The 141623-nt window shown below is 49.1% G+C and overlaps 20 protein-coding genes across 20 annotated transcripts; 10 read left to right on the plus strand and 10 right to left on the minus strand.

Annotated features, from left to right (window-relative positions):
- Positions 1-11188: 11188 nt before the first annotated feature.
- Positions 11189-12276, plus strand: UV8b_07177 (uncharacterized protein; the record flags this gene model as incomplete). The annotated part of the gene is made up of 2 exons (XM_043144674.1): positions 11189-11423; positions 11525-12276. The coding sequence occupies 2 exons, from the start codon at positions 11189-11191 to the stop codon at positions 12274-12276; spliced, it is 987 nt and encodes a 328-aa protein (XP_043000609.1).
- Positions 12277-12869: 593 nt separating this feature from the next.
- Positions 12870-14625, minus strand: UV8b_07178 (uncharacterized protein; the record flags this gene model as incomplete). Its single annotated transcript, XM_043144675.1, has 2 exons — positions 12870-13606; positions 13737-14625. The coding sequence occupies 2 exons, from the start codon at positions 14623-14625 to the stop codon at positions 12870-12872; spliced, it is 1626 nt and encodes a 541-aa protein (XP_043000610.1).
- Positions 14626-15043: 418 nt separating this feature from the next.
- UV8b_07179 (uncharacterized protein) lies at positions 15044-17269 on the minus strand (the record flags this gene model as incomplete). The annotated part of the gene is made up of 1 exon (XM_043144676.1): positions 15044-17269. The coding sequence occupies one exon, from the start codon at positions 17267-17269 to the stop codon at positions 15044-15046; it is 2226 nt and encodes a 741-aa protein (XP_043000611.1).
- A 578-nt stretch (positions 17270-17847) lies between these two features.
- Positions 17848-20454, plus strand: UV8b_07180 (uncharacterized protein; the record flags this gene model as incomplete). The annotated part of the gene is made up of 1 exon (XM_043144677.1): positions 17848-20454. The coding sequence occupies one exon, from the start codon at positions 17848-17850 to the stop codon at positions 20452-20454; it is 2607 nt and encodes an 868-aa protein (XP_043000612.1).
- A 175-nt stretch (positions 20455-20629) lies between these two features.
- On the minus strand, positions 20630-22045 carry UV8b_07181 (uncharacterized protein; the record flags this gene model as incomplete). Its single annotated transcript, XM_043144678.1, has 1 exon — positions 20630-22045. The coding sequence occupies one exon, from the start codon at positions 22043-22045 to the stop codon at positions 20630-20632; it is 1416 nt and encodes a 471-aa protein (XP_043000613.1).
- A 183-nt stretch (positions 22046-22228) lies between these two features.
- UV8b_07182 (uncharacterized protein) lies at positions 22229-22657 on the plus strand (the record flags this gene model as incomplete). The annotated part of the gene is made up of 1 exon (XM_043144679.1): positions 22229-22657. The coding sequence occupies one exon, from the start codon at positions 22229-22231 to the stop codon at positions 22655-22657; it is 429 nt and encodes a 142-aa protein (XP_043000614.1).
- A 1052-nt stretch (positions 22658-23709) lies between these two features.
- On the minus strand, positions 23710-24843 carry UV8b_07183 (uncharacterized protein; the record flags this gene model as incomplete). Its single annotated transcript, XM_043144680.1, has 4 exons — positions 23710-24046; positions 24114-24479; positions 24561-24680; positions 24782-24843. The coding sequence occupies 4 exons, from the start codon at positions 24841-24843 to the stop codon at positions 23710-23712; spliced, it is 885 nt and encodes a 294-aa protein (XP_043000615.1).
- An 842-nt stretch (positions 24844-25685) lies between these two features.
- On the plus strand, positions 25686-27986 carry UV8b_07184 (uncharacterized protein; the record flags this gene model as incomplete). Its single annotated transcript, XM_043144681.1, has 2 exons — positions 25686-25916; positions 25989-27986. The coding sequence occupies 2 exons, from the start codon at positions 25686-25688 to the stop codon at positions 27984-27986; spliced, it is 2229 nt and encodes a 742-aa protein (XP_043000616.1).
- A 197-nt stretch (positions 27987-28183) lies between these two features.
- Positions 28184-28597, minus strand: UV8b_07185 (uncharacterized protein; the record flags this gene model as incomplete). The annotated part of the gene is made up of 1 exon (XM_043144682.1): positions 28184-28597. The coding sequence occupies one exon, from the start codon at positions 28595-28597 to the stop codon at positions 28184-28186; it is 414 nt and encodes a 137-aa protein (XP_043000617.1).
- Positions 28598-29836: 1239 nt separating this feature from the next.
- UV8b_07186 (uncharacterized protein) lies at positions 29837-33154 on the plus strand (the record flags this gene model as incomplete). Its single annotated transcript, XM_043144683.1, has 1 exon — positions 29837-33154. One exon carries the CDS (start codon positions 29837-29839, stop codon positions 33152-33154), a length of 3318 nt encoding a protein of 1105 aa, XP_043000618.1.
- A 1117-nt stretch (positions 33155-34271) lies between these two features.
- On the plus strand, positions 34272-35928 carry UV8b_07187 (uncharacterized protein; the record flags this gene model as incomplete). Its single annotated transcript, XM_043144684.1, has 4 exons — positions 34272-34294; positions 34480-35070; positions 35202-35363; positions 35478-35928. The coding sequence occupies 4 exons, from the start codon at positions 34272-34274 to the stop codon at positions 35926-35928; spliced, it is 1227 nt and encodes a 408-aa protein (XP_043000619.1).
- Positions 35929-39369: 3441 nt separating this feature from the next.
- Positions 39370-42657, plus strand: UV8b_07188 (uncharacterized protein; the record flags this gene model as incomplete). The annotated part of the gene is made up of 1 exon (XM_043144685.1): positions 39370-42657. The coding sequence occupies one exon, from the start codon at positions 39370-39372 to the stop codon at positions 42655-42657; it is 3288 nt and encodes a 1095-aa protein (XP_043000620.1).
- A 158-nt stretch (positions 42658-42815) lies between these two features.
- On the minus strand, positions 42816-43520 carry UV8b_07189 (uncharacterized protein; the record flags this gene model as incomplete). Its single annotated transcript, XM_043144686.1, has 1 exon — positions 42816-43520. The coding sequence occupies one exon, from the start codon at positions 43518-43520 to the stop codon at positions 42816-42818; it is 705 nt and encodes a 234-aa protein (XP_043000621.1).
- A 1142-nt stretch (positions 43521-44662) lies between these two features.
- Positions 44663-46909, minus strand: UV8b_07190 (uncharacterized protein; the record flags this gene model as incomplete). The annotated part of the gene is made up of 1 exon (XM_043144687.1): positions 44663-46909. One exon carries the CDS (start codon positions 46907-46909, stop codon positions 44663-44665), a length of 2247 nt encoding a protein of 748 aa, XP_043000622.1.
- A 3039-nt stretch (positions 46910-49948) lies between these two features.
- UV8b_07191 (uncharacterized protein) lies at positions 49949-51488 on the plus strand (the record flags this gene model as incomplete). The annotated part of the gene is made up of 4 exons (XM_043144688.1): positions 49949-50267; positions 50407-50642; positions 50709-51099; positions 51178-51488. The coding sequence occupies 4 exons, from the start codon at positions 49949-49951 to the stop codon at positions 51486-51488; spliced, it is 1257 nt and encodes a 418-aa protein (XP_043000623.1).
- An 824-nt stretch (positions 51489-52312) lies between these two features.
- UV8b_07192 (uncharacterized protein) lies at positions 52313-54314 on the minus strand (the record flags this gene model as incomplete). The annotated part of the gene is made up of 3 exons (XM_043144689.1): positions 52313-53957; positions 54038-54134; positions 54206-54314. The coding sequence occupies 3 exons, from the start codon at positions 54312-54314 to the stop codon at positions 52313-52315; spliced, it is 1851 nt and encodes a 616-aa protein (XP_043000624.1).
- A 2099-nt stretch (positions 54315-56413) lies between these two features.
- On the plus strand, positions 56414-58664 carry UV8b_07193 (uncharacterized protein; the record flags this gene model as incomplete). Its single annotated transcript, XM_043144690.1, has 3 exons — positions 56414-56874; positions 57301-57601; positions 57681-58664. 3 exons carry the CDS (start codon positions 56414-56416, stop codon positions 58662-58664), a joined length of 1746 nt encoding a protein of 581 aa, XP_043000625.1.
- Positions 58665-61257: 2593 nt separating this feature from the next.
- Positions 61258-62932, plus strand: UV8b_07194 (uncharacterized protein; the record flags this gene model as incomplete). The annotated part of the gene is made up of 2 exons (XM_043144691.1): positions 61258-62379; positions 62501-62932. 2 exons carry the CDS (start codon positions 61258-61260, stop codon positions 62930-62932), a joined length of 1554 nt encoding a protein of 517 aa, XP_043000626.1.
- Positions 62933-65182: 2250 nt separating this feature from the next.
- Positions 65183-66287, minus strand: UV8b_07195 (uncharacterized protein; the record flags this gene model as incomplete). The annotated part of the gene is made up of 4 exons (XM_043144692.1): positions 65183-65377; positions 65486-65549; positions 65667-65827; positions 66015-66287. 4 exons carry the CDS (start codon positions 66285-66287, stop codon positions 65183-65185), a joined length of 693 nt encoding a protein of 230 aa, XP_043000627.1.
- Positions 66288-128475: 62188 nt separating this feature from the next.
- UV8b_07196 (uncharacterized protein) lies at positions 128476-128724 on the minus strand (the record flags this gene model as incomplete). The annotated part of the gene is made up of 1 exon (XM_043144693.1): positions 128476-128724. One exon carries the CDS (start codon positions 128722-128724, stop codon positions 128476-128478), a length of 249 nt encoding a protein of 82 aa, XP_043000628.1.
- Between the last annotated feature and the right edge of the window lie 12899 nt (positions 128725-141623).

The raw sequence follows: 141623 nt of genomic DNA on the forward strand, positions 1-141623 counted from the left end.
GTCATGCGCGAGACGCAGCAGGAGGCCCGGGTGCATCATTCGCGCATGGAGCGCTGCCTGGAGGCATCGTACCGCCCCCGTCCGCCGCGCCCGGCAAACGGCTCACCTTGTCCCCTACTAGCTGCCACAGATGAGCCAATTCCTACCAGAGCCAGCACGCGCGCGGCCCCCCCTTGAGGATTTATCACTACATGCAATTAATTTTCACTTCGGCTGCTTAGCTGCCTAGTCACGCGGCATCGCCGCCCCTACTTTACGTCCGCCTCACCACGCGCACGCCACCAACCCGCAGCTCGCCCGATAGCCAAGCCAGCCAAGCCCTAATACACCGGGCCGCTATTGCTGCAGCTACTGGAACTTCCATGTCCCTAGCAAAGTACCTGTAAAGGGATGGAATGGTGGGGTTCTCAGAACTAGATTAGCTGAAAACAATCCAACCCTCCTACATACCACATTTTTGGCCCTGACCAGTGGAATAAATTCATACCTAAACCCGGCTATCCCCACCGACGCTGCGGAAATGGCAGCCCAGACTCCCCCCATCGCAACTTCCGGCTGGAATCTTAGCCACATCGCCGACAAATATAGCTTACGCAGCGCATAGCTTATTTTAGCTAAGCGTTTTTTACAATATAGACGAAAACTGCCCTAGCCAGTTATTAAGTTAGCGTTACCTGAAACCGTTCTCGACGCACTTGACCTTAAGAGCAACCTGGCCACCCTTCTAACTCTTTTACAAAGAAATTTCAGCCCCCCCCTTCTCCCCCCGACCTTCTACATGACTTGCTTCAGGCAGTTCTTGCAAAGATTACTTAGGGTTCTAGTCTATTACAAAACTTGAGATATATAAACGCGTATTAAAGTCGCATATGTTGGGATGAAACTCTACTATGACCCGTTTCTATCGTGGACGGCTGGCGGAAAGATCACCCGCAGTCGATACTAAAGCGAACTCCTCACGCACGGCTTCTCTATTAGAGCCCCTTTCCCCTAGATCTCTACAGCATCACCTTTTTTCTAGACCCTAATATATATATATATTACGCTAGCTAGTCTACCTAGGGCGACCCTGGTTATAAGGGTCCCCTGCGCACCCGCGCCCCCGGCCGAGCATCAGGCTGGGAGAGTGACTGAAGGGAACAGATCGGAGAAAAACGAAGTGCCGACACCCAGTACTAGGCAAAAGGAACAAAGTGGAACGCTGCAGCAGTAGGCAGAACGACGCGAGAGAGTGACAGCGGTAGGTAACGACAAATCAGACCGGGGGGAAGATATCGGTTAAGCTGCAGACCGTGCAGCGATACGCAGAAAGTAGTGGGTGGGAGTTTCTTGCTGATAAAAGCATTCTTTTAGGTCACCTGACTATGTGCATCCCTTATTGCCGCGGTGACGCGCTTTACGTGAGACACATGCTTCTTCTCTAGACTCCCTCCCACACGGAGCGTGTGTGAAGAGCTAAGATCTTGGATCTGTCTCGTGTTCTAGTCTCTAGAACCTCAGTACTAATCTATATAGGAAACCCAAGATCTAGAAGAAAAACCTATATACCGTAATAGTATCGGTAGTGCCCCCGTTTCTGCGGGGGTAGGTTGCCAGTGCGTGTTATCGTTTTCCTCCAGGATTTTGTAGGGCAGCTGCCGGTCGCGCAGCATCCAGACGTGTGGGTAATTCGACGTCACTCCGGTGGGCTATAAGAGAATCTGCTTCGCCTTTTTGCCGAGGCTCAGGCCGCTCAGGAACGAGTGGCGAGTCTGAGTAAGTCCGCTGCTGCTGTCGAGTCGTCGTCTTCTCATCCTCCTCGGACTCCTACTCCCTGGAAGTCTACTCTTCGTCAATCCTAGGCAACGGCTTCTGTCCCGCCCGCAACTGGTACGGTGAGACAGAAGAAGAACGCTATGAAGCTATCTGTTTCTTTGACCTCTCGGTCGAAGGCCCCCGCTGCGCTTAATATATATATACTCTAGCTAGTCTACTAAGGCGGCCCTAACTAAACTAGTATCTAGTGACTCTATACCAGTCTACGCAGGAAACCCGAGGACAGGGAGAAAAACCTGCGTACAGTCGTTGGATCTGGCCCCTTGAGTCTGGCGAAAAGACAACCCGCGGGCAACGCCTGAGGAAAACGAAGTCTCAAACGACCCCATCCAGTCCCGAGCCAAGCATATCGTTCACCCATGTTGAGGGACGGAATGACTACAAGATGTGGGAAAAAATTAGCTTGGAGAAATCAACCCACCTACAAACCACTATTTTGGCCCATGGTCGATAGAACTATTTCACCCCCATCAACCGACCCCCAAAGTGACCAGCAGCCCACGGTTCGACCACGACTCGAGAGACCACTCACACAGACACCACTGAAGCCAACCCGGCCCCAACAAGAGTTCCAACACCTCCCGTCCTGCAGGTCCCGCAGTCCGACAGGGAAGAAAGTGTGGACAGCATGTCTTCGTGGGCATGCCCTTACTTGGCACACCCGGTCGACGACTGACAGAGGCCGGGACTTACTCGACACAGCATCGCTCGACGATTTGTGCGCCATGCTTGTTAAGCGGCTCAAAGAACCACAGCGAAATGTCCTCGTCAGAATCAAGAGGGCACACTAGACATTCCGGAAATATGCTGCCAGAGAGGACCTCGCCGCTTTTACATACAACCTCCTCTGCGATACCAGGGCTGCAGGCCGCGATACTCTGTCACAGCTTCAAACCGTATATTCGGGTGTTCAAGCTTCTGTCCAAGCTCTGCTTGGTCCTCGAGATGCGCATACGTCTGTAGACGACTTCCTTATTTCTATTCGAAATAGGGAACCCACCATTCAACAGGTTGCAAGGAAACCACCTACTCCTTTAATACTTTTAACGATTGCCTCCCTATTCTGCTGGGAAACGACCTCTTAGGCCGGCTCTTCCTGCTTGCCTTCCGGTTTCTTTACAAATTGCCAGATAAAGCTACGCTTTCCCTGGTAAAGAGGGAAAGCGGGAAGACATACGCTCTTCCTTGCGTTCTAATTCATAGAAGTAGCTCTACGCTTGTCCTGTGACCCGTCGCTATATATAGGCGAGACATGGCTAGGAAGTGAATTCTCTTCCAGAAAAGTTAGCAAGTGAGAGAACTCCGCGTCATTATTCTGATAATCTCCACAACAACTTCGTCTAAAATGAGCACTCTCAACCCAATCGACCCCGGTTACACCGCAACCCAAAGGAAAAGCGAAAGCAGGGCCATCACCCCTGCAACGGGCAGGGAGAGGACACCGGCCCTATCCGGATCAGTAAGGGCAGCAGCTGCTGGCCTGGAAGATATGATAGCGGGAACGACAAAATAGGATGCTAAATTCTCCTTAATAGACGACAGGATCAGAGAGGAATTACTCCGCCTATTTGACTAACCGTTGCTCTCGCCGACATCCTTTTCATATAATGGCCGGATCAGTATCCGCGCCCTATGCTCCTGCCGCTTCCCCCTGGGTGCCTTCCCCACCGTATGCCGGTGTTGCGTCGCCTTGGGCACCGATGTCGACGACTGCGCCCCAAGCCGAGCCCGGTTCTGTTGCTGCCAGCCCGTCATCGCAGGTATATCCCCCCGGGCCCTTCACGCCACATCATAGTTGTCCGGGCCATCCCGTTCATAGCTGGTATCCCCCAACGATGCCGCCAATGCCGCCCCCGCCTTTTTATCCGCCCTACTATCCGATGGTCCCCGCCCTACCCCCGTATGCTCCCCCAGCGAATCCTACCGGGGGGCAAGGAGATGCCGATCAAGGTGAGAATGGGAGGGGGGGTGGTGATCGACAGGCGTAGAACCGGGGCCGAAATTGCTGAAACCATGTCGTTAACCGTACCCACGCCAGGCCTCATCCGGTCAACTATCGTACCGGCCCTATCCCCAACAGGCCTTAGCCGGTGGCTCTTTAGCTTAGACCACCTCTAGCCAATAGTCAATTCAACCAGACGCATCAACTATTCTTAGACCCTAATAATCGACCAAGATTCAATGAGTATAGACAAAATAGACTCAATCAGGGAAACCAATAGCGACGATCATAGCGCGCCATCGCCTACTATAGAGGACGACCCTTGGTTCCGACGAAGAGTGCGCCTGCGCCCAGGACGAGGAGTTTTTATATGAGCGGTGCACCAAGAGGCTGCAGGCCACTAATAAGTTGCCGGTACACGAGCGCACCAGACGAAGCCGAGGGTGCATATGTTGCCGAGAGGCGCACGCTCCGTGCGTCTGGCCCAGAGGTTATCCGGCAACCCAGCGCTGCGGCGGATACTCCGCGCATAGATCAAATCTGCTAAGGACGGGGCGGCCGTTATAGAGGCCGCCCGGCCAAAGACCGCGACGCAGAGGGCCCGTGCCGCCGTCCTGACTCCCTGGCGTCGAACCATCGCAGCCAACTAGGCTGCCCCCCGGGTCCGACGTCTGGCATACGGGCCTTGCGACGTCAGCAGCGCGACCTCGTCTGTGGCCTCGCAGATGGTAACAGCCTTTTGTGTCAGACCCGTTCGATAGACTAAACCTAGCAGTGGCTCCGGTTCTCCTCGCCGACCACGATATATAGCGAATAATAGATCAAAGTCCGGGAGCGCCGAGCCCCCCCCACCGCCGCCCTCCCCCGGCCCTAAGACGATGACGCCTGCTTGGCCCTTTGCTAAAGGGCCTTATAATTGCCAACCTAGAAATAATAGTCGTCAGCCAGCGAACCGCACTGTGTACTATTCGGAAACGCACCCCCCCCCCCCCCCCCACCCCGGCCAACTCTACCTGCGCGTCCAGCAGCTCCTGGACTGGGGCCCTATTCTTAGGGGTCCGCTCCAGCGGCATATACGTCTTGCCCGTAAGGGTATAAGGATAGCACGCTGCGCCGGTCCCTGCCTATGTCAGCTTTATCCTAAAGTAGGCGCGATCCGGTCTATACCCTATTGACTTCGGCAGCGATAGTCGGGGTCCTCCGACCGCGTCAAACACGGCCTATAAGGCTAAGCGCGAGGCTCTCCAGGCTATTATATAAGGGTCAGCTGCGGCCCTATTGCGCGTAAGACCTATACTCACCCCCTTGTCCAGCGTCGCGGATCTTTTAGGCATTTTGTCGTTATTATTATTATCATCGTTACTGTTATTGTTATTGCTACTGCTGGTGCTAATGCCGCTAATAGGGTTAATATCGGCCTTATGATGCGACCGAAGGGATATTATATACCTAGGAAATGGCTCTATAGAGGAAAAGAAGAAAAGAAGAAAAGGCACTAAGCTAGGGGCATTGCGGACCTTTATACCAATACAGTACCTAAGGCCAACCGCATTAACTCTCAAAATTGGCTGAAAAGAATATGCACGCTGGAGAGGATCCTTCTCTGAACGAGAACCATGCCGAGCAAACCACATCAACTGGGAAAACGGGAGAAAAAGCCATAACCCACGATACCGCTGTGACCAACGATGCCGCCGAAAAAGGTGTATGGGGAGATATGGAGGCAGTGAGGAATCACTCCCCGGGAAGACTATACACAGAATTCGCACATTATTTCCGAAAACAACTTGAGCACCTCCCCGTGTCATTGAGAAAGATCGAGGTACAGTAAGTGTTTAACATGATATCATTCGCACCATCCTCGAAAATCCCTATAAAGAACAAATTGATTATAGGGATGAAATCGCCAAACAGAATATATGACCTGGATACGATGATTCGGTCCGCCTTTACAAAAATGCTATGGAAAGAAGATGTCCTCGCTCGGTGCAACAAGTGGGACAAGTCAAATGCGATCGAGTGTTATGCGAGAGTGCTAGAACAAATCCACTATTGCGGAGTGGATTTATTCGACTTGCCACGGGAACCAAAAGAAGCTACGACGGTACGATCGAAGAAAAGAAAGACAAATAAGAATGAAGCAGAGGAAGAAGGGGCAAAGACTACGAAAAGAACAAGACGCATGAGCAACAAGGAAGACAATGTGATCAAAGCAGCCAATATTATTGCAGAAGCGATAAGAACGGGGCTCGAGAAAATCGCCGATGCATTGAAAGAGTGAATTTACTAACAAGGATGGTTTTTTTTCTTACTTATGTTTTGCTAAAAGAAGTATTCGCTGGAAGAAATGTTATTCTTTTTTTGCTGGACCCTGGAGAATGTTTCTCTTTCTTTTTTTTTAGTGTTGTGATAAGTTTCTTTTGTTTTCTTAGTGTTGTGGACAACACTAAAGAAGAAAGGGGTATCCTGTAAAGGGATGGAATGGTGGGGTTTCCAGAACGAGATTAGCTGATAACAATCCAACCCTCCTACATACCACATTTTTGGCCCATGCCAGTGGAATAAATTCAGCCCCAATAGGCACGTATCCGGCGGGGACCCACCTATCGCAAGCGCGCTGCCGGCCCCACCCTTTCGGCTTTACCTTTCCCTCACCATACGCCTGACAGAATACCGGCCCGGACCTAACACCCCAGGAATTCCTACTCGCACTCTTCCCAAGCAATACCGCCAGATATAGTCCTAAGCGGTTGCGCACCCTACCCTTTTACGTACCGGACACCCGTCGCCCCTGCAGCGGGGGCGACATACAATAGAAATCAAGAACGCAGGAAGGGTTTTCCTCCCGGCCGCCGGGTTTTTCCCTTCCAAATCATCCTAGAGAAGTACTAGATGGGTTATTTAGCTTTAGATAGCCTCTAGCGTAATTTAATAATAATAATAATAATAATAATAATAATAGATCAAAGTCGACACGTGACGGAGCGAGATACTACGTAAAATTCACCGATCTCGATATTTCCTACAACCAATGGTTGACAACCGAGGTGTTTTTTTTTTTAAAAAAAAACATGTGGTCTAAAATTGCTGCAAGATTGGAACAATACCCCGTCCACATCCTCAACAACCGATGCCTAACCAACACGCATCTCCTCCTAAACCGATCAGCTACAAAACGTGGCTCGCTAATTAATGCAATTACCTGGCAACTCACCCGCTTCAAATGATAATCATCTTTCCCGATCACGATAACTTCTTCACCGAGTGGAATCAACACCGTCTCGTCGACAAGCCGGATCGGTGGTCGATTTGGCCCCGGTCCTTGACGTCATGCGAGAAACCAACAAGAGGCCCGCGAGCACTATAAACTTGACGAAGACGACATCGTTGAACTTAACGAGTCACTAGCGACAGACGCTTCAGAAACAGGCACAGGCGGCGTTTTATTCCAGTTAGACGACATTGAACCTGGAACACCGACAGACGATTTAAACTGGTCAAAAGTTGGAATCATTTTGTGTTTATCACATAAATTTGGAAACGCAGGAAAATATTGAACTATGCCATAAAAGGAAACGTTAGCTATCGTGGTAGGTCTAAAAGAAATCAAATGGCTAATAGAGGGATCTCCTTATCCGACCAAGGTCTATTTAGATCACAAGGGAATCGTAGATTCGGTGGCAAATCTGGGAGAAACCCACGGGAAGGTAGCCAGGTGGATTGACATTTTGCAGGAATCTAACATTAAATATGTTTATCGACTGAATACAGCGAAAATCATAAAAATCGCCAATGGAATGCCCGGATTACTAGCGGCATTAAGGTCAGTGTCCGCACAAGCACCGGCGGGACACTCGCGATGGAACCTGGAAAGGATCATCCAAGCATATGACGCAAATACCGCGCAACACATGCTCGCCAGACACTTCAACCCGTGGAATTGAAACGCAGAATGGGGATGGATGTCAAACTCGGGTCATCAAAGTTGGTGGCAAACGTTCCCTTATGATGAGCACGCCTACCTAGATGAATGGATCAATGTTGCTTAACAGCATTCTCGGGTCGATCTACCTGCCCTAGTTGGCGACATGCAGGATGCCCAATTTATCGCTACTACTCGAACTTATTTCGCTCAAGGCACTCAATCTACCTGCCCAGGGGGCGGCTGATCGGTACGTGGGTAGCAGACCCAATTATACGTAGATTTTTAATTTTTCTCTGCTCCTCGTTTTGCATTTTTTCCTTGAACTATCGAGGCTCATTTCTGCGCGGCAGAGCACTTAATATTCTGCTCCCGTACAAGAATTGTCTCTTCATTGGCGGGTCATTTGCGGCAGCTAATCGGGGAAAACTGAGCCGTTTGTAAACCCGAGGCTTTCGGTCATGCCCCTGGCCGGATGATTATTCAAGGTCCTCGAGGCCCCGCGAGATTTGGCCTTTTCTTCCTTTTCTTCTAAGCCTCAAAGTACGAAAGTCAACGCCGACCCTGCCCTCCGCCATGGATTCGACACTCCTTGGCACGACATGCCCTTGGTCAGGAGCGACAATTCCCCTGGCCACTTTCTTTACCATCGAAGGACTCCCGCGCCTTGTCGTTCGTTTGATCCAGCTGCTAGAGCAGATGCCCCTGCTATAGATTAACTACCCCTTGGCACGATATACTCTTGGTTGGGAGCGATAAATTATTCCCGGCCGCTTTTCCTCGGAAGGCCTCCCACAGGCTCGTCATTCTCGCTCTGGCCCCTGGAAAAGTTTTGGGGCCGTTTCCCGCGGCCGAGAGAGAAGCCGAGGCCGCGAGGCATACCAACAGCAAAACGAAGGAGCCGGCACTTTGAGATGCTCGAGTACTGACAACTTCTGACGAATATCTGCAACGTCATCCGGCCCCCCTGCGCCAATCAATCGCGACTGTCCATATCAGGACAATGGCGACCGCGAGCCGGACATATAAATGCCAATGGCGTGCCGCAGTAGCAGTAGCGCGATCCCTTTAGCAGTGACGCAATGGCATCCGACTCGGCCGGGGGTTCCTGATCGTAACGATCCGATATGCAACGCTCGGTTATTCTATTTCGCGTCGCGTGTCACGTCTCGGCTTGTGCCCAGCCCCGCTCCTGCTATAGCATCATTAAACGCTTCGAGGATTGGATCGCGCAGAATACTCGGATCCTGCGGAGTGATTCCTACCAGACCTCAGCACACCGCGCGCCTGCTCGTCGGGATTCATCACTATATATATATACTTTCACGTAGGCCGCCTAGCTGCCTAGCCACGCGCACGCCGGCAACTCGCAGCACGCCCGATGGCCACCGGGCAGCGCCCTTATCGTCTCCTCTGCCGGACAACACTGAAACTGCCACCAAAGGCCCAGCGCCAAGCCAGCCAAGCCCCAATACATTGCTATTACTGCGGGAATAGGGGGTGTCTTTTTCAGCTGAGAGACGTTGAGGTGTCCCCTCATCTAACTAAAGTCTTTACGGACCACAAAGAGACTCATGGATTCAAGGGGGCTAATTTGCTACCAAAAATTCCATGTCCCTAGCATAGCAGCTAACCCTAACCCGGCTGTCCTTCTCCCTAACTTATCTCCTTACGCACGGCTTCTCTATTAGACTTGTTTAGTGCAAAAATGGATGTTGAAGGCAAAAATGGATACTTATCCGGAGCCTGTTGAGACCTGAATCTCAGCACCCCCAGCGGCTCATAGTCTCTAGATAGGGGGCTAAGAGGCCGTTTGCTGCTCCGAACGTATGGTATAATTTAATTCTGCGGGCGCAGAGGCAGTGCATTCGGTGCCAATCCAACCAACGACCTGGTGAAATAGGTCTGCGAGATGTGCGCACGCGTGAAAGTGTTTACCACTCCGCCAACCGGACGCATACACTGTTCAAGGCAAAAATGAATACTTCATCCAGAGCCTATTGAGACCTATATCTCGACATAGACCTCCTTTCCCCCAGATCTCTACAGCACCACCCTTTTTCTTTTTCTGGACCTACTTTTACCCAGACTTTTCTTTTTTTAGAGCTAATCTTTCATCGCACTTTTCCCCAGCGCTATCGCTAGATGGATTTCTGCGCGGCAGAGCACCCAACTCTTTCACGGGCAGGGCACATATCGCTCCCCCACACCATACGGGACGATTAGAACGTTTTCAACGCCGCAGGGGTTTTTTTTTTCACCTGGCACTTGGGCTTTCCTTTCCGGTTTATTAGCTGGGGTGCTAGATGGGCTACCTATGTAGAATTATGCAGCCTCTAGCGTATGATGATGATAATCCCTTGCGGCGGCGAAGCTCTCCAACGTTGGTCGTGTATGAATACCGTCCATGGACAAAAGAGCCAGGTTACGTACAGATCGCAGCTGCGGCTGATTCCACTCTCGGTGCCGGATATGCACCGGGACTGGCTTGGGAATCCGTCGACCCCTGTGCTGCTGCCATGCAGACGTCGTAACCCCACCATTTCCGCTGTTTTGAAATCCTGCCGAATTCCCTGGATCTCAATCATTGCACAAGGGCTTGAAAATTCTGACCAATAGCTCTACTAGCTGGTAAACGCTCATTCGTCCCGGTCGCACCGGTAAATCTATCGTGTGGCCGGGTTCCTCGTCGCGCGGCAGGCGATGGAACTGGCAGACCCACAAACCGCGCGACATGGTGGACCACGTACACTTGCAAGCATGAGGCGAGTCCCATGTCCTGGATAAAAAGCGTTTCTCACGGGTTGCCGTTGGCCGTTGGCCCGTTGGCCCGCTGCGCAGGTTGGCCGCCCCGTCAACGTGGCCCGAATGAATCAAAGATTTGTCCCGACTCGATCCGTCCGGTGTGGTATGGCTTGTTGCCCTCTTGGAAAGGGCAGCCCGAGACGGGAACTGCGAGCCACGTTGAGCCGCGCTCAGGCTACGGCCGCGGCGCAGCGCAGGACGTGGATATCTCGGGCCGATGTGTTTGCTCTGTGGGCAAGGCTCATAATGAATGCAGCAGCATAATGTCTCATAATGTATGTAATGCGCATCGTGCACAAGGTGTACATGCCTAATTTATACATGCCCATGTACCCTTCCGTTTCGGGCCTAGCTTACGCGCGAGGTGATTGTCGACGAGCCACCACTGCAGCCAGCTGCAAGGCAGGCCGGCTAAGTCTTTAGCCCGCGTTGGGAGCCCAGCGGGTGACCTTTTATTCCTCCGACGAGCACGAGCACGGCAACACACGAGCATATGCAGAGACGGCAAGTCAAGCAAGCATCTGCAGGAGAGCAGCTGTCGAGCCGGGGATAGTATGTAGCTAGTTGGGGCGCCAAGCACTGAACAACGCCAGCGTGGATCGCCCCTTTTGCCTCCGAGACTCGTCAGAAACATCGACAGAAACATCGTCAGAAACAGCATCGGGCACAGCTTCAGAAACAGCATCAGTCACAGAATCCCTTTCATGGCTGCCCGAGCCCTGCCGTCCCAGGCCCAGCCGTCGCCCCTTCACGGCGGCCCTGCCGAGGCACAAACGGCCCGCCATGGGTACCTGTTTGGCCAGAAAATCACGCACTCGCTGTCGCCGTTTCTGCACCAGCTCGTCTACGAGGAGCTCGGTCTGCAGTGGGCCCAGCTGCGGCTCGACTCGGCCGACATGGCGCACTTTCTCGAGCTGGTCCAGCATCCCTCCTTCTACGGTCCGTCCGTCCGTCCGTCCGTCCGAGGCCCCCTGGCCAAGGGAAAGGGGAAAAAAAAAATCCCCAGAGATGGCAAGCAAAGGCTAACACGGCACCACCAGGCGCCTCCGTCACCATGCCCAACAAGGTGGCCCTGCTGGCGCACCTCGACGAGGCCACCGACGAGTGCCGCGACGTCGGCGCCTGCAACACCCTCTTCCTCCGGGAGCGCGGCGGCAAGCGCCTCCTGTGCGGCGCAAACACCGACGTCTTGGGCGTCCGCGGCTCGTTCCAGCACAACGTGGCCGACCCGGCGCGCGTGCTGCACGACCGCCCGGCCCTGGTGGTGGGCGCGGGCGGCGCCGCCCGCAGCGCCGTCTACGCCCTGCGCAAGTGGCTCCGCGCCACCGACATCTACCTGGTCAACCGGGACGCCGCCGAGGTGCGCGCCGTCATCGCCGAGTGCGCGGCGCGCGGCTACGGCCACCGCCTGCGCCACGTCGCCACCGTGGCCGAGGCCCGCGCGGCGCAGGGCCCCGGCGCCGTGGTCGCCTGCGTCCCGGACCTGGAGCCGCGCACCGAGGCCGAGCGGCGCGCCAGGCTCGTCACCGAGGTGCTGCTCGGCAAGGACCACAAGGGGGCCATGCTGGACATGTGCTACACCCCGTCGCCGCTGACGAGGCTGGGCGCCCTGGCCGAGCGCCAGGGCTGGCAGGTCATCCTGGGCACCGAGGCCATGATATGGCAGGGGCTGGAGCAGGACAGCTACTGGACGGGGCTGCCGGTCGACGAGCTGCCGGCGGCCAAGGTCCAGGAGGCGATTAGGCGCGAGGTGGCGCAGAGGTCGGTGCCGAGGCTGTTGTCGAGCTTGTAGCAGACGTCAATGGACTTTTTTTTTCCTTTTTTGCTTTCTTGTTCCCTCGCAACGGTGCCGAGCCGGCCAAGTCTCTTGCATATTGTGACTGAATGCGAGTGAAGGCCGAAGGCTGCGCATGTGATTTGAGCCAGCTAAAGATGGTGAGAAGGCGAAAATTATTCATAAGAAAGTGCGACAAACGAAATCCATTTCAAGTCAAATGCGGCGTGGGTCAAAGAAGCAGACTGTAGCCCGACAACACGGGTTGGCTCACGCCACGGGCTTGAAAGGATGATACCAGAATAAACAAGTAGGAAGAAAGGGCCGTCTTCCTCGCGTAACGTCTTGTGAAGATGATACCAGAATAAACAAGTAGGAAGAAAGGGCCGTCTTCCTCGCGTACGGCTTGCCGAGATGATACCGGAATAAACAAGCAGGAAAAAATGATCTGGCCCCGCGGACGAAAAAATAAAAAAAAAAAGACACCCTAATGAACAAAGGATGGCAGAGAACTCCAGAGGGCATCTCTTTTCGCCCCCTCCACTCGCAGCAAAGCGCTGAAATGCAAACAAAACTAGAGACCGTCCGTGGCCCGCCACAGGTGCTCCCTCTCACCCAGACGCCCGCTTCGGCTCAACCTGCTCCGTCCGGACCACCTTGCCCTCCTCGAGCCGCACCCCGCCCGCGCCGCGGCGGAGCTCGCCCTCCTCGGCCCGCAGCGCGCCCATGACGATCCCGTGGGCCCGCCACGTCGGCCTCGTCCCAAACAGCCTGTCCATGGCCTCCAGCGGCAGCGCCTTGGTCTCCGGTACCAGGAAAAACACAAAGGCGGTCGAGGTGATCATGAGCGCCGCGAAGAAAAAGTACACGCCGTAGCCCCACGCGTCCAGCATCTGCTCCGTGAAGCGCGCGACGACAAAGTTCCAGAACCAGTTGCTGGCGGCGGCGTTGGCCTGGCCGAGAGATCGCGTGCTCTGGTCAAACATCTCCGAGTTGATGACCCAGGGGGTCCCGTTCCACGAGGGCGTGTAAAAGGCCGTCCAGAGGTAAAACGCAAAGACGGCCGCGACGCCGCCCGAGGTCAGGCCGCCGGGCGGGCGGTGCGCCGGGTCGGCAAGCTTGATGTACGCGCCGATGAACCACATGCAGCAGGATCCGCCGACGCTGCCAATCATGAGCAGCTTGCGTCGGCCCATGTGGTCGATCAGGACCAGGATCCAGACAAAGGTCATTGCAGTCTTGACGACGCCAAAGATGCCCGTGGTGAGGAAGCCCGTGTTCGTTGCGGTGATGCCGAGGCTCTTGAAGACGGTGGGGCTGTAGTAGTTGATGGCATTGATGCCGGAACCTGCGAGAGGAGAGCTTGGTTAAAACGGGGGGGCGGCCGAACCGAGAGAAAGAAAGAGGCAAAAAGGCAAAAAGGCGAAAAGGCGACAAGACACAAAAAAAAAAAGGCAGCGGATAAACAACGGGCTCACCGTTTTGGAACACAAAGAGCATCGCCCCTAGGAAGAACCTCCACCGCATCTTCTTGTCCTTCAGGGCCAGAAACGGCTTCCAGAACCCGGTGCCGACGTCTCGGCGGTACCGATCAGACTCGGCGTCGATGTAACTCACTTCCTCGGCAATGTAAATGTCGCAAGGCTCCAGCTGTCTGATCCAGCACAGCACCTTGATGGCTTCTTGCCGCTCTCCCTTGGAAAAAAGCCAGCGGGGCGATTCGGGAATGAAGAATAATCCAATCAGGAGCAGACCGGCAGGGATGAGTTGGACGGCAAACGGGACGATCCACTGGGAATGGCCGGGAGCCATCGTTGTGTTGACGCCCAAGTTGATCCAGAAACCCACCAACCCGCCGACCTGCCACCCCAGCTCGTAAATGCCGACCAAACGGCCTCGCACCGCCGGGGGCGAAAGTTCCGAGATGTAGATGGGCGTCATGTTGGAGCATCCGCCGACTCCAAAGCCCGCCAGCACTCGGCCTCCGATAATGAGTCCGGTGCCGCGGGCTCCATCGGCACCCAGCATCATCCCAGCGCCGACGACGAATACGACGGTGAAGACGAAGAGGGACTTGCGTCGGCCGAGAAAGTAACTGGACCCGTACGCTGCCAAGCTGCCAAAGAACGCTCCGGCTTGGTAGACAGAAACAATGTTTTGCTTCAACAAGGCCAGGGACGGTGCAGAATACGCGGCAAGCTGAAACTCGCTGACAAACGAGGGCAACGCAAGGGTTGTGCCGATAAAGGCCGAGTCGTATCCAATCATGCATGATGCGAAGGATGCGATGGCTGCACAGGTATAGACCCGCCAGTTGTACACGGCCGAAGGCGTCGGCCTGTCTTCCTTCAAGTTGAGCAGAGTCATGGTTGGCGGCGGAAAGACTCCAGACCGTGGCTACCAACTGGAAAAAAATGTAGGTTGGTGATGTCACCCGGCAGATTCAAACGCGCTCACTCGTCTGACAGCAATCGTGAATGCGGAACCACCTTGGGACCCACGGCCAACGAAGTTCGCCCCGTCGTCTCCGTCTCTGCCCGCTCCCCTGCTCCCGCAACCCCGCTTCACGGAAAAAATGCCGGAGCGCCACGAATCTGGGGTGCGGGGAGGCAAGCAGATCGTTGGCCGGTCGGAGGCAGGCGGGTGGCTTGCATTAGTCTTGCCAGGGATAAGCATATATCCCCCGCTAAAAGAGCGTGGCGTTGCATTGTTGGGCCGGTCCGACTTCGCCTCTTTGCAGTCGAGAGGGCATCGGTTAAGAAGCATTTCCCTTTCAGATGACAGGTCAAACACCGAAATCGCCTTGAAAAATCTCGGCCAAATCGCATCCTGGCGCGAACCCAAGATTTGTCATGAACCTCGAATCCATTTCCAAATCATCGGTGCACCCAAAGGATCCCAAGTCTTCAAACAAGGCGTCATAGTCGAAGTTTTGATTCATTCTGTCGCTTGTGGGAAGGGCGAGTCGAGCGTCCACCCGGTCGTTGTTCGCGTGCGTTGTATGCGTTGTATACGAGGCGCTGTCGAGCATGGAAGCTGCATCCGGAACAGCGTCTTGGTGCCCAAAGTGTGTCTGAGCTGACGCCTCGCCCCCTTTTTGCGAGCCGGCCCGTCTCAGTCGCGTAGCTGGCGGACTCGAATGACCTTGGTTGTTAGAACCTACGCCGTGGCCGTGTGAGGTGCAGGGCTGGATAAATGATTCTCGCTGCGGATTCTGTTGCCGGATGGACTTGCCCATGCTTGCTCTGGGCGCGCATGTGGGTTCTTGCTCGTCTTGCCATATATTACGCAGCCTTTCCATGGCTGACCGCCATGTTGCTTGCTCAGTTTCGCCCATGTTGTCAGTCTTGGCTCGCTTCTCTACAAGTTGCAGCAGCAGCAATACAATCGGAGGCGTAAGAGCGGCGCCAAACTTTTCCAGGCAAGACTCTACTAGCTCTAAAAACCCAGACACGAGGGAACATCTAACTTCTGGTGCAAGCTCAATGGTTGTGGCCAAGAAAAGAAGCTTGACGAGATAGGCCGAGGGCACTGTTGGGATGGAGCTTCCGCCAATCAGCGAGTTGCAAAAGCTGAATCGAGAGTCGAGTTTCCGAACCAAATCTTCGGGGCTTCGATACTGCGTCGCGGCGCCGTGCTTGAGCGATGAAGAAAGCTGGCGGTCTAGCACTGTCGTGAACGCGTGCAGCTGCACCATGGTACGAATCGGCCACATCATGGGCTGTATTGTTGGGCCGGGCCGATCGAACGAAGCAGAGAAGCTTGGCATCGGTGGCCATGGCTTATCAAAGCCGGAATACTCCATCGTGGTGGTGGAGGTGGCAAAGTCCTTGCCGTAGACGTTTGTCATGGCCGGCTGATCAAGGAGTGAGCAGGTCAACGTATCCAGAAGAGCACATGACAGTAGAGCAGTCTCCCGTTGTACCGTGGATGGAATGCTCGCTTGTCGCGATGATGTCTCTGCGGCTGATTGGGTCTGGTGGTGCAATATTCGGGCTGCCTTTCCTAGCAAGAGGGACGCGGCAAAAGCCTTTCCTCGTCCGATGAGAATGACAGCGTGTATGATGGTGGCGTTGACGCTGTGAATGTCAAAAATGCCGTCGTCTGCCGGTAGGAGGCTGCGGGCAACGAGAAAAACGTCAGCAGGTTTCCAGCTTGCCAGATTGTCGTGTCCAGGCCTTGGAATGTCTTGGAAGGACGCTATGGCCAACGCAGCCCAGAGCTCCGCATGAAGTGAGCGGTTGCTCGGGTCTGTGGCGAGATCCAGTTCAACTCCATGTGATCCGTATGACGTTGCGAGGGAGTGCAATGCGTCCGGTTGCGCTATAGGCAGCCAGCAATGAGTATAGGACGCGTAAAGATGGAGAAGGCGTTCCCATTGATCAGGTAGTTTGGTGAAAGATCGATCTCTTTTGGTCTGGTGGCTCTGGTCTGGCCGGCATGACAAAGCGGCGGAACTTGCGTCGTCGGTTTGCCCGGCAAATCTTGGCATGACAGCCCGCATGCGAGGTTGCGCATGTGCTGCAAGGTGTTCTTCGTGGTCCGAGTTGTTTCCAGATGTTTTTTCATCAGAGGCCGCATTTGGTGTTTCCGAGAGGAGAAGATCGATGGCCTTGTGAACTCGGCTGTCCGTCCATACTTTTTGCAACTGACGGCCAGCACCACCCTTTCCCAGCAACGCGCGAGTTTCGCGAGAGTTTCCAGGCTGCTTCAACAAGGCATGAAGCGAGCTTTCGCACTCTGGTGACTGGAGGAAAAGCCAGGCCAGGGACAGTTCAATGGTCCTCAGATATCCAGTCTGGACTCCCCTCTTCTTCGTTGCGGGTGTGTAAGAGCATGGGCGGCCCTGCGAAACACAGGCCCCGCATTGAGGCTTGGCCCCGTCGCACTTCTCGCGGGCGGTGCGACACGAGTCGCAGGCAAGTGACACCCGACGCTTCTTAGGTCTCTCACTGTCTTCATGGTTGTTTTGGGATGTCGTCGGGGCTTGAATCTGCCGCTTGGGTGCCATGACCGCTGGACCAGTCCGTGATCCAGATGTGCCCTAGCCGATCAAAGGCAAGTCGACGAGTCTGAGCCCCCCATCCAGGCATAATACGGCCCCGTGGAAGCGAGCGCAGTCGGACACTCGAGGAGCGAAAATAGCCAAACTCGGCAGGTTGCTCGGGATGTACGACGTTTCCCAAGCATTCGTTGAGGATAGAATAACAACAATACAATCAGTTTTGATGGTGCGACGGACTGTCTCGATTGGTTCGTCATCGAGGATGTGGGGTTGTCGCTTCCTGGATGTTGATTGCGGTTGTCGAGCCGGATAAGTCCTTAGCCACCAATCAGCTCATCGGGAACCGCAGCCCCACCTTTCTCCCACCTTTCTCCCCCCCTCAACCAAAAGCTGCCTGAAGAAATGGAATAACCTCGACTGACGTTGGTCAAAAGCTCAAGAAAAAGGCCAGACCCTGCAGGTTGCCAGCCAGCCGTCCACTCCGACAAGATGCGCCGTTTGACCAAATCTTGGAAAGGGCCGAGCAGTCGACTCTCAAGCCATCTCGACCTCTCCCAGTTTTCCCCCATAGCCAGTATTCCACCATGGCGCGTGTCAAACGATCATTCGCCACGATGAGGGGAGACGAGAGGTCGACCATGTCACCACCACCTCACAGGGGCGAGCTCATGTCGAGATGCTCCTCCAACCCTTCGACCCACTTGCATGCTGGCTCGAGTCGCGAGCCGTCACTCGAGTCGCCCGACTTCAGTGGCCGTTTGCCCAGGTTTCCCGCCGAGGCGTCTGTTGTGCTCGTCGGGGTCCGGGCAGCCGGCAAAACCACACTCGCCGTCATGGCAGCTTCGGCGTTGAAGAAGAAGATAGTAGACGTCGAATCCGCTTTCCAACGCTCAACCAACTATTCGAGCCCTGCATACAGCAAGGCTCACGGCGCAACCCAGTGCCAGAAGAAGCAAGGCGACGTCCTCGAGCATGTCCTGCAAACCAATCCTCGAGATTGCATCATCATTTGCTCGTGGATGGAGCGACGGGTTCAGGGTCTTTTGCGACAGTTTGCCACCACACATCCCGTCATACATGTGATGCGAAGCCAGCAAGCCATACGCGATTGCCTCAAGATAGCGTCCGAGACGAAGCTGGAAACGTTTTGGCGGACGAGCAATGCATTTTTCCGCACATGCTCGAATCTCGAATTCTTCAACGTGTCGGAATCCGGCGCCGCAGACCTTGACCCGGCAGCCACCACGACAAGTACCTCTCATGCCGCGGATTCACCACCGCACCTGGCTCTCAAGAAAGCAGAAAGGCACCTGCTGAATTTCCTTTCCCAAATCTATCCGCCAGGTACGATTCCCTTCTTCGAGTCGGCATATCCTCTAGCAAGCGTCCTCACGGAACACCGTCGTTACACGTATGCCCTATCCATCCCGATTGAAGATATCCTACAGCGAGACTTTGATTTGGAAAACTACTCGGCTGGTGTGGATGCCTGTCAGATCACCGTCAGTCATCTCGATACGCTGTGGCCGGATGCTACGTATCTCGAGAGGTATACAAGCATGGCCAATCGCATCACAGAGGCGGTCGGCCTGGCACGCAGAAGCAGCGTCTTGCCCATCATAGTCCACATCAATCATGCGGATTCCTCATCGACATCAGCGACGTACCTTTACCTTGATTTGCTCTCTCACACTCTGTCTCTCGTGCCCGAAATGATGACGGTGGATTTATGTCTGAATGACGATGCCATCTCCAAACTCGTGGCGCAAAAGAGAGGCTCAAGATTGATCGGCGACTACACTCTCACCAACAGCTTCGAATCTTGGCACTCTCCGATTTGGATCTCTCAATACCGGCGGGCAGTGGAGCTGAATTGCGACCTTGTGCGCCTGCTAAAACCAGCCAATGCTATCGACGACAATTTCGACCTCGTCCACTTCCACGCTGCCGTCTACGCGCTGCCGGGTCCCCATCTTCCGCTTACGGCCTACAACACGGGACCGTTTGGGAGACACTCGGCTTTCTTGAATCAGACTCTGACTCTGGTCTCTCACGGCAGGGATATCTCTCCATCGACCGGTCAAGGATCGCTGGACCTTACTGCGCAAGAAGCTACGCGAGCACTATATTCTAGCTTTCTGTTCGACCCAATGAAACTCTACGTTTTTGGCGCAAATGTCGAGTATAGTCTATCACCAGCAATGCACAATGCAGCACTGGAGATGTGCGGTATTCCCCACCGATACCGTCTGTGTTCAACAAGCTCGTTGAGCCAGGTCAGACATCGCATACAGGATCCCAACTTTGGTGGCGCGTCGATAGGTTTGCCTTTCAAGGTGGAGTTCATCACCCTGGCAGATTCCTTGAGCACTCATGCTCAGGCTATAGGCGCCATCAACACTTTGATTCCCATTCGCAAGCTGGATGAGAATGGCTCGATCCCTACTGGTGCGTCCTTCTTCCGCGGAGTCAACAGGGCCGGGCCCGTGCAGGCCCTGTATGGAGAAAACACTGACTGGATCGGCATCCGCGCCTCCATCCGTCGCGGTCTTTCGCCAGCTAACGCAGTTCGGCCCACGACTTGCGCGCTCGTCATAGGCGCCGGAGGCATGGCTCGTGCCGCCGTGTATGCCCTCCTTCAGGTGGGCGTCAGCAACATCGCCATCTACAACCGCACCATGAGCAACGGGGAAAAGTTGGTGGAGCACTTCAAACTGTTACTGAAAAGGAGCGAATACCAAGGCCTCGGGGCAGGCGGAAACACCAAGTTTGAGGTTCTGAGCAAAATTGACGACCCGTGGCAGTCCGACTTCCGGCTGCCCTCCGTAATCATTTCCTGCATCCCCACGCATCCTATCGGGGACGTGCCATCACCCGAGTTTCAGCTGCCAGAGTCATGGCTGGGGAACCAAACGGGCGGTGTGGTTTTCGAGCTCGGTTACAAGACCCTGGACACGCCTCTGCTGCGTCAAGCAGTGGCGCACGCGAACCGCGGATGGGTAGCCATGGACGGCTTAGACCTGCTACCCGATCAGGGATTCGCCCAGTTTGAGCTCTTTACTGGGCGACGAGCACCTAGAAGAGTGATGAGAAGGGCGATAATCGACAACTACCCCGGTCAGCATCCCGATCAGTATGAGAGGTCTAATCCAGAAGAACTACGCCGCCGATTGCGGAAAGTAGTCGAATAAGGCGGTACCAGGCGTTAGCAGGCATTGCAGATGGGCCTGAGATTGGATCCAATCTCACGTTATATTGCAACCTTGATCAAGGCGGTGTTTTTTTTTATTTTTTTTTTTTTTGGCAACAATGTACATCATGCGTCCGCCCACACCCAAGCTCATGCAAAATGCAGTACAATACGCGTCAATGGTTCCATTCCGAATCCTCGGCGTGTCCCGTAGGTCCAATCATGGCATAGTCTGTCGCAACAAAAGCCCTGTCCACCTCGGCCAGCCCCTCGGCACAGTACTGCAGCGTCTCGGAGATGTCGTGGGATCTGTTGAGCCTCGTGTGCTCGTCCAGCAAAAGGTCGAATTCTGCCCACACACCATCCCCAGCATGATACGCGGTGATGCTCTTGATTCCTCGCACCACGGGAGAGAATCGGTAGGCCAGGAACGTGAGCTTCCTGTACACTCTCTCGTCCGCAGCCTCGCCCGAAAGCCGCACAATGTTCTCGAAGCAGGTACGTCCCCAGTCGCAGATGATGAAGAGGGAGAGCAGCGCCGCGCCCACCGAGTCGAGCCACCACACGCCCGCTCGGTGTCCGACAAGCGGAAACAGCAGCGACAGCGCGTTGAATATGACGTCTGTTTTGCAGTCCTGCACCAAAGCCCGGACCTGCGTCGTCTTGATCGGCAGGCAGCCGAGCCCGATGATGCCCTTGATCGCAATGGTGGCCACCAGCGAGACAATCGCCGCCGTGGACAAGGCTTCAATCTCCGCACGGGGAGGCATCAGCCTCTGCACCGACTCCTGCAGAATCTGCAGAAACGAGATGACCATGATGATGGAAAAGACCAGTATGCCCATCGGCTCCAGGCGTCGCTTCCCCACCGGGAATCGCTTCCGCAGAGCGCTCAGTCTCCACAGCACGATCCGATTCGTGGACCAGATGATGAGCGTGCAGAGCAAATCGAGCGCAGAATCGACCAGCGACGCCAGGAGCGACAGGGAGCCCGTGGTGAACACCGCAAAGGCCTTGCCGGCCAGCAGGACGAGATTGGCGACGACGTTGGTGTTGATTGCCACCGAGGCCTGCCTCGCCGCCTCCCTCCGGCGCGCCTTTTCGTCGTCGGGCAGCAGCTCGCCGATGCGGCCCGCCACGTGCTGAAGGCCGCCCACGCGCTCCTGGTCCCCGTCGTGATCGGGATCGGGGTTCATCGATTCGAGCACGTCGTCCGCGATGGCCGTGACCACGGCATCCACCTCGAGCCAGTCGTTGAGCATTTCGTTCTGCCGCTCGTAGAACCTGCGAAGCGGCTTGCTCTTGATGCGTCCCAGCTCGTCGGGGTGCTTGCGGAATCGCTCCAGGTGCGAGGTGTCGAGGCCGTTGAGAAGGGAGGCTTTGAGCTCCTCCCGTCGGGCGTCCTCAAGAGCCGTGCGAGCGGCATCTCGGAAGCGGAGGATGCTGGGCTTGATGGGTGCGTGATTGTCGCCGGGGGCAGAATGAGCCCCGTACTCGAGGTTGTAGGACGTCTTGCGGCGACGGTGTCCTGGTCGGGCGTCGTGGGCGCGAGACTCGGCGGCGGCCTCGCCTAGGCTACGCTTGCCAACCATGGCTGCGCTATGTATGCGAGCTTTGCTTTTTGAGAGTTGGTGCTTCGGCACAGAAGCTGACGGGTGTTTTTTGCTGGAAGGGGGGACCATGAGCACCCGCCGCCTTGTCCCGGCGTCCCGTCCCGCAGGTTTGTTTGGGCCGTGACGCAAAGCATAGATTAGGTGCCAAGGATCTGGCTGCAGATGCCATGCATCCTCCCCTTCCCCGCAGCAATCCCGATATCCTCGATGGCACGCCCGCTTCATGATGCCCCGACCCATGGGTCTGCAGAACACAAGCCAGCAAGGTCCGATGCTCCGATACTCCGATGCTCCGTCTTCGCGGCCAACTTGTCTGCGGACCTGGGGCCCGCCGCTGGCGACGTTGAGCCGGAGCAGCGCCCTCCTCGAGCACCCTGTCTCGGAAACGTGCCCGGCATCAACCCGACTCTGCCAGGGTCATTCCTTGCTTCTGCACGCATTCGAGGAGCGGGTACTCGTCCCTGGTGCCGCGCCATGCATCCGCTGCGCTTGGCTTTGACCCCCGCCCTCCACGATAAGCGAACCGGCCGGCCTCTGGTGCTTTCATACAGCCGAAATGAACCGGCGCTCGTCATGCCCCGCCCTCGTTGAAACGGCTATTCTGGTACCGCTCCTACGTGAGAAGCCTCGAGAACATTCACCATAGCCCTGGAACCACCTCCTTCATCTCCATGCACGCAGCCGTTCTTGGCCCGTCGCCTTGCGGAGCATGTAGCGCAGCGGCGGGGATGACTAGGGGGGGGGAGGCAAGATCGGGGGCTGGCACACTCATCTGCGCTCCGGACGCTGGGGCGGTTTACTTGTCGCACGAGATGAGTGTGAGTGATGCCGATGACGTGCGTGCTGCATGCAGTGTTGCCGTCTCATGTTGGCCGTTGGCCCGGCCCGTACAGATCCGATGCATGCACGACACGTAGCACATCTTTTGGGCTTTCTGGATACAAGACACGGTACCGACAAGACCGTGCTGGAAATACACATTATCGGGAAGTCTGCATGCATTGATTCTCTTTCTTTTTCTTCTTCATTTTTTTGACTCTACATTAGTTCTGGGGGCAAATGGGCTTTTTGGATACCGCATTTGAGTCATTGAAGATGTTGGTGCTGCCTGTGCTGCATATCGGCAAGGGCAACTCCCTCTGGCTAGTTCCGCAGTCATTTGTGGAAAAAAAAAAAAAAAAAAAAAAAAAAAAAAGCGAGAACTTTGATTTTTCCTGCTCCTCTGGTGGCTCACTGGATGGCTGGAGGATGCGGGAAAAACAAGTTTTATCCCCGTGGTCATGGTGACGAAGTGGCGACTTTGGATGCAGCTGCTGGTACGGATGGATGGCTAGTTCTCATTGGATAATGCAGCATCGCATTTTCTCACACGGTGGATATAACTCATCCGAAAAGAGATGGAATCATGACAAAATATACTTTTACAAACTGTGTTTTGTTGCTCTTTTGTTTTTCATGCCCAAATTTGATGCGATATGCTCGCCAGTTGTACGGCCCCTGAGTGAGTATATGCAGCGGAAACCAAAAGACAGGAGTCCTTTGCTGCCACTCTTCAGCATGCATGGCCCTACGCTTCCTGTGAAAGTCTGACCCTGCTCCTGACAATCTCGTGCTTGTTTGCAGCGGTCCTGCTCCCCGCAGAATTAGTCCCCTAGAGGATAAGCATGCAAGACTTGTCCGTAGTACAACTCAGAGTCCTTGGACGCCAGGAAGATGAAACTTGGCGCAATCTCGCTTGGCTGTCCAGGACGTCCCAGTTGCGAATCCTTGCCAAACTCATACATCTGTTCCTGTGGCCGAGAAGCTGCTTGGATGGGTGTATGGACCGGACCCGGGGCAACAGCATTGACTCGTATGCCCCGGCCGATGAGCTGCTTGGCTAGTGACCGCGTGAAGGAAACAATGGCGCCCTTTGTCGCGGCATAGTCCACGAAATGGGCGGTTCCCCTAAATGCCACGGTAGATGTGGTATTGATGATGCTAGTCGGGGGGGGGTTAATACATTATCCGTCAGTTGAGATGCTGGAGACGCCATGTTAAAACTTACGAGCCGCCCTTTTCCATGTGTTTCAGGGAATACTTGGTCACGGCAAACATTTGCAGAATGTTGGACTGGAAAGTCCTCTCCACGCAGTCGAGATCAATGTCGTCGAATTTATCGCATTGGGTCTGGCTTGAGGCGTTGTTGACGAGCACGTCAATCTTGCCAAACTTGTCGACGTGCTTCTCAACGGCCGCCTTGCACGTCTCGTTGTCCATGAGGTTGCCTGCGACCAAGACGCACTCGCGCCCTTCGTTTTCCACCATCTTCTTGGTCTCCTCGGCGTCCCGTTGCTCTTCGGGAAGATAGACGATGGAGACGTTGGCGCCTTCACGAGCATACAGCACGGCGATGGCCCTCCCGATGCCAGAGCTTCAAAGCGGTTGGTTACTCTGCTTTAGCATTCCGGTGTTTGAGATGGGGCTGGACGTGCTGCTGGAGGAAATCACATACTCTCCGCCTGTGATGAGGGCATTCGAGCCCTTGAGCTTGCCTGCCGCCTTGTACTCATGGAGCGAGTCTTTGCCTTCTAGCTTGGTTGGCTCACTCGACGGGTTCAGCTTGTGCTCGAATCTTGAGGAGGAAGAAAAGAGAGATTAGTGTCTATGAGGGGGACGATTCCGATCGGTCTTGTTTTACTGTTTACTGTGTGCCGTATGCTGCCTGCTGCTTACCCGGGCTGTTCGTGGCTCTGAGGCTCACTTGGCGGCTGAAACGTTCCCTTGCTTTCAGACATGACGCTGATTCGAGCAGTTGCACTGGTCGACTGGTTCCGGATTCTGACAAGGTAGGTAGTGGATGTTTATGATTCACAATTCATCTGTTTTCGACCTTTGAGGATTCAGGAGGACTCCGGGACCTATTATACAAAGGAACAGCCCGGACTGATCGCACATCATCCCGCGGGCAAGTGAATACATTACGTCACTCCACAGCATCGGTTGTAGGCATCATTCCGTGCACGACTTTCGGTGCTCGACAGTTTGCCTTCGAAAGAGTCAACAGATTGGTCGCTGGTTTGGTTTTGGTTTGTTTTGGCGGGATAAACTGTGAAAAGAACTGCCAGGCGCCAACGGTAAGAGCGGGGCGGCTTGTCTCATGTCTGGTTGGTTAGGACTCTGGAGGTACATACCTGCCAGCTGCCAGGCAGGTGCTCCGTTCTCGCTAGGCACTCGGCTAAGCCAATGACCGCCTCGAGCTCTCCTCTCTCGGAGACTTCTCTCCGTCTTGGCTTCCAACAAACGTCCTCTCTCAACAAACGCACATACTACGGACTATGTACATAGACGCACACACCGACTGGGGAAGCATCACTGCCCTACCCTTCATTACATCAGCATGTCGCAATCATCTCCGTCATCAACGGCCGCAATCGAGATGACAGCTCCAACGATGTTCCCCGGTCATCAATCCAATGCCATCTTTTGGCTGGTGGAGCCATGACGTCTCCCGGCATCTATCTACATGAGCGCTTGCCGCAACCTCGTCGACTCTGCTGGCAGGCAACCGGTATTTACGTGCGTCATATATAACAGCCAAATCGAATCTACCGACAAGGAGGCAAGGTGTCGAGAAATGATGTCTTCCCTCGACAACGTGCCAAGCATCCCCAAACCAAGCGCCGTGATAATGGCGGCGAGGACGGCAAAAACCGACCAGCTCCGCACCGCTACGGTAGAGCCGACGCAGAGTTCGCGTATAACCGCCGACTTTGGAACCAAGCAGAGCAATACCGATGACTGGCTGCGCGTTGCAAATGACAAGACCACTGGTCCCATGCTACTGGAAGATGTCTTTGGTAGGGAAAAGGTCCGTAAAATCACGCCTCGTCTCCATCCAACCCTGCTCTGGTTTCCATACCTCTGAACCAACCTCCCACAGCTACACCGGTTCGATCATGAACGGATTCCCGAACGAGTGGTCCATGCCCGTGGCACTGGCGCCTTCGGAACGTTCCGGCTACACGAATCCGCCGAGGATGTCACCTACGCCGGAGTGCTGACGGACACGTCTCGCGAAACACCCGTGTTTCTTCGATTCTCGACCGTTCTGGGAAGTCGCGGCTCTGCCGATACCGTCCGCGACGTGCGCGGCTTTGCTCTCAAGCTGTACACCGACGAAGGCAACTGGGACATTGTCGGCAACAACATACCCGTCTTCTTCATCCAAGACGCCATCAAGTTCCCCGACTTGATCCACGCCGCCAAACCAGAGCCGGACAACGAGATCCCGCAAGCGCAATCCGCGCACAACAACTTCTGGGACTTTATGTACATGCACTCGGAAGCAACCCACATGTACATGTGGGCCATGTCGGATCGAACTATTCCTCGTTCTTTCCGAATGATGCAAGGCTTCGGCGTGAACACGTTTACCCTGATGAATTCCAAGGGGGAACGCCACTTTGTAAAGTTCCACTTTACGCCCGAGCTTGGCGTTCACTCTCTTGTCTGGGACGAGGCCCTCAAGATTGCAGGCCAGGACCCCGACTTCCACAGAAAGGATCTCATGGAAGCCATTGAGAACGGCGTGTATCCCAGGTGGAAGTTTGGCATCCAGGTCATTCCCGAGGGTAAAGAAGACGATTTCGACTTTGACATCCTCGACGCCACCAAGGTGTGGCCCGAAGATCTCGTGCCCATTCGATACATTGGCGAGCTCGAGCTGAACCGAAACGTGGACGAGTTCTTCCCGGAAACGGAGCAGGTAGCCTTTTGCACAAGCCACGTCGTGCCCGGTATAGGATTCTCCGACGACCCCCTGTTGCAAGGCAGAAACTTTTCCTACTTTGACACTCAAATCACCCGTCTGGGCATCAACTGGCAGGAGCTCCCCATCAACAAGCCGGTGTGTCCAGTGATGAATTTTAATCGCGACGGCGCTCTGAGACACACCATTGCCAAGAGCAAAGTCAACTACTGGCCCAACCGGCACGGGGTGCAGCCACCCGCCGCGGCGGGCAGAGAAGGAGGGTACGTCGATTATCCTGAAAAGGTCGGCGGCATCAAAGTCCGCGGCAAAAGCGAGAAATTCCGGGAGCACTTCTCTCAGGCCCAGCTGTTCTACAACTCCATGTCGGAAGTGGAGAAGAACCACATCAAGGCCGCGCTCTCCTTTGAGCTCGACCACTGCGAAGAGCCCATCGTGCACGAGCGCTTGACCCAGCGTCTTGCAGACATTGATTTCGGACTGGCCCAGACCGTCGCCAGCATGGTGGGCGGGCCGAGCCCCTCGCCATCCGCCAGGCAAAACCACGGGAAAAGGGCCAAGGGCTTGAGTCAGCTGGAGTACATGCCCGAACGGGTGACGATTGCGTCTCGCAAGGTTGCCATCCTCATCGCCGACGGCTACGACTCCATCGCCTACAATGCCATTTTCGTGGCGCTCAAGGCCGCGCGGGCAATCCCCGTGGTGCTTGGCCCGCGCCGCTCGGCGATTTACTCGGCCGGCCAGGACAAGAGTTCCGGCAAGGGGCTCGTCCCCGACCACCACTTTGAAGGACAGAGAAGCACCTTGTTTGACGGGCTCTTTATCCCCGGCGGGGAGGAGTCGGTTGCCACGCTCAAGAAGATGGGCAGAGTCACGCATTATATCCGAGAAGCGTTTGGCCATCTCAAGACTATTGCTGCGACGGGTGAAGCGGTGGATTTGGTCAGGCACGCTGTGCAGTTGGACGACGTGAAGCTGTCCGGGGGTAGTGACGCGGTGGAGAGTTACGGCGTCGTCACGTTGAAGGACGCTAAGCCCGACTCTCTGAAGGAGGTGATTCACGCAGGGAAGAGTGCAAAGCACTTTCTGGACCAGTTGTTCTACTCGATCAGCCAGCATCGGTGCTGGGACCGAGAGCTGCACGGACTGGCCTCTCAAGTTGCGTATTGAGTAAAAGGGGCTAGCGGCTGTAGGAAGTGCCGTCGCAAAGCACGGAATGTCATGGGTCTCTCGTCTTGGATTATATGGTCTGGGGGTTTTTCTGTTTTCTCTTTTCATAACTTTTTAACTTGTTTCCTTTTTTTGCAAAAAATGAAAAAAATAATAATAATAAAAACCGATTTGAATACCCCGTCAAGCAGCCATGGTCATCTCCGCAACCCACCCTTCTTGGGCGCTTCGCCTCCGCCGCTCCTCCCCCCCTTGCTGACCTCCTTCCCCGCGCCGGGATTCTTGCCGCCCTCGTCGCCCTGCGGCTTGCTGAGGCCCTGGTTCGCCCCGCTGGCCCGCAGAGGGTCGCTGCCGCTGCCGTCTTCCTCTCCCGCCGCCCCCTCTGCGGCCGCGGCGCGCGCCTCCTCGGGCGAGCTGACGTCGCGCCCAAAGGCGGCCTTGGACGCGGCGGCCACGTCGTCGTCGCGGCCGGACTTGGTGTGCTGCGCGCTGCGGGGCTTCAGCGACCGGCGGTCTTGGGAGTCCTTGTACGGGTGCCTGGCGACGGGGCACGCGTGCAAGGCGCGGACGGCGCGTAGCGCGGCGGCGAAGCGAGGCGGTTGGAGGGACATGGCGGGTGGGGGATTAGCTGGTGAAGACGACTGGAATAAATCGGCGCGAGTTTTGGGGTCGAGGCGGTGGTGTGGGAGGGTTAAAGTACGGGCGGGGGGTGATGGGTGACGGACGGCGGTTGCGTCGGCGACGACGTGCAGTTGACGTCATGGCGTAGTGCGGCCGACCATGACGCCGTGTGTCCGTATACGTTGGTTTTTGGATGATGTCAATCTGTAGGACTTAAGCCAATAGAAAACCATATACAGGGTACATCAGCAGATAGGTACCTGGAAGCAGTACAGTGGTAAAGGTACTAGCAATTTTCCCAGATTTACTCGGAGCTACGTCGCGCTACGTCGCATCGGTAGGGCACGGCATGTAGGGCGCTGCGAGGCTATTCTTACTGCATTTGGCTATTTAAGTTGGCAGTATTTACGGCGGACAAACGACGCGTCATCTGCTATAGTTTAGCGCTTAAGGTGTCGCTTATTAGCTTCTACAGATTCGGAATGGTGGAAATCCCTGGTGTAAGGATCTCATTAGTGATGAAAGGTGTGGCGGCTAGGCCGGCTACCAAGGAGGTAATGGGTCCGAACAAACCAAGGGGGGGAAAATAACTGCAACCTTGACACAGCCGGAGGGTTCTGTAGCACCAAACGTGTGGAAATATGTGACTTTATTGGGTATTATGCACTGCGATAGGTTCCTATCACGCCCGATAAAGCCGCCTGGCACTTTGCGTAGCGTCAATCGCATTTTAGAGCAGCAGTGCTCCGGAGCGAGTAATACAGCATTGAGCAGGTTGCTTGTAGCTGCGTCGTACTGTACCTGGACCTGGTCTGTCAGCCCTGGCAGAAGAGTTGCCGGCACGTTCGGCAGACGCACATGCATCTGGCACGTGCGCCGCACGGCATTTCCGGGGAAATCAGACGCCAGCTAAAGTCCGGGCTACGGCTACGATGGGGCCAAAAAAAAAAAAACCCCCCCCGAAGAGGCAATGAACCTGGGACAACGTGCATCGTGGGTTTTCGCTGCATGTCCCAGATTCTGCGGCTCCGTTGACGGCACGTCTGAGCCGGTACTGGGTTTGTGTCCGTGTCCGACTGTGGGCAAGTGGCTTCCTCCGCGCCGCCTGGGGAGAACCGAGGTGGTTCTTTTCGAAGAGGGCCGGCCGTCGTTGAAGCAGGCTTTGCAAATTTTGCTGGGGGCGCTCTCGCGTAATGGATCCTGCGTGCCGGTCAACCTCGCGGGACGAAATGGATCTGGATCCGAGGAACGGCCTGGATCCGAAGAGCGGCCTGGCTCCAAAGAGTGACCTTTCTTCAAAGAGCGACCTGGCTCCAAAGAGCTTCCCGCCCGAAGACGCATCGGCCACGAGTCCCGGCCGTGCCATCCTGCAACCACCGCATGGCAGCCGCGCTGGTTTCCCCGGCACGCTAGAGGTGCCGTCGTCGTCGTCGTCGTCGTCGTCGGGACTCGGCGCCGTCCACAGAAAGCTCTCCGCGCCATCTCCCCCAGGCTCTGGCGAGTCTTGCCGCCCCGTCGCCCTGGAGAGGTGGCAAACCGAAACATACCCGGACAAGCGGGAGAGATCCCAGTCGATTCCCAGTAGAGCTTGGATTCCGCTCGCCGGCGCCATCTCGACCAGCCACGCAGATGACGACGAGTCGGACGCTTCGTCCGAGGCAGACTTGCACCATGCGCCACCCGACGGCGGCCAAGACCTGGGGACAACGACCACCGGGGGCAAGAGCATTCGCGGCATCGACGCGCCAAAGGAGAAGAAGAAGAAGAGGAAGAGCCTCATGCACAGGATCCTGGTGAACGATCGGCACTGCAGGAGCACGGGAAGCGCGCAAAGCGATGGACGGTTGGCAATCACGGTGCATGAAACCGCCCATACGGGATACATTGCCAATGCTCTCGGTGCCGTGGCTCACAGCATGCGGCCGAGAAGGGCCAAGACGACGACGGCTCGCCCCACGTCCCTGCCGTCTGCGCCGCCGCCGCTGCCGCCGCCGCCGCCGCCGCTGCCCATGCCGCGCCTCAGCATCGTCGTCATGGTGGTTGGATCCCGGGGCGACGTCCAGCCCTTTCTGAGGATAGGCAAGTACCTGAAGGAGGAGCTTGGCCACCGCATCCGCATCGCCACCCATCCCACGTTTCGAGACCTGGTCGAGAAGGACTCTGGGCTGGAGTTCTTCTCGGTCGGCGGCGATCCCGCCGAGCTCATGGCCTTCATGGTCAAGAACCCCGGCATGATCCCGACGCTGCAAACCATGAAGGCTGGCGAGATTGGCAGACGCCGCGCCGCCATGGCCGAGATGTTTGACGGCTTCTGGCGGTCCTGCATCCACGCCTCCGAGCACGAGACGACGCCCCGCGGGAGGGGAGCCGGGGACCGCCGCCGCGTCTTCGTTGCCGACGCCATCATCGCCAACCCCCCCAGCTTCGCCCACATCCACTGCGCCGAGGCGCTCGGCATCCCTCTCCACCTGGTCTTCACGTTCCCCTACACCCCGACGCACGCGTTCCCGCACCCGCTCGCGAGCATCAAGCAGACCAACGTCGACCAGGGGTACACCAACTTCATCTCGTACCCCCTTGTCGAGATGATGACGTGGCAGGGCCTGGGCGACCTGATCAACGACATGCGCGTCAACACGCTGGCGCTGGATCCCGTGTCGACCCTCTGGGCCCCGTGCGCCACCTACCGCATGCACGTGCCGGTCACGTACCTCTGGTCGCCCGGGCTGATCCCCAAGCCCCAAGACTGGGGCGACGAGATTGCCGTGTCCGGCTTCGTCTTCCTGGACCTCGCCTCGGCCTTCCACCCGCCCCCGGAGCTGGTCCGGTTCCTGGACGCCGGAGAACCCCCGGTGTACATCGGCTTCGGATCCATCGTCGTCGACGACGCCGACCGGTTCACGGACCTGATCTTCGAGGCCGTGGAAAAGGCGGGCGTCCGCGCGCTGGTGTCGAGGGGCTGGGGCGGCCTGGGCCGAGACGACGTGCCCGAGAGCATCTTCATGCTGGACAACACCCCCCACGACTGGCTGTTCCCCAGGGTGCGAGGGTGCGTCCACCACGGCGGCGCCGGGACGACGGCCATCGGGCTCAAGTGCGGCCTGCCCACCATGATTGTGCCCTTTTTCGGGGACCAGTACTTTTGGGGCAGCATGGTGGGCAAGTCTGGCGCGGGCCCCGAGCCGGTGCCGTACAAGCGCCTCACGGCGGACCGGCTCGCCGACGGCATCAGGTACCTCCTCACCGCCGAGGCGAGGGCCGCCGCCGGACGCATCGCCCGGTCGATCGAGCAGGACGGCGACGGCGCCAAGAACACGTTGGACAGCTTCCGGAAGCAGATGAGGGCGTACGGGCCCCCGACCCTGAGCTGCGCCATCGTGCCCTCCCACGTGGCGGTGTGGAAGGTCAAAGGCACGCACGTCAGGCTCGGGGCCGTGGCGGCGCACATGCTGGTCGAGGCCGGGCACCTGAGCTGGAAGCGGCTGCGGCTGCTCCGCCACACGGAGTGGCTCGACTTTGAAGGGCCCGGCGAGCCGGTGACGGCGGCGGCCGAGTCCCTGAAGAACACGGTCCGCGACGTGCTGGGCGGCATCGGGAGCGGCCCCATCCGAGTCGGCAAGACCGCCAAGCGCAGGCTCTGCCACAGGATGCACTCGAGGCCGAAACGGAACGGCGGCGGCGGCGACGGCCCGCAGACCGACGAGCAGATTCCCGCCATACGGGTCAACGGCGAGAAGCCGGACAAGCCGGAGCCGCCGCCGCCGCCGCCGCCGTCGCTCGTCCCCGGGCCCGGCCAGTACGCGCGGGACATTTCGAGCAGCGTGCGCCTGACGGCCCTGGCCGTTGCCAGAGCGCCGGCCAACCTGCTCGTCGCGCTGGCCCAGGGCTTCCACAACGCCCCGAGGCTGTACGGCGACGACACGGTCCGGCGGCCCACCAGGGTCAGCGGCTTCCGGTCCGGGCTGGTCGCCTCGCGGCGGGAGCTCGTGTACGGCGTCTACGACGGCGTGACCGGCGTGGTCCGCCTGCCCGTGCGGGGCGCCAGGAACGAAGGCGTCGTCGGCCTCCTCAAGGGCGCGGGCATGGGCCTCGGCGGCCTGGTGCTCAAGCCCGTCTCGGCGGTGCTCGGCCCCCTCGGCTACAGCGTGCAGGGCGTCGTGAAGCAGGTCGAGCGGCGCCGCAGCCCGCGGCGGTTTGTGCGCCGCGCGCGCATGGCCCAGGGCGAAGGCGAGGTCGGCCGGCTGGGCGCCGCGCGGGCCCGCGAGCTGGCGGGCCGGGTGTGCGCCGGGTGGCAGGTGCTGCAGCGCCTGGGGCGGGCCATCGCCGACGACGAGCGCAGGAGGGGGCTGGCCGGCCAGGTGGACAGGGTGACGCTCGACGTGGCGTTTCTGTTTGCCAGCGTCGAGCGGGCGCGGACCTGCCTGGACGACCTGACGGCCGGCAAGAGCCTCGACGACGTCATGACGGGGTACAAGGAGTGGAACGTGAAGGAGACGGATCCGTCGTACTACCGGAGCGGCACGTCCAGGAGCCACCACGACGCGTGAAGGAGACGGATCCGTTCGCACTGCCGGAGCGGCACGTTCAGGAGCCGTCGCGACGCGTGAAAGGGGGGGATTCCCAGTTCTACTAGATTAGAAATCTGCAAAGTTCTTGATCGAGCTGTGTTTGCTTGGTGGTGCATGTGGGCGCGAGTGCTACAAAGACGCGGCGGCGAGTCGTGATGGACGGAGACTTGCGTCAAACGGCATGGCATGCCCGGCAGTCCTGGCGCTACGTGGTGCTCGAAGTTGTCACGGCTGGGGTTGCCTTTGCTCTGGGAAATGCAGTTCACATTGACTACAGGGCCAGCGGCGCGAATGGCCTCGGAGCTGCTTCATCGTCGCTGATGACCATCACGTCGGGACCATGGCCAAGCTTGCCCGACGTGATGCCCATCCCCAGACTGCTTGAAAACCCAACACGGCCGCCCCGAGGCAAGTCCCTGATCCTATGAGGGTCGCGCGCCGAGCGGCCATGCATTTTCCTGGCATTTTCCCGCGCAGCCTTGCAGCGCCGCCTGTTTACCCAATTCAAGCTCGACTCGGCAGCTTAGCCTTCGGCATCGGCCGACGCGCAGAACCCAAGTCCCGTCAGACACCGCGTCCCATCAGATACCACGCCCCCCCCTTCTGGAGACTTCCAAGATGGATGGAGGCCACGAGGCGTCACGTCGCCGCAGCAACAGCGGCTGCTCGCAAAGACGAGGCTCAAAGTTTGCCCACCACCTCTCGGCCTTGTCCGTCCAGTCCGACTTGGCTCTGCGCGCCGTGGGGAGACTTGGGTTTGCCTGCGCGCATCAGCCCGCGTTTTAAGCTCGCAGGCGGCAAGCGGCAGCCTTTGCCGTGCCTGCGAGCCTGGATCGGGAATTATACTTTTGCTGTGCCGCGGCGAGGCTGCTTGACGGGGTTTTTTTTTTTTTTTTTTTTTTCCCCTCCTAGAACATGGAAAGCTGGGGCCTGAAGAAAAAAAGGGAAAAAAAAAAAAAAAAAAAAAAAAAAAAAAAGAGAATTAACCTTTTTCGTCTTGCCAGCGAGGACCAGCCCAAGGCCGTGGTCACCAGATAGATACCAGACCTCTGCGGTGGCTGCCAGTGCAGTATATATTTTGACTCTCTCGCCGGCCATGGACCAGAAACTCATTCTTTCGTGAGCAGGGCGCAAAAAGAAAGAAAAAAAAAAAAAAAAAACAAGACAACAAGACAACAAGACGAAAAAAAAAAAAAGGTTTTCTGCAATCAAGCCCGTGTGAGCCAAATCTCTGTACGTCATTCATACCTCGTCGGCAGGCTGCGAACCCTCTGCTCACCTTGTGTCTCTGACAAACCTTGCAGGCTCGACGCGTCGGCCCAGCTTGCCAAGTATAAAGCCGCTGCCTCCCTCGCCCAGCTTCGTCTGGAAATGGTCATCGCACTTGCATCTACATTCTCATCGGCTCCAATAAACTCCATCGCCGTCGACATGGCTTACGTAGGAACAATTCTCGGACTTGGGTCCATCACCGGCAGCGCGGCCGGTCTCGGCTTTCTCATGGGCTCCTCCATCATCGGCCTCGTGTCGTTTGCCATTGGCAAGGCCCAGGTCCCCGACCCAAACGACATTACTTACAGCTTCAAGATTGGCCTTGACGGCGCAGGCTACAACGAGGGCTACGACCCTCTGGCGGGGGCTGGAGGCGGCGCCCCCGGCGTGCGCGCCTTTGACAACCAAGGCCGCAAGATTGGCCAGACCAGACATCGCAAGAAGTGCGTCGATGGCCAGGACTACTGCACCCAGGTGGTCAAGGACATGCCGGAGCAGCCTGCCTACGCCCTCATCACGGGCAGAAGCGACCCCGTGTGCGTTGCTGCGGTCGGCGTGACGTATCCCAGCGGCGACAAGTATGGCTGGGTTGGCAACTGGGCACATACGTGCTCGCAGCCTTGGTAAGCAACGCCTGTTTTCTTTTCTTTCCTTTCTTTTCTTTTCTTTTCTTTTCTTTTCTTTCTTTGTCATTCTCGGTCCCCTTTACCCCCCACGGGCGGGCTGGATCTGCTGACACACGGCTCTGCTCCAGGTACTACTCTGATATTGATGCCCAGTACGAAAACGGCACCATCAAGCTTGATTGCGTTTGGCTGGGCTCCAAGGGATACAAGAAGGGGTATTCCACCGGCATCCGCATTCACTTCCCCGAGTTCAAGCAGGGACGTGAGGCCAACGGCCACAACGAAGCATAGTAAGTGCAGAGCCATCATCTCCCCCTTGCTCATGTTTCCTTTGCGTCTTGGAAGCTCGTCATTGATGGGCTCGTTGCTCGTGGCTCGTGGCTCGTGGCTGACGTCTTGTTTAGCTACTGCAGCCCCAACAACACTGCTCTTGCCTTTTACAAAAACAAGTCGCCCAAGTACTTTGACGGATCCAGCGTCAGAGACAGGACGGTCAGGAAGAAGATCGAAAAGGATGCCAAAAAGGCCATCAAGAAGAGGCCCACGTCCAACAAGTTCCAGAAACGAACGGTTGGCATGGAGAGACGCTGGATCCAGTCCCATTACGCGGGCCACTCGGCCAAGTTCCTCTGCGCCAGCGAGACGGCCGTCGGCCCAAGCTTGACCTCAATGATGGAGCGCGCCTTCTGCCACATGCCGGACAAGGTGCTCTATCCGTTCTGCAGCGACGTCAAGAGCGGCACGTGCTGGGACGAGCAGGCCAACAAGTTTGACGCCAAGGGCCCGGGGGCGATTCACGCTCGTGCCGCGCTGCCCGACGTGGAGTTTGAAGCGCCTATTGTGTGGGGCAAATAGGAAGGCTTCTTGAATCTTTTGGGCGCGCGAGGCCTGGTGCCGATGGGCGGGCGATATGGCGTTATGACACGGGAGTTGGTGATTTAGATTATCGGAAGGGGGGGGGGGGAATCTGATTAATGGAAGGGGGGGTTTTGGCGGCTGGAAGTAATTCGTTTGGTGCCGACTTGTTCCGTTCTGGTTTTTCTGCCACTTTTCTTTTGTTTTGATTTGCTGGTTGTGCTTGGAATTCCTGGATTACACGGATATAATAATAATCAGAACTAATACGAGGAAGTCTCGCTAGGATAGAAGAAATTGAAAAGTTTTGCTCCAGAGACAGCCGTGATGTGATGATTCGAGAGGCAAGGACGAGGCAAGGACGAGGCAAGTACGAACAAGTCGCGAGCTTAGGTCAGCAAAATCCCACACAGGCAATGGCGGCGGATCCCAGGCAACTCCCAACTGCCCTCTTCAAAACACAGCCTTGCAGCCAACACAGCCACTGCGGACAGAAACGAGGGGGGAAAAAAAGGAAAAAAAAAAGAAGAAAAAAAAAAAGCCAAACCTGCGGTGCTACCGTGACAGAGAGGTGGCGTGAATCTTGGCCACGGGCAAACTTTTCAGCTGCAGCGAGCGGGCTGCGGCTGGCTGATTGTGGCGATGCCTGCGCCGTCGGACGGAGCACGCACATTGCCTTGCCGTGACTAAGCTTTGTTGAGCGCGACTTGCTGCTGCTGGCCAGGACGAACCATGACTCGAGGTGCAGAACATTCGCATCAACATCAAACATCTTGGCAATCTAAATCGGAGAGGGAAAAAAAAATAGTCTACATAAAACGTGCTCCTATGTTTGGTACGGACGGAGCACCGGAGTCGAGAATGATGTCGATCCCGTAATTCAATCCATGTCGCGGTACTGACCGAGTACGGAGTCCCACGCTGCTGCATCGACGGGCTACCTAGCGTAGCCTACATGGTATGCTTCACTAGTCCACGCACAGCGTCAAGGCAGAATGGCCGAGTGGTCTATGGCGACGGTCTCAAGCGCATCTGTATGCACTTTCGCGTCCGAAAAGGAGCGTTCCGTTCACGAAAGTGGCCGGGGTTCGAATCCCCGTTCTGTCAAGATTTTTGCCCTTTCTTTTTTTTTTTTTTTTTTTTTCCCTCCTTGAGGAGTAGTATCAGGGGTAAAATTGCACTAGGCTCCATGCAAGTACGGCTGCAAAGATAGTAGTGGGCTTCATTGTCAACGGGATGATTTCTACGCCTTTACGGAGTACTACCGATTTATGCCTATGGCCGGGTTGGCCGCTTTGAACCGACTCTCGAGCGGCGGTCAGGGGTGCGAATCCGGATGGCTTGAATAGGAAATGAACGTAATGCCCCGTCTCCCTTGAGCCGCGGTTCTGCATTATTTGAGTTCCAGTAAAGGGCATCTGCCGACGCTGCGCCGGGCCAAAGCCGCAGCGCGCGGATCCCGGCGGTGACAGGGGCCCCCCTGGTCTCGTCTTCGATAGACGTCTCGAGCTAGAGACAGTTGGATGCATGACATGGGTGATCCGAAACTACCTTATTTACACGGCGCAGTATAACTATTAGCCCACCACTAACTACCTACCTAGTCCACGAGCACGGAGAACTACCCTATTATGTCCAAGGAAGGGCGACCAATGTCGGGTGGAGCTGTCGGTTCATCGGCACGGCATGTGGGTGGGGCTGATGGGACGCTGACCATGCATGGTCAGCCTCAGCCTCAGCAGGCAGGACCGACCCGACTTTTGCCAGGTACCTACCTACCCTTAGGTAGGTAGGTACCTAACGCGAGGCTGTACGGAGCGCAGACTCCAGACTGGGGAGTACTTTGAGAAATGGATAACGCAGGCGGCGTCTTCTGGAGGCGTTCACCAGTGCATGACCCTGGTACCTCGGGGTGGGTTACCTTGCCGTAACTTTCCTGTCGCAAGTCGGCGCCAGTTGCAGCTAAGCTTTCGGCGAGTGCGAAGCGAATCTCCAGGCGTACCTCTTGGCATCGCACATGCCACATAACCACATAATCTCCTCCTAGGAGGTAGGTAGGTACCTTTTCACAGTGGGGCCGGGTACCGATGTGCTGTCGGCCCATTGGTGAGTGACGTGACTGCCAACAGCTGGCAGCTGGCAGCTGGCAGCTGCGCTTGCTCACTGCCCCCTGTGCCCTTCCTCTGCCTTCTTTTTCTCCAGACCCTTCATGTTTCTTTCTTTCTTTGCCCCCATTGCGAAACGAAAGTCGGAACGCCCGAGCTGAACAGAGTCAATTGGCCAGACTACCATGTTGGCAGCTACACATCAAGCAAGTCCCACGCTCCAGCCTCCACATGTCCAGGCGGGCGCCCACTGGGAAAATTCAAATTTGCCAGAATGGCCAAACCGGCCAAAATGGACACCCCGACTGCGGAATCAGATCCACGCGGCCACTTCCAGCACCCATTTTCCGGCCAGGCAGTATCCGCCCTGACCAAAGGGCTCACCCGGCGGTCAAGCGAGAGAGAAAAAAAAAAAAAAAAAAAAACGACACGGATTTCGCGCCCACTACTCCGTACTCGTGATCAGTCCCCTTCTCAATCGCATTCGCCGCGGTCCGGCGGCCCTCGTGGCTGATGCTCGCTCCGGGTCCCTCCATATCAGCTACTCCCTTCCCTGATGTATGCGGCATTTGTTACTCGTGGGCCATCCGTGGCCCATTCTCGGAGCCTAGACCAGGCTGGACGCCAGGCCAAACCAATCTTCTGCCTGGCATTTGTCCATCAGTCAAGTCGCAGTGGTCCAAACAATAAGCAAGGCAAAATGCCACCTAACGAGTCGACGGCCTGGATGCAGCGGATTTCTGGACCACGCCGTGGCGTGAGGCATCAGTTTGGCTCCCCCCCCTACTTTTTCCATCCCATTGGTACTGCATCTTACTGGTATGGGTGTAGCACAGCGACGCCGTTTGTCTGACCGGTTCGCTTCTATTCTTGCCCGTTGTGGCTGTAGCCTGTCACCATCACCACGTCACTCCCCTTGCCCAGGAGCCATGCCTGGCCGGAATGTGAATACAAGACCAGGGTGCTCTCGGCCCTCTTGTTTGGGGCGCTTGATTGTTATTTCAAGGCCTCGGAGACTTTGCAGTGCAACCTCCTTTTCCCACCATCCTGCTTGATTCTATGTTACATTGCCTTTGGCTGGCTTGCCTTGCCTTGCCTTGCCTTGCCCTTGCCTTGCGCATCTCCCGAAAACGACGGGCAAAACGTGGCAGTTTGTGTAGCACCGCACCACCAAATTCCTGTTCCCCTGCCTGTCCCATCGCCACGGATTCCAGCTGCTGTCCCCCCCCCTCGGATCGGCGTCTTGTCCGTCGTCTCTCTCGGAGCGACCCCTCTGTTGCCGCGCCCGCATTAGCCATTTTTGCCATTGTCATTCCGAGCAGCAAATAACCCGACAATGTCCGGGGACGTGGTCAGCCCTCCCGCTGCTGCGGCCGAAAAAGAAACCGACCGCGATCTGCGCATCGCCTTTGACGATGCCGCCCACCCTAGAGGCCGAACCGCAGAGCAAATCCGGCAGCGCAGGGATTCGCGGTCCTTGTCCCGCCGTCGCTCCCTGAGCCGCGACGGCGGCATTCCCATATCCCCCTATTCTGGAATCCCTATCCAATACCGAACTCTTTCCATCCAGGTTGCCGAGTCGCGAAAGGTCGACACCGACTCTGGCGCGGACCTCAAGTCTGGCAACAAGGGCAGCGAAGACTACTTTTCCAACCTGACCTTTCACCAGCTCCAGCCCGACCAGCTGTGCCAGCAGCTCAATGTCTCCCAAGAACAAGGCCTTTCGGAAAATGCGGCGGCGAATCGCCTGCAACGCGATGGCCGCAATACCCTCCCAAAGCCAAAGACCAACTACATCAAAAAGATACTCATGTATCTGTTCGGCGGCTTCTGCTCCATTCTCTGGGTCGGCGTCATCGTCTTCTTCGTGTGTTGGAAACCGCTGAGCGACCCTCCGTCTCCCACCAACCTCGCCCTCGCTATCCTGGTCATCATCGTCATCCTTCTCCAGGCTGGGTTCTCTGCTTTCCAGGACTGGTCGACCCAGCGGACGATGAAGTCCATCACCGACCTGCTGCCTTCGGAAGCGCTCGTCATGAGAGACGGCCAGCTCAAGAAAATCCCGGCGAGCGAACTCGTCAGCGGGGACGTCGTGCACCTTCAGATTGGCAACAAGGTCCCCGCCGACTTGCGTCTCATCAGCCACTCGGGCGACATTCGATTCGACCGCGCGATCCTCACCGGCGAGGCGGACGAGATCGAAGGCGCCGTCGACGGCACCGACGACAACTTTTTGGAATCCCGCAACATCGCCCTCATGGGCACCCTGGTGGTCAACGGCAGCGGTGTCGGTGTCGTCATTCTCACGGGCCCGCGCTCCGTCATGGGCCGCATCGCCAAGGCCACCGCTGCCACCGAGGAGCGCGCTACTCTGATCCAGAAGGAGATTTGGCGCTTCGTCTACATCATCGTCGTTCTCACCGTCTGCCTGGCCCTGCTCATTCTCTTCACCTGGCTCGGCTGGCTCCGCCGGGATCACTTCGCCTTTATGAACGTCGTGGCCATGCTGAACAATGTCATGAGCTGCGTCGTGGCCTTCATCCCCGAGGGCATGCCCGTCGCCGTCGCCCTGACTCTCATGATGGTGGCCAAGAAGATGAAGGCGGTCGACATCCTGCCCAAGGGCCTGTCCACCGTCGAGACGCTGGGATGCGTCAACGTCATCTGCTCCGACAAGACCGGCACCTTGACGCAGAACCAGATGCACGTCAACTCGGCATCCTTCATCGACGAGCCCATCCAAACCGACGACTTTTACCGCACCGCCGCAGCCGAAAAGGCCGACGAGAGCACCAAGAAACTCCTCCAGGCGGCTTCCTACTGCAACGACGCAACCTTTGATCCCACCACCATGAGCCTGCCGATCGAGGGGCGCGTCGTCCAGGGCAACGCCACGGACGCTGCCGTCCTGCGATATGCTGCCACCGCCACGGGCAGCGAGTTTGGCACGGCTGTCGCCCCGCGCGTCTTCCAGATTGCCTTCAACTCCAAGAACAAGTGGATGCTCACGGTGCACCGCAAGACGGAGCAAGGCGAGGCCTCGTCTCCCAACGAGTACCAGATCTTTGTCAAGGGCGCCCCCGACGTGCTGCTGCCGACCTGCACAAGGTACTGGTCGCGAAAGTCAAACTCTGTCCAGCCCATGGACGACGCCGCACGGGCTGCGTTCAAGACGTACCAGGACAAGCTCTCGAGAAACGCGGAGCGCGTCATTGTCCTCTGCGAAAAGACGCACGCGGCCACGAATGCTCTCGGCACCAACGCCTTCAGCGACGAGCTCGCCCTCGACGCCACGGCGGACCTGACCATTGTCGGCATCCTCGGCATCATTGATCCCGCCCGCCCGGAAACCGCGCACACGGTTTCCGAATGCAGGAGAGCCGGCGCGCGCTTCTTCATGGTGACGGGCGACTACGGCCTCACCGCCGCCGCCATTGCCCGCAACACGGGCATCTTCAGCGGCGACCGCGACCCCGACACGGTCGAGACGGTCAAGTCAGCCAAGGTGTCGGCCAAGGAACTCTCGGTGGCCCGTCAGGAGGGCGAACGCCACAGCCTCCTTCTCGAGGGCCACAGTCTTGCCGGCCTCGCGGAGCCCGACTGGGACATTGTCTGCGAGTACGGAGAAATCGTCTTTGCGCGCACCACGCCGGAGCAGAAGCTTCGCATCGTGGAGGAGTTCCGCAAGCGCGACAACGTCGTCGCCGTCACGGGAGACGGCGTCAACGACGCGCCCGCCCTGAGGGCCGCCGACGTCGGCGTGGCCATCGTCACGGGCAGCGACGTGGCCATCGAGGCCGCCGACCTGGTGCTGCTCGACCGGTTCGACTCCATCATCGAGGCCATCCGCTGGGGCCGCCTCGTGTTCCAGAACCTGCAAAAGGTCATTGCCTACCTGCTGCCCGCGGGCTCGTGGTCCGAAATCTGGCCCGTCCTCGTCAACGTCTTCTTCGGCGTGCCCCTCCCCCTGAGCGCGTTTCTCATGATCATCATCTGCGTCTTTACCGACCTCTTCCTGTCCCTGTCGCTCATCATGGAGAAGGAGGAGTTTGACCTGCTGAGCCTCCCGCCCCGGAACCACAAGCGCGACCACCTGATCAACACCAAGATCTACGTCCAGGCGTACCTCTTCACGGGCTTCATGGAGACGTGCACCGCGCACGCCATGTTCTTCCTCTACTACTGGCAGGTGGCCGGCATCCCCATCAAGGACCTCTTCTTCGCGTTTGAAAAGTACAGCGACGGCTTCCACGGCTACACGCAGGACGAGCTGACGCAGTTCAACGCCGCCGGCCAGTGCGTCTACTTTGTCACCCTGGTCATCCTGCAGTGGGGCAACATCCTGGCGGTGCGCAACCGCCGGCTGAGCATCGTGCAAGCCGACCCCATCACGCAGAAGCGGCGCAACCCGTGGCTGATGCTGAGCATGCTCATCTCGCTGTGCATTGCCATTTTCGTCACGGAGGTGCCGGGGATCCAGAGCCTGTTTGGGACCGCGAGCGTCCCCATCCGATTCTGGCTGATTCCGCTGCCCCTGGCGCTGGGGATTCTGTGCATGGATGAGATGAGGAAGCTGGTGGTTCGGGCGTTTCCCAACGGGCCGGTGGCCAGAATTGCGTGGTAGGGCGGGTTTTTGCCGGCGTGCCAGAGTATTTCCATGTGTAGATATTTCCATGTGTGTAGACGGCGGGTGCAATGCAACACGGATGTTCTCTGCATGTTTTGCATGGTGGCATGTATCCTGCATATTCTCTCCTGCTTGTTCTCCTGCTTGAGACATGGTCATGTTGACTTGATGATGGGGTCTAGACATCGACGAGTATGGAGTACACGTCGGCCCCTGCATGCATTTGGGTGAGAAGTATCTAAAGCCAACGAGATGCTCCCTCGGGCCAGGCACCCTCTCGTCCGGTATATTCTCGGCAACTGCACGCCGCGTGACGCCTGCTCTGCATTATCGGTCCACGGCGCGTGGCCACGAGCCGGCGCCTGCGTACATGATGAGCACGGCAGCGGGCCCGGGGCCCTGCCCTGCTCTGCCGGGGGGGCGTCGCGTGGCAGGTCAGCTGTAGCGTGCGGTTGAAGCTGTGCGGGTGGGAGCTGCGGCCGCTGTAGATGAAGGGGTGGAAAGTGGCGGGATGGGCGTTTCGTGTAGATGCGGTGGCGGAGCGGTGGCGGAGCGGCAGCTGCTAGCTGTGACGGGAGCCGTGTCTGCTTCCAGCTGACCGTTCCGTTGCTGTTGCCGTTGCTGTTGCCGTTGCCGGATCTGTGGATCCACTTCCGCTGCCGCTGCCGGAGCTGCTGGGTCCGCTGCCGCTTCTTGCCGGCCACAGCCTCGCAGGCAGGGCTGGTGGGGAGCGTGACGAACGAACGACTGGCTGGACGATCAGCAGCAGCGGCGGGGATTGACGTCTTGGGAGCACGATAATGTGTTGGAAGGGAGATTGGTAGCGCAAGATAACAGCGCAGCGGGTATACTAGAAGCATCGTGACATTTGGCAGCAAAGATTGGCAGCTGGAGGCAAGATTACGTCTTAGAGTCGGATTGACAGCTGGAGGCAAGATGATACCTTGGGAGCAAGGTTAACTGCGCAGAGGCTTTATTAAAAGCAACATGACGTCTTAGAAACAAGATTAACCGCGAAGAGGCTGTCTCAGAAGCAACATACTATCTCGGGAGCTAGTACAATGGCCAGAGGCAAGATGATATCGTGGAAGCAAGATAGTAGCGCAGCGGGTATACTAGAAGCAACGTGATATTTGGCAGCAAAGACTGACAGCTGGAGGAAAGATGACGTCTGAGGATCGGATTGACAGCTGGAAGCAAGATTAATAGCTGGAGGCAAGACAACGTCTTGGGAGCAAGATAATATCTAAAAAGCAAGAGTATAGCGCAAAGGCGGGGATTGATAGCTGGAAGCAAGATAGTATCTTGGGAGCAAGATTAACCGCGCAAGGCTATCTCAGAAGCAACATAATATCTCGTGAGCTAGGATGATAGCCAGAGGCAAGATGATGTCGTGGAAGCAAGATTGACAGCGCAGAGGCAGGGACGGACGGTTTAAAGCAGGATAATGCAAGGATTGACAGGTGGAAGCATGACAATATCTTTAAAGCAAGAATTATCAAGCTCAGAGGCAGGGACTGACGGTTTAAAGCAGGATAATGCAAGGATTGACAGGTGGAAGCATGACAATATCTTTAAAGCAAGAATTATCAAGCTCAGAGGCAGGGACTGACGTCTTGGGGTTGACAGCAGCAAGATGATGTCTCGGAAGCAAGATAACAGCGCAGAGACCAGCTTGGTGCAAACTGGCATCCTGGAAGCAACACCAACCCAGCTGCCAGTCGACGTCCCGGCAACATCCGCTTCCTGGGACGAGCCGCCGGTGTTGACTGCAGCCACAGCCCATCTCGACATCAACACGGCGCTCTGGTGCACGGGCTGGCCCGCGGGAGCCTGCATCCGTTCAGTCACACGTCGGGGACACGATACACAAAAGGCAGGCGAGGCTGTCGACGCTCGTTTTGCAGCAAGTGGGCAGCAGCACCAGGGGGGCATATAACACGGTTCACGGGACGCACAGGACGCACGGGACGCACGGGACGGTCGAATTCGCGGTTTCATGCTATCTGATGCTACGCCCGTGATAAAGCCCATCGTCCATGACGGCATCAGGGCTTGGCTGCGCGTCCGGGTCCAGCCAGATGAGCAGCTTCTCAACAAGAAGCCTCTTGTTCACGGGCTTTGGCACGTAGTCATTCATCCCCGCTCGCAGACACTTCTCCCTGTACCCCTGCAGAGCGTTGGCCGTCATGGCGACGATGGGCACCTGGATGCCGTGCCGCCGTATCTGCGCCGTGGCTTCGAACCCGTCCATGACGGGCATGCTCACGTCCATCAGGACCAGGTCGAAGGGCTCCGCGGGGCGGCGCAGGATGGAAACGGCCTCGGCCCCGTCGCTCGCCACGGTGGCGTTGCTGAGCCCGAAGGAGTGCAGCAGCCCAATCAGGACCTTTTGGTTGACGATGTTGTCCTCGACGGTGAGGATGCGCTTGGCCGAGCCGATTGCGCGGAGCCGCTTCAGGGCCGCGGCCGGGTTTTCGCTTCCCCGTCGGATGCCGTGTGCGCTGGAGCGCGGCTCGTGCCATGGGCCGTTCCCCTCGTGCTGATGCGACGGCGACGACGGCGACCGGGGGGACGCCGACTGCGACTGCGACTGCGACTGCGACTGCGACTGCGGCAAGCTGGTGGCAGCGGCTCCGAATTCAGCCGTGAACCAAAACACGCTGCCGTGACCAGCGGGATTGGCATAGTACCCAATCTCGCCGCCCATGAGTTCCACGAGGGACTTGGATATCGAAAGCCCCAGCCCTGTGCCCTGGAAACGCTTCTTGGTCGACTTCTCCGACTGGACAAAGGGCTTGAAAAGGTCCTTGGCATCGAGCCCGTCAATGCCTATGCCGGTGTCCGCGATCTCGGTTCGCACCGTGAAGGATGCGTCGTCTTGGGACTGCAGCGTGGCCTGGACGTGGATGAAGCCGGCTTCCGTGAATTTGGCGGCATTGTCGGTGATGTTTTGGATGATTTGCCGGAACCGCAGCTGGTCGCCCTGGGCCAGGTCGGGGAGACCTGGCGCGAGCGACAGCTTGATGAGGACCCCGGGCATCAGGGTCATCTGGGCGTTGCGCACGACCGACGACAGCGTGTCGCGGAGGTTGAACGCCTGGGAGCACATGGGAAACGTTCCCGACGCGAGCTTGGAGTAGTCCAGGATGCCGTTGATGACGCCGAGGAGGACCTGGCCCGACTCTTGGATGATGTTGGCCGTCTCGCGCTGGTCGTCGGACAGGCAGGTCTCGAGAAGGAGCCCGCAAGCGGACAGCAAGCCGTGCATGGGCGTCCTGATCTCGTGGCTGATGTTGGCGAGAAAGTCGTTCTTGAGCTTGGCGCTCTCCTCGTAGGCGGCAATGAGGCGCAGCTCGCCCTCCCTCCTCTCGGTCAGGTCGCGGGTGACCTTGCCGAAGCCGACGTGGACCTTGTTCCTGTAGACGGCGGTGATGACGACGTTGGCCCAGAACCGGCTGCCGTCCTTGCGGTAGCGCCAGCCTTCGTCCTCGACGCGCCCGTGGCGCAGGCAGGTCAGGAGCTCCTGCTCGGGCTTGCCGGCGTCGAGGTCGTCCTGGCCGTAAAAGGAGGAGAAGTGCTTGCCGACGATTTCGTGGCGCTTGTAGCCATTGACGAGCTCGGCGCCCGTGTTCCAGGTGGTGACGCAGCCCCGCGTGTCGAGGAGGAAGATGGCGTAGTCCTTGACGGTGTGGACGAGCAGATGGGTCATCTCCTCGACGGGCGTCGTCGTGACGCTCTGCATGGCGGCCTCGACGACCTGGGGGGTCTGCTGCGGCAGCGGCGGGTGGGAGACGAGGTCCCATTCCAGGACCAGCATGAGCAGCTCGGCGTCGGCGTCGTCGCTGCCGCTGCCGCTGCCGTTGCTGTTGCTGAAGACGGGGACGATGCGTGCCGACCACGAGGCGCCGGGGACGCGGTACGCCGCGGGGCAGATGCTGAGGGCCCGGGTAGAGATGGCCACCTCGACGGCGTGCTGGAGAGGCAGCCGGTCAAACTGCTCGAGCGGCGAGCCGCCGTAGAGGGCGGCGAACAGGTTGCGGTGCATGAGGTCGCGGCGCGGGCGGCGCCAGGACTCGACGACGCCGTTGGAGACGGCCCGGATCAGGAACGACGGCGACGGCGAGACGACGAGGGTGGGCACGGGAAACAGCTCCCATGTTCTGTAGTCATGGGCGAGGCCATTGGTCAAGGGCATCGAGGTTTGTTGTTGGAGGTGGTGGTTGCGCAAATGAAACGCTGCGCCCATGAGGAAGACGATGATCGCATGACTGTACGGAGCACCGAGCAAGTCAAACGGGGGGGAGCTTGGGGAGGTGGGAGTGGGGGGGGGGGGGGGGGGATGGAGAAAGGTGGTAGTTAAGACATGGGGATTTCTTGGGACGTCTTGTTCGTTCTCCAAACCCCAGGTGCCACCATCAATAATGGTGATGGTACTCCGTGCTGTAGCCATGGGTTTTGAGTTGGGAGAAGGCGAGGGCCGGATGCAGAACAGGGTGGGGCCCAGCGTGATTGGTTGGTGGGGTTGCGGGGGCCGACTAGCGAGCGAATGATCGGGGACTTTTCGAGTTAAGCGGGGGTCTTTTGTAAAGGGTCAATGGTGCGCTTGGATATGGGGCGTGCCCCTGTATGTACATGCACGTACGGCGTACGGCGTACGGCGTACGGCGTGCGGCGTACCGAGTACGGAGTACCCGGTCCAAGTCCCAGTTGCCAGGTGTCGCCAGGTGTCGCCAGGTGTTGCCAGGATTCGTGTCTTGTTTCGCCTCGGCCAGGTCAGGTCAAGGTCAGCCTTGCCAGCTGCCAAAGCGCTCGGTGCGCGCTAGAGCGCATCCTTGCCATCCTTGCCCCTTCGGGTTCCTGTAGTTTGCACTCTGCAGCGCCGCGGTTTGCTCTGAAACACCTGGCGGCCAGGATAACCCGTTGGAACGCTGCATCTCGATTCCAGCCAGGCAAATGCATCAACCCAGCCAGGCGTCACTCATCCAGCCAGGCATCAGGGCACCAAGAGTGGGCCAGCTGACTGCCCGGGCCGCTTATTCGGCTGCTGCAACGCGATTAATGGATGTCATGTTGTCATCGGAATCAAAGATCGAATATGTCTGGTACCATGGAAACTCGAAAACTTCCTCCCTCTGCACAAGTTCCAACCTTTACCGGCCCAATCATTCTCTTGATGCAATGTGCTTTACTCCCCCTTTACTTTACTACCCATTGACTTGCCACTCGTCCGTCAATTATTAGGCCGGCAACTGCGAGTCAGATCCGAAACTCTTGTCCCCGGCAAGGCCTTCCCGCGAGCCAGCCGCCCTAGGAAATTGATCAGCCAGCATGAATCGCAACCCTCCGTCGGAACCAAAGCGCAAGCCTTGGCTGGCATTAGCAGAGTGGGACGAACCAAGCAAAGCATCCCGGTCGGATCCAGACAAGTGGCGTTGAGATGGCGTTGAGATGGGCCCTGATCTGCTTCCCTGCCTGTCCATCTTCATTTCTTCATTCCCTCAGCAGCCAGGTCCGCAGCCTTGACGATTAGAAATACTGTCGGCCAACCCCGTCAATGAGTCAACGACCTTTTTGTTCCTCTGGGCATAATCCAGCACCACGACTCACGCCAGCCCCCGCTCTCCAATCAAAGGGATAAAGTTGTGCATCTCTACGCGCCTCGCTAGCTCCACGCCACTTTCTTTCGTCCTCAAAAAGTCCGTCGGATCAACCGTTCAAAGGATAAACGTGCGAGGCCCTTCCTTAGCAAAGGAGACGGAAAAAAAAAAAGTCAAAGCAAAAAAGGAAAAGGAAGGGAAAGAAAGAAGAAAAGGCCAACCAGTCATTGCTTCACAAGGTGACTTACTCCGCTCTCGAGATGGGCAAACATTGTTCTGCAGATTGGCCGCCGAGGCAGCGTCGCGTGCAGATCCAACATTCAATAGTCCCTCCAGAATCGGCAGCATGAGAAGCGTCAAAGCAACCAAACCCCAAACCCCACGGTGCACCTGGGAGGAATGGCCAACAATACTCTATTGGCCCCCAAGGTCAAAGGCCGGCCGTCTCCTCTACAACAAGCAGGCCTTTTTTCGTTGTCACCGTGCTCATCCGCCACCGTGCTGGCAAGGCCGCCCTTGACGACTCGATTTCGTTACAGAACCGGACTCTGACGGCGTGCCTCATCTGCAGCGCGGGGATAAAACTACTATGGCAGGCGGGCTCAGGGGCTAGCATTTCGGGTGCCACCGCCCGCTGAGGAACTGATCGATCGAGCACTAGCGCCTCGACTATCGACTCTTGAGGGTGGAGGTCAGTTTCTCAGACATGTCCTCGGGGGCTGTGCCGAAATTTTGCGGTTATAGGAGAGCGCTTTTCGGGCCGTCTTGAATCCTGAATCCCGAATCCCGAATCCCGAATCCTGAATCCTGAATCCCGCTTCCTGAATTTGAGCCCTGTCGGTCATACTAGGTCCGAGACAGCACAACTGTCCAACCACCACCACCTCGCAAACTTTCGGCCAGCACCCGTCTGATCGGTCAACGCTACTTGGTGCTCGTCATTTGCCTTTACCCAGATTGGAAGGTTGCCCTTCAAGCTGCTGCCCCCGCTTGTCTGAGTAGTCCGTCCCTATCCCAAGGCGCTCAACATGAGGAAGGCAATCTTTCGACAGCCTCGGCTTCTGCAGCAATGTGTCTCAACCAATTTTTCAATGTTCGCCGGCGGGCTGGCTTGCCAATTGCACAGCATCGACAAAGAGGAACGCGCCGCGCTTCACTTATGCCGAGTGCAATTGACGTTGCATTCTGTCGTTTTTTTTTTCGGATGGACTCCGTCCGTCGCCTCTATCGTTGTTTGGCACGTGCAAGAGAATCGTCGTTGACTCCCAAGGTCGGTTTTGCACCGCAGGGCCCCTTGCAAACGTCGGTTACCACACCAACGTGCCATTCATCTGTTTGCCAGGCAGGAAGGGAGGAGCGCAAGATAGCCAGACGTTGCCATCCTGATTGGCTTGTTGCGCGCATTCAACCCCCCCCAACCGGATGCTTTGTCCGCTCTGCGCCTTCTCAACGTAATCTAATATCGTTCTTCCTGCGCTCGCTGGGTCGGCAGCAGGCAATCCCAGCATCCTCGAGCGTTATTTATAGTCAAATCCCGCCAAAGCCGGGCGCGGGGAAATAAATGTGGTGATTCTCCAGCAGTACTTAAGCGCTGAATCTCCGACACGCAGTTCTTCTTCTCGCCATAGCCGTCTACCTGCTTCAGCGCCCCATCCTCGGCTTGTTGTTTCCGAATCGCGTCGGAAAAGATGAAGGTCGCTCTCCTTGTGGCGTCGTTGCTCAGCACGACTGCCGCCGGCGCCGTCCGGCCCAAAGCATCCTACGACGGCCACAAGGTGTTCCGCGTGCCCGTCGCTGACGACGGCTCGAATATCCGCAGTGTCATTAAGAAGCTGGGTCTGGTTACGTGGAAGCCGCCGGGCAGGAAGGGCGCCTTTGCCGACATCCAAGTCCCGCCAGCTCAACTGGACTCGTTCCACGACAGCATGAAGGGCCACCAGCTCATCACGATGCACGACGATCTCGGAAAGTCTATAGAGCGGGAAGGTGCATTCCAAGCTTATTCCGGTACGTTGCGGCGAGACATGGCGGAGCAAGAGGAGAACCGAGGACAGCATCATCAGCATCATCAGCATCATCAGCATCATCATCATCATCATCATCATCATCCTGATTGAGCTAGTGGGCAGCTGACGCCGGGAAATAGCTGGCTCCGCCAACCGCACCTGGTTCGAATCCTATCACGCCTACAGCGACCATGTCCAGTGGCTCAGCGACTTGGCCAGCCGGTACCCAAAGATGTCCAAGCTGGTCAGCTCGGGCAACTCCCTGCAGGGCAACCCCATCCCCGGATTGCACATCTTTGGACGCTCCGGCCCTGGCAAAAAGCCGGCCGTCGTTTTCCACGGCACCGTCCACGCTCGCGAGTGGATCGCATCCATGGTTCGTCTCGTCTCGGCTCAACAAGCAAAACCCTCGCCGGGATGGTGTGCTGACTCGAGGAACCAGGCCGTCGAGTACATGATGAGCGAGCTCGTTACAAACTACGGTTCAGACACGAGCATCACTGCCTTTGTCGACAAGTACGACTTCTACCTGTTCCCAATCGTCAACGTCGACGGCTTCAAGCACTCCCAGACCGTGGACCGCCTGTGGCGCAAGAACCTCCAGCCCAACCCCGGAAGCAGCTGTCGCGGCCACGACATCAATCGCAACTGGGACTACAAATGGGGCGGCCAGGGGGCTTCGCCAAATCCCTGCGGGGACGACTATGGCGGCGAAAAACCCGCCGACGCTCCGGAAACAAGGGCCTTGGCCGCGTTTCTTCACGGCGTCAAGGCCGCGCAGGGCCTGAAGCTGTACATCGACTACCACTCCTACGGCCAGCTCTTCATGACGCGTAAGGGTTCCCTTGACTGCCGCGAAAAAAGTTTCCTCGGCCCCTCCCCTCCCCCGCAGCGCTAATGAGTCGGCAAAGCCTACGGATACTCTTGCTCCGCCCGAGCCCGCAACGACAACGAGCTGCAGTCCCTCGCCAAGGGGGCCGTCGACGCCATCTACGCGGTGAACAAGGTCAAGTTCGACCACGGCCCCATCTGCAACATCATCTACCAAGCCACAGGGTCCAGCGTCGATTACGTGGCCGACGTTGTCGGGGCCGACTACACGTTTGCCTCCGAGTTGCGCGACATGGGTGAGCACGGGTTCATCCTGCCGCCGGAGCAGATTGTGCCCAGCGCCAAGGAGGCCTTTGCCGGAGCCGCGTATCTGCTGCAGCACATGAAGTAGTCGATGAAACTCGACAGCTGAAGGAAATGCATGGCAACGAGAAGTCTTGGTGCCACCACACCCCCCTTTCTGGCTTGCACAGCCGCCGAAGAAGGTGAGCGAGCTTGATGGTGCCCGCACAGCCGTGCCCAAAGGTGGCAATTTTCAGTGGCAGTTTTCAATGGCAGTTTGCAGTGGCAGTTTGCAGTGGCAGTTTGCAGTGGCAGTTTGCAGTGGCAGTTTGCAGAATATGAGGCAGCCAAAGTCGTGCTGGGAAACTGCCGCATCATCGAGCTGACTGACTGACTGACGGGGCTGCTGGGTGATTTCGGCATGAACAAGCGCGGTCGCTGCGATGCCGCTGGTGCTAATTCTGCATGGTTTGATCAGAGTCAAGCGACCGAGTTCAAGGTATATGTAGGAGAGCATAATACGCCCTAGTGAATAAACTTGTCAAGTCAAGCCCCTGAAAGCCAGGCAGAACCCAGGCGAGCATAACCCGCGCAGAACGGTTGGCGAAATCAAGCCCCTACAAGCCAGGCGGAATTAGATGAGCGTAATACGCGTAGATTTGCTTCGCAAAGTCAAGCGACCAAGGAGCCAGGTAGAACCGGGAGAGCATAATCACATAAATCAGGCGTCCAGCACATGACAGCAAGCAAATAGGGTTAGGATCTGATCTGATCGAGACATTTACATGGATAACCCAACTTATACAACACCCTTTTGGCATTTTCAGTGCGTAGCCAGTAGGACGCCAGATGGAAAGCTTGCTACGCCCATGGGTCCGTCCGTCGGGCACCTCGCCGCGTGGTCAGTGTGCGAATTCGCATCCAAGCTCCTCCTCACGCAGCCACCGCATCAGGCGCGTCGCCCGGCCTCTTCTCCGAGCCCTCCTCCGAGCCCTCCTCCAGATGGTCGACAAACGACAGCAGTCTCAGGCGCCACATGTACATGTTGTGCAAGTCGGCTCGCCACCCCGCCTCCGACAGGTTGTGCCCCGTGATGAGAATCATCATGAAGAAGGACTCGATGATGCTGGGGGGGATGTTGCAGAGCAGCTGGCCGGTCGTGGTCCACTTCATGGCGCTCGCGCCCACAATGAGGCCGATGACGACGCCGACGCCCAGGATGACGGTCGCCTCGTGGGCGCAGACGCGGCCCATGCGTTCCGACAGCCTGTAGTTGATGGAGCCGAGGTTGACGACCGCCTTGCCGGGGGTGGGCACGCCAATCTCGTCGGACAGCCCGACGTCGTCGAGCTTGGCGCTGTCCAGCGCCGCCTCTTCGTACTGGTGCAGACGCTGCTGGACGTTGCGCAGCACGAAGCCGTCAATGAGGCCCACCAGGCCGGCGTAGGTGCCGATGAGAAGCCACCAGTTGTCGTTCCACTGCATGGCTGGGCCGATGGCGATCCACACGACCAGGACGATGACGAGGAGCGCGATCCCGACAAGGGTCCCCACGACGTCGGCGTAGTAGAAGATGACGCGCTGTATGGCGTTGATCCGCGGCGCGGGAACCACTACGGCGGGATTCTCCTCCGAGTCGCCGGTGAGGAGGCGCAGTTTGAGCTCCACCTCCGAGTCGACCTGGAAGATGGAATCGATGCACTTCTCGACGTACTTGTCGTGGCGTTCGCGAATGTTGGCCAGAAAGGCGAATATGAGCACCATGAGGGCCGACGTGGCCGAGTTGATGTACAGCTGCCACCTGTCGCTCCATTGGCAGTAGTGTCCAAAGGCCAGCCAGATGCCGATGCTAACCCAGTACATGCAAATGGTGCCAAAGTGGCCGAGGAAGGTGGCGAACGAGTTGGACACCTTGCCCGCCCAGTTCTCCGACGGCAGGTCGGGGCCGAACTTGGAAGACGAAGTGTTTTCGATCTCACGGAGAGAAGCGCGGCGGTAGCGACCGCTGGCGATGACGTGGCGGAGCATTCTTTTTTGGCTGACGATGCGGGACTTGAGGCTGGCCGAGACGCGGACTTGCTTTTCGTAGCCGTTGAGCTGCTGCCGCATGAGGAGCGAGTCAAAGAGGTAGCTGATGATGGCCTGGATGTCGGAAATGAGGGCAGCCCAGTTGTCCGTCTCGCCGTAGTGAATGCCAGTCAGGGCCCAGACCGCGAGACCGGCAACGATGACGAGGAAGACGGGCTCTGAGCCAGAGGCCCTAACCATCGCGTCGAGCCATCGGTCCAGCTTGTTCGTCTTGGTGTGCTTGACGTAGCCGGTGACGTTTTCAACCGGCTCGGACACCTCATCCGACTCCTTGACGACAATACCGAGCTTGCCTTGAGGTTGGTTGAAATGCTTGGACAGGTATTGCGTGGGAGCCCTGTCTTGGATGTCCCCTTTGGTGCCTGGGGTGGCGAGGAAGTGGATGATGTGCTTGAACATTGTTGGCGTGGGGGGAGCACGGGAACTCTGAGAGGCTGGCGTCGGGGATAGGGAGCAATACACCCGGGCGGGCAGGTTGAGTTTCTTGGCACTTGATTTCAGGTTGCGCGGCTCAAGCTAAGGCGGCCACAGTTCTTCGGCAACGTCAAAAAGAGTCATGCCCAAGAGAACATGAACATGGCCGTGGAAGGAAGTGTTGGTCTCCAGCGTTGATGTCGTCGCGGTGCGGTGATGCCCACGACGTGTTGTCTACGGTTGCTCGGGAAATCTGGCCAGGAAGCAAATTGTCAGTTTTGACCCAAGGCGGCAGGCATGACAGCATACGGAATTCCGACATACGGTCGAACAGGCTGCGGCAAGCAGTGGGCAAGCAGTGGGCAAGCAGGTGAACGGTTGGCTGGTTGTGCTGAGACGAGAATGTCGAGAAGACGTGGCACACGGCGTACATTTAAGCTCATGGCCGCCGCTTGGTGATGATGGCGTGCCTGGCGGCGGTCAGGTCAGGTCAGGCCAGGTCAGGTCAGGCCAAGGGCCCAAGCATAACGGGCGTTCGGCATCCTGCAAGGCCGCCCGGTCGCTCTGTGCTCGTCGGCGGATTGCTCGATTCGGAAATATGGGCCATCTGAGGGATTTTAGCAATGTTTGAGGGCGGCTCGCGTTGGGGCTGGTGGGCTGTGCTGGCTCATGAGGAGTTGAATATGAGGAGTTGAATATTATTAGTTGGCCTGGGATGGATGGAGTACAAGGGAGGAGGGGAGGCGAAAATTTTTCTTGTCCTTGATTCCAGCCGCTGCCACTTGCCTGCTAGTGCCTGCCAGGTGCCAGGTGCCAGGGTGCCAGGTGCCAGGCTGCGAGAACCCCCCACTTGGACCAGCTTTTTTCTCGACGCCTTTTCTGGCTAAATTTCAATGTTCCAAATTTTCCGCCCCTAGGCTAACGACATCGCGCATCAGACGGCAGGCCTAGACCGTCGCGAATGGCACGGAATCCTACGGATTGCGGTCTGTCTGTCTCTACGTGCGACGGACAGGCATAATGCATGCCCCCCTGTGATGCCCGACATGCTACGTCGCACATGTGACATGACATGCCCCCCCGTCCCTCGAGGCCCCTTCTCCTCTTCGTCTCTTCCGCAGTTGCGCACAGCCATCTTCTTCAGCCGCATGGCATGGCACCTGTCGCCGCTAAGGTTCAGCAGCTGGCAAAGCTGCCAAAGGCCCAAGATACCGATCAGCGTGCTGTGCCGCCCACTTTAACTTCCGATGTCGTCTTTCCGACGGTGGCATCACTCTGTGGGGGCCATCGCGGCACGATCGCCGTCGACATTTTCTTTCTCTTACGAACAAGGGGGAGGGGGTGGGGCAGGGCAAGAAAAGCACGACTTTTGCCCCTGGGTCTACCAGCCTCGTTCCCGTCTTCATCATCAGGTCAGATCGCTTGCTCTTGGCTAGACGCCGTTTCCCGGCCCCCAAGTGATGAGGAAAGCGGAGCTTACCCTGCAAGAGAAGCGTAGCTTGCCGCTTTGACTCGTTGAATTGCAGTTACAGTAATAAATAGTGAGACGGTCCGAGACGCTACAGCCAGCCTCCATCAGGTAAGCAAAGAGCAGAGCTTTGCCTGAGATTTGCCGTGGAAGCCAGGCGATGGGGGGCAAGCGAACTGGGTCCGACAAACGACGGGACGGTAACATATCCGGCGCACCCTGGATGCAATCATCTGGTGTGGAGATATCATCTCGTGTGGATGGGTTCCAGCCTCGTGAGTGATGACCAACCAGGCAAGTTTGGTGCTTGCTTGTTGAAAGCTACGGTGTTGCCCGGAACCAAGGGAACATGGCCTAATCAGCAGTGTCGGTCTTTGATTCGCTTCACTATTGATGTTTTTGATGCTTCAACAGCGTCACGCATAGTAACCGTTTACGTCGGACACTGGGGCCTGTCTAAACGCATCTGAGCCCTCTCTTCAATGGCAAGCGATCCCTAGATGCGGTGGACGACGACGACGACCATTTGGCAAAGCGCGTCGAGGAGTTGGAAGTCGTAGGCTAGGAATGAGGCACCTTGCTGGATATTGCTGCAGGTTTTCACTGCCAACGCTCGATTCTGGGTTCTGCCTAGACCCGCGCTGCCGACTTCATCGCTCGCTGCTTTGTTTGCAAACTCGATTGCCCCGTTTTTCTTCTTCTTCACCCAGTCTATCGGGCGGGTTGCACGAGTTGCGCTTAAATCAAATTACGAATCACGAGTTTCACCACTCCACAAGGAAAAGCACACAGCCAATTCCAAGTGAAAATAGTCGCCTTCAGATATCCGGGATTTACTAATACATAAAATGCCAAGCCTTACACGTAATATGAGTAAGGAAAAATCAGGATGTACTATTGCCAATGCATTGCATGGCCTATTCATTTAAGGGACTAGAATTCGTCGCATTGGATGGGGAAGCATCCTGGGCCGATGCGATACCGTGGGATCAAGGCCTTGATAGCAATCCCCCCAGTACTTGTCTCCCCTTTCCGTTGTTGTATTGCATCGCCCATCGCCCAAGATGAAAGCCTTCATTCTTCGCACCGTGGCCTCTCTTTGGCTTGCATTAGCGACACTGCCTGCTACACCCGAGGCTGCGATCATCACTGACCCGCCGACTACGACTACGACTGCGACGGCGACGGTGACGGCTACTGCAAAAGACGAACGCATAAACCTCTTCAACTTGGCCGCCGCCTCCATCGAAGAAAGGCCGCTCCGAAACCACTACTACTACCTGATTACGGAAATTTTGGGACCAACGCGTGGTGACACCTGCAAGAATGGCTGCTACCCATCACTAGAAACGATTGTAAAGGAATACGCCGCAGTGTTGCAAAGATGGCTGAATAGCAGTGACGACGAAAAGGCCTCGAAAGCCTTGCTCAAGCTGGCAAACTCGCTGGGTGATAAGAAGTATCCTGTTTCACAAAAGGCTCTCGACGATTTCCTAATCGCGGTTTTGGAGAGAGTGCGAGGAATGTAGATTGCAAACAAGTCTGGTACAACGAGTAGTTCCTAGGAAGGGGCTGGTAGACCATCCGGACCGTATTATGTCGGGTCGGATGGGTGTCCTTGTATCTCTATGACGCTTGCATATTGAATTTAGCGATAGCCGGCTTGGCGGACAATCGAATTCCCCGGCTGCTGATTGGCTGTGCAGATGGGAAACTGACTGAAGGCACGTGGTTCGCGAAGTCGGGGCTCGGGGCTCTGGGCGCCCCACAAGTCAGGATGGATCCCAGCCTCTTTAATCGAATCCACACTTTGCCAAGTGACGCGTGTGCAGTGTGCCGTGTGCCAGATGTTTCCCCGAAAGCTCTTCGTGAGTCTACGATGTTGGATCCATGCATTGTTTTCTCGGCTATGGCGACTTTCACCTTACTTGGGAACCCCCCCCCAAGCCAGCCAGGAGCATGCCGCCGCCGCCAGAACCGGGGATGGTGGTGTTCCTGACGAGTTCCTCGTGTTGACCGACGATGAGCTGGTGAGAGCCGGTGACGATTTCGTCGACTCGCTGATGCCCCGAAAAATTGAGGCGCTGGCCTCTCGCTACAACGGCGGAAGAACCTGTCGGATTGTAGGTGAGGACAGGGGCAGCTACAACGCCTGCTTCTTCGTCAAGTTTGATGACGACAACGAGACGTGGGTTGTGAGGATTCCCATTGAACCTGCACTCCACAACCCGTGGCAGGCGCTGCTCAGTGAGGTAGCTACTATGAAGTGAGTGTTCGCCATGTCGTCGGCGAACCATCAGCTAACTCTTCTATTGTCTCGTACGCGTCAAGACGAGCATTCCAGTGGCCAAGATTCACGCATACGGTCGAGGCGAACAACTGACGGCCAATCCCGCCACAACGCAAATGTTTCTCGTTTTGGATTACATCCCAGGGACGCCTCTGACCAGAGAAAAGGTGCTTCGCACTGACACTAGGGTCAGAACCAACCTGCTCCGCCAACTGCTGGGCTATCTAGCAGAGATTCGGTCCATTGAGCTCCCTGCCATTGGGTCATTGAAGCCAACCGACGACGCGTCGCGGCCGACGGTCGGCGCCCTTCTTACTCAGTCCTCGAACGATGCTCGCCGGGACCTGCCACGCTTCGTGTCTGCCAAGGCATACATGGACTCCCAATTCGACCTTATTTCGAGCTATCTTCTGGCGCCCCGGCGTGACCATCCAGAGGACGAGGTTCGGTACGACATGTTCTGCATCAGTAGCATGAAGTCCTACTTTGATACCGTTATACAGCCCGAGCTAGACAGTGGTCCATTCGTTCTCAGTCATCCAGATCTAAGACCGAGCAACATCATCGTAAACGAACGGTCGGATATTGTCGGCATCATTGATTGGCAATTTACGAGCACCGTTCCTCGCCAGCTTTGCACGCCTCCGTCATGGGTCACCGGCCATGTAAAGTCTGACGATGCAAAAATGCTCCTCTTGCAGTTTTCAATGGCCATCATTCTCGACGACACGCTTCCCAAAGAGCTCGAGCTGGAGTGGCTTCAGCTTCCCAAGGAGGTCGAAAATTGGCGCGGACCGTCAAGCCCATCTTTCCACGTTGCTCATCTTATGCGCTGCCCTGCGGACCTCAATTTTGTTTTCTGGAAGTTTGTTGCCCAAGGACGAGATGCCAAGGAGCTTGAAGAGACCGAGGCTAAGCTTTTTCAGAACCCAGGGCTGGCTTCGGAGGCTCGTCGAATAGCGGAACGGAACCGCCAGTACACGGAGTACTTGAAAAGCCAAGGCAGATACGTCGAGGAGTCCTGACTTGTGGCGATCGGGTGCCGCCGGTAAAATGGTCGTCGACGCTGTATATTGCTATTCGCGTAGCCGCTTCTCCTCATCCTCAAGTCCGTAAAGCTTGAGCAACAGCAGAGCTGCGTTTTGTTACATCTCGTCTTGCCTTTGACAAGCCGGCTCGGCGACTTGGGCTTTCTGCTTATCAAGCGTGCCAACGTCGCCAGCGGGTCGACCTTCCCTGGAGCTTGAAGCGGACCGGGCATGGTCACGCAGCAACGGATTTCCGACCACGCAGCCGGCAACTGGGCCTCGGACGGAAAGGTGTCTGGTGCGTTGCCACGAGTTTTCTTCCGTAAAGCTGCACGTGGCTGGGGTTATTGAAAAGTACCGGGTCACCGTAGTCTACAGGGCGTAGGCAAGTGGGTTTCGCTATGTAGCACAGGGCTCTCACGCGTAGTGCGGTGTGTTCTGGTGTCAAGTACGACCAACGATGGTAGTCTTGACAGTGGAAGAAAAACTGTAGGCTGCAGAGATCAGGTTGGGTCATGGAAACCAGTATAAGTGCGGGCTTTTGGCGTTGGTATATAGAGCCGCATATCGCACGCGGCTGCGTAGGGATAGATGCGAGTGTACATGCGCACTCGTGCGCGTCTTACTCTAAGATGCAGCGTAGGGCCTCGTGGCTAAGTGTAATTATGAGGGCTAGGTTTGCAACTGGATAAACCGTAGGGGTTGTGTTGGCGGCATAGCGAAGCGTTACTCTGAGCCTTTGTTTGAATGTCGTGTAGATGGTAGTCGCTCTAGTTGCAACCCAGTCATCAATCAATAGGACACTCGAAACGGCAGTTCGAAAAGGGATGTTTTATCAAAAGCTACCCAGGGACGACCATGTGAGCGGCGGGTATCGCCTCTGCTTGCGATGGCTGCAATATACCACGGTAATGGATTGTAGCGGCATGCGCGGAGTTTGCATATATGCTGCGGTAATGGCTGCTGATGCGTGGCGATGTGTGCCGTCATTTAGTCATGACTGTACATATATATACATATATATATGCTTCGCTGTACATGTGTGTCCGGAGATGACAGGCTGCATGTGTAAGTCAGCAGCAGGTAATGGTACTGATTCCACCAAACAATCGATACCGTCTATGTCCTGCCCATCCCCTGACACACCTATCCACGGTATTTGGCCGACCACGACCACCCTGTCGAAAAGCGTACGTGGCGCCCTGCGAGATGATTTGCAGGTACGTCTAGCGAGGCGGTGTCAATGACCAAGGCCGAGAGGCGTACGTTGACAATGTCAAAAGGACCTGACGACAGCATCCGGCACGTCTGCAAGCACGCACCGTTGCCTCGGGGCCAGGCGATCTGGGAGCCCTTCTAGGCCCGACTTGGGTGATCCGTGCCTGCGAGCTCCGTGGATGGATCGAGCTGCGGCAGCGTATCTAGGAGCCGTGGCCTGACAACTGTCCAAGCTGGCTCTTCGTGTTGTCATCATTGCGGGGCTGTATGCCCAGTTCCTGTGCCGCATTGGCAATCTTGCAGGGTCTTTTAGACTCGAAGCAGGTGCTCACATGTCGATTGCAGTCGGCATACTCTCGAGAGACAGTGGCGGCAGCGAACGCTACAGGCTGGTTTGAATCATCGATATAAGGTTGTCAGTCATCTGACTGAAGCCTCGGCAAATCCAGTTGTTCCGGGCAGCCTTGATCTCCAAGTAGAAAAAGTAGAGGCCGCCGTCTGGTAGGATCTTCCAGCATCTATCTGCCTCCTGTGTTGCTTCTCATGGGCTCATCGGGGATCGGGGGATCTGTGGCCCGGAGTTGGCCGGACTCGGAAAAGCGCCGAGCTGCGCCCTGGCCGTCTTCAGCGGTTTAGGCGTAATTGGGTGGCTCTTGGTGGTTTTCAACAAAATGGCTGGGCGTTTTATGTCATACTCTATTTGACACTGATGACTGAGTATGCATAATGGAATTAGAAAATTTAAGCTCACAACTGCAGGGAATCAAAAGCCTTTATATTATTATAGCTTATTAACAGGGGCAAGCGAGGCTAAGGCTTCTGGCTTATTGCGGCGCTGCATAGGTGCCAAATTCAAATTCGCAGGCAAAGTTTCGGTTTCCCTGCAAAGAATATGTATGCCTCTGTCAACCATGGAGACGTGCTTTGATGATTGGTCTATTTCCGCCCCACTTGTGTTTCGTGACCACGGCATACAGGCGGCTCCTGCTAGCGCGGTACATTGCAAGCAGGGGTTCTTGGAGCTATACCACTGTGTACCCTTTTTTTTTTATTTTTTTTTTTTTTTATTAAATGACGCTCCTATGAAAGTTATGCTGTACCAGCATCTCTACTCCTTCTGGGAAAGTGCTAGGTTTTATGAAAGACGCTTGGGATTATGGCCTCTGTCATCCGATCCTGGCTCTACACCACCCCCCTTTTACTAGCAAATAAAGCAATCCGACTCGACTGAGCTGGAGATCGACTGAGCTGGGGAGCCGCCGACTGCTTTGCTCGCTCCCCTTTTGTCGATAGAAATCCGAAAGTCCTCTTCGACATCCCCGGGTCGCAGGCAACAGCCCGAGAGACCTGCCATGCCGCGCTAAGTCACGCCATGTGCATCCTCAAGGGCCCAGCTGAGTCGCCGCGCCTGGGCCGAATGGTCAACAAGAGGCTGCTGCGCGTCATCATCGTCGCTGGAGTCTTTCTGGCCTCGGCCGCGGCTCTGTTCGTCGGCGGTCGCTACCGAGGCCCCAGAGTGGCTCCCTTTTCGCGCAAGCACGTCGGTCCCGACAGATACGACTTCACCACGACGAGCCGCTTCTTCCCTCTCAAGTTCGAAGACGCGGCCAGGACGAAAAAGGAACACCTCTGCGGCTCCTTCCCGAGATTCCTGCTCCAGCACGTCCAGCCCGTGCTCAAAGTCGGGCACAGCGAGAACCAGGCGCGGCTGGACGCGCATTTCAAGACGACCTCGTCGTGCTTCACCAAGGATGAGCTGTTGGTCGTGTCCGACCTCGACGAGGTGGTGCACGGCCACCGCACCGTGGACGTCCTCGCCGACCTGCCCGCAGGCTACCACGATCTGGACAAGAACCCCGACTTCCGACATTACCTGAACCAGAGAGACATGCACCGAAACGGCAGCCTCAACGACAAGACGCAAGGGTCCATTGACGGCTGGATCATTGACAAGTACAAGTTCCTCCCCATGGTCGAGCGGGCTTGGTTGGCCAGACCCGGCAGGGCCTTTTACTTCTTCTTCGAACCCGACACCTACGTCTTCTGGGACAACGTGTTTCGCCTTCTCGAAAACCTGGACCCCGAGGAACCCGTCTACATGGGCTCCCCCTCCCCCGGCCGGCACGACGTCGATCGAGACATGAAAACCTGGTTCGCTAACGGCGGCCCGGGCGTGGTCTTGAGCAGGGGCGCCATCAGAAGCCTTCTGAGGCGCCGCACCGACGCCAACGGCCACTACATCGACCCCGTCATCACGGAGAAGTGGCAGGATCTGGTAGCCCGCGAGTGCTGCGGCGACAGTGTGCTCGGATGGGCGTTGTGGAACGCGACGGTGCAGGTGCAAGGGTACTGGCCCATGTTCAACCCTCATTCTTTTCACAGGATTCCCTACAGCGATGCATACTGGTGCCAGCCCGTGTTGACGCTTCACAAGACGTCTCCAGAGGACGCGACCGACTTGTGGCACTGGGAATTTTCCCAACGCGAGAGAGACGTGAGTGGTGCAAGGCTTTTGCCAACTGACTGGACCCAAGAAAAAAAAAAAAAAAAACTCCATTTCCGCCGGGGCTCATTTGTGCTAATTCCCTCTTCCGTTTTCTTTCGAAACCCTGCAGCGGCCGATGCTGTATGCCGATCTCTGGCGCCTGCGACATCCCGGCAAACCTGGTGTTCTGGATAACTGGGATAACGGCGACTGGGACAGGCTGGACCCGCCAGCCGATGCCTCGATTGACACGTTTGAGACGTGCGAGCGGTACTGCCGCAACGAGCAACGGTGCCTCCAGTGGACGTGGCTCGGCGGAGATGAGAAGAGGTGCATTCTCATGAGCTCGATAAGCTACGGATCCGCGCGCAAACCAGAGTACGTGGACGCTGACGAGAAGCGAGAGGCCTCGCCGGCGCAAGAGGCCCGCGAGAAGAAGAGCGGCAAGAAAATGGTCGCGTACCGCAGCGGGTGGGTCGAAGATCGCATCCAAGAGTGGGTGGATGCGAGACGATGCGAAGCCGTGCAATGGGTCGGGCCCAGCACCAGCCGGATATTCTAGAAAGTTGCGCCGGCAACGGCACTTGCAGACCCTCGAACCTCGGACCTCGGACCTCGGACCTCGATCTGGATGGTGACTTGGTATGCGCAACGGCATTCCGGAGCACGCTGGTCTGTTCGTCTGGGGCATTGCTCTTTGATGAGTGGCAAGTCTACGGCGCAGAAGCGGGGTGTCCTCTTCGGAGTCGGGGATGCTTTGGGAAGCCGAGTGCAGCTCGTCGTGTCTCGGCATGGCATTCTCTCTAGGCGACAGCCAACAAGAAACGACCTCGGCCGCGGCATGTCCGCTCAATCTTGCCAAGCATGGCGCATCCGGGAGTCACGGCGGACAGGAGAAAACGACGAGTGTTTTGCATGTTGTTTGGACACTTCCGACTGAGTGTGCAAACCAGCCCCCCCCCTACTATTACTAGAGCAGCCAGACAAAAGTTCACCTCGGATCTTCTCCTCCTATTCCCTCCCATGACGCGCCCTCGACACCGGGTCGTCCTGGGCGCAGCCTCTCCACCGGCCGCCAAGGAAAGCTCGAATCCCATTTCTCCCGGGTTGCAAACCTGTGCTGAAACAGGCGAGCAGGGGATACAAGAGCCGGAGCAGCCCGCGCTCTCTGCGTGATTCCGTCCAACGACACGGTAACAAGCGCCCCCCGTCGACTTACCCGACGTTGCAAGTCATGTATGCGGTACCCTTTGCCGGTAAAATTGCACATTTGTCCGGCTCCAGTCGCTGGTGAATACGCCCCCTTCTGCCCGGGCTAGAACTTGCCGTTAGAGAGTGGCGGCCGGCAGGGTGTCCAATGGCACTCACGCAACAGTCTCGCAATGCGCTTCTGCAACCGTCACGACGGAGCTGATTCGGTGCTGGTCAGTCCGATGCCCTCCCGCGCGGCCAGGCTGAAGCACAAGACGTACCGAAACCCCGTCACGTCGGTGTCCACATTGTACAAAGGGTACCCCCTGCTCTTACACGAGTCGTCTTTGAAAACGAAGCCCTGGCATGGGTGTTAGCATGACGGTGGCATTAGCATGACGGTTAGGAAGGCAGAGAGAGAAAGCCTGGGGATGAGATACAATCACCCCGTAAAGGGTAGCAGCCGAGGCAAGGGAAAGGAGCGAGAGGACGGAGAGTAGCATGGTGCGTGAGTTTGCGGTTTCCTCGCACGCCTCTGTGTACCGCAGGATGGGGCGACGCTGGGCGACGAACCGACGTGAAAGCTTGGCTTGCAGGAGGGCTGGGAACGATTGCCTTGTGCCCTCTTTTTTTTTTTTCTTTTTTTTTTTTGTCGGTCTTGCGTTATTTAACTTGGTTTAGTATTCTTTGCCTCTTTTAATTTCTGCGGGCGGAAGAGGCGAGCTTCCGGGGGTGGGTTTTTCCCCGAGTCATGTACGGAGCAGACTTGGCTTATCAGCAGTCGGCACGACCCGGCATCGCGGGCAAAGGTTCAAAGAGAGTTTGCATACAAAACGTTGCATACCCTGGTCCACGTAGGACCGGGATATCTTGACCTGTTCCCGCGGGCTAATGTCGCCACGTGCTGGTGACGTACATTGGGTTCAGGCGGCGGCGGGTGCCATGGCCACGAGCCCGGGATTTGTGTAGGTCATTCCCGGCGAAGGGCGGTTGTGTCTCGTGATGTCGGGATCGATGATTCTGCGACCAGCGGCAGCGCAAGATGAAAAGGGCCTTTGCCGTTCTGGATCCGGGACCGGGCTTGATCCGACGATTGGTGTTGCTCGCAGCCGTCAAGGTCAACGCGTGCTGCTTGCTGCCCTCGACGTGGCTGTCACCAGGGGACTGGCTATTGCACGACTCTTATCGCAAGCAGCAGAATTCACGCAAACGGCGCAGGGTTGACCAAGCTATGGACCGTTTCTGTAACCTTTCTGCACCGTTTCTGTAACGTTGTTTTTTTTCTGCACAACAAGCCTGGCGCAAGAAGTCCTACAGCAGTCAGTCACGTAGACGTCGACATGCTCTAATACACGGCCAGAAGGGCGTCGAGTCGACCTTCACCACTGCCCCCGTCACGCCAAGCCCCCCCATCCAGCGCGCTTTTCAAGTTTGAACAAAGACACCTCCCTCTCAGAGCGAGGCCCCTGGTCGAGCCAACCAGGGACAAAAGCATCACATCATGGCTGACCCCCAACGCCCAAACGCCGCCGGGGAGGAAAAAAAAAAAAACCACAAAATATACCCTCGACAGCCCACAACCAAACGGCCCGAAACCACGGGCAAACGGCCAGAACCCCAATCACTCCAGAATCGCGTCGACAACCTGCTCGAGGAGCGCCATCACCCTGGCCTTCTTGGCGGCCACCGTCGCCGACGAGGTGCCGGGCGCAACGTCGGGCTCGCGGGGCGCCGGGCCGGTTTCCGCGTATACCGAGTCGGGCTCGTTGATGAGGAGCAGCTGCAGCCGGAGGGATTTCCGGCACTGGTCGTACAACTGCTCGGGAATGGTTAAGACACGGCGGCCCTGCGGGAACGGAGGAGAAACGGAGAACGGAGAGCGTAGAGCGGGGAGGAGGCTCGCAGACGACAGAGCCTGCCTTACCTTTTGATTGCCCTCGTCGTTGGCGCGCAGCATCCGCGTGACCAAGGGCACCATGATGGGATTGCTGCCGTTTTTGCCGCGCGCGTTAGCCCCCCCCCCCGGGCCGCGCCGGCGCATGCGTAGGTGGAAACAAAAGCAAAAAAAAGAGGACGACAAAGTAAAGGGGGGCGGCGCAGCTCACCACGGCCGGCACGGATGGTTACCCGCCTTGCAGGCCGAGCATCGCAGCGAGTTGCCGTCGGACTCGACGCACCGGCCGCGGGCGCCCTTGCCCGCGATGGCGGCCTTGACGCACCCCTCGCACGGGATGGGTCGCGGAGTCCCCGGCGCGAGCTTCTGCGTCTGCCGCAACAACAAACACCGCCACCACCACCACCCCCGGGCCTTCCCGTCAGCTCAACTCGGTCTTGCCACCTTTACTCGGATTGCGCCCCCCTCCCCCCCCCCAGGGGCCGAGGGCCCGCGTGGGAGAAACGTTCGGGTCGCGCCGCGCGGAAGGGGGGGAAGGAGGGGTTCAGGACGGACTCACCCTCTGCCGCGCGGGGTGGGAGCACCTCCTGCGCTTGGGACCCGGCTCGCGGGGGGCGACGGCGGCGGCGGCGGCGGCGGCGGCGGCGGCGGCGTTGGACGAGGTGTCGACCGACGACTCGGGCTCGACGGAGGCCTGGCGCTGCTCGCCGGCGGCCCAGTCGTCGCTATTATGCGCGCTGGCGCTCGCGTCGTCGGGGCCGTACTCGTCGGGCGTGCCGAGCTCCCAGTGCTCTCTCTTCAGCATGGCTCGATGGCGCGCACCTCGCGGCATAGCAGGGCGGCTCGCAGCGTCGGCATGCAAAGGAAAGGGCAAAGCCTGGGAGATTCGCGCGGAAACCGGGGGTGGCGAAGCGAGGTGGTCAAGTTGTTGCGAAATGCTCTGCTCGCCTGCGCCGGGGGGGGGGGGGGAGGAACAGAGATGGATGATTGGCACGGGCACCGCACCCGCGTTCGGTCCGCCGGAACAGGGGAGGGCGAATTCGTGCGCAGCGTCCAACTTCTGGCGACGACGAGAGCCTGCTGGGATTTGGTTTGTTTTGTTGAGGATTCGATGGGTTTGCTGGTGTCGTGTGTCGTGTGTCGTGTGTCCGGTGTCGTGTGCCGGGTTGCAGGCTGCTGCTCGTTTGTCCTTCGTGGCCTCAATGCTTTGGAGCTGCGTGGCCGGCGCCACCGTGCTCGCCTGCCAGCCAACCGCCCTTGTCGGCGTACTAAGCACGCAGGCACGCACGCAGGCACGCAGCAAAAGTGGGTTCCGTGCGCGCTCGACGCCCGTCGGCGCATTCGTCGGCTCCACGGGCTGGTCTGGTCTGGTCTGGTCTGGTCTGGCCTGGCCCGGTCTGCATGCGTTTGCGCAGCCCACGTGCGGAAATCGCCGCCATCAATATGTAACAAGATAGGTGTTCAAAAATGCGCAAACAACCCCACATCAAACGCCTTCACCACGTTATCGCGTAAGAATTCAAATAGCCACAACTTGGAAAGTAATGCATTAATTCTGGTAAAATTGTCGGAATCGCCGTCGCAATTGCCCCCTTAATTGGGCATTGCGACAGATGTGCCGTTGCGTGCGCTGTGCACGTGACGTGTGTGCCGCCGCGCACATGATAGCCCCGCTTTTCCCTGCGTTCTGGTTGGGCGCACGGGCGGCCCGCAGAGCCGCACCGTCGCACGTGACTGCGGCACTCACAAAAAGGCCACATCGTGTAATTCCTCTTTTGCTTCCTTTCTTCCTTCTTAGATAGTAATAGTCATTTAGCAAAATAATAGAATACCTTTACTTGGTGATCACCCGGTACATAATACCACGCGCGCGACCCTACGTACAACTGGGTATTGTCGGAATCGCTGTCGCAAGGTGCCCAATTGGGCACACTGCGACGGATGTGCCGCGCAGCCGATGCGCACGATGTGGCCACTTTTGCCCCTTTTGCCCCTGAGCCCGGTAGGGCACGCGGGCAGCCCGGCCCGACCGCGCCGATGCACGTGACAGCGGCACGCACAAAAAGGCCACATCGTGTAATTACCCTCTTTTGCTTCCTTTCTCCTTTCTTAGATAGTCATTAGCAAAGTAATAGAATACCTTTGCTTGGTGATCACCCGGTACCTGATACCACGCGCGCAACCCAACGTACAACTGGGTATACCGAGTTTATATCAATAGCGGGCCCATAGGCAACGTTAGGGCTCTAGCCCGCGCCACACACGGATGTATATAGACTGCGGAAGGGACCCGATTCGGGCTCTTCTCCCTTCCTCTTTAGTTTTATCAATATATCCAATTGACGCCTATTCGCAGTCGCCCTAGGGCCAGTCCATCACAACCGTTACAGTTAAAAGCCCCCTTACTATAACCCCCCCAATCCCCCCCCCCTTTTCAACACCATGGCCTCATTATAATAACCATAAGAGCTGCCTATCCGGATACGACGATATGCCTTACTTTTTAACGATAATTAGACTAACGCGATAGAGCCTATCGATCCTAATAATGCCACGGACATACAGCTATATAACTGTATCGCATTCCTGATAAATACCTATGAGGAAAACAACTATTTGGATGATAACCTTTAGGAATAATTCCGTGAGGATTATAGCGAGTGGAATGAAGCCCTATTGTTAAAATCCTATAGTAGCCTACTAGGCTGCTGGCCTAATGCCCTACTGGTCTACTAATCTCCTGGCCCTTATACCGCCTCTTGGACTTAAGGTAGTCTTACCTTAGGCCTTTGCCTTTTACCTTAAGAATTTTCAGTGGATTATTTACTGTATATCAAGTAAGGTAGGCTTTGTTAAAAAAGGTGTGGCATTGCTAAATTAGCGTGGTGGTGTCAAGGATTCGGGCTACGCCCGTCTCATACTAAGGGCAAGCTTAAGTGCGCGTATCGCGCAGCATAGTGCTAAGGGGATATAGGTGTCAATTGTACCAGTTAAGGATAACTTGGTATAATACGTACTCTTTTGTCTGGTCTAACGGTCAGACAGAAGAGTAGGTTTTTACCTGGCGATATGTGCAGACACCCGCTTAGGGCCCAATTGGGCCACATCGTTACAGGTGGCTTACTAGCGTGGTGGCGGCCTACTAGCGTGGTGGCTAGTCTGCTAGCGTGGTGGTTGCCCACTAGCGTGGTGGTTAGTCACTAGCGTGATGGTTAGTTACTAGTGCGGTGGTTGGGGTGGTTGGAAAGGCCGGATATAGCGGGGTTGCTGACGTATCATATACGTGGCATAGCGAGCATTACGGGGAGCTTTCTTACTGGCTACCCTGGATGCCTGGGCCCACCCCTCCTTAAGACTATATATCAACCGACCTGTGTCCCCCCCTTGTTATCCGACCCCCCCATAATAACTTAACTGACCTGACCATTGCTGTGGGCTGTATCATTAATATAATTGGTTTACTAGTTAGGGATATTTAAAATTAATACGAGATTAATATAGGTTGTATTATTAAGAGTGCACTTGAAATCCACTTGTGATTAGCCTGGATTTAGTAAGGAATGAATTATCTGCAAGTTGCACGTAACCCCTAAAGCAAACGCCTACTTACCTGCGCTGTTTTTCTTCCCTTCCTTTTAATACATTTAAATCCCTCTAGTATACACATTATCGCCGTCTTTTTTTACAACGAAAATATCTATATACATACAAACAGTACGTCTAAAATTAATTTTAAATTGATTTGGAATTGATTCTAATCTATTTTTTTTGTTACGGACTCGGGCTATGCCCGTATTATGGATTGACTGGGGCTCGGGCTGCGCCTGTGCCTAGTCCGGGACGGATGATATAAGGTAGACGCGCGGGCCTATAGGGCAACATTAGGGCTCTAGCCCGCGCTATATACGGATATATATAGACTGCGGAAGGGACCCGATGCGGGCTCTTCTCCCTTCCTCTTTAGTTTTATTAATACATCCGATTAATGCCTATATATAGTCGCCCTAGGGCCAGTTTATTACAATTAATAAAACTCTCTTAACCCTTATTATTATATTATATATAACTACCGATAATAGATATAGGGCCCTTATAGAATACTATAGGCTTAGACGATGCCTAATGCGCCTCTGCTTATCAATAGGCAGCTTAATAAGAGTTAATTACTAATACTATAGAGGTCCTTAATATGAGGTTCTAAGAATAGCTATCCTAAAGCTAAGAGAGTAAGTATTAGATATACATTTAGGCTGAATAGACTAAGCATTAGATATAGGCCTTTATCGACCAGATGCAATAATAATTATCGCTAGCCCTTATAATAACCCTTAACTAGTTTTAGACTAATTCTATTCTAACCCTGGAAGAAACCTAACTTAAGTATAAGCCGATACCGGTCGGGGAACCCTTTAATAGTAAAAAAGCTATATTTACTGTATAGAAGACCTTTATAGAGTATAAATTAGAGATCGATTAGGACTTTATTAGTAACGATAAGACCTAATAGATATTTATCTACTAAAACCTTTTAGCTATAGTCTAATCCTAAGTTACGGTATTCTTCGAGAATAGTATAGCCTTTTATTACCGCCTTATAGCTTTTTTTAACTACCTATAGCGACTCTTTAAGGACCTATATTAGGAAAAACGTACGATTAATAAGCTTAAGTATACCCTTTATTAGGCGCTAAAAGAACCCTTTTCTACCTTCTTTATGCGCTTTAAAGAGAAATTAGTATTAGCAGGGGGGCTTAAATAGCCTAAATTGGTTAAGCTAGAAATGCTCTAATCCGCCTTTAACCCTTATATATTAGATAAGATTATCGGCCTAGGAGTCTCCTATAAGGACTATAAGGCGGCCGTCATACGGTATTATAAAATCGCTATCAACCTAAAGATAAGCCTTACTATAAAACACTATACGGACTCTTCCTGGGATTACGATATTAATACCTAGGATCTATAGATAACGGCTCGAGATAGGGACGGTAATATGCTTATAATAGGCATCTATAAGCTAGGCTCAAAAGGCAAGCGAAAGTAGCCTAGCAAGAGGGCGGTATAGGTTTTAATAGAAGTCCTTAAGGAGCGCTACTAGAAATCACTTTATACCTAGTGCGGGGATACTAGCTATAAAGTATAGAAATATAAGTTAAAGCCGGCCCGGCCTCTATAAGAGATAATTATAGCTTTTATAGACCTAAAGGCTATAAAAGCCTTACGAATCGCTAAGCTTAAAGATAGCGATAATAGTAATTCTTAGGGAAAAGACTAGCCTTTAAGCTGAATCTCGTAAAAAGGCTTAAAAAATATACCTAGCCCCTAGCTAGGTTACAATAGGAATACTATATAAAGGAGATTAATAATATTAAAGACTATATAGATAAATACCCCTTTTTAGTCCTAATATTATATAATAATTCTACCTTTATTAATACCCTAATTGATTCTAGTTGTGATTACTATAGTGCGATAAGCGAAAGAATTATCTAAAGGTTAAGACTTTAGCCTATCTGCCTACTATCCCATAGGAAACTTAGGACTATAGTAGATATAAAGAGTCGATTGGGGGAGCGATAGGCTATTACCCCCTTAATTACCTATACTATTTATATTAATATCGATATCGATAAATAGCTATTAGCCGTAATACTATATATCGTACTAGGCCTTACCTGCGATATTATCTTAGGGCTGCCTTAGATAAAGTACCGCGATATTGAACTATAAGTAAAGCGGTGCCGATTAAGAATTAAAGCTATTAATAGCCTACTTATTAAAAAATCGATTACTCGATCTTTTAAGCCTGCTATAATTAATATTCTCAGATTAGTCTTTTATTGCATAATATAATATACAGTATACACTTAGGATAATTTAACCTCTTTCTTCCTTATGAGCCTATAGGAGCTTATATATATCCTCTATATTATACTCCCGCTATATTAGAATTTATCTCCTTTTACGGCCTAGCTGCAGACCCTACTACTAGAGCTTTAGGACTTTGCTAACCTCTTTAATAAGGCGAAAGCTTTTAGCCTTCTACTGTACTAAAGCATGCTTAATTATTATATTAAGCTTAAACTAACCTTAGATATAGTGCCACCCGACCTTCTATAGGGACCGCTATATAATATACTATGGGACTAATTACTTAAGGTTCGGAGATAAGTAACTAACCTTATAGATAAAGGAAAGATCTAAGCAAATTCCTTATCGGTAGCGGCATTAGTCCTGCTTGCGAAAAAAGCAAACGGTAGATAGCGCTTTTATATAGATTATTAGGCCCTAAATAAGGTTACAATATAAGATTGGTATCCCTTTCCCTTAATTAAGGAGACTCTACATTCCTTATTATAGGCGAAGTAGTTTATAAAGGTAGATATCTGCGCTATATTCTATAAGATCTGTATCGCTAAGGGCGATAAATACCTAATTGCGTTTTAGACCCGCTTTAGTCTTTTTAAGTAGTTAATAACCCCCTTTAGCCTAACTAGGGCCCTTATAATATTCTAGCGATATATCAATAAGGCCTTAGGGGACTTATTAGGGGATTTTACTACTGCTTACTTAGACGATATTTTAGTCTATACCGGAGGCTTATAGAAGGAATATATAGATCGCATTAGGATTATCCTTTGGCGCCTATAAGATGCCGGCCTAAATCTAGATTTAGATAAATGCGATTTCGCAGTAAAAGAGGTATATTGTCAGAATGAAAAACATTTATTATTTATTTTATTTATTTTATTATTTTTTGGATATTTATCGCCGACAATTCTTACGCATCGCCGCATTATCAGATTGAAAAAGGCATTAAGTATTCAGTACTTATATTTATATGGCGACTGCTAGTAAAGTTGAGTACCCAGTACTTATACACATTCCCTCATGCGCAAATGTATAATGCATTACAAATTAATCACACTACTTTATCGTCGCAAATCTCGATGTACTATAAATGCACATTTCGCTACATATCTATGATATCACAGTATGGTCACGATATTTACGTCAGATTGATTTCACTAGGGATGTTCTATGTTGGAATATTATTGTTGAAATCAGCGCCTTTTTAGCTGTATTTTGGTACTGGTCTCGCTACCGTACGACGTCTCTACGTTGAGATATCGCGGTGGCTATACCAGGCGCTATGGTGGGGCACAGCGCCCCACAACGCCGATTACAGTGGGCCACAGCGCCGGTTACGGCACCGGCACAGCGCCCCACAGCCGGCCACAGCGGCCGGTCACAGCGGGCCACAGGGCCCACAACAGGCGGCGCATTTCTACGGGATTACCAAATGGGCAAACCTTACTAATACCAGCACTTTCGGCCTTCTATATACAGTCACCCGCTACACCGGTCATTTACGGCAGACCGATATAGGGCTTCCGGCCCATACAGCAGGCTGTTATAGGGCATCCGGCACACCGCTATAAGCCACTGGGCTTGGTTGGGTATACACTAGGTAGGATATTGGGCACAGACTGGGCACGGTTGGGCAGACCGACTTTTCGTCGGGTTTTTCGCTATTTTTACGGTTTTTCATTATTTTCAACCACTTTTTCAAGATGGTAGAAATATACCCAAAATTCCCTCTTTCTAGCTAGAATAGTCACCAACAATTAGAATCAGATTTCCCTGATATCTTTACTTTAGTCAACCTCTTATACGCTTTAAATCTTTAACCAGCTCTTTATTTTATTCTGCAATACCTTATACGCCACTATCGGTATCCAGTACATTTCCAACAGTATTCTAAATCACCATTTTGCAATAGGTTATAAGCCCGGTGTCTCAAGGCTTCCAGCTTAAGACGTTTTTTACGCTAACTTAGGATTTTAACGTATTTAGCAGCTAACCTTCCAGAAATCTAACTAATAAAGGACTGATCATCCCAGATTTAGGAACCTAGCTATTACACCAAGCTGCAACATATCCTTACAATAGGATTTTCTAAGGTTATTCCTTAACGCAGCTTTCTTCTAGTTTTATCTAGATTTTCAGTCTTGATTTTCTTTGCATTTTTAAGACTTTCCGGCACCTTTTCTCTTCCTATAATAGCCAGTTAGAATATTCCTACCGCCGATAACCCAAGCTATACAGCAGAGGTAGAAGAATCTAATAATGACCAGGAAATTGCCTAGCTTAGGGAAGACTAATAGGAAATAAGAAAAGAATTCAATTATAAATTTAATCGAATAAACTCTAAAATCGATTTTTTGGCTAATAAGGTGGGCACTTTAGTAGACAGACTAATTAAGCCTGCTATTAGCCTACTATCCTAGGATATAATGGATATAGATACCTTCCAAACCCCTATAGGTAAAGGAAATAATCCACCATCACTACCTAAAGCCTAGTAGCAACCCCTGCCGGTTCTATCTAGCATTAGCAGCTAAATCAGCGCTATAGCTATTAAGGAACTAGCTAAAATAGCTAACGGATTCTAGGAATCCTAAAAGCTAAAGGGGGCATCTAACTTATTATTATTAAAATACGCTAGAGGCTATTTAGAGCTAAATAACCTATCTAGTACTTCTATAAAGATAATTCGGAAAGGAAAAACCCGGTAGCCGGGAGGAAAACCCTTCCTGCGTTCTTGATTTCTACTTTTTGTCGCCCTGTAGCGGGGGCGGCGGGTATCTAGTGCGTAAGAGAGTAGGGTATGCAACCGCTTAAGACTATATCTGGCGGTATTATATAGGAAGAGTGCGAGTGAGAAGTCCTGGAATATTAGGTCTAGGTCGGTAGTCTTATCGGGTGAGAGGTAAGGGGAGGGTAAGGCTAAAGGGGGTAGGGCTAGCAGCGCGCTCGCGATAGGCGTATTCTCGTCGGGTGTATATTTATAATAGCTTAGGCGCTTCTTGGTATATATTAATTTTTTGGTCGGAAGAGAAAGTAAGCCGACTCTAAAGGTTAAAGCGGGCGGCCTTAGGCACTATATTAGTATATAGGTTAGTAATGCCCCCCGATTTAATGCCTTTTCTTCCTTTCTTTTTTTCTTCTATAGCGCTAATTTTAAAGTATATAATGACCCTTCTATCGCGGTATAAAGCCGGTGCTGACCCTATTAGCAGAATGGCAGTAGTAGCAGCGATAATAGCAGCAGCAATAATAATAATAGTAAGAATAATAATAGCAAAAATAATGATGCCTAAGCGGTTAGCGATATTAGATAAGGGGGTGAGTGCGGATCTTATATGCGGTAGAACTATAGCTGACCCTTATATAGTAGCCTGGCGAACTATGCGTATAGTCTTGCGGGCTATATTTAATGCGTTTAGAAGATCCCAAGTATAGATGCTGCAGCTAATAAGGTATGGATTAGGTCATACCCGCTCTTTAGTGAGGCTGATATAGGCAGGGACTAATGCGGCCTGCTATCTCTATGCCTTAGCGGGTAAAATATATATGCCTTTAGAAAGGACCCCTAGGAACCGGGTCCTAGTATAAGAACTCCTAGATGCATAGGAGACTATTGCTGGGGGGATAAAGGTGCGTTTTCGATTTATATATAGTATAGGTTATTAGCTGACTATCTTTGCCTTTTAGGTAGACGATTATAAAGCCCTTTAGTAGAGGGCTAAATAGGCATCCGCCTCTTAGGGGCGTGGTCGGGCGGTAGTAATAGCGGCAGCGGCGGCGGTAGGGGGCCTTAGCGCTCCTAGGGCAACCTAAGAGATATTAGACCTTAAAGAAAAGAAGGTTCTCGCCTTAGAACAATAGGCCTACGCCTAAGAGGATATTGCTATATTATTATAGGTTTTTTTGGCTTAAGAGGGGGGAAAAGGGGCTTTAGAGGGGGGGTAGGATAGGGATAATAGGGATAAGGGGGGGGAGGGCAGTAGGGGGAGTAAGGGGGGGGAAGGAAAGGAGGATACCCCCGATACTAAAATAATAATTATTAACTAGTTTTGGCTTGCGGGGCCTAAGAGACTTATTTATTTCTAGGGCTCCTCGTTTACGCTTTAGGATTACTATAAATATTATATAGGGGCTATATAGGGGTATTTAGTAGCGCCTCTAGCTATATTATATTAGAGGGATTAAGCGAGCTAGAATTGGTTGAGTTAGTTAATATTAAGTATTTAGCAAGCGATCGTTTATATAAAGCGTAGTTTATTAAATATAATAGATATACTATATCGGTCGCGAAGTAAGCTAAAGCTAGGACCGGACCTAAAGAGTATATACCTTTATTTATAATACTTTAGATAAGAGAGGATAATATAGTAGAGGTCTTCTAGGCCTTCCCTATAGCGGCAGAGAGGTAATAGCACTAAGGGAATTTATTAGAGGTAAAGGAAAGAATTAAAGCCGATTTTTTCTATATAAAGTTAGGTAAGTATCGCCGATTTATGCTTCTATAGACTTTTATATAGTTAGGTTATTTTCGCTATAGATTAGAAGTCTAATGCCCTTTTAGTTGCTAGGGTCTTATACTAGGGGCGTTTTGCCTTTACTACTGCCCGATTGCTTTATTATCGGTCGTACTAATTTTTTATTAATTGCTTTTCGGCCGGGAGCTAGCTAGGGTTGGGATTAGGGAATGGTATATAGGCTAAAGGTTTTTAGTAACCCTTTTTTCGTCGGTATTAGAGTATTACCGCTATTGCTGCTAATATGCGGTTAATCCTATTAGTTATGCCTATCTTATCTATTCTTTTAAGGAATTATTAGTAGATATAGTTAAGATAGAGGTTAATTAGGGGTATAGCTGCCTTAGTCTCGAGGGTGTTTAGTAGTATAGCCTTAAAGGCCTTGGTAATTATGCGGAGGTAGGCTAACTATTCTATAGCTAGGGATTTTATAATGCCTTTTACTACCCCTCTAGGGGTGGTAAGGGTATATTATACCTTTACGCCGAAGGCAATAGAGGTCTAGATAACCTATATATAGACTAGGCGTGCTTCCTAGTATTAGCAGCCCTAAGTTGAGGCTGCTATTACTATAAGCGTGAGTTGCTGCCGCTTGAGTTTTTTTGCGATCTTAATGCGGTATTCCTTTTATTTTAGCTTATAGTAGATTTCGACTCTTAGGAATCTAGTATACTACTTTAGCTAGATTATTGCGGTCCTAAGCCGTACTATAGTCTCGTCCGCCTTATATATATAGGTAAAATGGATAAGCTTACTTTTGCCGGGGTTAAAGTTAAGTCTAGCTTATTTAGACTAACTATTATAGATAAGCTATGCTTTCTTAAGTAGTGCCTTTATCTCCCCTATATCTCTCCCGTAGGCTATAATGTTTGTATCGTTAGCGAAGCCTAATATAATAGTTAAGGCTACTTTTTATAGCCTCTCGTAGAGCGGTATAATATAGATAAGGAAAAGGATAGAGGAGAGGGGGGACCCTTATAGTACCCCAGCGGTAATTAGCAATTTCTCTATAAGCTATCCTTTGAAATAGATCTATACCGTTTGCGAATCGGTAAAGCTGTATACCTATATTGCGAGCTATAGCGGGAGCCTTTTATTAAGGAGTAGGTAGATAAGGCGGGTATAATTAACTATATTAAATGCTGCTAATATATCTAGTTGAAGGAGCGAAGCGATCCCGCTATAATGCTAGATCGTGCGAATAATCTCTATTAGCGTATTTAGTACTGTATTAGTTAATCGGTTTGCCTTATTACCTATTTAAAGATCTAGAAAGAGGTTGCCCTCCTTAAGGGCGGTAGTAAGCCGCCTTACAACCGCGGCTTCTATAACCTTCCCTATTAGGTTAAGTAATAATATTAGTCTCTATCTTCCTGCCTTTAAATATTCTTTAGGCCTTTTCCTAGGCTTCTATAGTACTACTACTTTAGCCTCCTAAAATTGGGCCGGGTAGTACTTAATACGGTATATTTTATTAAGGAGGTATATTAGGGTTTAAACGAGTGGAGGGCTATATACTTTAAAGAATCCTGCCGGGAGCCTATTAGGGCCTAGTGCTTTCTAGCCTGCTATATTGCGTAATGCGGTGCGTATCTTTTTATATATAAAAGAGTCTATAAAGGGGAATACGGCGGTAGTAAGCTAGGGGAATATTAGGTTGGGAATATTATTATAAATAGCTTAGGAGGTAGGGAAGAACTATTAGGCGAGTATTTATGCCTTCTCTTTATGTATTATTGCCTTTAGGCCTAGACTGCTTCGTTTTAGCGGGGGGATCTCTCTTAATTTAGGCAGGAGGCTACTATATAGGCGGGCCTATTTCTCTAGAGACTATAGGTTGGTATTCTATACGGTTGCTTTATTAAGGGCCTTTCGCTATAATTAGCGCTATTCCTTTTGGATAATATAGGATTAGGTCGCTCCCGCTTTTTAGGCGGCGCTAAGGTTCTCTAGGGTATAGCATACTACCTATTTTCGGTAGGCCTTTTTTACTACTATTTAGGCTATTTTAGCGCGGGAGTTCTACTAGGGCTCTGCACCGGGAGCTTTAAGTGCCCTCTTTAGTGCTACTATATCGGCGATACTCTAGAGTTAGCCGGTAAGCTATTTAGCGTATATATCTATCTTAGCAGGGGAGCGGAGCAGGGCCTTAATATAGTAGGTGGTAAGTCGGTTTTTTATTTTAGCTTAGGCGAGGTATCGATCGAGGGACTTTTAGCCGTTTTTTAAGGGGGGGGCTTTTACGCGATAGTTATTAGTCTTAATGCGTATAAGCTAGGGGATATAGTCGGACCTAGTGAGGTTAGTATTTTTAAGATATTCGACTATAATATCTAGTGTGACCTATATGTAGTCGATAGTGCTACTTCTCTTTCCTAGGGCTTTCTTTATTATTTTGCCGCAAAAAGTAACTAGCCTAAGCTACTATTATATCGTGAGTTTAAAGAGAGTATTAATGCTAGGCGAGGTCTGGTCTAGGCTGTCCTAAAGAGGGTGGTATATATTAAAGTCCCTAATAAAGGCACTACAGGGGCGGGGTAGGAGCTTAGCGAGCGCAATAAGGGGGGTTATCTAGTTTAGCTTATAGCCTGGGAAGTAGATAGAGTAGATATCGGTATATAGTAGGGAAATCTTGCACTAATCGGTTCTTTTATCGCTAGACTATATGCCGGGCCTGTGCCGCTTATAGATATATATTGCTATTCTCCCGCTGTATGCTGCTAATATATATCTTCTAAGGCTGGGGCTTGGTAGGGTCTATCTAAGCGCAATAGGTTCTTAGATCGCTATAATATCGGGCTCGTACTAATAATAGAGTGCTAGTCTTATAAAGGTGGTTTTCTTTTATGTATTCTAATAGAGGACTATTATTATACAAATGATCGCGAGGGGGTTAATAGCGGTGGTATAATAGAGGTGGCTATAGATTGGGCGTCTAGGGTAGGCGCGGTTATACTATAGTTTTACGCAGGGGCGGCTTAGAGGAAGGCGGTAATACTATTATTGGCCCTGATGCGGGGGGTCCTATTGATGCTTCCGACCGGTCGGCCTTATTTTTAGGGGGAGGGCTTATATAGGGGAGATCCGCTAGCTGCGCGGCGGCAGCCCTAGTCTGCGATTAAGATAGTATTAGCATCTAATGCTATATACGAGGCAAAGAGCCTTAGTCTATCGCTATAGGAATTTCTAGCTTTTTCCTATTATTCGTTCGCTACTTTATAGAGGCGGGACTACGCTAGGTGTGATCCGTAATAGTTGAGGCAGGATTCGCATTAGTTCTATATGGTAGCTAGGCAGTTTTGATCGCTATCCGGGTGGCGTTTAGAGCCGCACTAGCCATAGTAAGCTGCCGCTACATAGTATGCGGCGATATGGCTAAATTTAAAGCAATTATAGTACTAGCGAGGGTGTATAGTATCGTTATATAGTTCGGCTTTAAATATCTCTACTTAGTATATAATGCCGGCTTTATAAAGCTTATTTATAAGGTCGATAGAGTCTACCCTTATAATTAGGGGCGCCTATATTGCGGTCCCCTTAGGGCGGCGAGGGGAGACCCTAGTGAAGCCCTCTCTATTAGCTTTAGTGAGATTCGACCGGATATCTTCTATTGCGGCATTCGCGGTATAATAGGTCGGGAAGCTTTTAACGATAATACTAAATAAGTGTCGATTAGGTTCTGCCTTTTAGCTAAAGGCGGGGTATACCTAAGTCGTATTTGTAGTATATTTTACTTTTTCTTTTTTAAAGGTAATGATTATATCGCCACTATAGAGCCTATAGGCCGCGACCGCTGCTCCTTCGGCGGTAGCCCTATTGATTATATTAACGATTTCGATTGGGGTATAGTTTTAGAGGATTTCGCTTATAGTATTTCCTTTAATAAGGACTTCGCGGTGGATATAGGGGGGTGCCGTAAGGGGAGCTAGGCTGCATTAGGGTAGTACGGCGGCTGCGAGCCTTTATGCGGCGATAGATGCCTATATAATAGGGGCTATAGCAGGTTTTAGGAGATTTTGTATAGCCTTATTAACTGCGGTCTCGATCGTCTGTATAAGGGTTCCGATGGGGGTATAGATATTGCCTAGGTCGGCCTCTTACCGGGCAGTCTCTACTATAAAGTTTATAGCCTCTTATATTCTTCCTAGTACCGCTAGGGGAATATAGTCTTAAAGCTCTTTTATGAAATCTGTAATAATATCGGCTACTGGTCGCTTCTGCCCCTAGGTAGGTTCGGTCTCGGTTTAGTTGCACTATATACTATTCGCGATCGTGGTATTAAGGTTATAGCGGCTATATGCTATGCCGCCCCTATTCCCTCCGTCGATATCCATCACTTTATCCGCGCCTGCTGCGCCTATTCCCTAGACGCGATGCGCTATAGGTGAGGGGGGTAAACGGACGAGAAAAAGCGATTGGAAATATCAGAATTGATTTTAGAGGCGGTTCTATGCCGCTACCTAGGTGCGGGCGAAATCGCGAAAGTTTTTTTTTTTCCCTAATTGCTTTATTGGGCATCTAACTTTAACTAATAGAAATAGGCCCTTATGATTCAACTTAAGGCACTTAATATCGCCAAATTTATCGAAAATCCTTCTATTGCCAGCAGTTTTAACGATTTAGAGTAAGCACTTTTACTATTACTTATTAAGAATAGTTGTATAGAAGGACTAGCTGCCGCTATCAATTAGTGCACTAACCTAGAGTCAGCCTTTACGTTACTCACTAAATAGTATTCTCACTTATCAGACATACAGCGGACCTACCTATACCCTGCCTTCTATTAACTAAATTTTATAGGCTATAAGGGTACCTTAGAATCTTTCAACGCCTCCTTTAATAGCTACCTATCCAGGCTGCAAATTTTAGGCTCCCATATACAACCTTTCGACTAAATCAGCCAGTATTTATATACTGTAGAAGGGGTCTTTTTTCAGTAGGCAGAACGGCACCATATAATAATAAGAATCGCCTATACTCAGGGAAATACATTAAATATTAACCTGCAATTTTATATGGTTGATTTATTACAAGAATAACGCATTAAAGGGTCATTAGTAGCAAGGGCTACCACCTACCTCGCAAAGGTCAAAGGTGCCGCTACTAATAGTAATAGTAGCAAGCCAGCTAGTAATAACACTAGCAAAGGTGGTAAAAACACTACCACCAACGCCAATAAAAAGAAACAGGGGTCTTCTACCTAATAAGGGTCTTCTTCAGCCATATAAAATAAGCCGGAAAATAAGAAGAAAAAAGAAAAAAAAGATTCAGCTAATAAAGCAGATACCCTATAAAAGACCGATAAAAAGGAAAAGACTATTGATTCCTTCGTACTAGGGAATTATAATACTTTAAGTCTTATACCTAATGAGATAACCTATTCTTCCTTCTAGGACCGCGAATATATGCAATTTCTAGCTACTAGCTATAGTGTATAATCTGGTGGGAAAACGCTAATAGATTCTTTACTCTACGATACTGGTTCTACGGTGTATATTATTAACGATAAAAAGCATTTCACCTACTTCTAATACTATACCGGAAACAGACCAGTTATTAGTATAGGTAGTGGCCTAATTAAGCCTAGTGGGTGGGGCACAGCGCGTTTTACCGTGCTATAGGCCACTAACCCACCTTAGTGGGGCACCTTAGAGCTGACCAACGCCCTCTTTATACCAGCTTTTGATATTAATATCTTTAGCGGCGTTAAATACTATTTAAATCGTAGTAGTATTTAGGGCTAAAGCCTAGTTAATAGTAATAATAAGTGTATTAGGCTTCTTAATTTTAAGAAGTATGGCTTCTTTTTACAATAAAAAGGGGTAGATTCGCCGTTTTTATACTATACTAGCCAAAATCACCCGGCTATATATAATATCTCGGTCGAAATACCTGCCCCAGCTAACCTAAAAGAATATGAGGAATATCCCCTGCCAGAGGATTTACCTACCCTACTAGCTGACTCAGACCATCTACTAGCTAATTCTCAAGCTAATCCACCAGCTAATTCGCAAGCTACCCCACTAGCTAGTCCTGGTTTTTCGGTGGTACCAACAGAGGCTGCTATTCCTAATACAGCCCAACCACCATAGAGGGCCCCGGTCGCCCTCAACCTAGCCCCAGTCATAATACTAGCTGCTGATATAGAATATTAAAAGCTGCTATTATTAGCCGGACTTTGGTATATCCGGCTTAGGCATATCGGAATCTAACTTTTAAAGAAAACCTGTGCATTAACCATAGGGTTACCTGATCTCAGTAAGGTAAAGGATTCTGATTTTAACTATATCGCCTGTAAAAGGGCAAAATCAGTTCGGCGTTTTACATTAGGGGCTATACCAGACCCTATGTATTGTTTGGATATTATAGAGGGTGATATCTTCTAAATTAACCCTCTTCTATATAATAAACGCCCCATTTGCCTTATCTTAGTAGACCGGAAATCATGCTTCTATTGGGTATATTTACTACCTAATAAAGAAGGACCTATAGTATTCCCAGTATTATAGGGGTTCTTCTAAGGTCTTAGGAATCGCTATGGCAAATCAGCTGTTGAATTCTACTATAATGGTGGTAAGGAAATTAATAATGTTATTATAGCCTGGCTAGCTCTTAAGAGTATAGATTTTTTAACCTCTTCCCCTTATATTCATAAGCAAAATAGGTTAGTAGAACGCTTTATACGGGTCATCGTTGACCGACTTAGAGCTACTATGCTTTGGTCTTAGTTACCTTCTTACCTTTAGTTTGTGGTGATTCTTAGTATTACTACCTTGGTAAATCTAATAGTAGTTTTAAACTATTCCTTGTTACCTTTCGAGGAATTAAAGAAGGACTTTCTGGAAATTACGCATTACTACCTACCCGACCTTATTAGCTTCAGGGCTATTAGTGCGGCTGTAGAGGTGCTAATCCCTCTAGAAAAACGGGTTATTAGCTATAAGCTGGCCCCCCGGACCGAGTCAGGTAGGTTACTAGCTACGCTAGGTAATGGCACCTACCTCGTCTATATCCCATATCGCCGGGTCGTCACTAAGACCTCTTTCATTACTTTTACCTATTAAAATGAAGGTATAGGCCCTATTTTAAGTGGCCTAGAGGGCAAATTCGACTTCCTACTGTCTTCCATTTTAAAGGGGGTAAATACCGACTAAATCACCTTAGAAGAGCCTATCTGGAAGTCGCCTCGCTTAAATATGCCTATTTCGTCTAAGACCGACGGTATAGGCCTAGTCGAAGGCATAGGCCTAATATAGTATACGGATCCACCACAACCAGTGGGCCTATTACAACTAATAGGCCTACTACAACTAGTGGGCCTACCACTAATTGGCCCGCCACAGCACTCTATAATATTTCCTAGTAATTTGCCGTCTTTCGATTCTAAATCGCTTTAGCCTAACTTAGCTTTTTAGCTTAGGCAAGACAGTCCTTTTTTACCGGCTAAGGAAAATATAGCTTTTTCCCATACAAAAAGGCTATAAATGCTAGGAAATGCAGAAAGCTCTCGTCACTAGGAATCTTAACTATTAAGATTTTCTGAATCCGTCACAAAAGTGGGTATACCCCGCATATGTGAAAATTCTGACTCGCCCTATATAGCAAATTTTCAATGGTCCGAATCTTAAAGCCCTATATATACTGATTTTCCGCGACTTTCTGATACAATAGATTCTGCCTTTTCGCCCGGCTTCCTAGTAAATGCAGCATTTCGCTATAGTAAAATGCTGCCTATATTAGAATATCTGAAATTCGAGAGTCTAGATATCGCCTTAAATGAGAGACTGTGGGTAAAAATGTTTTAAGCACTAGAAAATATGCCGCTTATTCAGCCATACTAGGTTAGGGCTATTAGGGGTAGAATTCGAGGAAGAATGCAGCTATAGATACGAGACGTGTAAGGTATCCTAGGTTATGGATACTATAGGTCACTTTTGGACCTATAGGCTGACCAATAGCCTAACCTACAGACTGACCAATAGTCTGACTAATAGTCTGACCTATAGACTGACTAATGGGGTGCTTTCCTACCCACCTAGCCGAAAAACGATTAGATTTTCGGATACTTAGGCAGCCCCCTAAAGGCTCCTATATAGGATTTCCCCCCTTCTTATGCTTTTTACTAGTAAATGTATGATATTTGCTGTGTAGTAAAGATTAAGGCTGCAAAACGGGCCTCAGAAGGTGTGCCTAATAGCTGGAAGGAAGTCTTATATAACCTATAAAAAAATAGCTAGGTTAAAGCCTTATTTTCTGAATTCGAGTAATTAATCGATTTAAATATCTTCTAATTTATTCCTAAGACTAATGTTCCTACTAGTAGGAAAATATTGCGTAACCGGCCTATTTTTCGCGTTAAGAAAGATGCGAATAATAACCCGGTTAAATATAAGGCACGATTAGTTGTTAAAGGCTTTATATAGGTATCTGGGCAAGACTTTATGGAGACCTATGCCTCTACTTCGATCCTACTAATATAGAGGATTATCTTTGCTCTTGCTGCTGTAAATAACTGGGAAATAGAGTAGATCGATTTTATTAGTGCCTTTTTAAATAGTGAACTACTGGAGACGATTTATATAGAGATTCTAGCTGGTTTTCTAGAATTTGCAGAAAGCCTACTCTTACTTAACCTAGCCTTATGGTCTGACTAGTAGCGTCGTCGACTTCTAGCCTTGCTTACTAAGGTTAGATATGACCCCTCTGTATTATAGGTTATACTGTTGAAGAAAGCCTTGTATGGGCTAAAATAAGGCCCTCGCGAGTGGCAGTTATAGTTAAAAGACCTTCTAGTGTAAGAGGGTTTTAAGCTATTACTTTCTGATGCTGCCGTCTTCTATAATAAAGGAATGCATACTTTTATTGTAACCTATGTGGATGACTATTTAATTATTGGTCTGGACTTTAGCTATATTGACCAGCTTAAGGCTAAATTGGATAAGGTTTATGCTATAGAAGACCGAGGACCTACCTCCTTCTTTCTAAGAGTGTAGATTATTAAGGATAGAGAAAAGGGCTTATTATGGCTGCACCAATCGTAATTTATTACGGAAGTCCTTAAGAAGTTCAACCTTAAGGACGCACAACCATACCTAATCCCGCTATAGCCCGGTATACTTGCTGAGGCTGACGATACGCTGCTAGATGCTAATAATTAATACTTATTCTAGCAGCTAGTAGGGATATCGATATGGTTGATAATGATATCAAGACCTGACCTTGCCTTTCTAATGTAATACCTATCACGATATATGCAATAGGCTTCCACTATACAGCTTAATGCTGCTAAGGGCGCTTTCCGCTACTTGGCTGGTATGGCAAATATAGCTATTTATTACCGAGCCGCTAAAGCTACCGTAGTATTAGCTGCATTTTCTAATAGCGATTTTGCTGGATGCCGGCTGACTTCTAAGTCTACTGGTGGTTATCTTACTACTTTGAATGGTGGGCCTATTAGCTGGAGGTTAAAACGGTCTTCGATTGTGGTTTTATTAACGCTTAAAGCCGAGTCTAATATAATGCTTAAGGCGATTCGCGAAGTAGAGTGGATATCTAATTTATTTAAAGAAATCTAGGTCGATATTTAACGCCTAATACCACTATACTGCGATAACCAAGGGTCTATTTCTAATGCAAATAACCTAAATTAGTATGCCTGCACTAAATATACCTTACTTAAATTCCGGTATATACGTGAGAAGGCCTACGGTGGCCTGGTAAAAATATCTTATTTACCTACGATAGATATGCCTGCGGATGGACTCACTAAACTACTTCCAAGCCCGAAATTCCCTATATTTCGGCAGCTATTAGGGCTGTAATCCCTATAGTATCATCATCTTTTTTTTCTGATTTTTTTTATAGGGTTTCTTTCTTTTATTCTAACGTTAGGATTAGCCATATTGCTAATCAGAGGGGGTGTTGAAATCAGCGCCTTTTTAGCTGTATTTTGGTACTGGTCTCGCTACCGTACGACGTCTCTACATTGAGATATCGCGGTGGCTATACCAGGCGCTATGGTGGGGCATAGCGCCCCATAACGCCGATTACAGTGGGCTATAGCGCCGGTCACGGCACCGGCATAGCGCCCTATAGCCGGCCACAGCGGCCGGTCACAGCGGGCCATAGGGCCCACAATAGGCGGCGCATTTCTACGGGATTACCAAATGGGCAAACCTTGCTAATACCAGCACTTTCGGCCTTCTATATACAGTTACCCGCTACACCGGTCATTTACGGCAGACCGATATAGGGCTTCCGGCCCGTACGGCAGGCTGTTATAAGGCATCCGGCACACCGCTATAAGCCACTGGGCTTAGTTGGGTATGCACTGGGTAGGATATTGGGCACAGACTGGGCACGGTTGGGCAGACCGACTTTTCGTCGGGTTTTTCGCTATTTTTACGGTTTTTCATTATTTTCAACCACTTTTTCAAGATGGTAGAAATATACCCAAAATTCCCTCTTTCTAGCTAGAATAGTCACCAACAATTAGAATCAGATTTCCCTGATATCTTTGCTCTGGTCAACCTCTTATGCGCTTTAAATCTTTAACCAGCTCTTTGTTTTATTCTGTAACACCTTATACGCCACTGTCGGTATCCAGTACATTTCCAACAGTATTCTGAATCACCATTTTGCAACAATTATGTATTTAAATCCCTAGATATTCCTACCCAAATAGTGGGAAGGAGGGAGGGATGGATGCATGTAAGCAAGTATGCAGAATTAATGCATATCAGATTGTCCCTACGCCTTAGTCTCGTATCTTATCTATGCCGGTACTTTTACCTTACTGCGAGTTTACTATTCCACTGCCTTTATCCTTCGCATACTGCATTATCTTAGCAGGCGATAAAAACCCGTTTGACAGTTATGAGCCCGGTTTGCACCCGGTAAATCGCTTTATTCTATCTATTTTATCCTATCGATTTCTTTCCGACTATTATTCGCGTGCATTTATTGCCAGCTGCACGCCGACAAATTACCAGCTGGTCCGACGGATCACCAGCTGCTTTCCCCTTTTTATTATACACGCAAATAACTGCGTACTGACTTTAGCCAGCTGCACGCAGCGGTGCATAGGTTTGCAAGAGTGCAATTACGCATTCTATGCAATATCAATCTTTTCTTGCTACTATATTTCTTATACCTCTGTGCTAATACTATTACTAGGACCATACAAATGCGTGATAAATAGCGTGCAAACCTGCATAATCGCGCATTTTTACATTTCAATTCTGTCACCTTATTCCGACCTTTGCCGCGCAATAGGCATACCGACTGCTTACCTGCGCACCTTCTATTATATCGTCGCTATCTTGCCAGACGATTTTCTACGATTAAATATTCTTTCCGACGAAGAAATCAGCCTCGGGCAAAAGTTCTACTAGGGCACCCGTGCTGCCATACAAATTGCTAGTACAAGGCACAGCCCAAAAGAACGCAGCAGTGCCGACACATTTACCTGCGCGAAACATTTCTTCTGACTTAGGAAGCCGGCAAGCGACTTTTAACTACTAAGGCCGGAAGACTACAAGTGTGGTATATTGTGACTGGATTGACTGGATTAACCACCTGGATTGATCCCTTTTGCCTAGGACTATTTACCGGGACTATTTTGCCCTTTGGATTTACTTGGACTTTTTTATCTATTGGATTTTCTTTGACTAAGGCTAGGTTATTATTCTTTCTTATTGTTATTCTTTCCTATCTATCTTACCTATCCTACTTATCCTACCTATCCTACCTATCCTACCTATCCTGCCTTTCCTACCTATTCCACTATGGCTACTAATACCGACCTGGGAAACCCGGCAAACTTCCAACTGCTAGGCAGTAAAGACTGGTTTAAATGGATCTCGATTATTGAGAAGTTTGCTATCAACGAAAATATCTGGGCCTATATCAACCCTTCTGTGCAAGATAGGCCTACCTTATAACAGCCCGTTGAGCCTACCGCTTCTACCATTAAGCCTTATGCTTCCTTTATCCTTAACCTCGACGATTCTGATTTTACTAGGTTGTAGTATATAACGAATGTCTATAGGACTGCCCTACAGGATTATAAGGATAAGAAAAAAGCTCTCGTCAATATCCAACGTTAGATTATCGCAACTATAGGCAACTACTACAATACTATAAGCCAGGAGAATGATGTTGCCGCACAGCTATACCTGTTAAAATAACGCTTGCAGCCCACCACTTGGGACTATAAAAAAGATATCCGCTAGCGCTATACAGCTGTACTGTGAAGTCCTAATAGGACTAAAATATCCAGTTGGATTACTTCCTACAAGAAAGTCCTTGCAGAAGCTATTAATATCAACATACCAGATACACAAGGACTCCGACCAACTTAGGATTTTATTGATGCCGTGGAATCTATTGCACCAGCCTTTTCTAATTATTGGAAGAACAGAATCAAGGAAAAGCAACGCAATAATAAAGAAGGATGGGAGAAGAAGATACCCGACAGTCATTATATCAGTGATTTATTCGAGTAAGAGTTTGCCTTATAACAATAAAGAGCACAAGGTGCCTTTGCCTCTTTCCAGGATATAGATACCAATAAAAATCAACAAAATAATCAATAAAAAACAACTGACATTATTAAGCCAAAACAACCATGCATTTGTGGCCTTTTTCATTGCTGGGAAGATTGTTATTATTGCAATTCTCAAGGTCACTATAAAAGCAGAGCCTTACTAGCTAGCTAGATGGCACAAGACTGTCTGCGACCTGTGAACTAATCTTAGTATAAATACTAGATTTTTCACCAAGTCCTAAGACTATACAAGTGCTATAAAGCAGGGCAAGTGTAAAGGCAAGGCAAATATAAGATAACCAGAAACGCAGGGAAGGTGGGAGTTAAGAGGCATATAGTGCATTAACAGACTCGATTGTGCTGCCCTTCTACTATCTAGAAAGACGGGGGAAAGCTATCCTATATATACACGAAGGAGGGGTGGGCCCAGGCATCCAGAGAAGCCAGTAAGAGGGCTCCCCGTAATGCTCGCTATGATACGTCAGCAACCCCGCTATATCCGACCTTTCCAACCACCCTAACCACTGCACTAGTAATTAGTCACCGCACTAGCAACTAGCCACCACGCTAGTGACTAACCACCACACTAGTGGACTAGCCACCACGCTAGTAGGCCACCACGCTAATTTAGCAATGCCACACCACGCTAGTAGGCCGCCACTACGCTAGTAGGCAACCACGCTAATTTAGCAATGCCACACCTTTTCAACAAGGCCTACCTTACTTGATATATAGTAAATAATCCACTGAAAATCCTTAAGGTAAAAGGCAAAGGCCTAAGGTAATACTACCATAAGTCCAAGAGGCGGTATAAGGGCCAGAAGGTTAGTAGGCCAGTAGGGCATAAGGCCAGCAGCCTAGTAGGCTACTATAGGATTTTAATACCCCCTCTGATTAGCTACTGTATTAGCAAGCTAATCGTCGTATAACGGATAAGGAAAGAAAATGCAGTAAAAGTGCTAAGGAAAAACGGAGGAAAAACCTTAGTAAGTTAGTATAAGTTAGTAGGCCCTAAGACCTAGTAACTCGCGGAACCTAGTAAATTTAGGGCCCGGCAGTGGCTTAGTAAGGCCGTCAGCAGGCATACTATTAGTAGGTAAGTAGGTAATTTTCACTAAGCCTAGCTGGGCTTGCTCCCTAATATACCGGAATTTTAATAGTGTATGCTTAGTGCGAGCATGCTGATTAGGGTCGTTAGAATTTGAAATGGAGCCCTAGTTATCGCAATATAGCGGTATAGGGCGTAAAATATTAATTTCTAGCTCCTTACAAAGGTTAGAAAGCCACTGTACCTTACGGATAGTCTCAAGTAATGCATCAGATTCAGCTTCTAAAGTAGATAGTACTACTAAAGAGGCTCGCTTAGAATGCCAGCTAATAGGACCACTATTAATAGTAGTCAAGAAGCCTCTAGTAGATTTAGAGGTTTCTTTACAGCCAGCAAAGTCGCTATCAGAATAAGCGGTTATAATAGGCTGTTGGTTGCTTTTAGTAGTACTAAAGCAAATAGCTAGGTTCTCAGTGCCTTTAAGGTAGCTAAAGCTGCCTTTCGCAGCATTTAGATGTATATTAGTTGCCTTGGACATAAACCGGGAGAGGTATTGGGTAGGAAATGCTAGGTCGGGCCTAGTCATCATTATAAGCCACATTATAGTGCCAGTAAGGCTCTGATAAAGGCTCTGATCAGTAGGGCTAAGGTCTTTTCTACTAGATTCATTTAGAATCCCTGGTTGAAGTGGAATAAGCTGAGGTTTAGTATCCTATAAGCCGAATTTAGCTAAGACCTCTACTATAAATTGGGCTTGGTGTAGCCACAATAAACCTTCCTTCCTATTTCGTATAATTTATACGCTTAGGAAAAAGGAAGCCGGACCGCGGTCTTCTATAGCATAGACCTTATGAAATTTCCTTTTTAGCTGGTTAATATAAGTTATATTTGGACCAACTAATAGGCAATCGTCAACATAGGTGACGATAAAGGTGCTAGTTTGCTTATTATAAAAGACGGCAGTATTAGAAGCTAAAGGTAAAAAACCTTCACTAGAAATTAGGTCTTTTAGCCGGTATTGCTATTCGCGGGGTGCTTGTTTTAGCCCGTATAGGGCCTTCTTTAGTAAGATAGCTTGCTTAACAGAAGGGTCGAATCCAGCTTCTTTAAGCAAAGTTAGTAGCCGTTGGCGCTGTATATTAGACCAAAGCTTGCTATCAGTTAGTAATAAGCTCTCTGTAAATTCAAGGAATCCGTCAGGGATATCTATATAAATGGTCTTAGAAAGTTCGCTATTTAGGAAGGCGCCTATAAAGTCGATTTGCTCTATCTCCTAGTTATTGCTAGCAGCCAAAGCTAGTATAACCCTCTAGGTGGGTGGGATAGAGGTAGAAGTATAGGTATACTGAAAGTCCTTTCCTTCGACTTGCATAAAGCCCTTGACAACTAATCTAGCCTTATATTTTATAGGCTGATTATTAGCATCCTTTTTAACCCGAAAAACAGGCCTATTGCGTATAATTTTCCTATCAATAGGAATGCTAGACTTAGGAATAAACTGGAAAACTTTAGTATCCAAAAGCTGCTCGAATTCCTTAAATAGTGCCTTTATCCAAAGGTCTTTTTCTTTTTCAGGGCATTGTAGCACATCCTTCCAGCTATTAGGCGTACCATCAGGGGCCTTTTTAGCTAGCTTACGCTTAGCTGCATAGCAGGAATCCCATATCAGGTGATATAAATCCTGATTAGGGAATAAGTCGGTAGGGCCAGTAGGGTCGGTAGGGCCAGCTAGGCCAGTAGGGCCAGTAAGGTCGGTAGGATTAGCAGGGCCAGCAGGGCCAGCAAGGTCGGTAGGATTAAGGCTAGTAAGGATATCTATAAGGTCATCCTTTGCAGTAGCCGGGGACTGTATTATAGGACGGTTATCCAAGGTAGCATTAGTGTTAATAACGCTAGTATTAGTAGGGTCCGGTATGCTTTCCAGGTCATCCGGTATAGCATTAGTGTTAGTAATGCTAGTAAGGTTAGTAGAGTTAGTAGGGTCAGGAATGCTTTCTAGGTCATCCAGTAAAATAGTAGGTTCTCTGCTAAATACCCCCTCTGAACCTGTATTTTGCCCTCTGTGAAAGTCTCCTTCTAGGCCATTAGAAATAGGGCCTATACCTTCATTTTGATGAATAAAGGTAATAAAAGTTGTTTTAGTAACAACCTTCTTCTTTAGAAGGTAGACTAGGTAAGTATTATTACCTAGAGTGGCAAGGAGCCTACTAGGCTCGGTACGGGGCGCTAATTTGCGGCTTTTTACACGCTTTTCGTGTGGTATAAGCACTTCAATAGCTGCTCTAATAGCCCTAAGGTTAATAAGATCAGGGTAGTGCTCCGGCGTAATATGGTCATAATCCTTTAATAGCTCCTGATAGGGGCTAGAAGGTCTGTTAGTAACTGCTGTTATATTTACTAGCATAACAACGCCAGTAATTACAGCGGACCAGAGGTTAGATGGTAGCCTTGACCAGGCCATAGTAGCACATAGCCTGTCAGCTATAACCCTAATGGACCGCTCAGCTAGGCCGTTTTGTTCGTGAATATAAGGGCAAGATATATTAAAAGTTATACCCTGTTCGATAAGCCAATCGCTAAGCATTTTGTTGATTTTATTTCCACCATTATAGTGGAATTCAACAGGCGTTTTGCCATATCTGACCTGTAGGCTCTGTATAAAGCTCTGTAATGCTTTAAATACAACAGTGCCTTCCCTATTAGGCAGTAAGTAAAGCCAACGGAATCGGGATTTTCTGTCTACTAATATAAGGGCAACAGGTCGTTTGTTGTATGGCATAGGTGATATAGCAAAAGTATCACCTTCTATAATATCTAGGCATTTAGCTGGATTAGGTATCGCATCTTTAGAAGGTCTTCTAACTTTCTTAGCCTGTATACAGGCTAGGCAGCGAAAATCAGCTTCTTTAACCTTATTAAGGTTAGGCAGACCAGGGGTATTAGCACAGGTCTTTTTAAGTAGCTGAATACCTATATGCCCTAGCCGTATATGCCAAATGCCGGCTAATTGTAATAGCTTCTGATATTCTGTATTAGCAGCTATAGGGGCAGGAGTAGGGTTAGTAACCTCTATAGGGTCTTCGCTAGTCGTAATAGCGAAAGGTTGGGCGGTAGGGCTAGTAGCCTCTACAGGTTCCTTACTAGTCGTAATAGTAGGAACAGGGGTAATAGTGGTATCCTCAGGATCACTATAATCAGCAGGGTTAGTAGGGCTGGGGACCTCTACTACTATACTATTAGTATAGTGGCTGTAAGGTTGATGCAGTAGTGGTGTGTCTATTCCTTTCTGTGGAAGGAAAAAGCCGTATTTTTCGAAGTTAAAAATGCCGATGCATTTACGGCTTGCTGACCAAAGCTGATTTTTAATTAGTACCCCTTTAGCGGCATAGTGCTTTACACCGCTAATGATGTTAATATCCAAGGCAGGAATATATAGTGCATTCTTGAGCTCTATAATACCCCATTTGGTAGGATTAACGCCCTATAGCACAGTAAATCGTGCCGTGCCCCAACCAGTAGGGGAAATAGGGCCACCACTAGTAGTAATAACAGGCTTATCATCCTTCTTAAAGTGGTGAAAAGTGGTGAAATGCTTCTTATCATTAACAATATGACAAGTGGAGCCTGTATCGTAAAGAAGGGCATCCTTAGGGGTCCTACCGCCTGATTTAGCACTATAGCTTATATCAGTGGATATAGAGGAAGAAGAATAAGATATATTAATATCCTGAGTATTATAGTTGCCTATAATAAAGGCCTCAACATCTTGCTGTTTGCTGCAGTCCTGTTTCTTCTTCTGTTGCTGCTTCTTTTTCCTATTATTAGTAGAATTATTCTTACTATTATTAGTAGTAGAAGCGGCATTAGCAGACCCTTTATTCTTAGAGTCCTTGGAAGCCTTGAGCTGCTTAGGGTTATTATTAGCAGCTACCTTATTAGACCCTTTAGAACGCTATTCTTCTAATAGGTCAACCATAAAATACTGGAGGTTAAATTTGCTGCTATTAATAACACCTTGGGCGCTATAAGCCCTAATCATAGAGCGTTGGCGTTCAGTCCAGCGGGTAAATACCCCCTCTACAGCCCAAAGATACTGATTAATTTGGTCAAAAGAGTCGATCTTAGAACCTAGGATTCTAAGGCGAGAAATATAGCTGTTAAATTCGCTGTTAAAAGCCTCTAAAGTGCCTTTATAACCGGTAAGTGTAAGGGTATGAAAGGTAGGGTATAAGTGTGCCCGCTGTACTTCTGGTGAGTGGCAGTACTAGGCCACTAGCAGAAGGTAAGCTTCCTCTGGGTTATTACACCAGTCTATAGCCTCTGTAGCTTCTTCACCATAGCTATTCTTTAGCATTAGTAGTAGAAGTGCCTGCTCAGACTCATCAAAATGCCTTGCTATAGAGGGGTCGTTAACAAAGTTAGCTATTTTAAAGGCCCTGAGTTGTATTGCAAGGGCCTGCTTCCACTGGTCGAAATTATAGGGGCTTTTTAGCTTTTGGGACTCCTTAAAGCGGTTGGCAGTCTTAGCTAATTCCTTAATAGCCCCATTACTAATTTGGTTGGTGATAGTTGTTAGTGGCGTTGTATAAATAGGCTCTTTACCCTTATATTTTATAGGCGTAGAAGGTTAGTCGATTTCCATAACGTTAGCTTCACTATCATTATCTTTAGTAGTAGTCTTAGTGGAAGGTCCAGCTTCAGTGGCTTTAGTAGACTTCTTATTAATAGCCTGGGTAGCCTGGGTAGCCTAGGAATCGTTATTTTGCCTACTAACTAGGCCCTGTATAAGGTCAGTTAGTATATTCATCTGGGATTTCATATCGTCCATATCTAGCTATAGCTGTGCATTAGTATCAACTTCAGTATCAAATTCAGGGACCTTATAGGATCCTGACTCTGCTATAGTGGGCAAAAAGGGTTTAAAAATCCGTTGAAAAATGGTGCCGATAGTTGTAATAACAGAGGAATAATTAGCAGAGAAATAACTAGCTAAATAGCTAGCAAAATAGTTGAATAACTAGTCGGATTGCCAGTATATATAGTGGCTAGTAGCCTACTATAAAAATAGCCGCAGATTATAGCGGCCGGTCTCAGTATAAAAGCACAGATGCCGTAGGCGTTATGCAAGTCCGTATTATAGCGTTGATATTCAAGGTGCTTATATGGTGCCGTAATATAAAGGTGCCGTAAGTGCCGTAGGTGCCGTAGGTGCCGTGGGTGCTATAGGTGCCGTAATATAAAAGGTGCCGTAAATGCCGTATCAAAAGTGCTATAAGTAGGAGAGTATAACAGGTGCCGTATGATGCAGTAGATGTCGTACACTAGGTGCAAAGGTATTATACAGTGGTATAGTGTGATAGATATCACACTATAAAGTCCGTAGGTGCCGTAGGTTACTCCAAAAATAACATAAGGTTACGCTAAAAGTGCCGTGAGGTTACGCCGTAAGTTGCCGTTAGGTACGCCGTTAATTGCCGCAGGGTAATACCGTAGGTAATAGAGGGTAAGCTAAAGGTAATAATAGGTAATCCAAAGTTAATAAAGGTAAGCCGAAGATACCAAAGGATAGCTATATTAGTAGTACTAATAAGCAAAAGAGACCAAGGGGTGAACACAAAAAGGTAGGGTAAAAACAAAGAAGTAAAAACCCGGGCTTATAACCTATTGCAATTCTCAAAGTCACTATAAAAGCAGAGCCTTACTAGCTAGCTAGATGGCACAAGACTGTCTGCGACCTGTGAACTAATCTTAGTATAAATACTAGATTTTTCACCAAGTCCTAAGACTATACAAGTGCTATAAAGCAGGGCAGGTGTAAAGGCAAGGCAAATATAAGATAACCAGAAACGCAGGGAAGGTGGGAGTTAAGAGGCATATAGTGCATTAACAGACTCGATTGTGCTGCCCTTCTACTATCTAGAAAGACAGGGGAAAGCTATCCTATATATACACGAAGGAGGGGTGGGCCCAGGCATCTAGGGAAGCCAGTAAGAGGGCTCCCCGTAATGCTCGCTATGATACGTTAGCAACCCCGCTATATCCGACCTTTCCAACCACCCTAACTACCGCACTAGTAATTAGTCACCGCACTAGCAACTAGCCACCACGCTAGTGACTAACTACCACACTAGTAGACTAGCCACCACGCTAGTAGGCCACCACGCTAATTTAGCAATGCCACACCACGCTAGTAGGCCGCCACCACGCTAGTAGGCAACCACGCTAATTTAGCAATGCCACACCTTTTCAACAAGGCCTACCTTACTTGATATACAGTAAATAATCCACTGAAAATCCTTAAGGTAAAAGGCAAAGGCCTAAGGTAATACTACCATAAGTCCAAGAGGCGGTATAAGGGCCAGAAGGTTAGTAGGCCAGTAGGGCATAAGGCCAGCAGCCTAGTAGGCTACTATAGGATTTTAACAGTTATGTTTTAAACCAGCAAAAGGCGCCTAAGGATTGGAAGCCTAATACCACTATACTTAATAAAATCCAATCTAAGTTTTCATCTGATCAGCGCTTTAAGGATATAGTTATTAATGCAAGCGAAAGGAATCACGATTAATCCTATTGTGTTACAACCACCCTCTCCTTCTATATCACTTGGAATTGCGTTTGCTAGCAAGAATAGTAATACGTTATACAACGTTGTGCAACCCAAACCGACTATATCGTCAACGACTATTATCAGCCCACAGACAAGCCCACAGGCATCCCTATCTTTTACAAGCCCACAGGCATCCCTATCTATTACCAGTCCACAGGCATCCCTTCCTATTACCAGCCCATAGGCATCTCTCTTAACCACACCCTATCCACTTAAAGATTCCTAGATATTAGATAGTGGTTCCAACACCCACATCACCAACAATAAGGACCGGTTGCTAGATTACATACCAAATATCGAGCCGGAAACAGCATTTGCAGGCGAATCTAATCCTTCTATACTAGGATATGGAAGAGTGCGATTAAATACTAATAAAGGCATCTTCGAGCTACTACACCTAGCATATATACCGACATTTCACACTAATGTGGCAAGCTTAGAGCGATTTATGCGTGCAAATTACCACTGGAACTCATAGACTGGCTGGATTACACACAATAAGGACCGTTTATTTTATACCAACCGGATGTTTAGCCAGCAGGTTATTGAGTATAGCGAAGTCGCTGTTGCTACTGCCACCACTACTACTACTGAGGATACTACAGTATCTTACCCCTCTGACGATACTACGGTATCTTGCCCTTCCATTTCTAGTACCTCTAAGGATACTACGCCGCCTTCATCTATTATTAGTAGGGAAGACCCTACTATACCAGATAAAAATATGTCTCCGTCAATCAACAATTCTGCGGCTACACAATCCACACCATTTCATCCCACTCAACCTACTATAGCGCCCGCTACAGCAGTGGCTATCTCGAAGGATACCCATAATGCGTCTGCCTCGGAAGCTACGGCTACGATATGGCATAAGCGACTAGGCCACCCTAATAAGGAAGCCTTGGAAAGGATAGTCCAGTCGACTACCGGCGCTAAAATTAAGGGATTACTTACTATTAATTGTGAGCAGTGCTCACTATCTAAGGCCACTAGGATTATCAGCCGGCAGCCCTATTTACCTAGCCTAAGACCTTTCTGGCGGGTATATATTGACATATTTATACTGGACCAAGCTTACAATGGTGCTGTTGCAGTACTATTACTACGGGATGACGATACTAAATTTATCTTCTGTTATCCTTTATATTCTAGGACCCAGTCGGAAATCCTAGGAAAGCTAGCAGACCTTGACAACTATTTACAGCGCTAGTGGAACCTTGCTATTTCTATTGTTCATCGCGATAACGACCCTGCTTTCCAGCAACAATACCACAATTAGAAGACATCCTTAGGTATAGAGGATAAAATCACAGCGCCTTATACCCCAGCCCAAAACGGCCCAGCTGAACGCTCGGGGGGTATTATAGGGACTAAAGCTAGGACCTTACGACTAGCTGCTAACCTACCTGAAGACCTATGGCCGGAGCTATGAAAAGCCGCAACCTTCTTATATAATCGCATACCACAACAAGGCCTTTAGTAGATTACACTACATCAACGACTTCATTCCTGACTAGCTAATAATGCTAGGGATACCCAATATACTAACCCTAGGCCTTCTATATCATTCCTCAAGGCTTACGGTTGTAAGGCCTATCTATTGACAATAAATGCGTTAAGAGGCATTAATCGACGAGAATTAAAGCTAGCACTACACGCTAAGATAGGATATTTAGTAGGTTACGATTCTACTAATATTTATCGTGTATGGATTCCCGACCCTTATGAAGTATGACGAATTTGCGATATTACTTTTGATGAAAATAGTTACTATAGTGGTAAATCCGCCGCTATACCACAACGACTTGAAATACAACTGCCACAACATATCGATAATGCATCTGAATATGAGGATATAGACGAGCTTTATATATCTCACCCTTCTACTACTGTTATACCTATTCCTTCTACCCCTACCCAGCCTTCTATGCCTAGCCCAACCTTACCTTCGACTTCTATACCCACTAGTAAACAAGCTGTTCCTAGTAAACAACAACATCTTACAGTCCAGCTACCTACCCCAGCTTCCACACATCCTTCTGAAGCAAATGCTGAGACTAGTCCTATACTATGAAGGTCAGCTAGGCTAGCTAGTAAGAATGCTTCTAGTACGGCTTTTATTAGCATTTTTTTTCTAGGCACTAAGGAACGCCTATACCGATCATCCCTACCGCCTAAACCTAGGTTTTGGAAAGACCTAAAAGGTCACCGTTTCAAACCAGAATTTAAAGAGGCCGCAAAAAGCGAATTCTACGATAACTAGAATAAAGGAACCTTCAAGCCTACCTAACTATCAGACCTTCCTAATAATTATAAGCCTATACCACTTACGTGGGTGTTTAAATACAAGTGTGATAAACACGGCTTTCTCACTAAATTTAAAGCCCGAATATGTGTTTATGGTGATCTTCAACCTTACAGTGATAAAGAAACCTATGCCGCTACGCTAGCTGCTAAATCCTTCCGAATCTTAGTAGCTATTATAACGAAGTTTGACCTTGATACTATATAAATGGATGCTGTATCGGCATTTACCAACAGCCTACAGGACGAAGTCGTCTATATCGAATATCCGGATAGATTTAAAAGACCTGGATGGGCACTATTATTACAGCGCGCCTTATATGGTCTTCGCAGGTCCCCTTACCTTTAGCAATAAGAGCTTTTATCAACCCTTACATCCCTCGACCTTACTCTTATCACAGAAGACCCTTGCATTATGATTACTACCACTGTAGTAGTCTTTTATTTTGTGGATAATATAGTAGTACTATTTCAACTAAAGAATCGTCCTAAAGTAGAATCCCTCGTCAATAAATTAAAAGCAGCCTATAAAATGAAGGACCTTAGTACTCTGAAATGGTTCCTAGGTATCCGAATTATACGGCATCGGCCTACTAAGACCTGGCTATTGCAAGACTCTTATATAGAAAAGCTTGCGCACGACTTCTTAAAAGGAAGAAATATTACACATAAAGACTATCTAATTCTAGAACAGCCTCTTGATAAATATACTGGTATCGCTACGGCACACGAGATATACCAGTATCAAAAGCTTATAGGCTCTATAAATTACCTAACCACTATGACCCGACCTGATACTATTGTGGCAGTCTCCCGCCTTTCAGAATATCTATACAACCCTTCTCCTTACTATTACCTACTAGCCATAGGGGTCACAATATACCTCTATATCACACGTTACTTAGCTATTCAATATACTGCCATACAACAACCAAGTGATGATATCCAGCAGCAACCGTCTACTAAAGAGCTATTAATATCTTCTGATGCTGCTTTTGCCGATGATAAAGAGACCCGGAAGTCTACCCAGGGCTCTTTCTTTAGCCTATTTAGCGGACCCATTGGTTGGGAAGCTACTAAATAATATACCGTTACCACATCTTCTACCAAAGCAGAGCTACTAGCACTATCGTCAACTGCTAAGACCACTATATCTGTAACCCGTCTCATGGAACAACTAGGACTTAAGCTTGATCATAAGGTCACTATTGAGTGCGATAACTTACAAGCTATACGCCTAATAACAACAACAATGCCCCGTATTAATACTGCATTAAAGCATGTTGATATCCATAATAGCTAGTTGCGATAGGCTTATCAGCAGGGTTTATTCGACCTTACTTATATTCCTACTAATAATATAGTAGCGGATGGGCTCACAAAGGCTCTTATAGGTCAACGATTTACTACCTTCCGTAACCAACTAGGCCTAGTAGATATTGAGGACCTAGAATGAAAAACAGAAGATGATGAGAGTGATACCGACTAGCTAGATAGAGCTATATTCTAGCCTATCTAGGGGGGTATGTCAGAATGAAAAACATTTATTATTTATTTTATTTATTTTATTATTTTTTGGATATTTATCGCCGACAATTCTTACGCATCGCCGCATCATCAGATTGAAAAAGGCATTAAATATTCAGTACTTATATTTATATGGCGACTGCTAGTAAAGTTGAGTACCTAGTACTTACACACATTCCCTCACGCGCAAATGTATGATGCATCACAAATTGATCACACCACTTTATCGTCGCAAATCTCGATGCACTACAAATGCACATTTCGCCACATATCTATGATATCACAGTATGGTCACGATATTTATATTAGATTGATTTCACTAGGGATGTTCTATGTTGGAATATTATGTATTTAAATCCCTAGATATTCCTACCCAAATAGTGGGAAGGAGGGAGGGATGCATGCATGCAAGCAAGTATGCAGAATTAATGCATATCAGATTGTCCCTACGCCTTAGTCTCGTATCTTATCTATGCCGGTACTTTTACCTTACTGCGAGTTTACTATTCCACTGCCTTTATCCTTCGCATACTGCATTATCTTAGCAGGCGACAAAAACCCGTTTGACATATATTACCTCGGCTATATCGTAAAAGCAGGAAAGGAGATCTGTTTAGACCCTAAGAAGATTAAAGCGATCTAAAAGTAGGAAGCCTTTACGAAATTGCAAAGCATCTAAAGCTTTTTAAGTTTTGCAAACTTCTACTGCGATTTTATCTTGGACTTTTCCTACTTAGCTAAACCCCTAATTTGACTAATATAGAAGGGTATCCCCTTTTAATAGCTTAAAGAGGAAGAAAAGGCTTTCTAAGCGCTTAAGTAGTACTTTATCTCGCACCTGGTTTTCGCCTAATAGGACCCTAAAAAGGAAATAATCCTTAAGGTAGATAGCTTTAGTATGGCCTTTAGTGGCTGCCTCTCCTAAATTAGGGAGGATAGAGTGCTCTACCTAATTGCATACCACTTAGTATAGCTTACAAAGGCTAAATGGAATTATATTATTTACGATAAAGAGCTGCTTACCGTTATCGTATACCTTAAGGTATAGTCGGCTGAATTCTATTCTATTACCGCCCTATTTATAATCCTTACAGACTATAAGAACCTTAAGTACTTTGCCCGACTAAAGGAGATATCGGAATGCTAGGCGCGATAGGCCAAAATGTTAGCCCTCTTTTGTTGATATAGACTCGGTATACCCAGTTGTACGTAGGGTCGCGCGCGTGGTATTAGGTACTGTGAGGTCACGAAGCAACGGATTCTATTGCTTTACTTATGACTACTATCTCAAAGGAAAGAAAGGAAGCAAAAGAGGGTAATTACACGATGTGGCCTTTTTGTGCGTGCCGTGGTCACGTGCATCGGCGCGGTCGGGCCGGGCTGCCCGCGTGCCCTACCGGGCTCAGGGGCACAGGGGCAAAAGGGGCAAAAGTGGCCACATCGTGCGCAACGGGTGTGCGCGGCACATCCGTCGCAATGTGCCCAATTGGTGCCCAATTGGGCACCTTGCGACAGCGATTCCGACACTGGCAGCTTCTCTTTTTATAGAAGCAAACATCGGAATCGCTAGGATATAAGGCGCACATATAGAAAGAAAAGTGCGGCGCGGTCTCGGCAGGTTGTGCCGCCGATAACGCCGTCGCGCCGCGCGGCCGGCTTATACAGCCTCATACCGTACAGCAGCCGGTATGTTGAATATCGCAGCCAAAACAAAGGGGCAAAAAGGGGCAGCAGTAAACGCAGTAAAAGCAGCAAATGCACACAACATTAAACATAGGAAAATCCACACACTTGCCACCCATGATATCACCAATCATACCCAAATGCAGTCAGACATTGACCGGCCTCTTTACCCACCCTTCCACACGTATAACAGCCCTATTTTAGTCGACGAAGGTCTTAAGGGCTTTATTGGGCGTTCCCTTAGTCATTGCATCAGCGAGGTTATCATTCCCGTTAATCCAGCGAATCTCATAGATTTCCCGGCGCTCGTATAACTATCGCAAGGCCATAATATCTATTATAAGCCTCTTCTCTTTCGTAGTGCCTAGCTTGACAAGGCATTCGTACAACGAAAAAGAATCTATGTATACTACCGTAGGAATCTTTAGTAGTCCCAGCCTGCTAGTAATCATATTGAGGGTCGTGCCTATTGCATATGCGATATCGACCTCTTGCACCATACTATACAGCTCTGAAGCGAGTACGCTACGCATTACCCGCTTACTCTTTATAGAGCTGTAAGTAATAATATTACCGGTTAACTAGAAGGCGTTATTCGCAGTATCTGCCTCATTCCCTAGCATAATGATATAGCCAATCTAGGAGCTCAAATCTTTGTTATTGGCAAAGGATCCGTCAATAAATATAAAGATCTTGGCTATAGCGAGGGCTAGATTAATGTACCGTAAGCTACAATCCTAGTTATCGCGCTGCTATTGAAGGCGCTTGTTTAATCTCGCGATATTGTCAGGGTCAGGTTGCTAGTGTTATACTGCGATAGATAGGTCAAAAGAGGCCTCGGGCTAGCAGACCGTAGCCACGTAAGCGCCACGAGCGCATTATTCGATATAATTACGCTAGGCTGTAGGCGTATTCTTGTTGATGGTCGTAATCTTTTTACTTTGCCCTTTCTAGCATAAGGTCATACCGTTATTATCAGCCGTTAGGATGCATCCGTTGAATATTAGGGGCACGGTTAGCGATAGCCTCGTCTTAGGCTTTGCGTTAAAGCCTGCCTTAGTAAGCTCCAATTCCTCCCATTAGAAGAAGGCATCGTCACTTAGGCCGAGGGTATCATCAGTCTGCATACCCACGATACCGAAGCATATGCTAGTATTATTGGTATCGCCAGTACGGTCAGGAACGTCAGCATGGTTAGTATCGCCAGTACGGTTAGTATCGCCAGTAGATATTAGCAAACAGGGGTCATAGGTCGATGTGGTCATATCCAACTTCTCGCGATGGTACCGGAAGTATATCGCCCACCAGTGGGTGCCTACCTCAGCTATTCCGTATAGTGGCTTCACCACTTCTATAATAGTGTTATCAGGGTATTAGTGGGCTATTTGCTTGGGTAGTTTGACGATAATCGACCGATTGAGGGTAGTTAATGACTGCATATAAGCCTGTGTGATATCACGTATCTAGAGGAATAAGCCGTGAGAGCGTTATAGTGATGGGGCTAATAATATAAGTAACCATTGACTAGCCCGTTAGATTGTGGGGGACTGAGTCAATATTAATTGCTTTTCATCATCACTATGACCTTATATCATAAGCCTAGACTTCTTATACGGGGTGTCTGTGCCTTTACCCTTGATTTCTCGTACCATACGTAAGTTAAACAGGCGCTGGGCTCCATATTGATTGATATTAAAGGTAACGAATCTGAATACATCGCGGGCCTATAATGCTTCTACCTCTATATGGTCAGATTGCTTAAAGGGGTCTCCTAGGGTTGTAATCTTCCCTTCCCGGCATAATTGGCTAGCAAGCTGCAGGTCGGCTTACTCTTTAGCGGTTAGGAAAGAGGCATCAATAACGGTATCAGAAGCTATAGCGTTGACGAGAGCTTCTTCTTGGTCCTTATTGATCATAACGTCGGATATCACACGTGCTAGCGGTGGTGATGGTAATACTAGCCTGACTTGATCAGGGCCAGTAGCTGGCGACGGATATATCGCGACTGCAGGTATTATCGATAATGTCGCGGCTGCAGGTATTATCGATGATATCGCGGCTGCAGGTATTATCGATGATATCGCGGCTGCAGGTATTATCGCGGCTGGAGGTGCGGCTGCAGCCAGTATCCTGACTTCTAGCCTGCCGGGGCGGGCCGGGCCTTCGGCATAGACGATATTTTCGGGATCGTCCGTATCGGGGTCGTAGTTATACGGCTTAACAACCGTTGACCGGAACTTGACCAGGCCATATGGCATCTGTACGATGCAGGTCTCACCGTCGAGGCTGATTAGCCGGTACGGCCCGTACCAGCCACCTTTCTCTCGCCATACCCATACATCGGATTATAGAGGTAGTCGGTGGATAGGCTGCGTATCCGGGCCGTTCCGTTAGGCGAGGGCATCGCAGACCTAGCGCTTGGCGAGGCATTTCCTAGCTTTATTAGTGGCCTTTCGTAACGTCAAAGCATGTTATAATACTAATAAGCTAGGGGGTGAATCATCCGTGAGTCGAGGATATACTCTAAAAACCAATAACATAGGTACTAGACCGTTAGGTCTAGTAGAGTTATTGACAGCCTTTACAGCAAGCTATAATTTCTGTTCCTTTATTATTAGGTCGCCTACTTCGTTGTTGACAATGGTATAGGCTCTGCGTAACGGGGCGTAATATCTCTCGACCTTGCTAATACTGTTGTAGGCTTCTATAGGAATTTCATCCATATTGATAGATAAAAGCCGGGCATTATGGCGGAATTCGGCAGAGGCGAAGTTAGGTCTAGTATTGTAAACTATCTAATCTGGCGGGCTAAGGTAAGTATCAATCCAGCATTCCTTAAGGGCATTCCAAATATCGCGGGCCTTCTATCTTTATAGATTAAGAAATCTGGCCGCCTGAAAGCTTGTCGCGGCATCCACAATATGTAATACCGGCCGATTATCAATATAAAGGATATCGACGATAATTTCATAGTTAAATTAGCGGTCATCCTTTAGTGTGAATTTAAATCGGCTAGGTGCCTTTACGTTCATTTGGCATTAATAGCATATATAGGTGATGCTCTCGATAATATTGCGGTTAATATCATTATAACTAGCCCGTTGAAGCAATTTAGTAAGCCTATTGATAGAGGGGTGCCCAAATCGACGATATAGCTGACGGATTTTCTGTGATAATAAATAGAAGGCTGCAGTATCCATAGCATTAAGAGTCCACTATGGATGTCCCTATTTCCTAATAATAGGGACCTTGATATCCCCTTGGATTAACAGGTTGTCAATATTATCAAGCTTTACGCCTATCCTATCTATATCTGTAATAGAATAAAGGAAGGGGGTGTTACTGTCAAAGACGTGGAAGGGGATATTCCCAAATATCGTGGGGATATTTAGTATGCCGGAAGATATGGCAGAGCCAGCGCCAAAGTTCACCGTGTGCTTCTTATTAGTCGCCTCGATAGTTAGAGTCTTCATTAATCTCATCAGGGCCTTTACTTGACCCAGGCCTACAGTTGATAGGCCGGAAGCGCTAGTATCCGGTAGGATTCCGCGGAAGGTATAATTACCGTAACATTCTTCTTCTAGAAAGGCAGAATTACAATCGGGTGAGGGCATTCAGAAAGGGTCAATCTGTAAAAAGGCGTATCGGCATAATTTATCTTATAGGGCTTGCAACGTCTCAATGGATGACGATGGCGACGGTTCTTGCCTAGGGGCTAGGAAATACTGCGTGGCTATAATTTGCGGTATGGCAGCATTCTCTGCATCCCAGTTTGTGTCCCCTGCCATCATTACCTCGATATTACCGATAATATCGTTAAAGTCAGCCTCTGCTTCTTCTTCGAGGCCTTAGGGGCCGGGCTCTTCGTATTCCTATAAGAAAATACGGAATTTCTTATCATTAGGGGCAGTATAATAGGATCGGTTCTTTATCTATCGGTCCTTTGATTCTTATTGCTCTTTAGCAGAGTGGTTGGATGACCAATACCCTAATTTATTACAAACGAAGCATTTTCTTTAATGGGGCCTAGCTAGAAAGGCGCGATTCTGTTATTGCCGTTGATACTGCTGTTGTGGGCCGAATCGGCGTTAAGGGCAGGATTGACTATATCTACGGTCCGTAAACAACGCCACATTATCATCAACATCGTCAGTATCGTAATGTTATTAAAGGAAATGATGCTGTTGATTTATATAAATTAACTCGTAGATAGAGAGGGATCGCCATAGGTCAGCGGCGAGACCTTCGAATATAGGGGCATAACGATACAAGGCCTGGCTACACTCAGGGGTATCCCTTACAGCGTTAAGCACTTATCGGTGAAGCTCTATATCAGCTATAAAAGGGGGAAAAAGACCACGATATAGGCGTTAAAGTTCTTCCAATAGGATATTGAGGCATTCTAGCTTTGACTTATCGGGATGTTTCGCAATAGTTAATTGGAGTGTTATTATTGCAATTCTTAAGGTCACTATAAAAGCAGAGCCTTACTAGCTAGCTAGATGGCACGAGACTGTCTGCGACCTGTGAACTAATCTTAGTATAAATACTAGATTTTTCACTAAGTCCTAAGACTATACAAGTGCTATAAAGCAGGGCAAGTGTAAAGGCAAGGCAAATATAAGATAACCAGAAAACGCAGGGAAGGTAAGAAGTTAAGAGGCATATAGTGCATTAACAGACTCGATTGTGCTACCCTTCTATTATCTAGAAAGAAGGGGGAAAGCTATCCTATATATACACGAAGGAGGGGTGGGCCCAGGCATCCAGGGAAGCCAGTAAGAGGGCTCCCCATAATGCTCGCTATAATACATTAGCAACCCCGCTATATCTGACCTTTCCAACCACCCTAACCACCGCACTAGTAATTAGTCACCGCACTAGTAACTAGCCACCACGCTAGTGACTAACCACCACACTAGTAGACTAGCCACCACGCTAGTAGGCCACCACGCTAATTTAGCAATGCCACACCACGCTAGTAGGCCGCCACCACGCTAGTAGGCAACCACGCTAATTTAGCAATGCTACACCTTTTTAATAAGGCCTACCTTAAGGCCTACCTTGCTTGATATACAGTAAATAATCCACTGAAAATCCTTAAGGTAAAAGGCAAAGGCCTAAGGTAATACTATCATAAGTCCAAGAGGCGGTATAAAGGCTAGAAGGTCAGTAGGCTAGTAGGGCATTAGGCCAGCAGCCTAATAGGCTACTATAGGATTTTAACACCCCCTCTGATTAGCTACTGTAGTAGCAAGCTAATCGTATAAAGGATAGGGAAAGAAAATGCAGTAAAAAGTGCTAAGGAAAAACATAAGAAAAACCTTAGTAAAAGTAAGTTAGTATAAATTAGCAGGCCCTAAGACCTAGTAACTCGCGGAACCTAGTAAATTTAGGGCCCGGTAGTGGCTTCGTAAGACCGTCAGCAGGCATACTATTAATAGGTAAATAGGTAATTTTAACCAAGCCCAGCTGGGCTTGCTCCCTAATATACCGGAATTTTAATAGCGTATGCTTAGTGCGAGCGTGCTGATTAAGGTCGTTAGAATTCGAAATGGAGCCCTAGTTATCGCAGTATAGCGGTATAGGGCGTAAAATATTAATTTCTAGCTCCTTACAAAGGTTAGAAAGCCACTATACCTTGCGGATAGTCTCAAGTAATACATCAGATTCAGCTTCTAAAGTAGATAGCACTACTAAAGAGGCTCGCTTAGAACGCCAGCTAATAGGACCACTATTAATAGTAGTCAGGAAGCCTCCAGTAGATTTAGAGGTTTCTTTACAGCCAGCAAAGTCGCTATCAGAATAAGCGGCTATAATAGGCTGTTAGTTGCTTTTAGTAGCACTAAAGCAAATAGCTAGGTTCTCAGTGCCTTTAAGGTAACTAAAGCTGCCTTTTACAGCATTTAAATGCACATTAGTTGCTTTCGACATAAACCGAGAAAGGTATTAGATAGGAAATGCTAGGTCGGGCCTAATCATCATCATAAGCCACATTATAGTGCCAGTAAGGCTCTAATAAAGGCTCTAATCAGTAGGGCTAAGATCTTTTCCACTAGATTCATTTAGAATCCCTGGTTGAAGTGGAATAAGCTAAGGTTTAGTATCCTATAAGCCGAATTTAGCTAAGACCTCTGCTATAAATTAGGCTTGGTGTAGCCACAATAGACCTTCTTTCCTATTTCGTATAATTTGTACGCCTAGGAAGAAGGAAGCCGGACCGCAGTCTTCTATAGTATAGACCTTATGAAATTTTCTTTTTAGCTGGTTAATATAAGTTATATTTGGACCAACTAATAGGCAATCGTTAATATAGGTAACGATAAAGGTGCTGGTTTGCTTATTATAAAAGACGGCAGCATTAGAGGCTAAAGGTAAAAAACCTTTACTGGAAATCAGGTCTTTTAGCCGGTGTTGCTATTCGCGGGGTGCTTGTTTTAGCCCGTATAGGGCCTTCTTTAGTAAAATAGCTTGCTTAATAGAGGGATTAAAGCCGGCTTCTTTAAGTAAAGTTAGTAGCCGTTGCCGTTGAATATCAGACCAAAGCTTGCTATCGCTATTAGTTAGTAGTAAGCTCTCTATAAATTCAAGAAATCCGTTAGGAATATCCATATAAATGGTCTCAGAAAGTTCGCTATTTAGGAAGGCGCCTATAAAGTCGATCTGCTCTATTTCCCAGTTATTACTAGCAGCTAAAGCTAGTATAACCCTCTAGGTAGGTGGGATAGAGGTAGAAGTATAGGTATACTAAAAGTCCTTTCCTTCGACTTACATAAAACCCTTAACAACCAATCTAGCCTTATATTTTATAGGCTGATTATTGGCATCCTTTTTAACCCGAAAAACAGGCCTATTGCGTATAATTTTCCTATCAATAGGAACACTAGACTTAAGAATAAATTGGAAGACTTTAGTATCCAATAACTGCTCAAATTCCTTAAATAGTGCCTTTATCCAAAGGTCTTTTTCAGGACTTCATAGCATATCCTTCTAGCTATTAGGCGTACCATCAGGGGCCTTTTTAGCTAGCTTACGCTTAGCTGCATAGTAGGAATCCCATATTAGGTGATATAAATCATAATTAGGGAGTAAGTCGGTAGGGCTGGTAGGGTTAGTAGGGCTAGCAGGTATAGCAGAGCCAGCAGGGCCAGCAGGGCCAGTAGGGTCAGCAATATTGGTAGGATTAAGGCTAGTAAGGATATCTATAAGGTCATCCTTTGCAGTAGCCGGGGACTATTTATAGTACCTTCTGACTTAGGAAGGTAATCCACGGTGGCATTAGTGTTAGTAATATCATCTGGGGTAGCATTAGTATTAGTAACGCTGATAAAATTAGTAGGGTCCGGCATACTTTCTAGGTCATCCGGTATAATATTAGTATTAGTAATATTAGTAAGGTTAGTAGGGTCCGGCATACTTTCAAGGTCATCCAGTAAAATAGTAGGTTTTTTGCTAGATACCCCCTCTAAACCTGTATTTTGCCCTCTATGAAAGTCTCCTTCTAGGCCATTAGAAATAGGGCCTATACCTTTATTTTGATGAATAAAGGTAATAAAAGTTGTTTTAGTAACAACCTTCTTCTTTAGAAGGTAGACTAAATAAGTATTATTACCTAGAGTGGCAAGGAGCCTACTAGGCTCGGTATAGGGCGCTAATTTGCGGCTTTTTATACGCTTTTCGTGTGGTATAAGCACTTTAATAGCTGCTCCAATAGCCCTAAGGTTAATAAGATCAGGGTAGTGCTCTGGCGTAATATGGTCATAATCCTTTAGTAGCTCCTAATAGGGGCTAGAAGGTCTGTTAGTAATAGCTGTTATATTTACTAGCATAATAACGCCGGTAATAACAGCAGACCAGAGGTTAGATGGTAGCCTTGACCAGGCCATAGTGGCACGTAGCCTATCAGCTATAACCCTAATAGACCGCTTAGCTAGGCCGTTTTGTTTGTGAATATAGGGGCAAGATGTATTAAAAGCTATACCCTGTTCAATAAGCCAATCACTAAGCATTTTATTGATTTTATTTCCACCATCATAGTGGAATTCAACAGGCGTTTTGCCATATCTGACCTATAGGCTCTGTATAAAGCTCTGTAATGCTTTAAATACAATAGTGCCTTCCCTATTAGGCAGTAAGTAAAGCCAGCGGAATCGGGATTTTCTATCCACTAATATAAGGGCAACAGGTCGTTTATTATATGGCATAGGTGATATAGCAAAAGTATCACCTTCTATAATATCCAGGCATTTAGCTGGATTAGGTATCATATCTTTAGAAGGTCTTCTAACCTTTTTAGCCTATATACAGGCTAGGCAGCGAAAATCAGTATCTTTAACCTTATTAAGGTTAGGCAGACCAGGGGTATTAGCACAGGTCTTTTTAAGTAGCTGAATACCTATATGCCCTAGCCGTATATGCCAAATGCCGGCTAATTGTAATAGCTTCTGATATTCTGTATCAGCAGCTATAGGGGCAGAAGTAGGGCTAGTAGCCACTACGGGATTTTCGCTAGTCGTAATAGCGGGATTTTCGCTAGTCGTAATAGCGGGCTCTTCGCTAGTTGTAATAGCGGGAGAGTTAGTAGTAGGGCTAGTAGCCTCTACAGGTTCCTTACTAGTTGCAGTAGTAGGAACAGGGGTAATAGTAGTATCCAGAGGATCACTATAATCAGCAGGGTTAGTAGGGCTAGGGACCTCTACTGTTATACTATTAGTAATAGTATAATGGCTATAAGGTTGATATAGTAGTGGTGTGTCTATTCCTTTCTGTGGAAGGAAAAAGCCGTATTTTTCAAAGTTAAAAATGCCGATGCATTTGCGGCTTGCTGACCAAAGCTGATTTTTAATTAGTACCCCTTTGGCGGCATAGTGTTTTACACCGCTAATGATGTTAATATCCAAGGTAGGAATATATAGGGCATTCTTAAGCTCTATAATACCCTATTTAGTGGGATTAACGCCCTGTAGCATAGTAAATCGTGCCGTGCCCCAACCAGTAGGGGAAATAGGGCCGCCACCAGTAGTAATTACAGGCTTATCATTCTTCTCAAAATGGTGAAAAGTAGTAAAATACTTCTTATCATTAACAATATGACAAGTGGAACCTGTATTGTAAAGGAGGGCATCCTTAGGGGTCCTACCGCCTGATTTAGCACTATAGCTTATAGCTAAAGGCTGGTTATTAGTGGATATAGTGGTAGAAGAAGAGGAATAGGATATATTAGTATCCTGGGTATTATAATTGCCTATAATAAAGACCTCGATATCTTGCTGATTATTGCTAGAGTCTTATTTCTTCTTCTATTGCTACTTCTTTTTCCTATTATTAGTAGAATTATTCTTGCTATTATTAGTAGAAACGGCATTAGCAGACCCTTTCTTAGGGTCCTTGGAAGCCTTAAGCTGCTTAGGGTTATTAGCAGCTACCTTAGAAGACCCTTTAGAACGCTGTTCTTCTAGTAGGTCAACTATAAAATACTGGAGGTTAAATTTGCTGCTGTTAATAATACCTTAGGCGCTATAAGCCCTAATCATAGAGCGTTGGCGTTCCGTCTAGCGGGTAAATACCCCCTCTATAGCCCAAAGATACTGGTTAATTTAGTCGAAAGAGTCGATTTTAGAACCTAGAATTCTAAGGCGAGAAATATAGCTGTTAAATTCGCTATTAAAAGCCTCTAAAGTGCCTTTATAACCGGTAAGTGTAAGGGTATGAAAGGTAGGGTATAAGTGTGCCCGCTGTACTTCTGGTGAGTAGCAGTACTAGGCTACTAGCAGAAGGTAAGCTTCCTCTAGGTCATTACACCAATCTATAGCCTCTGCAGCTTCTTCACCACAGCTATTCTTTAGCATTAGTAGTAGAAGTGCCTGCTCAGACTCATCAAAATGCCTTACTATAGAGGGGTCGTTAACAAAGTTAGCTATTTTAAAGGCCCTGAGTTGTATTGTAAGGGCCTGCTTCCACTGGTCGAAATTATAGGGGCTTTTTAGCTTTTGGGACTCCTTAAAGCGGTTGGCAGTCTTAGCTAATTCCTTAATAGCCCCATCACTAATTTGGTTGGTAATAGTTGTTGGTGGCGTTGTATAAATAGGCTCTTTACCCTTATATTTTATAGGCGTAGAAGGTTGGTCGATTTCCATAACGTCAGCTTCACTATCATCATCTTTAGTGGTAGTCTTAGTGGAAGGTCCAGCTTCAGTGGCTTTAGTAGACTTCTTATTAGTAGCCTGGGTAGCCTAGGTAGCCTGGGAATCGTTATTTTGCCTACTAACTAGGCCCTGTATAAGGTCAGTTAGTATATTCATCTGGGATTTTATATCGTCCATATCTAGCTATAGCTGTGCATTAGTATCAACTTCAGTATCGGATTTAGGGACCTTATAGGATCCTGACTCTGCCATAGTGGGCAAAAAGGGTTTAAAAATCCGTTGAAAAATGGTGCCGATAGTTGTAATAACAGAGGAATAATTAGCAGAGAAATAACTAGCTAAATAGCTAGCAAAATAGTTGAATAACTAGTCGGATTGCCAGTATATATAGTGGCTAGTAGCCTACTATAAAAATAGCCGCAAATTATAGCGGCCGGTCTCAGTATAAAAGCACAGATGCCGTAGGCGTTGTGCAAGTCCGTATTATAGCGTTGATATTCAAGGTGCTTATATAGTGCCGTAATATAAAGGTGCCGTAAGTGCCGTAGGTGCCGTAGGTGCCGTGGGTGCTATAGGTGCCGTAATATAAAAGGTGCCGTAAATGCCGTATCAAAAGTGCTATAAGTGGGAGAGTATAACAGGTGCCGTATGATGCAGTGGGTGTCGTGCACTAGGTGCAAAGGTGTTATAAAGTGGTATAGTGTGATAGATATCACACTATAAAGTCCGTAGGTGCCGTAGGTTACTCCAAAAATAACGTAAGGTTACGCTAAAAGTGCCGTGAGGTTACGCCGTAAGTTGCCGTTAGGTACGCCGTTGATTGCCGCAGGGTAATACCGTAGGTAATAGAGGGTAAGCCAAAGGTAATAATAGGTAAGCCAAAGTTAATAAAGGTAAGCCGAAGATACCAAAGGATAGCTATATTAGTAGTACTAATAAGCAAAAGAGACCAAGGGGTGAACACAAAAAGGTAGGGTAAAAACAAAGAAGTAAAAACCCGGGCTTATAACCTATTGCAATTCTCAAGGTCACTATAAAAGCAGAGCCTTACTAGCTAGCTAGATGGCACGAGACTGTCTGCGACCTGTGAACTAATCTTAGTATAAATACTAGATTTTTCACTAAATCTTAAGACTATATAAGTGCTATAAAGCAGGGCAAGTGTAAAGGCAAGGCAAATATAAGATAACCAGAAAACGCAGGGAAGGTAAGAAGTTAAGAGGCATATAGTGCATTAACAGACTCGATTGTGCTACCCTTCTACTATCTAGAAAGAAGGGGGAAAGCTATCCTATATATACACTGTTAAAATCCTATAGTAGCCTACTAGGCTGCTGGCCTTATGCCCTACTGGCCTACTAACCTTTTGGCCCTTATACCGCCTCTTGGACTTACGGTAGTCTTACCAACCTTAGGCCTTTGCCTTTTACCTTAGGATTTTCAGTAGATTATTTACTGTATATCAAGTAAGGTAGGCCTTATTAAAAAAGGTGTGGCATTGCTAAATTAGCGTGGTTGCCTACTAGCGTGGTGGCGGCCTACTAGCGTGGTGTGGCATTGCTAAATTAGCGTGGTGGCCTACTAGCGTGGTGGCTAGTCCACTAGTATGGTGGTTAGTCATTAGCGTGGTGACTAGTTACTAGTGCGGTGGTTAGGGTGGTTGGAAAGGCTGGATATAGTAGGGCTGCTGACGTATTATATACGTGGCATAGCGAGCATTACGGGGAGCTTTCTTACTGGCTTCCCTGGATGCCTAGGCCCACCCCTCCTTCGTGTATATATAGGATAGCTTTCCCCCTTCTTTCTAGATAGTAGAAGGGTAGCACAATCGAGTCTGTTAATGCACTATATGCCTCTTAACTCCCACCTTCCCTGCGTTTCTGGTTATCTTATATTTGCCTTGCCTTTATACTTGCCCTGCTTTATAGCACTTGTATAGTCTTAGGACTTGGTGAAAAATCTAGTATTTATACTAAGATTAGTTCACAGGTCGCAGACAGTCTTGTGCCATCTAGCTAGCTAGTAAGGCTCTGCTTTTATAGTGACCTTAAGAATTGCAATAGGTTATGAGCCCGGGTTTTTACTTCTTTGTTTTTACCCTATCTTTTTGTGTTCACCCCTTGGTCTCTTTTGCTTATTAGTACTACTAATATAGCTATCCTTTGGTATCTTCGGCTTACCTTTATTAACTTTGGCTTACCTATTATTACCTTTGGCTTACCCTCTATTACCTACGGTATTACCCTGCGGCAATCAACGGCGTACCTAACGGCAACTTACGGCGTAACCTCACGGCACTTTTAGCGTAACCTTACGTTATTTTTGGAGTAACCTACGGCACCTACGGACTTTATAGTGTGATATCTATCACACTATACCACTGTATAACACCTTTGCACCTAGTGCACGACACCCACTGCACCATACGGCACCTGTTATACTCTCCCACTTATAGCACTTTTGGTACGGCACTTACGGCACCTTTATATTACGGCACCATATAAGCACCTTGAATACCAACGCTATAATACGGACTTGCACAACGCCTACGGCATCCGTGCTTTTTTATATTGAGACCTGCCGCTATATTCTGCGGTTACCTTTTATAGTAGGCTACTAGCCACTATATTTACTAGCTGTCTAGCTAGTTACTCGGCTATTTTACCAGTTATTCGACTATTTTGCTAGCTATTTAGCTAGTTATTCCTCTGTTTTTACAACTATCGGCACCATTTTTCAACGGATTTTTAAACCCTTTTTGCCCACTATGGCAGAGTCAGGATCCTATAAGGTCCCTGAATCCGATACTGAAGTTGATACTAATGCACAGCTACAGCTAGATATAGACGATATGAAATCTCAGATGAATATACTAACTGACCTTATACAGGGCTTAGTTACTAGGCAAAATAACGACACCCAGGCTACCCAGGCTACTAATAAGAAGCCTACTAAAGCTACTAACGCTGGACCTTCCACTAAGACGACTACCACTAAAGATGATGATAGTGAAGCTGACGTTATGGAAATCGACCAACCTTCTACGCCTATAAAATATAAGGGTAAAGAGCCTATTTATACAACGCCACCAACAACTATCACCAACCAAATTAGTGATGGGGCTATTAAGGAATTAGCTAAGACTGCCAACCGCTTTAAGGAGTCCCAAAAGCTAAAAAGCCCCTATAATTTCGACCAGTGGAAGCAGGCCCTTACTATACAACTTAGGGCCTTTAAAATAGCTAACTTTGTTAACGACCCCTCTATAGCAAGGCACTTTGATGAGTCTGAGCAGGCACTTCTACTACTAATGCTAAAGAATAGCTGTGGTGAAGAAGCTGCAGAGGCTATAGACTGGTGTAATAACCCAGAGGAAGCCTACCTTCTGCTAGTGGCCCAGTACTGCCACTCACCAGAAGTACAGCGGGCACACTTATACCCTACCTTTCACACCCTTACCTTTACCGGTTATAAAGGCACTTTAGAGGCGTTTAACAGCGAATTTAACAGCTATATTTCTCGCCTCAGGATTTTAGGTGCTAAAATCGACTCTTTCGACCAAGTTAACCAGTATCTTTGGGCTGTAAAGGGGGTATTTACCCGCTGGACGGAACGCCAACGCTCTATGATTAGGGCTTATAGCGCCCAAGGTGTTATTAACAGCAGCAAATTTAACCTCCAGTATTTTATGGTTGACCTACTAGAAGAACAGCGTTCTAAAGGGTCTAATAAGGTGGCTGCTAATAATAACCCCAAGCAGCTTAAGGCTTCTAAGGACTCTAAGAATAAAGGGTCTACTAATGCCGCTTCTACTAATAATAGCAAGAATAATTCTACTAATAATAGGAAAAAGAAGCAGCAACAGAAGAAGAAACAGGACTCTAGCAGCAATCAGCAAGATGTTAAGGCCTTTATTATAGGCAACTATAATACCCAGGATACTAATATATCCTATTCCTCTTCTTCTACCACTATATCCACTGATAACCAGCCCTTAGCTATAAGCTATAGTGCTAAATCAGGTGGTAGGACTCCGAAGGATGCCCTCCTTTACAATACAGGCTCTACTTGTCATATTGTTAATGATAAGAAGCATTTCACCACTTTTCACCATTTTGAGAAGGGTGATAAGCCTGTTATTACTACTGGTGGTGGCCCTATTTCCCCTACTGGTTGGGGCACAGCACGATTTACTGTGCTACAGGGCATTAACCCTACGAAATGGGGTATTATAGAGCTTAAGAATGCCCTATATATTCCTACCTTGGATATTAATATTATTAGCGGTGTAAAGCACTATGCCGCTAAAGGGGTATTAATTAAAAATCAGCTTTGGTCAGCAAGCCATAAATGCATCGGCATTTTTAACTTCGAAAAATACGGCTTTTTCCTTCCACAGAAAGGAATAGACACACCACTACTGCATTAACCTTACAGCCATTATACTAACAATATAGTAGTAGAAGTCCCCAGCCCTACTAACCCTGCTGATTATAGTGATCCTGAGGATACTACTAATACCCCTATTCCCGCTACTACGACTAGCGATGTTCCTACTACTGCAACTAGTAAGGAACCTATAGAGGCTACTAGCCCTACTACTAACTCTCCCGCTATTACGACTAGCGAAGAGCCCGCTATTACGACTAGCGAAAATCCCGTAGTGGCTATTAGCCCTACTCCTGCCCCTGTAGCTGCTGATACAGAATATCAGAAGTTATTACAGTTAGCCGGCATTTGGCATGTACGGCTAGGGCATATAGGTATTCAGCTACTTAAAAAGACTTGTGCTAATACCCCTGGTCTTCCTAACCTTAATAAGGTTAAAGATGCTGATTTTCGCTGCCTAGCCTGTATACAGGCTAAGAAGGTTAGAAGACCTTCTAAAGATGCGATTCCAAATCCAGCTAAATGCCTGGATATTATAGAAGGTGATACTTTTGCTATATCACCTATGCCATATAACAAACGACCTGTTGCCCTTATATTAGTAGACAGAAAATCCCGATTCCGCTGGCTTTACTTACTACCTAATAGGGAAGGCACTATTGTATTTAAAGCATTACAGAGCTTTATACAGAGCCTACAGGTCAGATATGGCAAAACGCCTGTTGAATTCCACTATGATGGTGGAAATGAAATCAACAAAATGCTTAGTGATTGGCTTGTCGAACAGGGCATAACTTTTAATACATCTTGCCCCTATATTTACGAACAAAACGGCCTAGCTGAGCGGTCCATTAGGGTTATAGCTGATAGACTACGTGCTACTATGGCCTGGTCAAGGCTACCATCTAACCTCTGGTCTGCTGTAATTACTGGCGTTGTTATGCTAGTAAATATAACAGCTGTTACTAACAGACCTTCTAGCCCCTATCAGGAGCTACTAAAGGATTACGACCAGATAACACCGGAGCACTATCCTGACCTTATTAACCTTAGGGCTATTGGAGCAGCTATTGAAGTGCTTATACCACACGAAAAGCGTGTAAAAAGCCGCAAATTAGCGCCCCGTACCGAGCCTGGTAGGCTCCTTGCTACTCTAGGTAATAATACCTACCTGGTCTACCTTCTAAAAAAAAAGGTTGTTACTAAAACAACTTTTATCACCTTTATCCACCAAAATGAAGGTATTGGCCCTATTTCTAATGGCCTGGAAGGAGACTTTCATAGAGGGCAAAATATAGGTTCAGAGGGGGTATCTAGCAGAGAACCTGCCATTTTACTGGATGACCTAGAAAGCATTCCTGACCCTACTAACTCTACTAACCTTACTAACATTACTGACACTAATGTTATACCGGATGACCTGGAAAGCATACCGGACCCTACTAATACTAGCGTTATTAACACTAATGCTACCTTGGATAACCGTCCTATAATACAGTCCCCGGCTACGGCAAAGGATGACCTTATAGATATCCTTACTAGCCTTAATCCTACCGATATTGCTAGCCCTGCTGGCCCTGCTGGCCCTGTTGGCCCTGCTGGCCCTGTTGGCCCTGCTGGCCCTGTTGGCCCTGCTATACCTGCGGGCTCTACTAACCCTACTAGCCCTACCGACTTATTCCCTAATCAGGATTTATACCACCTGATATGGGATTCCTGCTATGCAGCTAAGCGTAAGCTAGCTAAAAAGGCCCCTGATGGTACGCCTAATAGCTGGAAGGATATACTTCGAAGCCCTGAAAAAGACCTTTGGATAAAGGCATTATTTAAGGAATTTGAGCAGTTATTGGATACTAAAGTCTTCCAATTTATTCCTAAGTCTAGCGTTCCTATTGATAGGAAAATTATACGCAATAGGCCTGTTTTTCGGGTTAAAAAGGATGCTAATAATCAGCCTATAAAATATAAGGCTAGATTAGTGGTCAAGGGTTTTATGCAAGTCGAAGGAAAGGATTTTCAGCATACTTATGCTTCTACCTCTATCCCACCTACCTGGAGGGTTATACTGGCTTTAGCTGCTAGTAATAATTGGGAAATAGAGCAGATCGACTTTATAGGCGCCTTCCTAAATAGCGAACTTTCTGAGACTATTTATATGGATATTCCTGATGGATTTCTTGAATTTACAGAGAGCTTATTGCTAACTGATAGTAAGCTTTGGTCTGATATTCAACGGCAACGGCTATTAACTTTACTTAAAGAAGCCGGCTTTAATCCCTCTATTAAGCAAGCTATTTTACTAAAGAAGGCCCTATACGGGCTAAAACAAGCACCCCGCGAATGGCAACACCGGCTAAAAGACCTGATTTCCAGTGAAGGTTTTTTACCTTTAGCCTCTGATGCTGCCGTCTTTTATAATAAGCAAACCAGCACCTTTATCGTTACCTATGTTGACGATTGCCTATTAGTTGGTCCAAATATAACTTATATTAACCAGCTAAAAAGAAAATTTCATAAGGTCTATGCTATAGAAGACCGCGGTCCGGCTTCCTTCTTCCTAGGCGTACAAATTATACGAAATAGGAAAGAAGGTCTATTGTGGCTACACCAAGCCCAATTTATAGCAGAGGTCTTAGCTAAATTCGGCTTACAGGATACTAAACCTCAGCTTATTCCACTTCAACCAGGGATTCTAAATGAATCTAGTGGAAAAGATCTTAGCCCTACTGATCAGAGCCTTTATCAGAGCCTTACTGGCACTATAATGTGGCTTATGATGATAACTAGGCCCGACCTAGCATTTCCTATCCAATACCTTTCTCGGTTTATGTCGAAAGCAACTAATGTGCATCTAAATGCTGCAAAAGGCAGCTTTAGTTACCTTAAAGGCACTGAGAACCTAGCTATTTGCTTTAGTGCTACTAAAAGCAACCAACAGCCTATTATAGCCGCTTATTCTGATAGCGACTTTGCTGGCTGTAAAGAAACCTCTAAATCTACTGGAGGCTTCCTGACTACTATTAATAGTGGTCCTATTAGCTGGCGTTCTAAGCGAGCCTCTTTAGTAGTGCTATCTACTTTAGAAGCTGAATCTGATGCATTACTTGAGACTATCCGCGAGGTACAGTGGCTTTCTAACCTTTGTAAGGAGCTAGAAATTGATATTTTACGCCCTATACCGCTATACTGCGATAACCAGGGCTCCATTTCAAATTCTAACGACCCTAATCAGCACGCTCGCACTAAGCATACGCTATTAAAATTCCGGTATATTAGGGAGCAAGCCCAGCTGGGCTTGGTTAAAATTACCTATTTACCTACTAATAGTATGCCTGCTGACGGTCTTACGAAGCCACTGCCGGGCCCTAAATTTACTAGGTTCCGCGAGTTACTAGGTCTTAGGGCCTGCTAACTTATACTAACTTACTTTTACTAAGGTTTTTCTTATGTTTTTCCTTAGCACTTTTTACTGCATTTTCTTTCCCTATCCTTTATACGATTAGCTTGCTACTACAGTAGCTAATCAGAGGGGGTGTTAAAATCCTATAGTAGCCTACTAGGCTGCTGGCCTTATGCCCTACTGGCCTACTAACCTTCTGGCCCTTATACCGCCTCTTGGACTTACGGTAGTCTTACCAACCTTAGGCCTTTGCCTTTTACCTTAGGATTTTCAGTAGATTATTTACTGTATATCAAGTAAGGTAGGCCTTATTAAAAAAGGTGTGGCATTGCTAAATTAGCGTGGTTGCCTACTAGCGTGGTGGCGGCCTACTAGCGTGGTGTGGCATTGCTAAATTAGCGTGGTGGCCTACTAGCGTGGTGGCTAGTCCACTAGTATGGTGGTTAGTCATTAGCGTGGTGACTAGTTACTAGTGCGGTGGTTAGGGTGGTTGGAAAGGCTGGATATAGTGGGGCTGCTGACGTATTATATACGTGGCATAGCGAGCATTACGGGGAGCTTTCTTACTGGCTTCCCTGGATGCCTAGGCCCACCCCTCCTTCGTGTATATATAGGATAGCTTTCCCCCTTCTTTCTAGATAGTAGAAGGGTAGCACAATCGAGTCTGTTAATGCACTATATGCCTCTTAACTCCCACCTTCCCTGCGTTTCTGGTTATCTTATATTTGCCTTGCCTTTATACTTGCCCTGCTTTATAGCACTTGTATAGTCTTAGGACTTGGTGAAAAATCTAGTATTTATACTAAGATTAGTTCACAGGTCGCAGACAGTCTTATGCCATCTAGCTAGCTAGTAAGGCTCTGCTTTTATAGTGACCTTAAGAATTGCAATATACACGAAGGAGGGGTAGGCCCAGGCATCCAGGGAAGCCAGTAAGAGGGAAGGAGGGGTAGGCCCAGGCATCCAGGGAAGCCAGTAAGAGGGCTCCCCGTAATGCTCGCTATGATACGTTAGCAACCCCGCTATATCTGACCTTTCCAACCACCCTAACCACCGCACTAGTAATTAGTCACCGCACTAGTAACTAGCCACCACGCTAGTGACTAACCACCACACTAGTAGACTAGCCACCACGCTAGTAGGCCACCACGCTAATTTAGCAATGCCACACCACGCTAGTAGGCCGCCACCACGCTAGTAGGCAACCACGCTAATTTAGCAATGCCACACCTTTTTAACAAGGCCTACCTTAAGGCCTACCTTGCTTGATATACAGTAAATAATCCACTGAAAATCCTTAAGGTAAAAGGCAAAGGCCTAAGGTAATGCTATCATAAGTCCAAGAGGCGGTATAAGGGCTAGAAGGTCAGTAGGCCAGTAGGGCATTAGGCCAGCAGCCTAATAGGCTACTATAGGATTTTAACAGTTGTTCTATTCCAACAGTGCAAATAAAATTGCTCCGTACTCTCATTTTCGAAATGGCTCTTAACTTTACAGACCATATCGTTAAAAATAAGGGTATCGCGAATACATTTAATATTATCAAAGTAATAGGTCTCAGCATCGCCGATAAGCATGATTTGGAAGGCTCTAGCTAATGCATTATCGGGCAATCCTAGTAGGCGGCACTTGCTCTTGAAGGATATAACCTTTAGTACAAAAAAATCATCCATTTCGCCGCTATATCTATCCTCTGTACGATAGCTGCGTAAGAGGTCAGATATCTTCTTTAATATATCATTAAACCCGGTTCGGGAATGATCTTCTTGGCTAAACCCTTTTCGGATATGATCTTCTTAGGGGTATTCCGGAGGGTATTCCGGAACGGCTTATCGGTAGCCTTACGGTAGGCTGGCGGGATCTCTAGCTGGGTTATCCCATAACCCAGGTCGGTCTGGGTTTACCGGTCCTCCCATTAAGACGGTCCATTCATCGGCCTAGGTAGGCCGATATTGACGGGAAGGGCTAGGTGCCGTGCCTATTTTTGGCATTATCGGATGAGGCGTTTGGGCCTGCGGGCCGCGATACCGCGATTCGTAATATCTAGTGTCAGGGGCGGAATTAGCGTTGGCTTAGAGGGTATCATCGTCGGGGTCCTCTATTGAAGGAAGCACATCATCGGGGCCTATGACCCGACCTCTATTAGGCATACTATAACCTTAAGGGGCATTGAGATAGCCGCCTCGGCTAGGGGTATAATCCCTAGGGTGATATATTCGGTCGGGTCGGTCTTGTGGGCTATAATCATCGGCCGTTGCATATTATTGATAGCGGGAGCTTTCCCCTATTTCGAATAGCGGCCTATTATAAATAGGCGTCTTCCCTTTTGGTTGTTAGGACCGGCCCCTTTCTTCATCAGTAGGGGCAGGGGCAGGGGCATGAGGCTTCTTCGATGTAGAGAGGGGGACGATAGGTTGTTATGACTGTGATCGTGCCATTAGTGTTGCGAAGTCCCTTAGCGATAATAGGGCTTATAAGTGCCGTAGCGAGAGCCTTGGCGAGGGTATTCGCACAACCGTTGTGGGTGCTCGTGATGATGATGATTGTCGTGATGGGGGCCTTATGCGTATGTGTGAGGGCGTGTTTTGACGCATTTATATCTCTTTCTCGGTATTACCAATGGGTAGTAAGGCTTCCCTAGTAGGGTTGAGCCGGGATAGGAATACATTACGAGCGAATTGCCGGGTTATTTCCTCTTGAGGCCATTGTGGGTTTTATTGCTGTTGAAGGCATTTAAGGAGGGTTAGTGTTGTTAGGGAACCCGATGCTCTAATGTATACGCCGCGTTCCCGTAATGTTGAACGGAAATGCCGTAGAACCTAGTTATTAATACGGCCGAATAGGGCTTCATTCTACTCGCTATAATCCTCGCGGAATTGTTCCCAAAGGTCATCATCCAGGTGAGTGTTTTCCTTATAGGTATCTATAAGGAAGGCGATACGGTTGTGTAGCTATACATCCGTGGCATTATCAGGGTCGATAGGCTCTACCGCGTTAGGCCAATTATCATTAAAGAGTGAGGCAAATCGTTGTATCCTCTTAGGTAGCTCTTATGGCTATTGTAATGAGGCCATGGTGTTGAGAAGAGGGTTTGAAGAGGGGGGGGGGGGATATATTGCAAGGAGTATAAGACTCCCTCTTGTAAGGAGTATAAGATTTGAGAAGGCTTTTACCTGTAGTGGTAGGGTAAAAGAAAGAAAGGGGTAGAATAGGAAGAGGTCATAAATCGTTCTTCCTAAATGCTGAGGATATCTTTAAAGATCGTGATATTCAGTATATTTTATTCTTCCTCGTGATAGACGAGGGGAAGGAGAGGTTACAAATCGTTCTCCCTCTGGTTAGTATAGCTGAGATTGCTCGACTGCCTCTTTGTAGTTAGTATCTTGCTAATCTGTGATGCACCGTTCCTTGCGGGATATTATCCTGTGAGTGGTGGTTATTACTACTAATCAGTGTTGATATAAACTCGGTATACCTAGTTGTACGTATTACAATTCTGAGGGCAAATATAAAGTGAAGCCGGTATAAGACAAGACAGATATAAATAACCAGAAACGCAGGAAAGGTGAAAAGAGTTAAGAGGCATATAGTGCATTAACAAGTTCGATTGTGCTACCCTTCTACTATCTAAAAAGAAGGGGAAAAGCTATCCTAAATATATCCAAGAGAGAAGGTAGGCCCAGGCATCCAAGGTAGCCAGTAAGAGAGCTCCTTGTAATACCCATTATACCACAATATATCCAGCCTTACCATATATTTAAAAATAAGGTCTGATACTTCATATTAAGCCTTACCAAATATTTTAAATAATGCCCGGTATGCCACGTAATATCCAGCCGTATTAAATATTTTAAATAATGCCCGGTGTGCCACGTAATATCCAGCCGTATTAAATATTTTAAATAATACCAAGTGTGCCACGTAATATCCAGCCGTATTAAATATCTTTTAAATAAGGCCCGGTGTGCCCACGTAATATCCGGGCATATTAAATATTTTTAAATAAGGCCCGGTGTGCCCACGTAATATCCGGCCGTATTAAATATTTTTAAATAAGGCCCGGTGTGCCCACGTAATATCCGGCCGTATTAAATATTTTTAAATAAGGCCCGGTGTGCTCACGTAATATCCGGCCGTATTAAATATTTTAAATAAGGCCCGGTACGTCATATGCCGCCTTACCATATATTTTAAAAAATAAGGCCTGATACGTCATATCAAGCCTTACCAAAAATAAGGCCCGATAGAGGCCTACCTTATTTGGTATACAGTACTAATCCACTGAAAATCCGGAAGGTAAACGGTAACAGCACAAGATTGGTAAGACTACCGTAAGTCCGGTGGGACAGTCGTAAGTCCAAGAGACGGTGGAAGGGCCAGCAGTCTAGTAGACTACCGTAGGATTTTAACATACGTAGGGTCGCGCGCGTGGTATCAGGTACCGTGAGGTCACGAAGCAATAGATTCTATTGCTTTACTTATGACTACTATCTCAAAGGAAAGAAAAGAAGCAAAAGAGGGTAATTACACGATATGGCCTTTTTGTGCGTGCCGTGGTCACGTGCATCGGCGCGGTCGGGCCGGGCTGCCCGCGTGCCCTACCGGGCTCAGGGGCACAGGGGTAAAAGGGGCAAAAGTGGCCACATCGTGCGCAACGGGTGTGCGCGGCACATCCGTCGCAATGTGCCCAATTGGTGCCCAATTGGGCACCTTGCGACAGCGATTCCGACATCTTTAACTTCCACCTTTAGTACCGGCCTAGCTTATAAGCCTAATGCCCTAATGCACTCTTACGACAGGAGTAAGAGGCAGATAGTATGGCACTAAGGTTTAGCTAAGTCTTTTAACCATTCTTTATCTCTACTATAGAGGCAGACCCAATAGAGGTCTAGCTAAACCCGATAGGAGATCGACCGACTATAAACCTAAATATAATAGAGGATATACTGATAGCTGTTACGAGCTCGGGCTACGCCCGCGCTATAATGTGGCTAGGACTCGGGCTGCGCCCGTGCCTAGCCTAGGTAGGGTTATATGAGTCAGCGGCACGGGGTCACAGGACTACGCTAGGACCCTGACCCGTGCTAACGTATGGTTAAATAGACTATCGAGAGGCCCTTATTCGGGTCCTCTCTCTTTCCTCCTTAGTCTATTTAATATATTTATTCGACGCCTATTCGCAATAGCCCTAGGGCCAGTCCTTTACATTTAAATAGACTCTCTTAGCCTTACTATTATAACCTTATATTATAGAGCTAATAATGCAGGCTATATAAGATATCGAGATAAGTATACCTGGAGAAACGGGCCCAGACAACCCGAGACTATAACGGCCCTAACGTAATATATATACCCGAGTGGAGTAGCTCGCAATAGGGTTATAATATATAGAGGCGCAGATGCAGACTAACGTGCAATACCTTACTGCTATTACCGCTTTGCTGTAGACCCTTCTCGCGAATTAGTTAAATAGCTCTTAAAATGCCACCCAATTGGCCCTAGTCGTATAATAGAATGACCCCCTCCCTATTGCTTAAGATACCTAGCTAAAGTATAAGCCGATCCCGATGGGGGACCCCTTTAATAGCAAAAAGGCTATATTTATAGCCTGGCGGACCTTTATGTAATATAAGCTCGAGGTCGATAAGGACTTTATTAGAGATAAGAAGACCTAATAGATGTTTATCTTTTAGAACCTATTATCTACAGTCTAATTATAGGTTGCGGCCTTCTTTAAAAATAGTGCGGCTTACGATTATAATATAACGAAGTTTTTTAAGTACCTCTAATATCTCTTTAAGGACCTACACCGGTAGGATCGCACTATTACTAAGCTTAAGTACTCTTTATGCTAGGGCCTGAAGGAACCTTTTGCCGCCTTCTTTATGCGATTCGAGGAAAAACTTATGCTTATAGGCGGTCTTAGTTAGCCCGAGGAAATTAAGCTAGAATATCTCTAATCGGCGCTTAATACTCGTATAGCTAATAAGATTATTAGCCTTAGGACCTCGGTACCGGCGCGAATACACCCCTAAAACAGTCAAAAAGTTGCTAAATCAATCCCTCACCTCGTCTTACCCCATCCGCCGATGGCGCATCGGCACCGGGAGGAAGGCGCGGTCGAGGCGGCGGAAATTATAGACTTAGACGGAGGAAACAGGGGTGGACTCGAGTCGAGCCACCATAACCACCGTGTCACTATCGCTAACGACAATCACGGACGAATCAGCGGCAACGTCGCATAAACTAATATAGGAACCCGAGAAGAAACCGAATTGCTTGAACAATATTACCAAAAGATCGCAGACTATATCCCGGCAGCTACACTAGGAAATGTGTGGAATGCTATCACTAGCCTAGTCGATAGCATTAAATGCATTAACCGAACCAATCCCGCCCCGAATCCGAACTCGAACCTCATTACGACTAATAATCTGGAAAAAGTAGTAGAGAGCGCTATAAATAAAGCTTTTGCCTTAAAGACCCCCTCTGGAACGACCTGGGCCAGTATCGCTGCCAAAGGCATACTAACGACTGCACCACCCAGACCGACCACCTTACTTGTACCGCCGAGAATCTACTGTGAAATAATTGTTGATATAAACTCGGGGTACCCAGTTATACGTAGGGTCGCGCGCGTGGTATCAAGTACCGTGAGGTCACCGGTCAAAGGTATGATTACTTCTTTGATTATGACTGACTAACTAAGAGGAAAGAAAGGAAGCAAAAGAGGGTAATTACACGATGTGGCCTTTTTGTGCGTGCCGCTGTCACGTGCATCGGCGCAGTCGGGCCGGGCTGCCCGCATGCCCTACCGGGCTCAGGGGTAAAGGGGCAAAAGGGGCCAAAGTGGCCACATCGTGCGCATCGGGTGTGCGCGGCACATCCGTCGCAATGTGCCCAATTGGGCACCTTGCGACAGCGATTCCAATACTGGCAGCTTCTCTTTTTATAGAAGCAAACATCGGAATCGCTAGGATGTAAAGCGCACATATAGAAAAGAAAGTGCGGCGCGGTCTCGGCAGGTTGTGCCGCCGATAACGCTATCGCGCCGCGCGGCCTCATACCGTACAGCCGGTATGTTGAATATCGCAGCCAAAACCAAGGGGCAAAAGGGGCAGCAGTAAACGCAGTAAAAGCAGCATTGCACACAACATTGAACATAGGAAAATCCACACACTTGCCACCCATAATATCACCAATCATATCTAAATGTAGTCAGACATTAACTGGCCTCTTCACCCACCCTTCCACACGTATAACAGCCTGATTTCGGTCGACAAAGGTCTTAAGGGCTTTATTAGGCGTTCCCTTAGTCATTGCATCGGCAAGATTATTATTCCCATTAATCCAACGGATCTCATATATCTCCTGGCGCTCGTATGACTGCCGCAGGGCCATAATATCTATTATGAGCCTCTTTTCCTTAGTAGTGCCTAGCTTGACAAGGCATTTATACAACAAAAACGAATCCGTACACACAACCGTAAGGATCTTCGGCAATCCTAGCCTACTGGTAATCATATTGAGGGTCGTGCCTATCGCATATACGATATCGACCCCTTGTACCATACTATACAGCTCCGAAGCGAGTGCGCTACATATTACACGCTTACTTTTTGTAGAGCTATAAGTAACGATATTACCGGTCAGCAGGAAGGTATTAGCATTATCCGTAGGATTGTCCTCTTTATTCCCTAGCATAATAATATAGCCAATCTGGGAGCTTAAATCTTTATTATTAGCAAAGGATCCGTCAATAAATACAAAGAGTTTAGCTATAGCAAGGGCCAGATTGATGTACCGTAAGCCACGATCCTGGTTATCGCATTGCCATTAAAGGCGCTTATTCAATCTCGCGATATCCTTAGGGTCAGGTTGCTAGTATTATGCTGCGATAGATAGGTCAAAAGACGCCTCGGGCTGGCAGACTATAGCTATATAAGCGCCGCGAGCGCGTTATTCGATATAATTACGCTATACTATAGGCGTATTCTTGTCGATGGTCGCGATCTTCTTGCTTTAACCTTTCTGGCATAACGTCATTATGCCGTCAGAAGTAGCCGTCAGTATGCATCCGTTAAATATCAGGGGCATAGTTGGTGATAGCTTCGTCTTGGGCTTGGCGTTGAAGCCTGCCTTAGTAAGCTCCAATTCCTCCCGTTGGAAGAAGGCATCGTCACTCAGGCCGAAGGTATCGTCAGTCTACATACCTACAATGCCGAAGCATATGGCATTACCAGTATCGTCGGATATTAACAAACAGGGGTCATAGGTTGAAGTAGTCATGCCCAACTTCTCACGATAGTGCCGGAAGTACGTCGCCCACCAGTAGGTGCCTGCCTTAGCTATTCCGTATAGTGGCTTTACCACTTCCATAATCGTATTATCGGGGTATTGATGCGCTATCTGCTTAGGTAGCTTGGCGATAATCGATCTATTAAAGGTGGTAGATAACTATACGTAAGCCTATGTGATATCACATATCTAAAGGAATAAGCTATAAGAGCGTTATAGTGATGGGGCTAATAATATGAGTAACCGTTAACTAGCCTATTGGATTGTGGGGGACTGAGTCAATATTAATTGCTTTTTATTATCACTATAGCCTTATATGACGAGTCGTGATTTCTTATATAGCGTATCCGTGCCTTTGCCCTTAATCTCTCGTACTATACGTGAGTTAAAGAGACGTTGGGCTCTATATTTACTGATATTAAAGGTAATAAATCGGAATACATCGCGGGCTTATAATGCTTCTATTTCTATACGGTTAGACTATTCGAAAGGGGCTCTAGGGGTTATAATCTTCCCTTCCCGGCGTAATTAGCTAGTAAGCTATAGGTCGGCTTGCTCTTTTGCGGTTAGGAAAGAGGTATCGATAACGGTATTAGAAGCGATAGTATTAATAAAAGCCTCTTCTTGGTCCTCATTGATCATAATATTGGATATTACCCTTACTAGTGATAGTGATAGTGGCCTGGCTTAATCAGAGCCAGTAGCTAGTGACGGATATATTACGGCTGCAGGTGTCGATAATGTCTCGGCTGCAGGTATTATCGCGGCTGGAGGTACGGCTGCAGCCGGAGCCGGTATCCTGACTTCTAGCCGGCCGGGGCGGGCCGGGCCTTCGGCATAGACGATATCTTCGGCATCATCGGCAGCGGGATTATCAAAGTCGTGGTTATAAGGCTTGACGACCGTTGACCGGAATTTAACGGGGCTATATAGCATCTGCACGATACAGGTCTCACCTTCGAGGCTGATTAGCCGGTACGGCCCGTGCTATCCACCCTTTTCTCTCCATACCCGTACATCTGACTATAGGGGTAGTCGGTGGATAGGCCGGGTATCTGGGCCGTTCCGTTAGGTGAGGGCATCGCGAACCTGTTGCTTAGCGAGGCATTTCCTAGCTTCGTCAGTAGCCTTTCGTAGCATTAAGGCGCGTTATGATACTGATAAGCTAGGTGGTAAGTCATCCGTAAGTCGAGGATACGCTCCAAAGACTAATAATATAAGCACTAGACTATTAGGTCTAGCCGAGTCATTAACAGCCTTTATAGCAAGCTATAATTTCTATTCCTTTATTATTAGATCGCCTACTTTATCACTAACGATGGTATAGGCTCTGCGTAATGGGGCGTGATATCTTTCGACTTTGCTAATACTATTGTAGGCTTCTACAGGAATTTCATCTATATTAATAGATAGAAGCCGGGCATTATGATGGAATTTAGCGGAGGCGAAATTAGGGCCAATATCGTAAATAATCCAATCCGGTAGGCTAAGGTAGGTATTAATCCAGCATTCCTTAAGGGCATTCCAAACATCTTAGGCCTTCTATCTTTATAGATTAAGAAATCTAGCTGCCTGGAAGCTTATCGCGGCATCCATAATGTGTAATACCGGCCGATTATTAATATAAAGGATATCTACGATTATCTCGTAGTTAAATTAGCAGTCATCCTTTAGAGTGAACTTGAATCAATTGGGTGCCTTTGCGTTCATTTGGCATTGGTAGCATATATAGGTGATGCTTTCGATGATGCTGCGGTTAATATCGTTATAGCCGGCTCTTTACAGTACTTTTGCAAGCCTATCAATAGAAGGATGCCCGAAGCGACGATGTAACTAATGGATTTATTGTGACGATAGGTGGAAGGCTGCGGTATCCATAGCATTGAGAGTCCACTATAGATGTCCCTATTTCCTAATAATCGGGACCTTAATATCCCCTTAGATAAGTAGGTTATCAAGATTATCAAGCTTTATGCCTATCCTATCTATATCCGTGATAGAATATAAGAAGGGGATGCCGCTATTAAGAATATAGAAGGGGATATTGCTAAATATCGTCGGAACATTTAGTATGCCGGATGATATGGCGGAGCCTGCGCCGAAGTTCACCGTATGCTGCTTATCAGATGTCTCGATAGTTAGGGTCTTCATCAATCTCATTAGGGCCTTTGCTTGACCTAGGCCTGCCGTTGATAGGCCGGAAGCGCCGGTATCCAGTAGGATTCTGCGGAAGGTGTGGTCGCCGTAGCGTTCCTCTTCTAGAAAGGTAGAATTATAGTTCGGTAGTAGTGAGGGCATTCGGAAGGGGTCAATCTATAGGAAGGTATATCAGTATGATTCATCCTGCAGGGCTTGCAATATTTCGATAGATAATATTGGTGATGGGTCTTCGCTAGGGGCTAGGAAATACTAAGTGGCTATAATTTGCGGTATAGCAGCCTTCTCTATATCCCATTATGTATCCCCTGCTATTATTACCTCGATATTACCGATAATATCATTAAAGTCAGCCTCTGCTTCTTCTTTGAGGCCTTAGGGGCCGGGCTCTTCGTATTCCTATAAGAAAATACGGAATTTCTTATTATTAGGGGCAGTGCGGTAGGATCGGTTCTTTATCTATCAGTCCTTTGATTCTTATTGCTCTTTGGCAGAGTGGTTAGATAATTAACACCCTATTTTATTGCAAACGAAGCATCTTCTTTAATGGGGCCTAGCAGGAAGGGTGCGATTCTATTGTTTAAAGCGGCGTTAAGGGGGTCTGTATTATTAGGGGCGTTAATACCGGTTGTGGGATTGACCGTATCTACGATCTATAAATAACGCCATATTATCAGCAATATCAATATCTTCAACATCCTAATATTGCTAAGGCTATTGTTGAAGGAAATAATGCTGTTGAGTCATATGGGTAGTCTCGTAGATGGAAAGTGATCGCTGTAGGTTAGCGGCGAGGCCTTCGAATGTAGGGGCATATCGATATAGCGCCTGGCTACACTTAGGGGTATCCCTTATAGCATTAAGGACTTATCGGTGAAGTTCTGTATCAGCTGTAAAGGGGGGAAAAAGACCACAATATAGGCGTTAAAGTTCTTCCAATAGGATATTAAGGCATTCTAGCTTTAATTTGTCGGGGTGCTTTGCGATAGTTAATTGGAGCGTTATTTTATTCTAACGGTGCAAATAGAATTGCTCCATGCTCTCATTTTCGAAATAGCTCTTGACTTTACGGACTATATCGTCAAAAGTGAGGGTATCACGAATGCATTCGATATTATTAAAGTAATATATCTTAGCATCGCCGATGAGTATGATTTGGAAGGCTCTGGCGAATGTATTGTCGGGTAATCCTAGTAGGCGGCACTTGCTCTTGAAAGATATGACTTTTAGTATAATAAAGTCATCCATTTTGCCGCTATATCTATCCTCTATACGATAGCTGCGTAAGAGGTCAGATATCTTCTTCGATATATCATTAAACCCGTTTCGGGAATGATCTTCTTGGTTAAACCCGGCCTCTGCGTAGGCTATTTAGGTATGATCTTGGGGGTATTCCGGAGGGTATTTTGGAACGGCTTATCGGTTGCTTCGCGGTAGGCTGGCGGGGTTTCTTGCGGGGTTATCTTATAACCCGGGTCGGTCTGGGTTTACCGGTCCTCCCGTTAAGACGGTCCGTTTATCGGCCTGAGTAGGCCGATATTGGCGGGAAGGGCCAGGTGCTGTACCTATTTTTGGCATTGTCGGATGAGGCGTTTGGGCCTGCGGGCCGCGATACCGCGATTTGTGATATCTGGTATTAGGGGCGGCATTGGTGGTATTGGCTTGGAGGGTATTATCATCGGGGTCCTCTATTGAAGGAAGCACATCATCGGGGCCTATAACCCGAGCTCTGTTGGGTATGCTATAACCTCGAGGGGTATTAGAATAGCCGCCTCGGCTAGCCCGGCTAGGGGTATAACCTCTAGGGTATAATATTTGATCAGTCGGGCTATAGTCTTCGTCGGCCGTTATATATTGTTATTGATGATGCCGGGAGCTTTCCCCTGTTTTGAATAGCGGCCTATTGTAAATAGGCGTCTTCCCTTTAGGTTATTAGGACCGGCCCCTTTCTTCTTCGGTAGGGGCAGGGGTAAGAGGCTTTTTCGATATAGAGGGGGGAATGATGGGTTGTTGTGACTGTGATCGGGCTACTATTGGTATTATGAAGTCCCTTATTGTTGAAGCTCGTGAGGATCTTCTTGAGGGCCTTACTATAGTAGGTGCTCATAATGAATTCCGTGAGCCTATGCGTGAGCCTGTGACTTCTTGGTCGAAATTGCCGATAGGTACTAATGCTTCCCTATGAGGGTTGAGTCGTGACCGGAATATCTTACGGCCTAGCTGACGGTCGATCTCTTCTTGAGGCCATTTAGGGTTCTATTATTGTTAAAGGCATTCCATCAAGGTAGGTATTATAATGGAGCCTAATGCTCCGACATATACGCCGTGATCCCATAGGTATGTGCGGAATTCGCGTAGGAATGGGGGATTAACGCGGTTGAATAGTTGTTTATCCTATTCACTATAGTCTTCGTGGAATAGTTCCCATAGGTCGTCGTCAATGATATAATCCTTCTTATAGGTATAGATTAAGAAGGCCAGGCGGTTGTGTAATGCCATAGTAGTGGCATTAGGGGTAATTGGCTCTATCGCAGTGGCCTAATTGTCATCGAGTAAGGGGGCAAATCGCTATAACCTTTCGGGCAGTGCCGGTTATAATGTTAATGATCGTGATCGTGCCATAGTATTGAGAGAAGGGGGGGGGGGTGTATTGTAAGGAGTATAAGATCGGCCTTTACCGGTAAAGGTAAAGGAAAGAAAAGAAGGGGTTAGTTAGCAAGATAACCATTCAACGGAATAGGTTATATTGCTTCCTATAGTTAGTAGGGTGACCGTTCAACGGAATAGGTCAGCCGCCTCCTAGATACTAAGGGTATCTTTAAAGATCGTAATAGTTAGTATATTTTCTTCCTTTATAATAGATAGAGGTGGAAGAGGTCTATATCATTCTTCCAATTAGTTGGCAGCGTAACCGTTCAATGGAATGGGTTATCTGCCTTCCTAATTAGCACGATTTGCAATAGAAATTGTCTCTTCGAGAGTAATCTTGCTAATCTATAATACACCGTTCTTTGCGGGATATAATCCTATGAGTGGTAGTTATCACTACTGATCAGTATTGATATAAACTCGGGGTACCCAGTTATACATAGGGTCGCGCGCGTGGTATTAAGTACCGTGAGGTCACCGGTCAAAGGTATGATTACTTCTTTGATTATGACTGACTAACTAAGAGGAAAGAAAGGAAGCAAAAGAGGGTAATTACACGATGTAGCCTTTTTGTGCGTGCCGCTGTCACGTGCATCGGCGCAGTCGGGCCGGGCTGCCCGCGTGCCCTACCGGGCTCAGGGGTAAAGGGGCAAAAGGGGCCAAAGTGGCCACATCGTGCGCATCGGGTATGCGCGGCACATCCGTCGCAATGTGCCCAATTGGGCACCTTGCGACAGCGATTCCGACAATAATGATTAAAGGAGATAGTATTACTGAGAACCTACGACAGAGAACCCCAATAAAAGCGGTAAATACTACTACTAGAGGTATTAATGCCGTTGCCGCTCGCCGACTCCATAGCGGAGATATAGTCGTTACCTTCGCAGAAGCCGTATCCCATTTTACTATAGAAACCACCTAGATCCCCTTTGCATTTAGTATAGGAGCTGCACCGAATGTCCGCACCTTTAGCATTATTATTAAAGGATTCCCTATCCGATTCTCTAAGAATATCCCTATTAAAGATATTAAACTAAATCTAGCCTAAGCTAATAGCCCCGGTATTAGCAGAGTCGCTATAAAGAAACCCCGCAAAAAAGTAATAAAAGCCCCCCTAATTATTAGAGTAACTAATATAGAAATAGCAAACCAACTCTATAAGACTAAAGTTATTTACTAAGTAGAAATCTTTAAGGCTAAACCATACGACGAAACTATCCACCTAAGATAGTACTACTAATGCTTCAAATTCGGATATATTGCGAATTACTATATAAAGACCCCTCGATGCGGACGGTACAGCGCAGAGAAACACCCTAACGGAGATAAAGACTGCCCTAGTATTATTAGCAATAAAAGAGAGTACTGCCTTAACTACTAGGGACCCTATCCGGCCTAGTCTCGACTCTACCTTATAGCGAATAGGCAATAGGATATCGTAAGACAGGCTTACAGCACCAGACTAATATAGTTCGCAACTACTAGCACCTTATCGATACCTCCCCCCCCTATCCTAAAGGATAGGGGCCGCAGACGCCTCGCTAATAACTCTCTAAGGGAGGACTCCCTAAGAAAATAAATCGGCAGACCACATAAAAAAAGCTCTATCGCCCCCAAGAGGACTAATAGTAGTAGTAATATCGCTGCATTCTTCTAACCTAACTTATCTAAGCCTACCGCTACTAACGCACTAAGAGCCCCAACCCCCTAGCCCTAATACTAATAATAGAAGTACTATACTAGAATATATAAAAGAAATTACTATTAGCATACCTCGCTTTTAACTACAAATCCAAACTAGATATTATCGCCCTCTAGGAATTTATAGCCCTAGATAGACTCCCCCCATACTCCAGCCTCAGTAGATACTAAGTAGCTGCCTACAGCAGACGCGCAGCAATCTATATCTATAAAAGATATACTCTTGGCTCTTAGGCAATAGACTTAGGTCCAGACTAGTGCCGCATTATACTCTAAAATACCAATATCTACTCCATTTACTCCTTAATCCCTTCCCCGAATTAATCTACCCCCCTCCAGGAATTCGCCCAAACTACCCCTCGCCCCTACAGCATTTTTACTAGTAACTTTAATATCTACTACCCTATATAAGACCGCTCTCACAGAACCTCCTTAGGCTATAATACCCTTTTCGAACTTATATTAAAATAGAAGCTAACCCTTATAATACTATAGGGAGAGATAACTAAATAAGCCCTAGGCAAATATTATAATACTATCGACTATACATAGAGCATAAAAGACCTTAATATAGAGTTTATAGGGGCGGTAGATATTACCGGATCTAACTATATCCCTTAGGTAATCTAAGTAGAAATAGGACTAAATAAGTTTCGCAAACTACCGCCGATATACTAATAGAAGAAATTTAATAAAATCCTCGCTTAAGCTAAAGCCGAAATTAAGATAGCTATCCTATACGCCTCGCACCTACCCTAGTCCCCTATAGAGATCGATGCTTTCGCCTAATAGCTTACGACCTAACTATAGGCCATCGCTAATATCGCTATACTTAAAAGAGGAACCAAACCGCTAGGAAGGGCCCTATAGTGGACCCAGGAAGTATAATCGGCTATAATAGCGGCCCGTAAGGCTATAAGGAATTAGAGAAAAGACTATACTAGCCTTAATTAGTTAATAACATAAAGAGTAGAGACAAACCAAACTAAGGTTATTTAATAGGAAAGGCGCTAGGTATAAAGAGAAGCCGTTAATAAGGCTATAACGAAAAATATAAACCTATAGTCCCTAGAGAAATAGGCCTAGATATATAGCAGACTCCCCCTAGAATTAAGAGAAATCCCTATACTTTTCTAAGGCAAAAGAGCCCAAATATAAAAAGTAAAAACATATTCCTCTAAAGTAAAAATATTAGCAGAAAGATTCTTCCTAATATTAATAGCCACCCTTAATAATATCCTAGACCCGCGATTCCCCTACCTTACTAACGCAATATTCGCCCCTAAAGACGAATTCTCTAAAGCAGATATCTATAATGCCCTCCGATATATAGCCAGCTAAAAAGCACTAGGCCCTAATAGTATACCGGTGGGATTCCTTAAAGCCTGCAGAGAACCGGTTCTTAAAGCCCTAATAACACTCCTTAATGCTATATATAGAACTAATTACTACCCAATATAGTTCTAAGAAGCTAAAGTCGTAGTATTAAGAAAACCCGGTAAAATACCTAAGGAATACTAAAGAGTAGGAGCCTAGCGCCTAATATCCCTCCTAAACCTCTTTAGTAAAGTCCTTAAAGCTATAGTAGTAAAGAGACTAATAATAATCGCAGAAGAATAGAAATTACTATTAGATATATAAATAGGCAATAAAGCAAATAGATCAATAGATATAGCGCTATATACCCTAGTAGAAGCAGTTAAGGCCACCTAGCAGTATAAAGGAATAGCATCGCTATTATAATTAGATATCTCTATAGCATTTGATACTATTAACTATACCAGACTTACGCACCTCCTCCTCTAAAGTAGCGCCCCCTAATAGATAGCAGCCTAAGTCTAAGGCTTTACTATATCGCGCTCCGCTAAAATCTTCTTTAAAGGCTAACCTACCTAAAGATTCCTAATTACAGTAAAAGTACCCTAAAGCTCCCCGATCTCCCTAATCCTTTTCCTTTTCTATATTATACCCCTATATCGCAGACTCGAAGCAGTAGATAACTTACTAACCCTAGGATTTACAGACAATACTAATATAATCGCATACAGCAAAATAACGCAAGATATAGTTATAACCCTCTCGAAAGTATAAAAGATCTACGAAAAATAGTCAGTAGAGGCCGGACTAAAATTTAACCTAGTAAAGAGCGAGCTAATATACTTTACTAAATAGTACTAACCGGACACTATAATAATACGACTCGGCAATATAACCATCCAGCCTATATAATACGCCCGATTCCTTAGAGTAGAGATTAACCGCAAACTCAGCTAGACTAATTATAAGGCCTAAATAGTAAAGAAGCTAAAAAGGCAAAAGCTTACCTTTATCGCTCTAGCGGCCTTTATATAGGGATATTAATTCTATAAAGCCCGACTACTATATATATAGGTTATTAGAACCATAATCGCCTTTAGCGCCAGAATCTAGCATACTCCTATTAAGCTAGGAGAAGTAATAAAAGGTATTATATATAGTCTGGCCGCTAAATAATCGAAGTGCCTCTATATAGTTATAAAAGCCTACCGAGTAATACCTAATGCAATTATAGAAACTAAAGCAGTAGTCCCCCCACTCGACCTCTACTTTAACCTAGCCTAATAACGATTCCTTATTAGAACCTAAGAAAGCAGTATAGCCGATCTTATCTCTAATGTATATACTATTATCTAGACTCGGCTATAATAAAGACCTACCTATAGATAAAGGCGACCGACTAAAAATAGAATACTAAATTATATAGCCCTTAAAGATTCGATTCTACTCTAAGACAATAAACTATCCCCTACTTACTCCCTAGCTTTTAAATAGATAAAGAGATGGCAATTAAAGTAATAACTTGCCTAAGTATAATACCCGCTAAAGAACCGCCCTACTGCTGAATATACCCCTAACTTCACCTTTATAAAGAAGATGCTAGATCTCTATAAAAACCTTTATAAATATAAGTCCTCCCTCTTTACTTAATTTAAAATAGAAAAAATAGGCCTTAATAAGTTCCTATATAAGATAAAGGTCCTATCTATCTACTACTTATATTGCCGATGCAATCCTAATATAGAAAATATCGAATATATAATCCTAAAGTATAATAACTATCTTAGAAACCCTCCCCTCTACATCTAAGACCGCCCCATATTAAATAAGTATAGTATCACCTAAGCACTCGAAAATAAAAACTTAGCTAAATAGGTTATTAAATAGGTCTTTAATACCCGCCGGCTCGAATAATTTACCCTAGCTATTACACTTACTGCCTACGCAGACTTCGGCTCCAATAGCAACCTAATATAATTACACCCTAACCCCAGACTATATATATATATATAGATAATTATAGATAAAGATACGACTAACTATATAGATAGGGGAAGAATATCCTTTTTATATAAGCTACCTATATAGTCGATAGATTCAGACCCCTAATCTTCCTAGTACCCCTAACCCCCCAGACCCCTACTTACTCCGCACTACCCTCTCTATTACTATAGCTATTATTAAGGGCTACCCTCGCTTTCCCTTTTCCTTTCCTTTTCCCCCCTAGGGAAAAGGAGACTATAGATCTTAAATATATCTTTCGTTTAACCCTAGCAGTTAGACCTAGCATTCCTTTTATAGGCAATTCTATTATTTTTAACCCCTCCCTCTTCCTTTTAAAGGGGGAAAAGGCAAAAGTATTAATATAAAGACAAAGAGAGGATAGCGATAGAACTACTAATTTAGCTTACTTAGGCTATACCGACTGAATAACAGATAAAAGAGGCTTCGATAGCAGTATAAATAGCACTCTAGAGGCAGATGCTATTAGCTAAGACTCTACTTAGGACTTTATAAACTTTAAAAACACAACCGCTTACTATAATTTACTAAAAGATAGCATCGCAGGAGTCTCAAACTATATTAGCAAGACCCCCTCGCTACAAGATAGTTCCTCTATAGCAGCAGGCCCGGGAGCAGGCTTATTATTAACATCCAATATAATAATAAAACTAATAGGGCTTCTATCGCCGGCAGTAGTAATAGGAGGCTAAGTTCTCTTAACCGATAAGAGAGACTAGGGCTTGCCGCTATAGGCGCGCTCTAAAGCTAAAACCCCTCTCTCAATAAGCCTAAAGAAATCGGCCGGCAGCAAGATTAGGACTATAGGCACTATTATTCGTATTATAATAGTAAAGTCGTCTTAACCCTTTCGAGGCACTAAGGTGATTAATATAATAGACCGATATATAGCCTGCTAGGCCTTATAGTAATCGTCTTCATCCACCTACTAAAGTTAACCATAAAGTTAAGGGATACTAGTAAACTAATACACTTACTTCCTGCTTATAAGCATAGGCCTTCTGCAATATAAGCATACTCTCTACCGGTTCGCGGTTCATAGTATTATATACTAGGATATAATAAGGCTTCCGCTTTAAAGCATAAGCAAAACAGGCACCCCCAAGCCCTACCTACTATTAGAAAAAGATAGATAACGATCAAAAAGAACCTCTCACCTTATTAGTTATAACAATAAGCGGCTATATCGGCACCACAGTATATATAGAGACGATACGGCCATTTTTAAGCCAGGCTAAAACCCAACTCTAGAACGGTAGGTATATCGAAGAACAAAAGATATATAAAAACTACTATAGCGCAATCGAGGCGGAGAAGTAAAGGAAAATTCTTAGCAATTTTTAATAAAGAATAATAAGGGAAGAGGAAAGGAATTAAAAAGGTAGGGCAGGTAAAGGAGACTTTATACCGCTATATGCCTGCACTAGATCACTCGACCGTCCGCTAGCTGCCCTAACCCACATCAGACGAAGCTAATAATAATAAAACGCGCGACTCACCGCGATACTGCCGCCCACCCGATACTAATATCACCGCCGCCTCCCATACCTAATAATATTAACTATATCGGTTCCGATTCATACCTACCCTAGAGCCTAACCAATGCCTAATAACTAATAACCAATAACCACTAAGGCAAATCACCGCGCCTATCGAGGCGCGCCTACTATCCACACTTTCCCAGCCCTGCCGCCAGACCTAGTCTCGCGCGATAGGACACCTCCTCGCAATATATAGTAAACCCCCTTCGATTCCGAAGGGATACTATCGACCACGGATAGTATATAGGTTTTCCTCCCGGCACTCGGGTTTCCTATATAGATTAGGCATAGAGGTACTAGCACTAGGCTAGATAGGGGCTTATCCCCCCCCTAGATAGCTTAGCTAGTGTAATATATATATATATATTAGCCTTAGGGTCTCCTATTATAATTACTACTCGGCAGTAGACTGCTACTAATAAATTGCTATCGATATTAAGACCAGCCTAACTATTAACTACTAACCGGGCTCGGCCTATTCCCGACCAACCTATACCTAGGATTCTAAAGGCGATATATAAATATCGGGCGTTAATAAGCTAGACTTAAAGGGTAATCCGTCTAAAGCGATATAGGTCTCTATAGAACGATATAAAGAATATAGGAAGAAAGGTCTTTATCTTTAATACGGCTCTTCTAAGTATTAAAGGAATATATACTACCTATTGCTAGTAATCCGGCTAGATATAGTTAAAGTAGCCTTACTAGATTTATAAATCGTAGAGGTCGAAAGTAGTAATAAAGATTAGGAAAAAGAATAGCCTTTAAACTTAGTCTTATTAAAGGGCTTAAGATATATATATAAACCCCGGCCTAATTATAGAAGGAATTAAAGGAGATCGTAAAACGAATAAATAGATACCCTTTTTTAGTATTAATCTTATATAAATCCTATACTTTTATTAATACCTTAATCGACTTAGGATATAACTGCTATAGCGCTATAAGCGAAAAGATAGTATAACGGTTAGGCCTCTAACCTATCCGCCTATTATAATATAAGGAAATCGGAACGGCAGTAGATATTTAAAGCCGTTTAGGAGAATATAAGGTAATGTATTCCTTTATTACCTATATTGTTTATATAGTAATCGATATCGATAGATAGTTGTCTATAGTTATGCTTTATATTATCCTAGGCCTTACCTGCGATATTATCCTTAGGATGCCTTAGATAGAGTATTATAATATTATACTATAGGCGAAGCAGCGCTAATTAAAGATCGGATCGGTAGGTAGCCTTATCGTTAAGGAATCGATAAGAAGATAATAGGGTCTAATTATAGTAAATATCTTTAGCTTAGTCTTCTATAGTATACTAAAGCGGGCGAAACGCTCTAGGGATTAATTGATTTCTTTTATTATAATAAGCTTATAGGAGATAATACGCATCCTCTATATTATACTGCCACCTTATTAAAATTCCGCCTTATAATCGTAGGAGCTATAGGTGCTCCTAATAGAATTATAGGAATTTGCCGACCTCTTTAATAAGGAGAAGGCTTCTAGTCTCCCTCTATATTAGGGCATATTAGACCACTATATCTGGCTTAAAAAGACTATAGATGGGAGCCAGTTAGACCTACCTTAGGGCCTATTATATAATATGCTATAAGACTAATTACTTAAGGTTTGGAGATAAATAACTGACCTAATAGATAAAGGATGGATTTAAGCGAGCTTTTTATTAGCAGCGGTATTAGTTTTACTAGCTAGAAAGGGGAATAGCGGGTAGCATTTTTATATTAACTACCAGGCCCTTAATAAGGTTACGGCCTAAGACTAATACCCCCTCCCCTTAATTAAAGAGACCTTACGATCCCTATCCTAGGCGAAATAATTTACTAAGGTTAATATATACGTAGTATTCTATAAGATATATATTGCAGAGGGCGATAAATATTTAACTATATTCTATATACGATTCAGACTATTTAAATGGCTTATTATGCTATTTGGCCTGACCGGGGCCCCTGCGACCTTTTAAAGATATATTAACGGGGCCTTAGGGAATATATTAGGAGACTTTATAATTGCCTACCTCGACGATATTTTAATTTATACTAGGGGATTAAAGGCGGACTATATAAGGCGTATTAAGGAAATCCTTCAACGACTGCAAAAGGCCGGCTTAAATTTAGATCTTAATAAGTGCGACTTCGCAGTAAAGGAGGTCTAATATCTAGGATATATTATAATAGCTAGAAAGGAAATCTATTTAGACCCTAAAAAGATTAAGGCTATCTAGAATTAGGAAGTACTTATAAAATTAAAAGGCATTTGTAGTTTCTTTAGTTTTACTAACTTTTACCGCGACTTTATCCTAGATTTCTCTCGCCTTATCGACCCTTTAGTTAGGTTAATAAAGAAAGGGGTTCTATTTTAATAGTTAGACGAAGAAGAGGCGGTATTCTAAGCGCTTAAGTAGTACTTTATATTATCTCTAGT

The sequence above is a fragment of the Ustilaginoidea virens genome, chromosome 6 (genome assembly GCF_000687475.1).
Source record: "Ustilaginoidea virens chromosome 6, complete sequence".
Lineage (NCBI taxonomy): Eukaryota > Fungi > Ascomycota > Sordariomycetes > Hypocreales > Clavicipitaceae > Ustilaginoidea > Ustilaginoidea virens.